This window comes from Phalangium opilio, unplaced genomic scaffold, assembly GCF_054372755.1.
Source record: "Phalangium opilio isolate 3A_F unplaced genomic scaffold, DU_Popi_V2 ptg000002l_1, whole genome shotgun sequence".
Classification (NCBI taxonomy): Eukaryota; Metazoa; Arthropoda; class Arachnida; order Opiliones; family Phalangiidae; genus Phalangium; species Phalangium opilio.
The window spans coordinates 6,879,518-7,022,594 of NW_028324144.1; the positions used below are offsets into that span (position 1 = coordinate 6,879,518).

Below are 143,077 nucleotides of genomic sequence, written 5' to 3' on the forward strand. Positions count from 1 at the left end.
GATAAGCGGCCACCAATGCTCCGTTACAATTGTTCATTAACGAAAAATTAATTAAAAGTGAAGCACCACTAAATACGGGTAAAATATAGCTAAAAATGAAAAACAGAGAACGCCAAAAGCTCGCTAATTTTTGTAAGAAATCAAATGAGTCGTAAAATATTGAAAAATTTCCCAAAAAATCCAACCCAAATTTAAAAACTAATATCAGAATTATAAATTGAAGGTCAGAATCAAATTTTCTTATCATTTTGAACAGGTCAGTGTGTTGCTTATGTAGTTCATGGTATTGTCTTACATTAGTTAGTTTCATAACTCTTAACCTAAGCGTTTCGGCTACGAACATGATCATCGATTGAATTAGTAACTGCAAAATAATTACCCAATGCCAGTATACCTTAAATATTATTACTAAAACTTGCTGTAAAATCGGTTTATGATACCAGTTCCGAGACTGCGAAATGTTTGGGGCATTAGCAAAGTTAACTCTTGCAAGTATCTTGTTAAGAAATTTTGAATCTTCAATTGCCCATACAAAGGTGTAAATTGCGATAAGCAAAGATAAAAGAACGTTAAAATTTAGAGCTCTTGAAATTTTAACATCAACACCCGTTTGTAATATTCTCATAATATTTGGGGAAAGAGTTTTGCTGAATAAAAATACATTGATTATAACTGCGAGTGAAACTACAGAAAATAACATTTGAAATAGAAGAAGTCTCATATGAGAATTTTCGAATGAATATTGTTTGCTGTAAAAATATACACATGAGTATTGCACAGCGAAGATATTTACAGATAAAAAAGTTATCCAAAATCCAATATGGCGCCGACTGTTTTTGGTTCTAAATAGTCCCAAACATTTTAGTATTTTAAACACCAAGTTAAACAGAACGTTATTACGAACGCAAATTGGTGTATCATTAACTTTCGTTGAAATGTTTGCTTCTATGCTTCTGCGCTTGAACATATTTTATCAGACCTTTGTAGAAAGAATTTGGAGCAGTGAGTCTTACACAACCGACTGCGAAACTTCTGGAAACGAAAATTCATTTCTTTCCAGTTGCTCAAAACGATCAATAACAGGAGTAACTTTTTTGATAATTTTACAAAAACAAATTTTTAAACATTTTGTCATAATTGCTTGGGCGTTTCTTGAATTTTAGAAATAGAAATGGGAAAATATTCAAATTGTATAGAGAATGATTTATTATGTTTTCTCGGAGGGCGTTTACATGAATTATTACCGTTGGGCGAGGTTTTAAGTGATTCATCAGGTGATGTTATGAAGGAATCAGGTGGAAATGGATCGTGTATTTTTAGTAAGTCAACACCTTCGGACACGTGATGGCCCATCTGTTTACCTCTTTTAATTGCAAATTCCCAAAATCTATAGAATTTTTTTTCTATAGGGACGTGAAAATAAACATAAGGCTGTAAATGAAAAATCAGGGTGTAGTTACCAATTATTCGAGAAGAAATTAAAGTTTGATCAGTTGGTGACCTTGAGGTAAGTCACCATTTGCAAACACGTCAATAGACGGGTTCTCTTCGAATGATCAAACTTTGTCGCCCAGACGCTTAGCATAGTGGAGGGCGCCACGCTAAACCTCACTTAGCGATTTAAAGTAATATCGTGTCCTCTTTTATTGAATTGTTTCTTTACCGTACACCGATAAATGACAAGCTTAAATTAGCTTAATTTCGCGTCGGGTGTCGCTTTAGTGAATTACGTCCCACTTTATTCCACCCATTCTGTTGCTTCATCTTTATTAGGATCCTTTGGTGAGAAGATGCGACTGAATTTTATAAAGAAACGCTTGGAAATATTCTAATGGTAGTTCAAGGAATAATAAGAACATAAATTATCAGTTTGTCAAATTCTTCTTGAAATCACCATTAAATGGTCCTCCTTCGAAAAAAAGCATGATTAATTTGTAATTTAATCCTAATAAGGTTTGGTACATGTCCTGAGGTGTAAGAATATAAAATATAAAACCTCGTATGAAACAAAGTTGTTTTTATCGGGTACGTTTAAGCCATAAGAGTCTTCAGTAGTCAGGGTGATCTTTCGTAGATGATATAACTATTCTTTTCGAAGATGATGTTATCTTAAAACTCCGCATTATTTAAGCATACATTGCTTTCTTTGCCTAAACGTATATTTCCCACTTTTTGACCTTCACTTTACCACTTCGTTTATTCTTTGCTTGAGCCTAACGTTTTTTCTAAAGAATGAAGAAGACGTAGTAATAAGTGCAACTTTCCAGAAAGGGCCTGTAACTGAGTTGAAAGTTAAACGTCGGTCAATTGTCCGTTTTAAATCGAGGTTGGTGCTTGTTCCTTTTCCGAAAACGAATTTCGCAAGTCGAATTTAAGGTGGAAAAAGAAGACTGCTTTCAAAGCAAACGTTTACAGCGTAAAACGTTTATGAGACGTCCCCTAAGAAGAGAAGAGATGAGAATGGTCTAAACTTGAAAAGCACTCTGATGTATATATCGTATATATGCTATTTACTCAATAGTAACGCCGAAATAGGAAGGGATTTAATAGTGAGTGGTGCCTTAGTAAAAAGAACAAAAGTGAATGGGATATAGGGGAAAAGTACATTCCAATCCAAAACGTTCAAACTCCCTAGACAAGTGCTAAAAGGCTCTGGTTTTAAGGAGGATGCTCTGTTTAGACACGTTGAGGATCGAAATCCAAGAGAATTCGATGCTATCAGATTTAGTTCTACTTGTAATAATCCCATTCGAGCTAATGCAACGTGCACCAGCATATAAAATCATGTCTTCGTCACATTCAGTTTACATTCTTCAATTTTCGATCGCTTGTCACGTGATTATTGATTACGGCAGTGGTAAGAAAATAGCAGGCTTTTATTCGAGAAAAACTAATCAACCTAATGTGTCGATAAAAAATCGTAATTGGATTAAGAGTATAACTAAACGGTTTATGGGACTTGCATCGTCACCAGATAATGGTCCTAATTTGAGGATCATTTCGCATATAGAAAATGATGTTAAGACTTTATATCTTGTTGCCCCATCTTGCAAAGTAGTTCAAATTTAAAAGGCTTTCGTCCTTTTTTAATGAGTTTATTTATACCAAAGTGACATTGGTTAACGCATAAAAATCTATACAATTTTTGAGGAATCGCTAGGCACTTAAAACCAGCGGTGAAAAATAAGAACAGTTAATATCGTTCTTGCATATACAAGACGGTAACAGTTTTTCTATGTTCAATATCCGGAATACGTTAATTACTATGATCGGTTTATTAACTTTTAGTTCACGAAACTGAACAAATCTTCAGAAAGTCAACTTCTGAAGCCGTACGTTTTTGGCTTTTTTCAAATCAAATATATATCTTCAATTAATATATTTGCTGGTATATCTTATTAATAATTCCTTTTATTATAATATTTTGGTCAATAACAATGTACAATGAAGATTTAATTAGGACTTAATTATTATACTTCTATTAAGTTTATATTATGGCACTGGTGCATTTCACCTTTGCTATAAGAGAAGTCGCCAAAAGTGCATTACAAACACACTGAACCGCCACTGCACGCAGTGAAAATAGGATGAGGCACATCTCAATAGTGAATGATTTCTGTTTAAGTTCGTGATGAGCGGCTACTCTTCCGTCCAACACGGATTTCCCATTACATTAATGATGTTCTTGTCTACCCCTAAGCTGGTCTTATCTCTTCTTTCTTCCGAAACCTTATCTATTTTTTGCTCCGTATTCTTTGCCCTTTTAGCTACTTTGAGAAGATTCTCCTTTCGTTTTACTGTAGATTTCTCTCTCCGTGGCATTAAAGTGAAGGTTTAGTAGAGATCGTTGACATGAACCAAATTTTTCATACAACTAAGCTATAAATATTTCGTTTTTTGTTTTTATTATTTTAAATTGTAACTTAATGTAATTCTTCTTGAACAGAATTATCTACTCAAATCATACACAAATGGAAATGAAATCCAATGAAGAGCTTTTTAGTCGCAACTTACCAAATTGCCGAATTATATCTTATCATAATATTTAATTTTTTGGGCAAAAAATTACGAAATTTCCTTTGGAATACCTTTATAGCAGCACTACATTTACGTTGCAACACCACCCTAATTCAATTACGGAAATTTTGCACCTAATGGAGTAGAAAGCTATTGTGAGAGCTAGCACGAGTGAACCTAAACCGTGAAAAGTTTAAAATCAACCCCTGCCATCAAGCCAACGAACTCAACGGTTTACAGAAAGAGCTGGGTACAACCATAACCACATATGATGAAAAGTATAGGACAAAAGGAAATTTACAACGAGTACGCATCCTTTATAAAAAAAAAGGTTCCTCCTGGTGGCGTCGGCGAATATCTCTGAAACAGAAACACTTGCCTATTGTAATCTCCTTCTCTACCAGTATTCAAAATTCACCAAGGAATGAATATCAAAGCAGTCTATGCCCCTGTTCTGCTCTGCTTTGGAGATGAAATGTTTAAACTAATGGCGCGTTTTCAGACGATACAACTTTTGACTCAACAAAAATTGGTCAGTGATTAATTTTTAATTTGGTGATTCAAATTGTTCAATTTCTGTTTACACGCCCCAATTAGTTTACAGAACTCAAGTTGACTCATTTAATTGATTCAAAACGTTGTATTGTCTGAAAAAGCCTAAAGAGGGAGCAGCAGTCTCTTTAATTTTACAAAGCCGGTGTTATGGGCCTCTACGGCAGATCCATACTTATGGAGAATATTATAGGGTTATGATTCGAGCTTTGAGGAATTTCCCCCAAACGAAACTCTTCGAGCTGAAACATTGTGAAATTCCTAGGAGTGGTATGCGTCGAGGTTTTCGCATCAATTCTGACCAAAAATAGTTTGGCCCGTTCTTTTACTCGAACTCCTACTTTTTCCCATGGACCATAAAAGTGGATTAAACTGAGAACTGCTAAGAGGGAAAACTCTTACCCTGTGAATGCTTCTACCTCTCGGAATCTCTCCCTCTTGATTTACCGATGAAGCCAAAATCTGCTGACGATGTAGAGTAACACTAGGCATTGTAAGTTCACCCCGTGCTCGTTTTCGAATCGACCGAAGCTTGAAGTAGCCTACAACCGTTTGATTTGATTCTTTTATTATAAGATAAAAAAATCAAATACCTTATCAGAATTATCAGGTTTTTTTCTGTTTAGTTATATGTCAACAACAAAAAGAGAACATAATTTGTATGAATCCTACATACACATCTGGAAATTAACCACTTCTTACTTTTAATTCTAGAAAATTTTAAAAAAAATGTGGGAAAATCTCTCTTGAATGCACTCAAATCCGGTAAAAAGATAAAGAGAACAAGTGCTAGATTTTTTAGCCTTAAGTCCCACCACACTTTTTTATTAAATTGAGAACTCAAACATGGATGAATAATTATCATAGAAACAGAACAACTTGTTAGATATTTCTTTAATTTATAATTTATCCATCTAACAATGGCATTCGGTCTCGATAGAAGTTTGAAATAATTAATGATGGCCTCAAATAAAAGTAAAATAAAACTTGTTTGGCTGAGGGAGTTTATCAAGTTCTTATGATTTTTTGCCAAACCACTATCATCTTGGAAAATGGGGTCCCGATATAGGTGCACACCGTAAATATTTTGAGTGTCTAATTTTTAGTTTTGTTTACACAATACACCAATTAAGTCGTTTTACTTTTGTGTATTTACAAATTCAGTCATCGTCTTAATCGCTTAATATTTTAGAGGTGTTTTGGATTGTTTATCATTTTCTAATTGAAATTACATACCACGGCTAAACGTTTCATTAGTTTCTCACTACTATGGTCAGTCCTTAGCTCGAAACGCGTAGGTGGCGTGATAATTTGAACTAAAAAGTAAAATTGCCTATAACAGTGATGATTTTGAATATGATCTGATTCTTTTACCACCCAGGACAGAAGTTCATTAACTTCAGCTATGAAGACTAGCATACAAACTCCAGAGTTTTTTTTATACCGAATCAAATAGCTTTATTTGGGATCTCGTTTGGGGATAAGGACTCTCATTTATTTATTATATTTCGTACTACTGTTAGAATAGAAGCAGAGGATTTTGCTAGTAGACACGTGTAGCAATTCTATTCTTTCGTTTAAGACAATGGATGACTGGTATTTGCAAAAGAATCTTGAACCTCTTCGTTGGAAGAGTTTCGAAACTATACTAGACATTTCAGAACCTCGTGTTCAATTCTCACAGGTCCAAATGAATGCGACCTCTTTTTGTTACATTTATTACCAAAACCTTTTTTTACAATACCCCTTATCAACATTGCCTAAATCGGTGGAAAACTTTGTTTCTCCTTTTTATTTCGCCAGAGGGACCATTACTTTAATCTGTCGCCTGCATTTGGCAGTTTGGCAATGACCAATAAATATTCCCGCACTCTTAATTGCTTCAGATTACGGGTAAGTGGTTCGACGCTGATCTTTTTTCTCCGTCCAACCATTTGGACAAAACTAGGGTTTGGATATTTGAACCAATTCCAAAAACTTCGAGTTATACGCAAGAAACGCTAATTGCATAGTAAAATCGCTTGTCAGTAGACATTTTTTATGGAATCTAAAATAATAAGGGCCTGGCCTTGCTTAATAGCTGCAGCTCCAAAGGTCAGCGTTTTCAAAACTTTACACGCTAAATTATAATTACTAAAGCAGAGTGTATTTGGTTAACCATAATGGAATGAAAGTCGATTCGGTGAACAAGAATTGGGCGAAAAACATTTAGGTCCAAGCGACAATGAGTTGAAGTATGAATTTTTGGTATTTCAAAGAGAGGTTTAGTTTTGAGGCATCAGTGATTTGTATCTACAAACCAAGAACTAGTGAATGCTTCTATGCTTTAATAATTCTTTAATTCTATCTTCTGCAATTGCTTATCAATAAACAGGAGTAATTGCATATCTAGGTAAATACGTTTGTAGGTAGCTCTCCTCTCGATTCGGAGAGGTAATACTTTGGTTTTAGCAACTTGTTTAATTTGCTAAAATTTGAAGGTTCCATCAATGAATGCTTCTATGCTTTAATAATTCTTCAATTTTATCTTCTGCAATTGCTTATCAATAAAGAGCAGTAATTGCAATACATTGTAGGTAGCTCCCCTCTCCCCTTGGAGGGGTATTATTTTGCTTTTCCCAACTTGTTTAATTTGCTAAAATTTTAATGGAGCCTCCTAATTAATTAGCAATTAATAGCTAATTCGTTTCATTCTCTCTTTAACGAAATTGCTTTGAGATTAGAAACTTTGACGTCCGTCTATTTTACATATTGCTCTAGATAATGTTGGTGTTTTACACGGTGTTTTAAAAGAAGTGGGAGAAGGTGACCATAGGGGAGAAATGAAAGTCGACAGGTTCGAAAAAAGGCCAGCGGGAAGAAAGTCTCTCGCACTCCCAAAAATCTTAGAAGCGCTGTCAAGGAAAGGGAACAAATCCCTAGCCTTAGGATCAAGAAGGCGATCAGGAAGAGTCGTATAGGGAGATGACTCGCGACTTTCTAAAATGGATGGAGGCGATCCATCACTCTGTAGAGATGTAACACGGCAATGTGATTTACGACGAGCCTCGTGACAATGCTCGAGAAGCGGATATTTCTCTCGCAACGGTTGCTTTCTATACTCTCATCTCAAGACTTGAGAGAAAGAGCTAGAGACGAAGAGTATTGTAGATCATAGACAAGTCTAAAGTTCATGAAGAGTCGAGAGAGAATAGCTTACAGATTCGACAAGAGAAACCAGGTCATTTGGTCTGTGACATTACGAGTTCAATATTGAAAGAAATGCTTTGTTTTCACACCAGTCTCTAGAACAATACACCGTCTGGTGCGACGCGATGTGACCGTGATGGAAGTGAAAGCTGTTTTCTCTAGCACCTTTATGAGCCTGCACTTTATTTAGCATGACGAATTATATGTGAAGAACGTGATAACTCAATAGTAAAGTTTATCTAATTGGCTATGAAATTTCTAGATAATAGTACTTAGGAATGCCGTTCTAGTCATAAATTCTACCTTCTCATTACTTTAGAAGGAATGGAACGGAACACTTAAAATGAACTTGGCTCCAACCGTTGTGAAGATCTTCATACGAAACGATTAAGCTATGATGGTCATTCTTACTTGGTACTACATACCAGGCTATTGTCTAGTGCAAGTTCACTTTGTAAAAACTATACTCTTTCTTATATTTAACGCAAATAATTAATATCGACGCTCAGATTTTTATCTATTTTCCAGGTTTATGTAAATTTTAACAAAATCGCAATAAAATGCATGATTCACTTGAGTTTGATGAAAACACGGTTACCATATGTATAAACTTAAAAAAATATTTTGTGTCTGTTGCTATACTAAGGGTCATTTTTTGTTTAGTGTATTCTTTATTTTCACATAATTTTGCCAGCATAAATCAATTCAAATTTCAGTGAATACAATACCCCTATGAATGAAGTAATCTAAAAAACCACAATTTTTACGTTTATAAATAATAAAAAATAAATTATTATATGTTTTATTTCCGCGACACTAAGGGTCCTTTGTGTTAATTAATAAGTATATTGTTTGTTTTGACATTATTTTGTCAGTATAAATCCAATGAAAATTTCACCCAATACAATACCCCTTTAAATGCAGTAATCTAAAATAATAAATTTTACGTGTCGGTTACATTAATGGATAAAGAAATAAAACTTAACGAAAGTTAAAACAACAAACACGTTTTATAATTGAAACAAACGTCTACTCGATAAGAAATAGCAAATCTACACGGTAGGTCATATTTAGTTAGTACATACATACGGACTACGAATATTTCTATCAACTGTTTTGCTAATAAACGCCGCAATTAACTTGCTAAGCTTACAACTAGACTGACACAGGTCTCAATATGAGGAAAGGTTCTCACAATTCGCAAAATGTTCAGTAGAAGCATGATCACTTGTTTTCTATTGGAATATAGCAAAGGAGAAAATACGAGATTATAAAAGGGTAATTTGAGAAAGAGTTGCAACACTGTAAGCCTAAGTACTGCGAAAAAAACTCGGGCGAAACTCAATATTCAATAATAACGCTACCAACTTTTAAGCAGGGCTAATGGGACCTACTAGTCTATTTGATAACACCTTGACAAAGATGTACACCATCCTTCCAGCAGGAAAGTTAATCAGATAATGTCTCTGAATTATTTGATATAGATTAAAATTATATAGTATTTCAGTCAATAGATTAAATTTGACTAGTATTTAACTAATATTCAAATCAAATAAAAATAATTCGACAAAAATATGACTTTCTTTTTCAGAAAATCATAACTTTTCAAATATTATAAGAACATAGTTCTAAATTAACTATTATCACATTTGCAAAATTTGAATATTACATAACCACACAACTATTAAAGATATTATTATTTTCGATACGTCCAAAAATTAACACTTGCACTCGAATATCACGTGACGATGAGATTTTTATATTCACATATGTTTGACCGATTCCTCCTGATTTAATTTCACCTACTCCACCAGTTCCGTCTATGGTACAGTCAATAACGGCCACACAAGTCACGACACCTCTTTGGTAAAATCCCATCGGAAAGGCGTTATGAGACCATTCAACCGCTTCCGAAGTACCAGTGAAATACTCTATTAGTCCGGTACTCATGGTTTTCTCATGATAATCGTTCACAAACAAGATATCGCCTTCTTTAACGTTTCCCGCGATCAAATTTTGAACTCGATTAAGCGAAGTATTTTGTTGAAAAATGACAGACCACAGCGCGAGGACTTCTTTTGTCATTACCGTACCTTTTTTCCATGTCCCAAAAACACTTTGAAGAAGAAGAGCCATTTTCAATTTGACATGTGGTCGAAACAGAGTCACTTATTTCTGTTAGGATTTGTGGAGCATTAGTGTTAGCGTATTATAAATTATCAATCTATTTTTCAAATAAAAGATTTCAAATATTGACGCATTTGGTCTCTAGAGCTCTCTAAAATATAAAATCTTTCACCGTCAAGTAGACAACGTTATCTGTTGACTGAACTAAGAATAGAAAGGAGATTTCACCAAATCTATTTCGATGGTAAGAATTTTGATAAAATATTTTGCTATTGTTGTTTTTAATATTTTATCATCAAACTAAGAAAGCGTTCATCTACTTTTATTCAATAGAATTCTGTACTACTGCTTTTATCTGTAATACTTTCAACATTGCGTAACTATCCGCCTAGGATTTCAGCTAATAATGCATAAGAATTACAGATAAAAATTACTTATAAACCGACGTATAAAAATTGATAATCAAGTTTTCTTTTAACAATCAAAGTCTGAAACGACAGTTAAACACTACCTACTTTGAAAAAAGTCTTTCGAGGCTGATTCAATTAAAAAGGCGAACATGGATGAAACTTTACATCTACGCCGCTTTTAAATTCGCGTAGGCGTTGAATTCAAAGTACAGTCATCCCTTCAGTTCGAAATTGTTGAGTCTGAAGATCGTATAAAGCTTACATTGAACTTTTCGTTTTGGTTTATTTTTTACTTAGCGATAACTAAAGGGGACTGTTGTTAAAATTTGTGTTATGAAGCGTTGACATTCCGCCTACTTAATGTAATATAAAAGGATTAATACAGAAGATGATTAACCTTAAAGTTCGGTCTGTTTATATTAATCTAAAGCCTAGTGTAGAAATGAGCGTTTAACCCTAAAAAAAGAAAGCTTCTCTAAGTAAGTTTGAGGAAAAACACAGGACCCTAAAGCTTTTACTTTTAAGCGCCTTTTTTAAACCATTACTTCAGAAACGCTGACACTATTTAAACCTCACCAAATTTAAATAAAGACACGTGACAGATCTAATGCAGTGATAATTGGCATCCCTTTCTAGCCTCCAACTGATTTTATTGATTTTCAGCTTATAATAATATTAAATCATTTATTACCTACAGAACAAGTTTAAAGTACCTTATAGTTTAAGAGAGTAACAGTAGTCAAACCCATATGAAATTTCTTCATGCATTGTTTTAAATTTTCTAGGCTGAATTAGGAACGTCAGATGTCGCTAAATTACGATATTACCAAAAACGAACGCAGCGTTACTGTTGATCAATAAAAGTTGCAGTTTCAATAGCTGCCTGATCCTAAATTATTAAGAATCGAGCACTGTTTATCATATGTCAACGTCATGAAATGAAAAAGATAATTTGTCATTCAGTCCTTTTCTTGGAATTTGAACCGTAAATCTTTAATGTTTAATAGACAACGATGGGACGTTGTACTTCAATTTTTGAGACAAACAAGACACTTTCCTACATACAAACATAAAGATAAAAGCTATGACAATAGGAAGCACAGAAAAAGGGATACTATGGGGTGCATGAATATCATATACGTGTCATATTAAGCCACAAAAACGGTGCCAATGCAGAAAAATTTATCTAAAGGCTCATAGTAAAAGACCGATTTGAAGAGTAAAAATTTTAATTCGTACTTAATTTTAAAGGAAAACAATGGCACTAAAATTGAAAGTTTATGAAAAACCAAATTTATAAGGTATTTGATGGTCACTAGTTTAACGTAGAATGTTTAGTTATGATCATCTCATTATGACGCTATATCAGGCATTGGATGAACTAAGAAAGAGCTATCACGGGGGACGGGCACAACGGTCAACCTTGTGATTCGTTTTTTAGCCCTCGAAGATATGAACCTTAACGCAATTTCGCCAAATAATGCGCACATGGAATACGTTAAGCCTTTCAGAAGAAAACGAAATATCGGTGACATAAATGAAAGTGTCAATGGTTTCACTTCGTATAAGGAATGTCTCCTTTCCAATATCCAATGTCGATACAACCAGATTTGTTTGCGGTCAACCGGTGCTCTCTGAGCTGTTTCGGAAAATCTTGCTAATCTAGAAAATGTGTAGAGATTTAAGTTACATTTCTTCTAAAAATTACTCTAATTCAATTGAGAAATTTTTGTCAAAAGGATACTAGCGTGTAAATAGATTATTAATTTTGATTTGCTTCCCGTCTTATGAATATATGTTTCATGAAGCTTTAGATCTTTCCCACCAGAAGGCGACATCAACATGACGTACTCACCCAATCAGACTGCGTACTGTTTATAATTTTCCCCTTTCGAAATATTTCCGATTTTCAAATAACAAAAGTAACTTAGTACTCTAAATTCTCACACTTTGAAGCACTAAAAGCCATCAAAACCTCATGGTTGCTGAAATTAAACGATGCTATCCCTTAATTAAACATACTCATCTTAAATGAGGTTTGCTCCTCGGATTCACCAACTTAGGAAAGATTTTAGTTCACACCATAAATATAATAATTCCCCACTGAAAACATATCTTAATATGTTCGAATTGACAATGAGGCTTAATTATGCTTGAAAATTCCTCACGTGTCCAGTCAGTTAACGATAAAATCAGGCCTAGCTTATTACCTACCTCTGACAATGGCAACTAGAAACCAAAGTTGACAGGGCGACCATTTCTTGGGAACATAAAGGAATATCAAGGTAACTTTACGCGACACATCCCCCAAAATATCATACAGCAAACGATGCCAGTTTTCTATTGTTCTCTCTTCAGTTCAGTTTTTATCAGTTCAGTTTAAGAAAAAAAACCGAACCGAACCGAAAACTGATCAGTTTGGAGATGTGCAAACTGAAACTGAACTGAAGCAATCAAATCAGTTTAGTCCCTAAACTGGAACCGAAACCTGAACTGTTTGAACTGAACTGTGGGAAACCTTAAAGGAGGATAAAGTCCAGAGAGTCTTCACGAAAAAGCTTCCTATCGAGACTCGTGTTACCTCAAACGAATTCGAAACTTTCTTCATTTGAAGGCAACCGTGATTTTTCAATTTCCCCTTCACTGAGAAAGAAAACTACACACGCGCTTTTTATGGGTCGAACTTGAAGTTATGTTAAGGCCTAGATTTTCTGCCCAATGAATTGAAATGGCTATTCACCCCATAATCTCTCACCAAGGCGTTCGCCCTCTATCCTCCTTTGCATTATTATATCATTTACTTACAGCAGGAGTTCATAATAACCCACCTTCGGGGGGGGAAGTATGAAACTGGCCATAGAGCTAGTGGTAAAAATCGCGAACAACAAGATTCTGTCGTTGCGCATAGAAAGGATTAGCCTGTTTATGGACATACAACCTTACAGTATCTCGTAGTGGTATCTATGCTCCTTGGTTTTCGTTCCAAAACTTCCGTTGGCTGGGATCTCCGTCGACAAGAAAAATGGCGATATGGTGGACGTAGAAACACGTTGCAATTCTTATATTTAAAATACTGCGAATAAATTTATCCAAACCATTTTAATTTAACTACGGAATTCTCACTCACACATATCACAACAAAACATTATTGACGATCGTTTACATGTTTTGTAGAAAACTAGAAACCCCGACTAAAAGCCAACTTCTTAGCGAAGGCTTAATTTACACCGTTCCGAGTTTCCGACAGAAGCAGACGTGAGCCATTTACGCTCCCAAAATCACTAGATAAAAATAGTGCTAAACCGGAAGTGTGTAAATTAATGCGCGTGGGCGCTAAAATGGGGTAACTATTTCTTTGGGAGTTAAGCGGTGTATGAATCCGCTGAGCTTTACGGCGAAACTTTGTTGTTACGGGCTTTTTAACCAGTTTCGTACTTCGGGTTATTATGAACTCCTGCTTACAGGTATTGTAAATTACGTAGCACATCTGCTGGCATTTTCTTGTTCACTAACCAATGAATGTTATTAACTTCAAATTCATCTTTCCCGACGTATATTTTCATCTTTGTATTCGAAGTGGCGTTTTTCAGTGGATAAAAATAGTTATTTAAATAAACCTTCTCGACGAAAATGGCTCCATTTCCATTGACCCATGTCTCAGTTACGTTACCATCGAGTACATCATCATTATACGACTTATGTTTTTGAAGCCTTTTTCCAATCTCAGTATACGATGAGCTGTACTTTTTCTACAACACAAATTTTTGAGGTATTTATAGTGGGAAGCCCTCAGATGAGCGGTTCCCGTATGAGCGGATTCCATATTAGCGGTCCTCATATCAGCAGTTCCCTAAATAGCGGTTTCCCGAAATGGCAGTCTACCCTTTACAACAGTTACCGATACAGAGGTTCTCGTAAACGCGGCGTACCATTACAGCGGTTCTCGTAAACGCGGCGTACCATTACAGCAGTTCTCTAAAGAGCAGAAAACAGGAATGCGAAAAACGACTGTTCTTTTTTATGGTGTACGCTGTGTTATATGAACTTAAATAGAACTAGGTCAGATATGGTTAGCTTCAAGATGATATGAACCCCCAATAGTGTTAGGTTAGGTTATGTTAGGTTAGGTTTGGTTAGGTTTGGTTAGATTAGGTTAGGTTAGGTTAGGTTAGGTTAGGTCAGGTTCGGTTAGGTTAGGTTGGGTTTTTTAGGTTTTGTTTTGATTGGTTAGACTTAGGTTAGTAATATTTTGGAAAAGGTGTAACAATGTTACGCCTTTTCCAAAATATTGTTGTTTGTCATTTTTCACTTCCCAAATCATAATATGCCTTTTCCAAAAAATTACTCTTTACAATTATCTACTTCCGAAATAAAAGAAGCTTTCTTGAAATATTTCCTATTCTGGTATTAGAATTGTAAACTGATAGTGTAATATTTAAGTGTACTTTAAAAACACGTTCCGTTAGTAGGTCATATTACTTACTAAATGATCACAGAAAAAGGTAGTTTGCGAAAACAACGAATATAACTGTATTGTTAAGAAATACTCGAAACTGAAGACAAACACTGCTATTTCCCAAAATAGCAGCCGCTATTTCTAAAACAGCAGTTTTGAAGAACGCCGCTTTTTTTTGGAATCGCGGCTGCTATTTCGAGAACTGCTCTACCGGGAACTGCTCATACGAGGTACACCCTTTATAGTGGACTATAAAAGCTCGCCTAGCCCCATGTAAAACACTTAGCGTGTGAAGCCTTATCGGATTTCGCTATAACTCAAATGAAAGAATTGGTGTACCTGAATGATATACGCAAGCTTACTACGTTTACGAACAAATGGAATAACATTAGGTTTCGTTACAATATCTTCGATATTATTAATAAAATTTGAAGTTGATATCAACATTTCAGTATTCAATGAACTTGAGAATTCTTTTAGAAGAAATAACGTTCCAAGTAACCAAAAACTCAGGAGAAGTATAATAGGTGATCGATTCCCCAATAACGTTAGCCTATCTGAAAATATTAACCATAACGTTAGGAAAATTCATATTAATGTGCAATCTTGACTAGAAATGAGTGAGCAACACCAAACAACTTGCTTTGCTAAGTTTAAAATTACGTCAGCGAACACGGACTTTATTAAAATTAAATAAAGACATGGAACCGTCCAGAATAAGAATAAGAAAACCGTTTGATATTTTGAATCCCTTTTAAGTCTTCATCTGGCTATAGTAAAGGAAATAGATTTTATTGATTTGAATATTAAGATAAACTTATTTTAATTATTATCTGGAAATTAATTTTAATTATCTTAATTTCAGAAGGTAATAGAAACCAAACCTATATCAAGCTGTTTCATATATTGTTTAGACGTTCCTAGTTTGAGTAACAAACGTCAGATGTCGCGTAATTGTGATATTAACAAGCATTAATGCAGCGTTACAGTGGATCAATAGAACATTCCCTACTATTAAAACTAGTAGTCTAAATAGATGCCTGTTCCACAAGCTAAAATATTACAAACCTTCAAAAACTAATGCTATCATACTAAATGTGTGAACTGATAAATATTTCTACTATGAAATCCCACGACACCTCATAGTGTGTGAGTCTTTTTGACTATTTTGCCGAATTTTAATTATTATTTATAAAGTGTGTTATAAAGATTTAGACGGTTTCAATCTTATAATACTTCCAAATTGGATCACTGATCCAATTTTTCCTAGCCAACTTTTTTGGTGACTCAACTCATCCAGCGTCTATTCACACGATCCAACTACTTCATTCAACTCGAGTTGACCCATAAACCTGAGTCAAAAAGTTGGATCGTCTGAAAGAGCCTTTAGAGCTTGCCATTAAGTGACGTAAGTGAAAAGTTATTGATTCTCGTAAAGCGATGCCTGGTGAGGCTTCAATTTGCCTTACATGCAATATAAAATGTAAGTTACTCAACGATTTTGAAGTAGATCTTGCAGGTAAATCCAAAAGTACCGAGCGCAAGCATGAAATACACGTCGAGGTTTAGAAGGATATCTAGCTAAGAATGTAATCAGTGATAGAAGTATTATAGAGACTAGGATGAGGCCTCTAATAGAGTTGTCCATTTTCATGAAAACTAGACCGGTTGATTCGTCCATTTCGTTCAGTTCAGAGACAGCTGTCACAATGCAATAACCAGTCACACTCAGTGGCGGTGACAGATCCACATCAGATAGGTTATAATTATCCGCAAAATACGGTAACAGTGCGGTATCAATTAACTACAGTTTGAACAATAATTATTATGGGGTCTATTATGTTTACGGCTGATTTAAAATATACATTGTGTTTAATTGCGGAACCGAAGTTATAAAATCCACCGACTTTGTTAATGTCTCGAAGTTTCTTCGAAATAGTTTTCGTACTGATGTATCTAAGCCTATTTAAAAAAACAATTAAAGACAAAAAGAAAAATGTCACATTGAAATCGTTAACTGGTTAATCAAGGGTGACTAGAATAGAACTCGTTTTTTCGTTGCAGCCGGAAAGAAACTATTAATATATATGAAAATTATCGGTGCTACATTATTCGATCCTCTTTTTGAATTTGATCTATATTTAGCCTATTAAAAACGTTTGATTATATCCTCCTTACAGAGCTACATAGGTTTGGTCAATAATCTCAAAAATTACCGTTCATGAAATTAATTAAAAATATCTGACCTAATACATGCTGCAAAGTTAATCTAATTATGAGATAATCTGCAAACTGGTTTATTTCATAGCCGATGGACTAGTTCTGTTAAGACAATGGTTGTAACTTACTACAAAAATAATTATTTATTTATATATATAATAAAGGTTCTAACTTAACCTGGCTTGCTCGGTCCAATATTTATATTGTAGACTCAAATAGATTGTAGATTCAAACATAGAATTGTGAAATAATTCTTGATATTGTAGTAAAATCGGGGGCATTCATACTCAATGTTCACTCTCGTAAGAAAGAATGTATTGTTTTACAAGTGAACTTTAACATAAATAACCCCTTATTTACTTACTCCTAAGTCTTTAATTACTTGTCCCTAAGTTTGTTATTAACTCAGACTTAGATCCATTTTGATGCGTTAAAGATTAAAAAACTTACGTGATATTTTTTAAATGTTTCAGAACAAATTTCGCTAGCTTGAAATCGGAGTTTTCGTAAGCATCAAACCTTCCATATACAATTTCTCTCAAGTGATAATACTCTTGACTCTATGTGTGACAAAAATAATTAATTTTGTAATAAAATCTAAATTAGCCGGTTAAATTACAAAATTAACTTAATCCTCACTGGAGTTAATGAAAATCTGAATTTGTAACTCATTTCATGTTACTTAAAAATATTTCCCTCCGAATTTTTTTATATACGTCTGAAATACCTTGAAGTTGCAATCCATCTAATGAAAAATGTGATTTCGTGCACTTAATACTAATAGGTACAAAAGAAATCATCTCATTTATACTTGATGAATTATGTCGATGGATATTTAAGTCATTTATTAAATCCGTGATAAACTGACAAAGACACCTGCATCAAATTCTCGCATAATTCAAGGTTTACCCAAAATGGTTTTCCACAGCAGAGACTAAAGAATGAATCGTATCGAATGCCGCTATAGAGAAAATTTTGTTGTTTACTCACTTTGTTTACGTAAAAGAAGAATATATAGTCAACGAATATTCACGGACTACCCAATGGAAAAGAACTGGCCCTAGATATTGGCCAAATCCTGGAGCAACAATCATTTCAAATTTAATCGTTAAAATAACGGTTTATCTCGGTTCCGTTCCGACTTATTTGTATGGCAGCTTTTAAACTGTTCTTACTCAATCTTTCGGCATGAAATCAGTTGAACATTCACGGATGAAGTCTTTGTACCATTTTTGCTACTGGTTACCTTCAATTGCAAGAAAAAAGACTAAATAAGTTAAAGCATTAAAAAAATTGTTTAAAGTTAATTAATGAACTGGTTTTATTTACTTTTTTTAATAAATTGCTATAAAAATGTATACACCGATTGTGTTTTGTTTTTTTCGTAAACGTTTACAAACTCTCATTGATGAACCTTGATTTTGCCTTAAGTTTGTTTCATTGGTTTCCGATTTATGGATTTTGTCATTGTCATTTCAAGATGTATTTTAGCAATCAAACCTAGGTTTTTTTGGTATTATACACTTTGTACTGTCAATTTTGTTTCTTCTCATCATACCAGGGTTTTTGGCAAGGAGCAGGGGATATACATACCCTAGGCTTAAAGTACACTTTTTGTCGATTTTCTAAAATAACTATATAGCAATTGTAAAGGATAATCTTTAATTACCACAACCTTTTCTGTGTACTTCACTAAAATTTTTTAACTATTCGAGATATTTTTTGCAGTTCCTTCGCAGCTATCTGAGAATATGAAAAATATTTAATATACATCCTTGACTTTGGTTACGTTTTCGTGAGTTGAAAATCAAAATACAACCTCGGCATGAATCACTGAATTTTTCATTTCTGTCCCTTACACCCCTATAAACAAATCAGAAACCATACTAAGATAACATCAGAACAGAAATTAAATACTTTAGACGCTAGTGGAGAAATATTCCTTCATCGTTCCCTAGTTTCTTGTTGTTTGTAGATTATTATTTGCTTCACAATTCGCAGTGTTTAATTCCACACGTTTTAGACATTATAGATTTTCAATTTTATTTATTTTATACGCAAACAAAATTGAAATTCCTTTTAAAATATTCCATTTTGTAAGCACACTACTGCTATAAAATAATTGTGGTATTAATCAGCGGTGAATATAGACCCTATATAGGCGTAGTTTAACACCCTAATTAGTCAAGGCATTACTCCCTTCCGCGTCTATGCGCACGCCCCTGGTGGGCAGTACTTTTGTTATCCCTTAAAGGGATGTACAATCCGTTATGTATGGGCGTGTCTATAAGACTCAAGAACTATATTTTTTAGTAGTAGTGTTACTATTTCCTGGAGTAGTGATTAGGCTGTCGTCTGCTTGAACGTCTGTTTCTACGGTAGATGCCCATTCCCAATGCACTGATAATGCTACGAACTTCACGCATGCTCAGTAGAGCTATATTTGATGGAAGATAAGTTTGATATAGGCTCCGCCCATACATAACGGATTGTACATCCCTTTAAAGTTATCTTTTATCGTCTACATTTTCTATGTATCAGGGATTGCAGTCGAAGTTTTATTATATTTATATAACATCAATGAATTATTATCTTACACTCTAAGAAATTTGGCATGCACTCTTTTTACCCCGTAAAAAACGTAATAACACCCAAAAGAGAGTTTTAGTACCTTGAGTTTTTTGTGGCCAATTATCATTTGGTGTATAATAACACTTTTAAAAGCCCGTTTGAAATTAAACATGGAAAATTATAGTACTGCGGGTTTCTTAAATAAGGTCTTTCATTTTCATTAATGTTTTAATATTAAAGTCAATCCGAACAGTAAAAAATATTGAAAATCTCAATAGTTAAACATTTTTTTAAAGATGATATTCATGAAAGGAAATATTTTTATCCAATACTCCACATAATTCGTATTAAAAATTAACGCTTGCAAAAATGGTAGGACAAAAGCGTTGAAAGCGAGAAGCCTGGAAATTTATTTGGGATGTAGAACATTCGCGTTTGCCAAGGTCTGCAGTACAGAGGCTTTTACTTCCTCTACATCAGTCACTGTTTATTCCAAAATGTTGAAAACACCATCATTTGTTTCGAAAACGGCGAATTGTAAAGGCATAAGGACAAAATCTCGATGGAATGGTTTTATAAAGTGAACCATTAATTTTGAGACCCCGTGGCCAGTCCTGAATTACCAATTATCTGCAGTTAGCACGTGACAAGGGACCCCGATGGATTTACGTACATGTGGGGTACTGAAAAGAAATAAGTCACGTAAATGCTTATGCCTAAAAGCCTAATTTCGTCTATCTTCAATTAAAGTCCACTGTCTTGGATTTGCTTTTAGAAGAGCTTTGTAATCTTCTTGTAATTTGATATTTTGGCTTATCGTATCTTTAGTCAAATTGAAACGAATTCTTCTATTCATCTTTACAAAGATACATTGTTAATTAAATTTTTCGCAGGAAGTTCAACAAATATAGTTTAAAATCAGCGATTCAAAGATTACCATATAATCTACCCTGCGAATAAGGACAAAATGTACAGTTGATCAAAATAAATGTTTCCCATCAGGTCTGGCATTCTGTTTTTCAGCTCTTATGTAGATGAATTCGATTTTTACACCACTTGTGTTATGCGAGTGAGACTCGCTCAGGGGTTGTATGTGTATAGTTTCAAAACATCGTAAAAACAGTTTGCTGAGAAACGTTGAGAGGATTAGATAGATGCTTTATAACTCCCCAGATAATAGTCTGCTCAAAGTTAACGTTATTCATCTTCAAATGGATTCATTCATATTGGATGACTTTTGTAAATCCCCATTTTGGGTATGTTACGTGTTTATTACTTCACAATTGATCTCTGATTATATTAAATGATCGCGTTTGCATTTAATTATGAAGTCTGCATTTGTTTTTAATAGGACCGCAATTTGACTTGGTACACGGATGATCCAGACTTCACTCCTTGTTTTCAAAGGACCATCCTGGTCTGGGTGCCATGCGCATCACTTTGGTTATTCCTCCCTTTGGAAGTTGCGCTGATCGCCAAGTCGGAACGGCGAAGCGTCCGTCGTTCTCACCTTTCAATCACGAAAAGTGTAAGTCATCGTTATACGGCACAAAATGCGCTGTACAGTAGGAGAACGTTCTCGGCACTGATTATTCATTATCCCGGGAAATTATTTTAAAGGAAAATGTTCGAAAAGTTCTTAAAACGTCGGTACTAGTTTTTATTTTTTTCAGCTCTCGGTTTTGCTACTGGCCGCAATTAGCATCTTAAATTTGGTAAACAAATATACCTGGGCTATTTTCAAGTCGTTGATAATCTGGCGGTCGTTCTCCAATTTGGAACTTACGTAAAATAATTTAATGAAATCCGTATCTTACGTTCTGATGAAATAATCTGAGCTCGCGTGTTTCAGATCTTGGCGTTACTCCTCATAATTTACGGAAGAGGGGGTGGCACGGTGTTGTCCGGAATCCTGACTATGTTTTGGTTTCTCTTAACACTATCGCAAACTATCACACTGAGGTCAACTATCATGAAATACTATTTACAAGTACGGAAAGGTTTCTTTTACATTTTATAATAATGTTATGGCAAAATAAAAACGCGAAATATTTCAGAACGACAAAGATGACTATTCCGGGCTGGTAATTGAGTCGGTAATTTACTTTTTAGTAGTAGTTACCCTCGTATTGCACACACTGAGCGACACCTCTCCGCACTACGAAAAACATGCGTGCGAAATCGACTGCAAAATGGTAATACTTCACACATATTGTTGTTTACGTAATATCAGGGATAGATTTAATTTTAGAAGTAGGAATGGAGAAGAGAGTAATCTGGGTACTTGTCAAAGTCCCGGACCCCCTTGCCTGGGACGGGGGGGGGGGTATGAAAGAAGAGGCGGGTCATAGCTCTCACTAAGTTTTTAGCGTCATACGTATGGGCAGAAATGATTTGTGCCCTCATATATCAAATGTTAATTTCTATGCGGTGTTTTTGTGGGCCGGGCTCGAGTATACTATCCGTCCCGTAAATTTGATGTTTTCCTAACTGTAATTTCATTGCTGGAGCAGCGTGAGACCAGGTGGGTGCTCATGTTTGAACATTTAGCGCCATAGATTTCTCGCTACGTAAAATTCGTTATACATAATGATAGTCTAGCTCTTCCCACAAAATCGCCAAAAGACGTTTAGAAAATTGCTAAACAGTGATTCTTATAAGATGTATGTAAGCCTGTTATTCCACATATACATTTAATTTTTCAATTTAAAACATTAAGAAATCAAGGGAAGAAGATGCATCGTTCTGTTCACGCGTGGTTCATTCTTGGCTTACCAGGTAAATCTGGTTCCGTTCTTGTGTTCTCATTTATCGCCCATACTCGAAGAAGTCATTACAGTGCAGCTAATTGTATTTTAATTCTAACTTTAAAGATTTTCTTTAATTGTAGCGCCCTGTGGAAAGGTTGGAAGAGAAACCTGGAGTCGTCGGATGTGTACGACTTGAATGACTCGGAGCGAGCGCTGACTGTCTCTCGCCTTTTCGAAAAACACTGGAAGCCCCAAGCTGAGGAAAATAGTGTTATCGATGAAATGGAAATGAAAAACTTTTCGGAAGAACGAAATAGAACCAACAATCACAGCAATTCAATCACTTGGCCCTTGTTTAGGACAATCGGACCTTGCTTGATAGCTGGAGTGGTCTTACAAGTTCTGTCAGACCTAGTGTCTATCGGTCCTGCCCTTTTGACAGGGTAAACAAGATCACTTTTTTGAGACACATAAGTCACATCATGATATCATAAATGATAAAAAGTGTCTTAATGGACAAATAGAAAAAAAGTAAAAGACAAGAGATCAAAATGGAATGACTGAATCTCTCTTAGAATTAGTTATAGGAAATCAAGAATATAAAATTAAATTCAAATAAGAAGCACAAGATTGTACACGAATTTCACATAAAGCGTGATATTAAATTCCTTTGTTGCTGCCATTTCAACTAGCAGCAACTAAGGAACTAAGTTGGTTCTTTGCACATACTGAAGCACAGAGAAAAGTCCATTTACCTCAGCAATGGCATTTACTGTTTCTGTTGGTCAGCTGTTTGAAGGTTTTCATTCCTCTGAATAATAGTTAAAACTGTTTCTAAAAGAGGTTGAGATTTCAAATAGTTGGCTAAGCTGCAATTGGTTAAGTAAACTTAGAAACCGAACTAACCAGTATATACTGACTTATGTTTTCAGTTCCATTATTGATTACGCTACGAGCGAAGATCCTTTATGGAAGGGGATTTTCTACGCTTGCCTTTACGGTTTGGCGGGTCTCGTGCAATCTTTGTTGCAAGAAGGAAGCGCCATTTTCCACACCAAACTAGGACTGAGACTCAAATCCGCCACCATGCACGTTCTGTACAAAAAAGTAAGATAGTGTTATCGTGATAGTGGGACGCCATTTCATTAATGAGATTCGTCGAAACAGACATTTCGCTTGTCGAGCAGCGATCGACATGACCTGACAATGGGCGAATTACTGAATACGATGTACGTTGATACGAACAGATTCGAAATTCTTTCACCGCAACTGGGCCTGTTGTGGTCGGTTCCGGTGCAGACAGTACTGTGCATCGCCTTCATTTATCAAGAACTCGGCTATTCAGCCTTTTCTGGAATTGTACCTATTGTAATTCTTCTTCCACTAAACTATCTCAGCACGAAGAAATACAAAGAGTTGCAGGTATATGTTATTCAACTAAAACCCCACTAGACCGTAATCGGAAACATACGCGTAATTTCTATCACTACGTACAGTAGAGATAGAAAACTCGCTTAAAACAGCCTGCTATGATTAAAAATGGACACAACGGTAGCGAGCTTTCATTGTAGTACCTTTAAACACCGACGATTTTGAAACTCGACTGCTAGAGAAACCATAAAGAATGCATCGGCGGGTGGGTAAAAATGATTTGAAATACGTCACTGGCGAGAGTTACAAAGACTCCACATGAAGTGGAATAAGACAACGTGTCCTTGTTTTCCGCGAAATTGCAGTAAAATAGATCGAATACTATGTTATCAAAATGTGCCCATGACGAATTTCAAACAATGTATCCACCCGCCGATGCTTTCTTATCAGACTCATTGTTGACTGATGAGCTTTATTGAGGCGAAAATAAACTGTTTAGTTTATGTGAATGGTTGCTTTAATTTTCTTGTTATTAGATTGAGCTGATGAAGCTGAAAGACAATAGAATGAAAATGATCGTTGAAATCTTGAACGGAATCCGCGTCTTGAAGTTGTACGCCTGGGAGAGATCATTTCAGAGAATCGTTCTTGAAATCAGGAAGAAAGAAATTGCACTCATGAAGAAACAAGGCCTCTTCCAAGGAATAACCCTATTTATATCTGCTATCATACCGGTTTTGGTACGAACGTAAAACATTTTCAAGAATTAAATTATTATTATCGATAATGGGGCACATAGAAGCTAGAGCAGTAGAGATTTCGGCTAAGAATTATATTCTACTCCAACTTTCTCACTCGTCTCATAAAACAGATGTCCCTGAAATCTCTAGGCTTTCGTTAGTCTTAAGAATTTCGATAACGCCACATTTCAGCGATGAAATAAAAACCCGGGTTGAAGTTGGTTTTACCAGGGAGGAGAGACTTGAGAGGGAGTGTTGAAGTGATTAGGCGCGTTCGTTCGCTTCGTGGCTAAACTCGTCTCTCACTCTGGCGCTGACTCGGGGTCTCATCGCGGTGTCCGCGCGCATGCGTCAAAATTAACAACCGGCTTTGAACTAGAAGGGGAAGTTCGTGTTTGAATTTCTGCCATGGTTAACTATAAGAAGTGTTGTTTTTTAATTGTTCAAGTAACCTATAAGTATTTAACAAGACCCGACATGGGAAATATCGTTTTCAAACCATTTCCCAAACCAAAAACAAAGCTTGAAATTTATTGAATGTGAATAGAAGCTAGTGGAAGCTAATATCCATCTTCTACAATTTGCTATCTGGGTTTTTGGCTTTGGAAACGCGTGGAAGGATATTCCTTTCATATATTTTTAAGCGAATACCTTGAATCATTACTACAAGCGTTACAAAAAAAACTTTTTTATTAAGCCTCGGTTTCCTCCCAACAGACGGTGATTGTTGGTTGAACAGAGTGAGTGGGGCAGCAGTCGATGGAAGCGGAAGCTGGCGGCAGAGAGAATTTAAAAAATTTTAAATTCTCTCTACTGGCGGTAGTAAACGACATCACTCGCGCCTGCGCGTTAGCTAAAATTGTGGAACGGAGATAAAAATTCCTACCCCGACTTTCTTTCCCATTTGCCACTGTATGACAGTTTTTTAGCATTAGATCAACACTCCCTCTAACGTTCCTTAATCCCTGGTTTTACTTTTAGTGGTCCCATCTCTTTTCATTAAACTTAATGCTTTATCCCTTAAGGCTTACACACTCTTTAACTACGTTTTTATTTAAATTCCAACAGATATTGATTTTAAATTTTCAGATTACATCACCGTGTTTCGCTATGTACGTATTACTAGACGACGATAACTTTCTCACCTCAAGGAAAGCTTTCGTGTCCTATCAGTTGGCACGATTATTAGCGATATCAATGCTTACTTTTCCGGATTTAGTAAATACCCTTGTTTTGGTACGAATGGTGTCAGGGAGGGTCAAAATATAAATCAGCTTTTTCCTTCTTCTACTAAATTTATTAACTATTTTCTGGTAATCAAGGACATGAATATTTCTTGATTTCTGAAAGTTTTAAACAATTTGGTGTTTTTTTGCACAATTTTCAATATTAACAAAAGTACATCTAACGTCGAACTCATCCAATCACAGGCAGTTTTAGTAACGTCATTTGAATTGTTTATTTGTTTTTTTTCGCCTTAGTTAACCTATATTTAACCACTGGCTGTAAGGTTATTGTTCATTTCATCGGGTAGAGTGAGTCAGTCTGCATACTCTAAGCAAAATGTATTTTTTATCGTGTATAGATATTTACAGACTTCTTCAGAAACTCGTATCTCTAATACGAATGAAACGCAAAGAATAACTTCTTAAAAAAACAACCAGCTCTAAAAAACTAACAGACATCTTAATTTTTAGACAATTTTGTTTTGACTCAGTTGGAAATTGGGAAAACGGGTATGACCTGGCACTTTTTGCCTGCTTGATTGATACTTTTGGTTTTAATATATGCACTTCTAATATTATATATCATTCGATTGTCATCGCCCTACTGTAAAAGAAAGTTTCGAAATTATATTTGGAATCATTAAGTACAAAACATTTTCCCAACAGTAAAGTATTGATTTTAGAAGAGAAAAATCGTGCAGGATTTTCATGTTGACCTTCCCTTTAGTTGAAACATCTCATAATAACTATAAATTCAACTAAGTTCTTAATTACAGACACACGTCTCGGTAAGAAGAATTTCAAACTTGTTGAGCCGTGGGGAAACTAAGCGTTACGTGGAGCAGATGGCTAGTGACGCCCATTTCGGTATGTCAATTAATTAGGTACTTTCCGGCAGCAATTTCTGCCTCAAAATTAATTGAGGTAGGAATACATAGATATCTTCTACTTGAAATCTTTAAGAAGCCATAGAACCCATGCTAATATCTGATTGTGGATAAGGGAAGGACTTGAAACTTTGTTAAGCCCTCCGCTCCTCCTTCCTCGATCCTATGGCGGTGTTCAGAACACGCTAAGAGAACATTTTTACATTCGGATTCGACGCTCATAGGCCGCGGAAATTTCAGCGCAGGCAGCTAGCTACGTCAATATCACGTAGTTTCTATGTTAAAATACATTAAGTATGACTTCAGTAGTGACAGTTTCTACAGGTCCTTCCTTTTAATTCAAGCAGAAAGTCCAGAAAATGACCTGTTAAAAAATCAAAGTAGAAAAATCTATGGATTCCTGATTGTGGTTAAAAGCGAACTTGAGCGTGGAGAAAGAGACAATTCTTCTCCAGAACCAAACCCACCTATCCAAGGAATTGTTATAAACAAAGATATTCAAATATAATGATCAGGTTTATTTCCATAGTTGATTTTATTCCGCAGCAAAAAAAGGAATCCTGATTTAGCACAATAATCAATTTTAGAAGCAGACGTCACCGCCAAAAATTAACGAACTCCTTTAAAACCTTTTTGTGTAAAATAGGCCAATCAGCATGTCTTTCTTAAAGAGGAAAACCTGAAGTCGCTTTAAGATTGTTTTCAGATATTTTTGAGCTCACAATTAGTAAATTTAGACCAATGTTAAAATTCCAGCAATTGAGATCGAGAAAGGAACGTTTAAGTGGAACTTGGAAGACGAAGCAGGAGCTTCTCTTCAGGACATTAATTTGAAAGTGTCCCCCGGCTCATTGGTGGCCGTGGTGGGTCCAGTGGGCTGTGGCAAGTCTTCACTTTTGTCCGCTCTTGTTTCCGAGATGCAGAAAATGGAGGGGGAGGTGAGAGTGGCCGGGAGAGTGGGATACGTCACTCAACAACCCTGGGTACAGAACACATCACTCAGACAGAATATACTCTTCGTCGACGACATGGACCAGAAAAGATACAGCAACGTGATACGCGCATGCGCCCTACAACCAGACCTCGACCAGCTACCTGCTGAGGACGAAACGGAGATCGGTGAAAGAGTATGTATTGTTGGAACCAGAAATGATTTGAGAAAACAACTGACTTATGAACAAAATTTGGATTTACGCCGAAGTGGCGTCGAAGCAAAAAAAATATAAAAAAATTGGGGCAATGAAGTTATTGATTGCGAAAAAGTATGGGAATCTGGTTTTGGGAATCCTCTGCGTCTATTTATGAATGGGGAGTAGAAAAGAAGATGTGTTCGCACTTTTTTAACTGACGACCTTGAATCTTAACTCTAACAACGGGAGAAAGGGAAAACTTGGCTATCGCTTATCACGTGGCAAGTGGCATTAGCTTCCCATAAACTAGCACTACAAACTGCCCTCTTGTGAGAACTTGATAAGGAAAAAGAGAAGCGTCCGTTGTCTGTAACTGCGAAATTAGTACGGAACGTTTTTAAAATAGTTCATTTTGTTTCGGAGAGAGGCCGCTTAATAGTAAATTAATATAGAAACATTTATCCACGTGAGGAACCAAAATAACCTCGTTCCACATTCTTTTGTCCCACTGGGGGAGTTTAGGCTCTCGGTGTAGAATACTGGTTCACCACACAATACATCTGCTTTTCTACTGCTCCCAGATTCATGGCACTGCCATTTAAAGACGGTTTGGGGTTAAAATAAAGAAAGGTTGTTATTTTTCCTGGCTTATTCAAGACGTATAGAAATAAAGACCAAACGCGCGTATATTCATATGAAGTAACGCTATAGTAGTGTGTCCAGAATTCAGTGTGACTTAACCTGATTACACTATCAAGACCTTCGATTCGCTAATAATCATGAGATGTGTCGTGCTTCCGTAATCTTAACAAAGGGCAGTAGATGTTATCGAACACACGCTCAATGAACACCTTTCATATAAGGTCTGTTTCACGGAAGCTGGGATAATAGATTTTAAAATACTACCAATGCGCTGCACTCGAAAAACCATGTTTCATTCATAGTTCCATAGGTGGCTGCTTTCATTAATAAGGTCGTCATTTACTAACTTTACATGATAGGGTATCAACTTGAGCGGTGGTCAAAAGCAAAGGATCAACGTGGCCAGAGCAATTTATCGCGATGACGATGTTTATCTCTTTGATGATTCTTTGGGAGCGGTTGACCCGCACGTAGCCAAACATCTCTTCAACGAAGTCATCGGACCAAAGGGATTACTTCGAAAAAAAGTAATTAATGCTACTCTTGAAAGAGTTAAGCGACCATTAATCAAAATGAGTTCTCGACGCGTTGTTTCTTTTAAACCTTGATAGTATAAAATTGTATGCGGTATAAGGCCTCAACATAAACTTTTTTTTGTGACAAAAATATATTCAATAGATAAGTGTCAGTATACTACGTATGCCAAAGCCACGCCCAGGGTTGTTTGATTTAAATCAGTTGGATCCCCTATTCCCCTCTAAGAAGAGCGCCTAGAGGGTAGGATACACAGTCTACGACACTAGCCTATATAAATGAAAAAAATAGGCCTTTACAGAAAGTTCTAAAGGAATTATGGGTACTTGGCCCCTCTTGTAGTTCAAATTGAGTCAGTTCAGTTCAGCCAGTTTTGTGTTATAAAAAACACGAACTGGAGGCAAGATTTGGAGAGATAAAGCAGACTGATAAAATGGTGGGCTTTTTTTAGCGCGTTTGTTCCTCTAATTAATTAATATTTAAAATAACTTACTCGTTCTCCTGTGTATCCATCGCTTAAAATGGGCTATGGAAGCCTAGGCTTAACGGTTAAGGTTAGTGACGTCACGTCAGAGAGAATTTTGGTGACGTATGGCTGTTATAATGCGCAGGCGCGGCGGGACAAATCAACAAGGTGCGCAAGCCGTAAAAACTTTCTAAAAGGCCTATTTAATCAATATTTGTCCAATAAAGTTTAAAGGTTTTCGTTTTCAAAATATTGGGCATTCAACATCATGATGGATTTTGATTTGCACAATTAGTCTTGGGAACAATCTATAAGCTGATGAATTTCATAGATGTTCCTCATTTAAACTGTGCAAAACATTGCGTTTGTAAAAGCCGCATTAGGGTTAGGGAACCGGTAGCTTTTTTTAAAAAAACTGTCGTTCTAGTTAAGATCATAGAATTTTATGAGGATATTATTTAACTACGCTAGTTAAGTCATCGGAAAATGAGCATCATATTAAAAAATCGAGAGCGAACATTAACCAAAAACTGATCCAAATCAAAATTTTATGACTTTACTTACGTGTAAAGAACAAATCACTTGAGGAACTCTTCCGCCTAGCCTTCTTCTACCCCCTTTTGTAACCTCTTTTGTGGTAGTAAGAAGAGGAAACGGTAAAAGTGAGAGCGTTAAACGTTTTGATTTTTGGTGCACGGAGATAAAAAAGTTTCTTTCCCAAAAAAACTAGTCGGAAAACGGGAATAAAATTTCTACACTGAAGACGTCCAACGAGACTTGGGATGAAACCTAATGAGTCTCTCGCTTTTGAAAGTTGCTTCTGTTTGGTATTTCCTTGCTCGCTCAACAAATAGCAATTCATTGTCTTACAGACGAGAGTTTTTGTGACGCACAACTTGAGCTTCATCCGAGAAGTGGACGAGATCTTCTTCATGAACAACGGACGAATCATCGAGAGGGGAACCTATGACGAAATCATGAGTCGCCAGGGAATGGCCAGAGATTATTTCGCGCAACACATGAGCGACGAGAATAAAGAAGACCCATCGTGAGTAGATTTCGAGCTAAATCTACACAGCTATACCGCCAGTACATAGTAGCATAGTAGAAAAGCGAAAAACCTTCCAGCCATAGAAATTTACTATGTACTGTACCAGGAATACATAGATTTACTACTGGGAATCTTTAAGAGGCCATAGACCCCACACAAATATCTGATTGACTGTGAGGGGAAGCGCCAAAAACTTTTAAACCACTTGCTCCTCCTTCCTCGCGTCTCACTGGTTATGCGAATGTGTGGGACAGATCGAGATCATGACCTTTTAATCTGTCGTCTGCATCAGTTTCGGCTCTGAAATGTTCGGGAAGTGCGAGAACTTGGAACAGTTTGACGTTAACGACGTTTGTGAGGCGGAAATTTCTCTAACTGTAACTAAAGTCGACGATTTAGAAGTTAGTGTAGCTCGAAATTCAGTATTGAAAACGAATGCTATAATAAATAATTTTGAGAAAAGATGACGTTTACTTCGCCTTAAACCCTAAGCCTTTGCATAGGGATTCTGATGTTTTGTTTTTGTATAACTTTGGTGAAGAGTGGAAGGAATTATATTGTTACTCCACCCAATATCGAGTTCTTAACTGAAAGCAAGTCTCCAAGTATTTTCGCCTTTTTTTCAGAAAAATAATCCTAGGTCTACTCGTTCAGACGACGTATCATGTTTACATTCGGGTTCACCGCGCATAGGTCGCGGGAGTCGCGGCGCAGGTCGCAAAATACGTCAAATAAATTATGCATGACGTCAACGGTGACGCTTTCTACACCTCCTCCCCTTTCCGTCAGACACCCAGGCCCATAAAATGGCCTCTTAAAGATTTCAAGTACTAAATCTATGTATTCCTGACTGTACAGAATAACCAGGAGAATTTCTTGGTGCATAACCATTATGTTACGTGAACTGTTTGTAGATATAGCCCTTATTTGAAATTTCTTCAATAGAGTAATATCTTTCACTTATATGGCAACGTCATAACCCTCTATCTCTTACCTTAGTGATATCCCCCCTTCCGAAGGCAAATAGTATTCTCTAATACAAAGTTGCCTTCAACGAGGGGGATACACAGTTCACTCCCCCTCTCTACCGATATTACTCTATTGATTCTTTCAAGTTGAACACGCTTTGCTTATTTATATGAAATTTGGTATTGCAATTTTTGCAGTATAATAAATAATGCAGTTCAGAGATCTCATCTTGCATCAAAAGGAAAAGTCTCGGGTGAAGATGAGGCAAAACTCATGACTAAAGAGACGCTCAAAGAAGGAAATGTATGTGCTATTTAAAATTCGAGGGGAGTTAGAACTTATTTGGGTTTCTTGAGAACTAAAATTATCTACACACATTAAACCTCGTGAAAATGTAATTGCGCATTTGCACTTTTTCAGATATCCGCATCCCGATACAAAAAATATTTTAAAGCCTTTGGTATAATATGGTGTGCGATGTTCCAAGTAACAACCACCTGTTGTGCCCTCTTTAATTTCGCTGCAGTGTACTGGCTGTCTCTGTGGTGCGCAGACTCCAAGGAAGATTTTAAAGCGAACAAGGACTTCCGTATAGCGGTCTTATTCGTTCTTGGTCTAGGCCAAGCCATTTTCTCATTTATGAATGTAATCATCAACGTCTTTCGCTGTCTACGAGCTTCAAACTGTCTACATGGGAAAATGCTCGACAGCGTATGTCGTTCTGCCATGTCTTTCTTCGACACGACACCCGTTGGAAGGATACTCAATCGTTTTTCCCAAGATATCGACGCCCTTGACCAGCAATTACCTGGAATGTTAATGCTAACCAATTGGGGATTGATATATTTAGTTGTTTATCCGTTAGGAATTGCAGTTTATTTACCATTATTCATAATTCCGTACATTATTGTTGTCGTTGGATACCTTTTACTTCAGGTAGGAACTCGTTTTCAGTCTCCAATTACTAGTATTTTTTCATTATCACACTCACTTTGTTAATTGTCGTCGATTAACACGAAATTCGTATCGATTGGTTTCCCAAAGGTTCACGCAATTGCGCTTTTTCTTATCGCCACAAGTAGAATAATCTTACACCAAGTTCCTATGTAAGATTTTTTGCCGTAGCCTCTGTGTCTGAAAGTTCTGACGTTAAGCTTTTTAAAGTTTCCAACGGAGCTCGCTTGAATGGAGAGATAAAATTTCTAAAATCTCGGCCACGACCGAGAACGAGCTTTTGAAACAGCGCTCCACAGCGGTGGAGAGTGAAGTAAAACAGACGGGGCTAATTTTTTTTATCTGAGTAAGTTCAAGCATGGAGGGTTCATCCACGGTGTTTACGTTTTTTATGGCAACGGCGTATCGTGCGGATTGCTAAGGGGGGTGGAATTTTTTTTAGTGAGACCCAGTTTTCCGCGGCTGATGTTAGTTGGCGCCAAGAAAAAATGTTAGGAGAGAAAAACTTTGGGTGTTCAACCACCATTTACTCTACAGTAGATACATTCGGCCTAGCCTTGGGATATCAAGTTTTAGGAACACTCGAGATGAGACGTTCGTTAGAGAGAACCTGACACACAATACCCTCATTCCTAAGCTGGAAAGCTAGGTCCTTGGTGTTAGATTATTCACCTTGTGTTATCGCTTATCGGAAGTTGCCCAACTTATACACCCTAAATTTTTAAATAGAGGCAAACGCTATATGTGCATTTCCCTTGTACATTTCCTCTGAGTCATTCCACGTTTACAGTCACGTTACATTGCCCAGTCACTACTCCACGAAATATTAAAACTAATACTTCAATATATAGTTCTTGACAAGCCCCTTTATAACGGATTATGCATCCCTTTGAGAAGAGGGAAAGAGACCTTGTCACCACGACTGTCCTATACATAAGACTTCGCCACAAAGAGCTTTCCCCGCGAAAATCAAGTAACTACAAGTCTTTGAAATGTCGAATCTTTTAAAGTGTGTTGGCACTATTATATTTTATTACAAATTGTTCTAGATGGCACGCGCGTCTTACCCCGCTTCCTCGGCTTGCTAGCACCCACTCCCGTTGGGTTTACTTCTAGAATTTAAGATTCTCCCGTATCTTTCGCAGCGTTTTTTGATGTCGAGCAATCGTCAATTCAAGCGGATATCAAGCCTGAGAAATTCCTTCTTGTTTTCGTACGTGGAAGGATCTGTTGCTGGCAGCAATGTAATCAGAGCGTGTGACGCTGGAGAGAATTTCGAAGGGCAGTTCCTGAAACTGATCGATGAATGCACTGCCGCTAACTACATGATGAACATGGCTCAAAGGTAATTGCGTCATTAAAGCCTTGTTTCATAAGCGTATTTTTCAATTTGGAGCGACAGCACCATATTTTTGCCTTTGGTTTGAAAAGTGCTGTTAATGCAAGCAAAGCGGGCATTTTAAATCGCTTCAAATTTTGCCAATTGAATAAAATCCAATTTCTTTCCAGATGGCTGACAGTACGCTACAATATCTTGGGCAATTGCTTGATGTTTTGCACCGCATTTTTTGTAGTTATGAGCAAAGGGACTCTGTCAGCTGATTTTGTGGGATTCATCTTGGCTAATGCCGATCGGGTAAGAGCTACCAATGAAAACGAAGCGAGTAAATTAGAATCTTTTGAACAAGCTAAAATATCTGCTGGTTTTTCATTTAACTCTTGATACAAGCGTAATAGTGAAACGTCGCTAAAGTGGGTGAATTCAAAAGAACCAATAGGTACTGAATTAACAAAAATTATCTCGGGATGGAATTTTATGCAGGCGTTAGTAGGAAAAAAAAACTAAGATAAGAATTTTTTCAAATAATTGATGTTTATAATCATGTTCAAAAGTGAAAATTTAATATCTGCAACTACAGGCAATTAATTATCTACACTTATTTCTTACTTTTTCCCGTCTTTTTCTACAAAGACAGTTTTTGTTAATTTAGTATAGAGTCAGCATCCCTTGGCAGTATTGGGGGTTGTCCGCAAAAGAAGGTGAAGGTCTGATCTTTTCCACACTGTACGTTTGGTTATATACCATTTAAGTCGTTATCAGGTCTTATTTATGAAAAATATTATATTTTTTAATCTAATTGGCTAACGATAATTTGAACCCTAAGTTTTGAAAAGGAATTATGCTGGTATTTCGTTCACGTTGAACAATAAAAATACAGTACTATTTTAAAATTTTGATGTAACAGCTTCTGCAATGTCTAAAATTCTTCATTGGTACCACAACGGGTTTGGAATCAAATATAGTCTCTATAGAAAGAATTGACGAATACTGTCATTTGGAGTCCGAGGCCGAGTGGGAGAAACCAGAAAGTCAACCACTTGCTGACTGGCCTCAACGAGGACAAATCATATTCCAGGACTATAGCACCAGATATCGCGAAGGGTTGGATTTGGTCTTGAAGGACATAGATGTCAAGGTCGATGCCGGAGAGAAGGTGGGCGTGGTGGGGCGGACAGGCGCGGGAAAGTCGTCTCTAACGCTGGCACTGTTCCGACTCATCGAGGGGGTGCGCGGTCAGATCGTCATAGACGGAGTGGAAGTGGAGAGATTGGGCTTGTCCGATTTGAGATCGCGTCTGACCATCATTCCCCAAGAGCCCGTCCTCTTCTCGGGCACACTCAGACTCAACCTGGATCCTTTTGAACAAAAAGATGACCAGCAACTGTGGGCCGCCCTCGAACACTCGCACCTGAAACCCTTCGTGGCGTCACTCGAGCAGGGACTGGATCACCCCGTGGCTGAAGGGGGGCACAATCTTAGTGTCGGGCAGCGTCAGTTGGTCTGTTTGGCTCGTGCTTTATTAAGGAACACCAAGATCTTGATCTTGGACGAAGCGACGGCCTCGGTCGACATGGACACTGACGATCTCATTCAAGAGACCATAAAAAAGGAATTCGCCAACTCTACCATCATCACCATTGCCCACAGAATGAACACCATCTTGGACTACGACAGGTTAGAATACCAAACTATTAAACAGCCTTACCAATGTGACTGCCTAATTTAATGTCTTTTAAATTTTTAAAGGGTGATGGTTCTCGATCAGGGCCGCATTGTGGAATTCGACTCTCCATATGCTCTCTTGAGGAATGAACAATCAATGTTCTACGCTTTGGCCAAAGATGCCAACATAATCTAGATTACCTTTAATTTAAGCACCCATGTCTTACTTTTAATGTGATACAAGAAAATTCTTCTGGTGTAACTTTGGAAGTTGAAACTTTGTAGGGACATGCAAAGTTTCCCCACCGCTTGACTAATTAACTAAACTACGCACAAGCCTTACCTCATATTCTTATAATTTTTTTCAATATTAGTGATATTATTTTTGAAACAGCAACGTTTATATACTGAAAAGGCACTTATCCTTTAAATATCGATATTAGTTACCGCTAAATCTACAGTCGATTCAATAAAACAAAACAAAAAAAACCTGTACTTAAATTTAATTTCTTCGAATCTAATTTACACTATACATAATTTAAGTTTACTTCAATATTGCCTATTGTAAATTTATTCTTTCAAAGAGAGCTTTTGGTTTAAAAAAACTACGATATAAATTAAAGTCCTTGATTGAACAGATAGAGTGACGACAGATCAAAAAGGAATTCGAGTAATTTCATTGGTCAGTTTCATAAACCAGAATGTAATTCAATGAACTTAATTGTATTGAGTGAATTGTAATTGCAAACTTTACTGGAGTCTCCATATCTAAGATGGACAAGGAAGTGGACGTAACTTTCTTCGGGCCCGCGAACACAATAATTGTCCTGGCTGTACTTGGCTGAAATATTCCAGTCGACCATTGAAAAATGTGCGTGACTTGGCTACAACGATAACATTTTCATTATACAACAATAATTAAATTTACTAAATTTTTTGAGGTATGTATTGTTCTAGTTTATCTTTTATTTACGTTGAATAAATCAGGCGCAGTGGATGGTTTATGAACGTTACAATAGCTTACTTTATGTTCTTCGTAAATTGATCTAAAACCATAGATCATCTTAAATTACAATATGTTTTAACACTTGTCTCTAACAATCCATTAACTTAGTTAACATAACATTACAAATTATACGAAGAGCGGAACTTTCGTGGAAACTTTATTATGAACTAAAGGCATTTTGGAAACCACACAGAGTATTGCCAAGAAGCGATATCTAGTTTACTAAGGAGAAGTTATAAGATGTCCAAGTATTCGCGCGCCATAATCCCATATATAAGATATATATATAAGATATGTATTAACTCTATCATGAAAAGGTGGGATAAAAGCGTTGAAAGCGAGAAGCCTGGAATTTTATTTGGGATATAGAACAGTCGCGTTTACCAAGGTCTGCAGTACAGAGGCTTTTACTTCCACTACTCCACTACATTATTCACTGTTTATTCCAAAAAGTTGAAAACCTCCAACAGCTTCGAAAACGGTGAATTTTAAAAGTAGAATGAAATAATCTTGATGGAATGATTTTTTAAAGTGAACCATTAATTATTGAGACCTCGTGGCTATTTTGTGGGATGAAAGGCTATCTGATCAGTCCTGAATTACCCATTATCTGCAATAGGCACGTGACGAGAGCCCCGGATGGATTTACGTAGATGTGGGGTCCCCAAATTCTCACACGATTAAAAAATATCTCATCTCCTCTAATAAATTGTTAAATAAATTTTACTCGTTAATTTTATTATATATGTTTTGCAATCAGGGATCCTAAGATAAGTATATAATCTTCCCTAAGAATAAGGACAAAATGTACAGTTCATAAAAGAACGATTTTATCGGCTAAAGTCTCTGGCATTTTTTATTCAGCTCCAATGTAGATGAATTCGTTCTATAACCCGCTTGTGTTTATGATCAACGTCTGCACGTACAGTTTTATGCAATCATCGTTACGGTTTTTGCGAAAACGTTGAGAGTATTAGTTAGTCGGTCTATAACACCATAGCGACTGGCCTGTTAAATAAATGGCTCAAATTATTTGATTTTAGCAAAGATTTCATTGCTAATCATCTTAAAATGAGTTCCTCTATTTTGGATGACTTTTGTGAATCTCGATTCTGGGTAAGTTTTTTTCCATATTTTTTGTTAACAGTTACAATAAATTGCTAAGTTTCAGGCCTAAGCGCAACTTGTATTAGGTAGGCAGATGTTTACTAATATTAATAATTTTAATACAGTAGTAGTAACATCGAGTACATCAATGATTTTGAGCCTACAGCAATAAATTTATAAAACATATTACTAAATTTTATTGAAAACCAAATAAATACATAAAATTAACAGTGTGATTGGTGTTAACTACTGCTATTTTATCATAGCAGAAGTCACAAAGATATAATTAGCTCCCATCTCCATAATTCTTACAAGTACTATTATTTTACCTGGGCAATAATTATATTAATTGATGGCATTTTCGTTTAATTACGAAGTCTGTATTTATTTATTTTTAATAGGACGGAAATTTGACTTGGTACACGGATGATCCGGACTTCACTCCCTGTTTTCAAAAGACCATTCTGGTCTGGGTGCCATGCTCGATACTCTGGGTGTTACTCCCATTAGAAATTGCGCTGATCTTCAAGACGGAATGGCGAAGAGTTCGTTGTTCTCATCTTTCAATTATGAAAAGTGTAAGTCCTTTTCGAGCCACGATTATCGTTGTACGGCACAAAATGCACTGTACAGTTTGAGCTCGATGTCGTCGCTGATTATTCCTCCTCTCGGGAAATTATTTTAAAGGAAAATGTCCGGAAAGTTCCAAAAACGTAGGTACTAGTTTTGCTTCGTGTTTTCAGCTCTTAGTTTTGTTACTGGCCGTAATCAGCGTCATAAAATTTGGCAAACAAATAAACTTCGGCAATTTTCAAGTCGTGGACAATTTGGCGGTCGTTCTTCAAATTTCAACTTACGTAAGACGATTTAGAAATATCCGTATCTAAAGTTTCCATGAATTTAATTTAACACTCGCGTCTTAAAGATCTTGGCGTTATTCCTCATAATTTACGGCAGAGGGGGTGGCACGGTGTTGTCCGGAATCCTGACTATGTTTTGGTTCCTCTTAGCATTAACGCAAACAATCACACTGAGATCAACCATCATGAAATACTATTTACAAGTAAGCCAAGGTTTTCTTTCCATTTTATAATAATATTACGGGAATTTACGGCAAAATAAAAACGTGAAATATTTCAGAACGACAAAGATGACTACTTCGAGCTGGTAATTGAGTTGGTAATTTATCCTTTAGTAGTAGTTACCCTCGTACTACACACACTGAGTGACACCTCTCCACACTACGAAAAGCCTGCGTACCCAATCCAAGTCAAAATGGTAATACTTCACATATTTTGTACTTTGTGTAAAAGAAGTTCGACACTGGTTAAAAGGACCCCTTGTTTTTTGCTTGTCGTTCTCGATTTAGCGCTCAATAAGGTTTAGTGTCATTGTTATGGCATATATAAGCTTAATTTTTTATTAAAATTATTTAACAAAAAGACGATTATTTTAAAACATTAAGAAATCAAGGAAGGATGACGCATCATTTTGTTCATTCATGGCTTACCAGGTAAATGTGGTCCCGTTCTTGAGTTCTTATAAATTTTCCTTAGAAGTTTACACAGCGCGCGCTCATTGTATTTTTAACGAAGTGTAGTGACCTGTGGAAAGGTTGGAAAAAAACCCTGAAGCCCTCGGATATGTGCGAATTGAATGACGCGGAGCAAGCGCTGACTGTTTCGTGCATTTTTGAAAAATACTGGAAACCCGAAGCTGAGATCGAAAGTGAAGGCAATGAAATGCAAACGAAAAGATTTTCGAAAGTACGAAGCAGAGCCGAATGTCAAATCAAATCCGTCGCTTGGCCCATGTTGAGGACAGTTGGACATTGCTTGATTGCTGGAGTGGTCTTTCAAGTTCTATCCGACGTAGTGTCTGTAGGCCCTGCCCTTTTGACAGGGTAACCATTTTCTCTTTTTAAGCCGTATATGAAACTTCATTGCATAAGTGATTAGGCCTATTTATGAGAAATCAAATGCAAATAAATGGAAAGAGATCGTGCATGGGTTTCACTTCTAGCGTGAATATAAGTTACAAATTTGCTCTCAGATGATTATTTGCTGATGCTGAAGCAAAGGTCCAATCACACGAGCAATAAAAGTTTCTGTTTCTGTGGGTCAGCTGTCTGACTATTTTAATTCTTCTGAATAATCTTTAAAACCGTTTCTAACAGAGGTTAAGATTTCAAATGGTTGGCCACTCTGCAATGAATAAAATAAAATTAGTAACCGAATTATAGAATGTACTCACTTATGTTTTCAGTTCAGCTGTTTGAATGTTTTCATTCCTCTGAATAATCGTTAAAACTGTTTCTAAAACAGGTTGAGATTTCAAGGGGTTGGCTAAGCTTCAATTAGTTAAGTAAACTTAGAAACCGAATTAACCAGTAACTTATGTTTTCAGTTCCATTATTGATTACTCTACGAGCGAAGATCCTTTATGGAAGGGGATTTTCTACGCTTGCCTTTACGGTTTGGCGGGTCTCGCGCAATCTTTGTTGCAAGAAGGCAGTGCCATTTTCCACACAAAACTAGGACTGAGACTCAAATCCGCCACCATGCACGTTCTGTACAAAAAAGTAAGATAGTGTTATCGTGATAGTGGGACTCTAGTTCATTATTCAGATTCGTCGAAACAGACATTTCGTTTGACGAGCAGCGATCGATGTGACCTGACAATGGGTGAAATTCTGAACACGATGTACGTCGACACGAACAGATTCCAAATTCTGTCGCCTCAACTAGGCCTCTTGTGGTCGGTCCCGGTACAAACAGTATTGTGCTTCGCCTTCATGTATCAAGAACTGGGCTATTCAGCCTTTGCTGGCATTGTACCCATTGTAGTTCTTCTTCCACTAAACTATCTCAGCACGAAGAAATTCAAAGAGTTGCAGGTATTTGTTACTCAATTAAAACCCCACTAGACTGTAATCGGAACCATATCCATAATTTAATAGCAATCTCACAGTAGATCGCATAAATGAAAAGTTAATAGGGATTTTTAATAAACCTTTTCAAAAACGTTCGCATTCGAAAAAATATTTCTGGGGGAAAAGCAAAGATGGATGGCATTCTCCCCTGGTGAAAAGTAATTTATGAAATCGCCTATTACATTTAGAGCCAGAACAAAACCAAGATGGGTGAAGATATAATAGAGCATAATACGAATAAACAAACTCCTCGAAGTTGTTCCGATCTAGATCGTGGACACATTGCCAACAGTAGAGAAATAAAACTTGGTTAAAACAACCAGAGAGGAGTAAAAATTAAGCCGGATTATGTGTTGAACTTGTATTGTACACCGCGACCCTAAACTGGGGGAAAGGGGTTCGAAACGGGTATATTTTACGAATTAAAACGAATTGAGCTTCTTTGAACGAAGGCCTTTCCTCAGTCACGTGCCTATGACGTATATCAAATAACTTTTACCCACCAGCCGATGCCTTCGTTACATACCCTTAAAGCTACAAAAGTGCCCTTGACGCCCTTAATTGAGGCAAATGTAAACTGCAGTTTTTGTGAATTGTTTCCTTTAGAATTTCGTTTATTAGGTTGACCTGATGAAGCTGAAGGACAGGAGAATGAAAATGATGAGCGAAATCTTGAATGGAATCCGCGTCTTGAAGTTGTACGCCTGGGAGAGATCATTCCAGAGAATAGTTCTTGAAATCAGGAAGAAAGAAATTGCACTCATGAAGAAACAAGCCCTCTTCCAAGGAATAAATGGATTTATAATTAATCTCATACCGGTTTTGGTACGAACGTATAATACTTACAAGAAGTCAAATATTACTATCATTCATGTGGGCACATAGAAGTGTAGAGATTTCAGCTTCGTGTTAGTTTCTTCTCCTAGCGTTCTCACTCGACTCAAAAGGGAAGATGTCCCTGAAATCTCTATGCTTTTGCCAGGCAACAAGGCTCAATGAAGGCGATAACGCCACATTTCAACAATGAAATTAGAACGCGAGTTGAAGCTGGTTTTATTGTTGGCGGTCGTCATCTCTGTCTATTAAACTACTCTTCTTGCTTCCTCTTTTACCTCCATATTGTTTTCAAGTTATTACTGATAGGTTTTTGATATTTTCAGATTACTGCGCCGTGTTTCGCCGTGTACGTATTAATTGACGACGATAACATTCTCACCTCCAGGAAAGCTTTTGTATCATTTCAATTGGTACGATTATTAGCTACGTCAATGCATTCGTTTTCGGATTTTATAAATACCCTAGTTTTGGTAAGAATGGTGTCAGGGAGGGTCAAAAGATAAATCTACTATTTTGCTTGTTTTACTTAATGTATTAACAAGAATTAATTTACTATAAGAATGCCTAAGTCACTAGATTTTACGCTTGTACTCTTACGCCGGTGTTAGTGGACAACTAAGCCCCTTTCATGTCCGTCATTGCTCTGCGCTTTCCTATTGGATCCCGTGGGGATAGGTCATACAAACGCGATTGACGTATTCCGAATAGAGAAAAAAAACCTCGAGCAAAGTAAACAGAAAATGGAGGCTGCCAGCGGTGCTGAAACGGTTCGCGAATGGTTTATAATTTCCATTAACAAGTTTGTAAAAGGTTTTGAACCTAACTTAATGGATTTTGAATACGTGTCTCTACGTGAAAATCGTTTCCATAATTGTTTCTAAATCGAATCAAGTGTACTATACTTATGATTTCGTGAGTTCCTAAAACTAAACCAAGGCTTAACGAAAAGGTAAAAGAGATAGATAGTGGAAAACATAGAGTAAGATAAAATATTAAGTCCCGCCTCCGTTTCCACCCTTCACCCACCCATGAGGGGGATTGTCGACTATCACGCGCGCACCGGACGCCTTTTTAGGCCTTCTTATAGTAAATTCCTTCTTGGTATTAACTGGTTTCCGATAATCAAAGATTTGAAATTTCTTTGTTTCATATTTTTGAATATCAAAAGTATATATGGTATAACAAAACTTTTCGGTTTCCCACCTTTGCGTGTTGTTGGCTCCTAATGTTGCAGACGATGCAAGTACATTCAAAATACAAGAAACTGTAGGTACAATATTTAGGCCAAGGTGTAGCTCTCGTGATGGTTTCCAATTTACGTGAGTCGAAGTAGGGCGGCTTAAAAGGGATTGGAACTTTAACCTGGCGGGTGTACTTTGTATCATCAGTTCCAAGAAGAGCAGTTCCCGATATAGCAACCGTGATTTAAAAAAAAAAAACAGCGCCGTTGTTCAAAATTGATGTTATAGAAATAGCGGCCGCTCTTTTGAGAAATAGCAGAGTTAAAAGTTTTGAGCATTTCTTAACCCTACAGCTAAAGTTTGTCCTACCTTAAAAGTACAAATAGATCATCATACCCTGACCAAACCTCACTAGCTGTTCTAAAAATATTGAGGTTCAAATAACCAAACCAGACCATTCTTAACCAAACCTAACCAATTATTATTGGGATAAAATGTGACTTAATTATCCATACCAGATCTAACACTATTGAAGTTCAAATAACTAAACCTACACCATCATAAGCGACTCTAGTTTTTCACTTCCCGGTAGTACAGGTCTTTAGGGAACTGCTGTAACTGTACGCCGCGTTTACGAGTACCACTCCATGTGGAACTACGGCTATGACTGCGTTATTGGGAACCCGCTATTTAGAGGACTATTATGGAATCCACTCATGCGGGAACCGCTTATATAAGGGCTTCCTTTCGTCTACATGATCGGGCCTTTTTGTTTTAATATATATACTTTTGATATTATGTTTCATTCGATTTCCATCGTGCTATGTAAAAGGAAATTTCGATATTATAGTTGGCGTCATTAAATAACGGAAAACGGAAACTAATTACATGTTTAATAGTACAAAAAAATTTCCCCACAAAGAGGTATTATTTTTAGAGAAAGATCGTACTGAATTGTCACATTGACCTTCCCTATAGTTAACTTAAAACATCTCAAAATTAACCAAATTCACTAAGTAATTCCTAACAGACACATGTCTCGGTAAGAAGAATTGCAAAATTGTTGAGTCGTGGAGAAACCAAGCATTACGTGGAGCAGTTGGCAAACGACGCCCAGTATGGTATGTCAATTAATTAGAGGTTTTAAAAAACTAGATGGGTTGCGTACTTTCTTAGCAAGCTATTCCAAAACACGCGGATGATTTTTAGCTCAAAATCAACTGTGGTTTAACGATTGAGCGAGGAGACAAAAGACAATTGATGGAACATCTTCAGAACTAAACGTCTACCAATCCGGGGCATTGGTATAAACAAAGAAATTGAAAGAATGTTCTCCTTCCCATAGTAGATTTAGACCGAGGGTAAAAAGTAGTTTTGGTTTAGCACAATAATCAATTTAGAAGGAAAGACCACAAAGACTCAAACATTCCCCTTAAACTTATATCATAAGCATATCAAACCACCCGTAAGCTTGAATTCATAATAAGACCACGGGTAATCACCATTGTACAAGGGCGCCAGAGAGAAATTTGAGGTTCTACGCCACCTAGAGGGAAAACGAAGCAATTCTCTCCTTCCCGATTCCCCCTACCACCTTATAACCCGGAAATCTAAGCAGTCTGCAATGAATGGCAGCGGTAATCTGTTTAGTACGGGCTTTTAAGACTTAAGTTGTTTGTTTAATATTAGGAACAGCAAATTATCTCGAATTTTTAAAGAAAATGGGAAAAACTCTTAGTGATAAGTGTACACAGTACAACTGGTTTCTTACGAATAGGATAAGTACAAAAGATAAAAGTGTAGGCTACGGCGTGCCTTTATTACGCGAACTACAAAATCCACGTTTTAGCCTCACTAGCAGACGACAATGTTTGTTATGATTACAAGTATTAATAGAGGTAGAGCTTATAATTGGTAAGTTTAAGATATATATTAATCCTTGTATTTTTTCCCAAGCTTCCGGTAGCATCCCTTGCGTGATTTGAATAAAGTTTCCCTTTTGTGCCACCAGGAAGACTTGTCTCCCGAGTTTTACCTAGACAATGCCTGTGGCTAATTTCCCGCCGATTCACGCTTACGGGTGGTTTGATATGCTTATGCTTATATGTAAAGAAGCCACTCAACATATAGATTTTAAAGAGGATTAAGATACCTTTAAGATGGTTTACAAATATTTCCGAACTCTCAATTGGTCTACAGTATATTGATCAATGTTAACATCAATTTATTTCTATGAAAATTTCAGCAATTGAGATTCAGAAGGGAACATTCCATTGGAACATGGAAGAACCGGCGTCTCTTCGGGACATCAATTTCAAAGTGTATCGTGGTTCGTTGGTGGCCGTGGTGGGTCCGGTGGGTTGTGGCAAGTCTTCCCTCTTGTCCGCTCTGGTGTCCGAGATGCAGAAGGTGGATGGGGAGGTGAGAGTGACCGGGAGAGTGGGATACATAACTCAACAACCCTGGATCCAGAACGCCTCACTCAGAGAGAATATACTCTTCGTCAACGACATGGACCAGGAAAGATACAACGACGTGATACGCGCATGCGCCCTACAACCGGACCTCGACCAACTACCCGCTGATGACGAAACGGAGATAGGTGAAAGAGTACGTATTATTGAAACCAAAAATGTTGTGAGAAAACAACTGACTTGTAAACAATATTTTTAAATTCGCCAAAGTGGTATCGCGGTAAAAAAAAGGAGATTAAGTCTTTGATAGTTAAAATGGAGTGGAATGTAGCTTAGGCAATAATCTGCAATGCTGGTAGGAGTAGAAAAGGAAAGGAATTATTCGTGATTTTTAGATTGACAACCGTTACGCTGAACTCCCACTACAGGAAAAAAGGGAAACTTTTTTATAACTAATCAAGAAGCATCAGATTTCCCGTAAAAAACTAGCAATGCTAACTGCTCTCTCTTGAGAAAAAACGTCCGTTGTCTGTAGATGAGCAATTTGTACGAGATTTATTTTTAAAATAGTACATTTTGTGTTAAAGAAGGGGCCCAAAATAGTAACCCACTTGAAAAGAAGCATCCGAATTAATCCCTTTCGACTCTCTTTCTCCCACTGCGGGAGTTTAGGCTCGCTTTGTAGAATACTGGTTCACCCCACAAAACGCTTAATTTTCTACTCCTCCCTGATTAATTTCACTGCCATTTAGTAAACAGACAAAATTTGTTATTCTTCCTAGCTTTTTTAATATTTTTAGAAATAAAAATCGAACACGCGTGATTCTTAGGAAGTGACGCGATAGAAGTGTTTCCATTAAGTGCGGCTTGACAAGGTTAAACTGTCAAGTCTTGGCCGGGAGTGTGGCGCACTCGTGTAAGCCAAGCTTCTGGGCGGCACAGTTTGAGGGAATACGACACATGTCGGCGATCCTACCCTATAGGTGCCGACTGTCCCGTGTCCGCCGGAGGTGACTTACCCCAATTTCACCTTCCGTCACCTCCCAAGTAAACTTCATTTCCTTCCCTGTTTACACACATACGTCCTAGCGGCCCCGTCAGTGTTGGGCCGCGTAGGGTCTCACACTCCATCACTTCTTCCTGGAGCGCAAAGCCTCACGGCTATACGCTCTAAGTGGGTAGTAGGAAAAAAAACTGTCAAGTCTTTGGATATCTTTAAAATCATGAAAGACAGTGGATGTTATGAATAATAAGGTCCAATGAACGCCTTCATTATCTCTGTTTCACGGGAAGCTACGGAAATAGACTAAAAAATATGTAATGCACTGTATTCGGAAACCCTGGCGACGTTTAATACATAGTTCCAGAGATCGCTGATTTCTTTAGTATTGTGTTCGTTTAAAATTTCTAAATGATAGGGTATCAACTTGAGTGGTGGTCAGAAGCAAAGGGTCAACGTGGCCAGAGCAATTTATCGCGATGACGATGTTTATCTTTTTGATGACCCTTTGGGGGCGGTTGACTCACACGTGGCCAAACATCTCTTCAACGAAGTCATCGGACCAAAGGGATTTCTTCGAACGAAAGTAAATAACGCTACTCTTACGTTTTCTATGAAAGCGCTAAGCGACCATTCATCAGTGGTCGACATGTCCTATCGTTAAAATCACGAAAATAATAGTATATGACGGTCCGGAAAGTAATCAATGTCGTGAGTTTAAAATAAGTTTCAGCTGACATCTATATCTATATCAAAGTCCTGTCTGACTGACTGACTGATAATCAACGCCCAGCCCAAACCGCTTGCCCTAGTAGGCTGAAAATTTGCAGGAACGTTATTCATAAGTAGTAGGCGCGTAAAAAGAAAGATTTTTCCATTCTGCCGCCATCTTAAAAAAATGGCGTCCAGAAATGTAAAAAATCTTCTCTATGCTACAAAGTCCGCGCGTTTCAACCATTTTCGCAAATATTTAGTACACTGCTTTCCTTTAACCTATAGACCGGCTGAATGGTCTTTTGGGTACGATTTGTTTGCCATCTTTTTAAATGGCGGCCAAAAACTTAAAACCCTTCTTTATGGAATAATATCCGCGTGAAAACTATTAATAAATGTCCCGACGGGCTGACGGGCAACGCCGAGTGCCTTCGCTCCTAGGGTACTACAAAAATAATAGTCATCAGTAAAATCTACCCATTCTTTATATCATTTTGATGGAAGTTCTTATCACACGCGAGCGACGCCGCGGGTAACAGCTAGTCTCATATATACATGATTAAAATGAATAGATTTTGACCCGCGCAACTTCAAAAAGTGAACAAAATATATTGATGCTGAAAGTAACTTGCGATCGCAAATAAACCCTTTTCAGTCTTTCGCTTTTGAAAGCTGCTTCTGTTTGGTATTTCCTTGCTCGCTCGATAAATAGCAATTCAATCTCTTACAGACGAGAGTTTTGGTGACGCACAACTTGAACTTCATCAGCGAAGTGGACGAGATCTTCTTCATGAACAACGGACGAATCATCGAGAGGGGAAGCTATGACGAAATCATGAGTCGTCAGGGAATGGCCAGAGATTATTTTGCGCAACACATGAGCGACGAGAATATAGAAGAATCGCCGTAAGTAAATTTAAAGCTTTACCTAAATTTTCTACCGCGATTACGTAGAAAAAAAGCGACATAGCTTTAAGTTTTAAAAATTGACCATTTACTGAATAAAATAACGATGGGAATTTTTCTGTGGCGTGTACTGTTTGAAAAAATAGCCCGTGTTATTAATTTTTTGATTTGGGGTTCTTTAAAGTTGAACCATGGAGGCCATATTATAAGAGAAGCGGTAAGCGCTAGCCTTCCACACAATTATTCAACCCCCACGTCTCGATCAGTTCGAGAGACTGGCTGGGAGTAGCCCAAGGTCTTTGTCATAAAATTTAAAATTAGAGATCCTATACGGAACTTACGAGATTACAACTTCTTTTCGAAGAGTTTTTCTGTCGATGTTTCGAAGCACGACCACCGACAGGGAAAGTTTGCCACTAACAAAAGGTACACCAGGCTTACTGACAGGTTATAGAAGCGCCCACCAAAATACCTCTCGTAAAATGCTGTATAGGGTGGCTTTTTTTTCTAAATTGACCTTGAATTACACCTCAGACTGTGTTCCGTTCGCGTGGGCTAACACGTGGCTCGCTAACTGTTCCTCCAACTCCATGGTTGAATTCGCTTTACTTATTAACGAATTTTGATAATGCAATTTTTGTAGTACGTTAAATATCGAAGTTCAGAAACCTCATCTTGCATCCCAAGAAAAGGTCTTGGATGAAGACGAAGCAAAACTTATGACTAAAGAGACGCTCAAAGAAGGAAACGTATGTGCTTTTAAAATACGAGGAGATTTTGAACATTTATTTGCTTTTTGAGAACACACATTTTTCATCGTGATAATGTTATTTTTCCATTTGCAGATATCCGTGTCACAATACAAACAATATTTTAAAGCCTATGGTTTAACATGGTCTGCGATCTTCTTAACAATAATCACCAGTCTTGTCGTCATAAATTTCGCGTCAGTTTACTGGCTGTCTCTGTGGTGCACGGATTCCAAGGAAGATTTTAAAGCGAACCCAGACTTAAAGGCAACACGTATAGGGGTCTTAGTCGTTCTTGGTCTAAGCCAAGCCATTTTGGCATTCATTGCTATAATCATGAACGTATTTCGCTGTGTACGAGCGTCAAACTGTCTGCATGGGAAAATGCTTGACAGCGTATGTCGTTCTCCCATGTCCTTCTTCGACACAACCCCCGTTGGAAGAATACTCAATCGTTTCTCCCAAGATATCGACGCACTCGACCAGCAATTACCTCCAGTGTTATTTCTAACTAGTGGCGGGATGATACTTTTAGTTGTTTATCCGTTAGGAATTGCAATATATTTACCATTGTTCATTATTCCCTGCATTGTTGTTGTCGTTGGATACCTTTTACTTCAGGTAGGAACTCGATTTCAGTTTTCTGTCATAAATAATTATTCAGTATCTAGCTCGTTAATTGTCGTGGTTAAACACGGAATTCGTATCTTTGATTCTTAATAATTCGGGAGTTGATTCCATTTCAGAAGCTCGAGCTTTTAAATGAAACTCTTGAAATATATAGAGAACATTATTGTTATCGACCTTTATCAAAGTTGACAGACATTTTTTATAAACTTCTATTCTGAATTAGACTTCTACCCCCAGCACTTCCCGCGCGATTAAAATAATTGAAATATTTGGAGTATTCAATCCATTAAAAGTGTTTGGGCACTAATATATTACTGCAAAATGTTGTAGAAGGCATGATGAAGATATTCGAATATCTTTTGCAGCGTTTCTTAATGTCGAGCAATCGTCAATTCAAGAGGATAACTAGCTTGAGAAATTCCTTCTTGTTTTCGCACGTGGGAGGATCAGTGGCTGGCAGCACTGTCATCAGGGCATGTCGCGCAAGAGAGAACTTCGAAGGACACTTCCTCAAACTGATAGACGAATGCACTGCCGCTAACTACATGATGAACATGGCACAAAGGTAGGGCCTATCTGATTCACTAAATTTTGTAATTTCATCATTAAGGCCTGCTTTCAATCGAGTCTTTTTCGTTTTGGTGCGACAGTATCTACACTACATTTTTTACATTTGGGTTAAAATCGCTCTGCGGATGCAAAGCGGGAATTCCAAGTCAATAAAATGCAATTTCTTTCCAGATGGCTGACAGTACGCTATAATATCTTGGGCAATTGCTTGATGTTTTGCACCGCAATATTCACAATTTTGAGCAAAGGAACTCTGACGGCTGGTTTTGTAGGATTGATCTTTTCTAATGCTGATCGGGTAAGCACTACATGTTATATTTTATAATCTCATAAGCTAACGATAATTCCCGCTGAATTTTGATAAGAAATTGTGCAGGCTTTTCTGTCACGTGGAACAATACAACTACAGTATACTAATTTTATATTTTGAACTAGTAGCTTCTGCAATTTCTGAAAGTCTTTATCGCTTCCGCTACGGCTTTGGAGTCAAATATAGTCTCTATAGAAAGAGTTGACGAATACTGTCGTTTGGAGTCCGAAGCTGAGTTTGAGAAACCAGAATCCCAACCTCCAGATGACTGGCCTCAACGCGGACAAATCACATTCCACGACTACAGCACCAGATACCGAGAAGGATTGGATTTGGTTTTGAAGGACATAGATATCAGGATCGAAGCCGGAGAGAAGGTGGGCGTTGTGGGGCGTACAGGTGCGGGAAAGTCATCCCTGACGTTGGCACTCTTTCGTCTCATCGATGGGGTGCGCGGTCAGATCGTCATAGACGGAGTGGAAGTGGAGGGATTGGGCTTGTCCGATTTGCGTTCGCGGCTGACCATCATCCCCCAAGAGCCCGTCCTCTTTTCCGGTTCGCTCAGACTCAACCTGGATCCCTTCGGTCAACAAGACGATCAGCGACTGTGGGCCGCCCTTGAACACTCGCACCTGAAGTGCTTCGTGGCGTCACTCGAGCAGGGACTGGATCACCCCGTGACCGAAGGAGGACAGAATCTGAGCGTAGGGCAGCGTCAGTTAGTCTGTTTGGCTCGTGCTTTATTAAGGAACACCAAGATCTTGATCTTGGACGAAGCCACGGCCTCGGTCGACATGGACACTGACGATCTCATTCAAGAGACCATAAAGAAGGAATTCGCGAACTCTACCATCATTACCATCGCGCATAGAATAAACACCATCTTAGACTACGACAAGTTCGTATAACAAACTTTTCAACAGGCTTGCCAATGTAGTTGACTAATTTGCCGTCGTTGAACTCTTCATAGGGTGATGGTTCTCGATCAGGGCCGAATTATGGAATTCGACTCTCCACATGCTCTCTTGAGGAATGAAAAATCAATGTTCTACGTTTTGGCCAAAGATGCAAAAATATTCTAGATTAACTTTAAATTAAGCATCTATGCCTTACGTTTAATGTTATGTACTGTTCGTTACGAGTCTAACAAACAAGTTTTATCATTTATTTTTTACTAACAGAGCAACGTCAAATACTGTTGTTTACTTAGTTGGTGGTTTTCGTCTAAGATTGAAATAGAAGATTTCTATACAAAACCCTGTTTGTTTAAACTAGTATTTTTAAAAAAAATATTTTCCGCAAGACAGAATACGTGGGATTTTCTGACACATGGCTGTAACGCTTAACTATGTGGTGCTAGTTTGTGAAATAGCACATTACCTCTGGTCAAAAGCCCGTTTTTAAATTCAGGAAGTGGGGGTTATTGTTCCTCGGAACCAGTTTATTAATTGCAAATCTATAGGAAAACTAAGGGGGAGTGAGGAACAAGTCCAAGGACCAGTTCGTTGTTTTGGACACGAAGGGTCACTGGCCCCGAAAAATTTTATAAATATTCTTTCCCAAACTGCTAGGCGGCGCGCTATATTGATTTGGCAAAATGTTCGGTGGTTTTATTTAATTCGTTTAATTCTTTAGTACATTATGACCTTTGCACATAAATCGATTAATTTAATAACCAAAAGAACCCATCTTTACTCGCCTTGGGAAGGTTGGAATCAGGTATATTTCCAAGTCGAGCTTGGGAAATGAGTCACTATCACTTAGTTAACCGCTCTGACTGTTTGCCACTCTCTCCCGAACATTAAACTGCCTCTGCAGTATAAAACAAAATGTCCGAGACTACGAGTATTTGGAAATCTTGAAGTTTCATACAATGTAGAAGTAAATTAGTGATATATGACAGTCTGGTCAATATTGTTTCTGGTGTTGTGGGTCATAACTGTAGTCAATCGCACCTTTAGTAGTAATAGAATTTAACATTGAAAAAAAATGGGTTTTAAACGAGAAAAGTTATCCCTTCTAATGGTGGATTGAAGCATTACTTCCCATTTTAGATATAATCTAACGATTTGTCGCTTTTCCGCAATTATGTTCGACGTAGAAAACGTGGGAATATCTTACGCATTGGAGTAACACGTAACTACTTTTAGGCGCTACATTGGTTTGGCAAAAAAGTGCATCAGGTTTTATTTCATACGTTTAACCTTTTTGTACAATCCACTTCTGGTACAATTTAACTTTTGGACTTATATTTTTTAATTTAACTTGAACTCTGATTTTGCCATACGAGGTAAAATATTCTATCAACGTGTTTTCTCGTGAAACGAAATGCGTGCATGTTTGCCAGTTTTTATTATTGCAAGGCAATTAGTTTAGTCTAAATTCGAATAATGATAGACCCGTTTAATAAGGGGGACCGCAGTTTAGTCTTAAGAAACCAAGACGGTCATACACCAGACTCTATTTCCCCACCAAGCTTTGAAAAGAGTCTATTAAGTGAAAAATCTCAATCACTATAGTATAATAAATGAGTGAAGCAGAAAATGTGAATTGTATTTTCTAGGTAACGTGTGTTGCATTTCGAAGAAGGGAAATCTATTAATATTATCAAAAAAATCGATTTCGTGTGTTGAAATTAAATTTTCAACGTTTAAGCAAATCCATCGAAGATTACTTCAGTTATTACGGCCGCTACTGTTCCTGACAAGAGCGCGACGAGCAAGTAGAAAGGAACTCTGACACTACTCAGGTCCAAAGCCACCGTACGTTTCGACGGTCTTTTCCATTTGACTTGTTCAATTAAGTGATGCAAATGAAAATCTAGATATTTGAAAACTTGCGATTCAAAAATCGGATGAAGGCTGAAACCAAACTTTTTTAAGTCCCAATTTTATCATTTTCGACCAAATTGGTACCAACCAAAAGAACCCATCTTTACTCGCCTTGGGAAGGTTGGAATCAGGTATATTTCCAAGTCGAGCTTGGGAAATGAGTCACTATCACTTAGTTAACCGCTCTGACTGTTTGCCACTCTCTCCCGAACATTAAACTGCCTCTGCAGTATAAAACAAAATGTCCGAGACTACGAGTATTTGGAAATCTTGAAGTTTCATACAATGTAGAAGTAAATTAGTGATATATGACAGTCTGGTCAATATTGTTTCTGGTGTTGTGGGTCATAACTGTAGTCAATCGCACCTTTAGTAGTAATAGAATTTAACATTGAAAAAAAATGGGTTTTAAACGAGAAAAGTTATCCCTTCTAATGGTGGATTGAAGCATTACTTCCCATTTTAGATATAATCTAACGATTTGTCGCTTTTCCGCAATTATGTTCGACGTAGAAAACGTGGGAATATCTTACGCATTGGAGTAACACGTAACTACTTTTAGGCGCTACATTGGTTTGGCAAAAAAGTGCATCAGGTTTTATTTCATACGTTTAACCTTTTTGTACAATCCACTTCTGGTACAATTTAACTTTTGGACTTATATTTTTTAATTTAACTTGAACTCTGATTTTGCCATACGAGGTAAAATATTCTATCAACGTGTTTTCTCGTGAAACGAAATGCGTGCATGTTTGCCAGTTTTTATTATTGCAAGGCAATTAGTTTAGTCTAAATTCGAATAATGATAGACCCGTTTAATAAGGGGGACCGCAGTTTAGTCTTAAGAAACCAAGACGGTCATACACCAGACTCTATTTCCCCACCAAGCTTTGAAAAGAGTCTATTAAGTGAAAAATCTCAATCACTATAGTATAATAAATGAGTGAAGCAGAAAATGTGAATTGTATTTTCTAGGTAACGTGTGTTGCATTTCGAAGAAGGGAAATCTATTAATATTATCAAAAAAATCGATTTCGTGTGTTGAAATTAAATTTTCAACGTTTAAGCAAATCCATCGAAGATTACTTCAGTTATTACGGCCGCTACTGTTCCTGACAAGAGCGCGACGAGCAAGTAGAAAGGAACTCTGACACTACTCAGGTCCAAAGCCACCGTACGTTTCGACGGTCTTTTCCATTTGACTTGTTCAATTAAGTGATGCAAATGAAAATCTAGATATTTGAAAACTTGCGATTCAAAAATCGGATGAAGGCTGAAACCAAACTTTTTTAAGTCCCAATTTTATCATTTTCGACCAAATTGGTACCAACCTCAGTTGTATGTTCTCGTGAACTTGCGGGCTGCTTCTCGCCCAAGAGGTGTTGTAAATGATGTGTAAGTACTCGAAGCCAAGATCGTGTTGAGAAAAGTATAGTCCTCCGTTTTCCGCCAAGAACTCTTTTCTATCGGGTTCAGCTTTCAAGAAACCTCCCATTATCCAAGTCAGATAGAGGTCCTCTGCGATTAGAGATTTTTTCCCCCGGAAAGAACCGGAATGTATCCATCAAGCTTCATATAATCTTTTAGACTACAGAAAATATTCTTCTGGTCGAGTGCGTCTAGCCATTCCTTAACAACTGGATCTTGGTCTGCCTGTAGATACCCACCAATAACGTTAACATATACTGACAACTAAGGGAAAGCCTATTTACCAAATTTTTAAAAAAATCCAGAGTTCCGGTGTCTTTGTTCATTATAGGAGGAATTTTCGATTTGATCAAGTCCGATAGAGTGTTGATGCAATTGTAGCTTTCACTCGAGAACTCCGTCCGCAAGTAACAACCCAAGAAGAACAGAATGAAAGTCACTCCGATCAGCCACGAAGAAGCGAGGAGACGACAAGTAATATGGGGCAAAATGGAGGGAATCGCTGAAAGGAACATAATTATATCTCACTAATCTGTCGTTATGGGAACACAATCTTTGCTAATTGGATGCCCTATACGATACGCACTCCATCTGGCATTACGGGGAATTCTTTTCAAATACCGGATTGTGCTTAATTGCTTACGTTCGGCGCACAGGAGCGAAGCGTTCTCCCAGAAATTTTCCAGGGTTTCTTTGGCCAGTTTTTTAACAACTTTCTTGGTGGGTACCGATTTGTATTTGTTGGATACGACGGAGTGAATGACAAGAAAAAGCGACAGGAGGACCACGGTTGACACCGTTAAAATTACCACCTAATTGAACCAAGAATTAATTCAATGATTTGGGTAGCTAGTGGAATCTAATTAATAGAAATTTACCGGAGTGTCCATATTTAAGAAGGAAAAGGAAGTGGACACAACCCTCTTGGGGGCGGCGGACACGATAATAGTTCTGGCCGTTTCGAAGACCGAAGCTGGGCTGAAATATTCCAGTCTTCCATCAAAAATTGATAGTGGCATGGGAATCATAATTACATTAGCATTCTAAAACATACAGGAGCCATTATTATTAGAAATCAGTTCTAAAACAGACTGAAATTCGCTTACGTTGAAAAAACCAGGCGCAGTATGTAATTTAGAAAGCTCATGAAAGTCCACTTTATGGAATTCGTAAAATAGTATAGTATTCATCGACAAAATAAAATTAATATTAATTTTATAACATTCCGTATGTTGGCTAGGGAATGTTGGTTAATGTTACAAATGTGATCATGCCACATGCAGGGTAAACGTTTTTATAAAGCGTTGGTGCCAATCAAGGCATTTGTGAATTGTGGGGAGGGCTTCGATACTCAATTTCGTTTATCGAATATTTAAAATAAAGAGAGACTCATGGATTAATGATTAAAAATTTCGAATAGTCGCCAGTTTTAAATGTTTAAAATTAATTGATTGGAATATTTGCTCACTCGTATGACTTGACGAGCAAAAACCAGTGCGTTAAAACAATTTTTCTTGTTTGGTCTAATTACTCGAATTGGATACAATACTTTTAATTAATTTTAAACGTACTCAATTGGCGACTATTCGAAATTTTTAATGAATAATCCAGGGGTCTCTTGCTTTTGTGAAAAATACTTCATGTTTAGGGATCGTTTCAAATAATCCTCCATTATTTTGTACCATGAAGCGTGATTCTCCATCATCCACGTTTCCTGACAAGTTATGTTAGAATTTTAATTTCTGACCATCATCAAAAATAATTCGCCCAAATGTTGATAAACTCACCGTAATTGTCGTCACGTTTATTGGAGTCTCTTGGGCGTATCTACAATAATTGAGAATTTTCTTTTTAAATCTTCGATGATATTTCAGAGCTGAAAATGCTAATTCTTACTTGTATTTAAAATATCGATCCTTTCCAAGATATTCCATTTCGTGATTCACTTAAATCCTAGCGTGAATCCGAAAGGTGAAGGCAATAATAATAAGCCGCGTTTAACTGCTGTTTTTGTTAACCACTCACTGCCGCTTAAGAAACTGTTGCTATGGTAATTGAAAACACAACAGAATAGTTGGGAGAAATCTTGAAGCTTGACGCGATATAGAAGTTAATTTATGTTTTATGATTACTTATTTGCGCTCCAGAGCATCTGATCAATATTTTCGCAATTAAAGAATAACCAGACTAGAAGAGTTGGATATGGAAAAATTTAACATGGACGAGAGCATGTTTTCTACGAGATTATTTACCCATTCTAAGATTGGGTATTACATACCTTGGAAAACACATTACGGTTGGTCGGTTTTATGGACGTTTTATACCCTTTTTCTAAATCTAACCCTTCATGCCAAAAACAAGTAGAGTTAATAAAGTGCAATGTTTTCACAAACTATTTAAATAAAAACCTATGGTTTTGGGCGAAAAGTTGCGTAAGTGAAGGCATGTCTTGTGACGCTTTCTCCCATAAGATAGCTGTTTTGCCCTCACCGATATTCCTCTTCCTTTATTTCGTTCCTTTATTTCGTTCCATTGTTTCGTAACAATGAGAATTATTTAAACAATAATCTTAATCGTATCAACCTTGCAGTCAGTTTTGTGGTTTAATCCATTGAAAGGATAAGAAACCGTAAATATATTAAACCCTATAGGGGATAAGAAAACTGTACGCTTTGTCAATAAAATAGAGTTAGGGACATAAGAAAGGCAATTTAGTTTGGATTCGAATGCTAATTAATTTCACACTCGAGTGCAAATTTTAAAACACAATAATATTACAAGCACATAATAACCCCTCACGAGTTATTGTAGATTTAAAATGAAGTGACGCGCGTGTTACATTTTGAAGCAGAAAATATTTTTGAATTTGCGAAAATTTCGATTTTGTGTCGTCACAGATTATATTTTCAGTGTTTAAGCAAACCGGTGGAAGAACTTTTCAGCTATGGCCAAGGCTACTGTTCCAGACAACAACATGAGAAAGAATAAGAAAGGAACGCTGACGCTAGTCATGTTCAAATCAGTCGTGCTCTTCAACGGTCTCTTCCATTTGACTTGTTCAATTGAGTAAAGGTTTTCAAACTGCAGATACTTGAAAGCTTGCGTTTCAAAAATTGGTTCCAGGCTGTAATAAACACATTGGTCAGGCATTTTTATCGGTTTCATGTAAGAAATTAGTATACCAACCTTAGTTGGAGGTTCTCGTGCATTAGCGGCGAGCTTCTCAACCAAGAGGTGTTTAAAATGAAGTGTGAGTAGTCGAAACAAACATCGTTCTGCGAAACGTAAAGGCCTCCATTTTCTGCGAAGAACATTTTACTATCAGAATCAGATGACAGTATTTCTCCCATTATCCAATTCAAATATTGGTCCCCTGCGATTAGAACTCTTTCCCCGGAAATAATCGGAATGAATCCGCCAATATTCATATGATCAATTTGAAGATCGAAAAGTTTTTCCTCATCCAGCGCGTCTAGCCAATCTTTAACAACTTTATCCTGTGTTGACTAAAGATTCGACGACATAAAAAAATTGAGGTCTTATCAGGACAACACTAATTTACCAAATATTTCAGATAGTCTAAAGCTTGGCTTCCTTTGATCACTATAGGTGACATCCCCGATTTGATCAAGTCCGAAAGGGTGTCGATGTAATTGTAACTTTCTGTCGTGAACTCCGTCCGCAAGAAACAGCCCAAGAGAGACAGAAAAAAAGTCACTCCGATCAGCCACGACGAAGCGAGCACACGACAAGTAGTATGGGGCGAAACGGATGGAATCGCTACGAATCAAAATTTTGTCTCACTAAGGCTCTTTTACATGAAAGCAATCTCTGCTAATAATTGCTAACGTTCAGAGCACAAGAGCGACGCGTTCTCCCAGACATTTTCCAGGGTTTCTTGGGCCAGTTTCTTTACACCTTTTCTGGTGGGCACCGATTTGTATTTGTTGACTACGATGGAGTGAATTACGAGCAAAAGTGACAGAAGGACCAGAGTTAATATCGTTAAAATCACTACCTAATTGAATCAAAAGTGTAGTTTAATGAGCTTCATATTGAGAGAATTGTAATTGAAATGTTTACTAGAGTGTCCATATTTAAGAAGGACATGGAAGTGGACGTAACTTTCTTCGGCGCCCTGGACACGATTATCGTCCTTGCCGTTTCGAAAACCGGAGCTGGACTGAAATATTCCAGTCGGTCATCGAAAAATGAGCGTAACTTGGCTATCATTATAACACTTGCATTCTGAAACCAAAATTAAAGTTCTTGAAATTTTCAACATCCGTACAGTCAAATTTTGGTCTTTTTTACTCCGTGTGGTTATTGCAATGACCAACGGAGTTATTCGCTGTTACACCATTATTTAGTTATTTAGTGGAGCCACCGGATGCTCACGAACAGGCAGTGCACGCGATTCCTTGGATAATTCAATCGTAATGGGGATTGACAAAAGTGACAGCTTTGATAGTGTTACGTTTTGTGATTAACGACGACTTATTGCGCAGTATAGTAACTTTATTTATTCATGACTAGATTCAAGAGTGACGACATCGTAGCTCGTTAGCCCTTATATAAGCTTCCTCCCAGAACGGCGTATCATATCGTTTTTTAGCAAAGAGTACAAAGTTTAGTTCACTTAGTTTAGTTCAGTTCACTTTATAACATCTTTCCTTTTCCGTATTCTTGATAGTCTTAAACAAGTTATAACTATACATTGTTAAAAGATTCCGTTACATTTTTTTTTTCTTGTAAATAATAATTTTGTAATGAGCTTATCAGGATTTTATGGTCGCAGTGTATTTAAAAATTATACCTTAATGATTATTTTACTTTTAGATGATTAATGTTTAAAATTTTATAAAAATTATAAATTACGCGATCCTTTACTATTATCTAAGCGCTGCTTATTGTCTATTGTCGTCGAATGGTTGACCCCTCAGATCATGAGAAACGTTTTGGTGGAATGATTGGCCGTCCGCTTCTTGTTGTTCGTCTTGCGTGAGTGTCAAGTTTTCTTGGAGAATTTCTCGGGTCTGGTGTTGTGCGTCTGATTAGGACTTGTCTGGGTGTCAAGTTTGTGGTGATGTTCTCAGTGTCCTGGAGCTCCGGTGAGTGTCTGTCCTCCCTACTTCGGAAGTCGTCGTGTAGTCTGTCGTCATGAAGTTCCTCTGGTTGTTGATTTTTAGCTTGCTGGGGGTTGGAGTTCAGCGTTTCTTGTGTGGTTGGCGCTGGCAGTAGTGGGGAGTTGCGATATTTGCCCATTGGATTTCCGTTGGTTGTCGTCGGAACTAGACGAATGCCCTCTTCCATATTCATGTGAGCTGGCTGATTACCTTGGACTCTCTGTGGTTGTGTCGCTACTGGTTTGCTAAAATCTATTCGTAAATGGGTTCTTGTGCGGCGTAGAGTTTGACCTTCGGGCGTTCGAATTACATAGGAACGTGGCTCTGGACCTTGTGCTATTATAGTGGCCTGAAGCCATTTTCGCTGTCCTACCCAATAGTAGACGGCCTGGTTTGTGTGTAGGGCTGGTAGTGGTGACGTACGTCTTGTGTTGAAATTTGTTGCCATCTTCTGTTGTTGCTTGATAATCTTGCGTCTCGCTTCCTGAAGAGGGTAGTGTGGCTTCAAGGCATTGTTGGTCGTAGTCAAGGGTGTTCTAAGTCTTCGACCCATGCTGAGTTCTGCTGGTGATGGGCGATTATGTTTCGGGGTGGTTCGGTATTCCAATAATACTGCCGAGAGATCCTTTCCACTTAGTTTGGCCTTTATGATGGAGTTCTTGATCGTCTGGATTGTTCTCTCCGTTAATCCGTTCGATTGTGGATAGTATGGTGAGGAAGTAACATGACTGACTCCCCATTCTGCCATAAATAGTTTAAACTGGTGCGAGTTGAATGGTGGGCCATTGTCGGAAAGTAGTTTCTGCGGAGGTCCATATCTGCTGAAGTTTGGTCGCAGGAAATTTATTACGGCTTGCGAGTTGGTTGACGATAGTTGTTGTACCTCGACGAAATGTGATAAGTAATCTACCAAGATGATGTAATGTTGATTTCCCACTTGAAAAAGGTCAGTGCCCACCATTTCCCATGGTAGAGATGGGGTCGGGTGAGGCGTCATCATCATTGGGGGGTTTGCTTTATGACGGCTGGCGCATATGGTGCAGGCATGTACGAATGTAGTTAAATCCTGTATTAAGTTCGGCCAAAAGATGTTAAGTTTCGCCTTAGCAATGCAGGAATTGATACCCTGGTGTGTGGCATGGACTTTACAGAGGAGTTCCTGCTGCATGGTTTTAGGGATGACGAGTCTAGACCCACGAAACATTAGTCCTTGTGTTGTGTGAAGTTCGTCTTGATAGGGCCAATATGGTTTACATTCTTGTGGTAAAGCCTTTTGTTGCTTTGGCCAGCCTTCCTTTATATACGTCATAATTTGCTGTATGATGGGGTCGTTCTGTGTCGCTAGTTGGTACCGCCTTTGGACATCATCTGGTAGTGTTACAATTTCGTGCACGGCCGCGTAGGGTCCTTCCAGATTGGCAGTGTCAATCAAGGTATTGTCTTGCGGAGCTCTAGATAACATATCTGCGATTAGTAGTTGTTTGCCGGGTACATACCTTAGATCGAATTGGTATCGGAAGAGGCGCATTGTCAGTCTCTGTAGCCGGGGAGTGATTTGATGTAGTGGTTTTTGTAGGAGACCAATCAGGGGATTATGGTCTGTTTGTACCGTCGTTTTTGTCCCTGCCATGTAATAATTGAAGTGTTCGCACGAGAATACAATGGCTAATAATTCCTTTTCGATTTGGGCGTAACGTTTTTGTGTGGGAGTGAATGTCGTTGACGCATATTCAATTGGATGGTCGTCCTGTAGTAACACGGCTCCCACCCCGTGTTGGCTAGCGTCGACGGATAGAGTGATTGGCTTAGCTGGGTTGAAGAACGCCAATACAGGGGCTGACGTAGCAGATTTCTTCAGGTTGTCGTAGTGTCGCTGGTATGAAGGTTCCCATTTAAAAATGGTGTCCTTTTTGAGTAGCGTCCTTAGGGGAGCGGTGTCTTCCGTGGCATGAGGGATGAACTTCATAATGTAGTTGATCATGCCCAAGAAACTTTGCAGGGCGGCCTTGTTTTCGGGCGGTGGTAAGGAAGCGATAGCTTTTGTCTTTTCTGGATCGATTTCCACCCCTTCTGGTGTTATAACATGGCCAATATAGGATATCCTGGATACTGCCAACTGGATCTTCTTGCGACTAAAGCAGAGTCCTGTTTGCAATGCTCGTTCCAGAATTCTGATTAAGCTTTCATTGTGGGAGGTCATGTCTTTAGTCGCTATTAGGAAGTCATCTGTGGATATGTATACTTCCGGAAATTGTGATACCGGGTATATTCGTCTCAGTGCTGCCTGGCACACCTCCGACCCCGTAGAGATGCCCATTGGTAATCGGCGAAAACGGTATTGTCCTTCCGGAGTGGCAAATGTACAAAGCTTTGAGCTCTGTTCATCTAGTGCAATTTGCCAAAAAGCGCTCTGGACGTCCAGTACTGTGAAAACCGTGGAGCCGCTTAGTGATGCAAAGATCTCTTGTGAGGTTGGTACTGGAAATGGTGTCCGTTTGATGGATTTGTTGAGTTTACGTGGGTCTAAACAGATCCTCACTTCGTTCCTGGCTTTAGGGACTACTACCATGGGGTGTACCCAATCCGTGACTTCTAAAACTGGAACTATGACCCCACTTTGTAGAAGCCTTTCAAGTTCAGCGCGTACTGGCTTTTGAAGTGCGATGGGAATTTTATGCGCTGCTGAGATATATGGGATTGCATTGGGTTTCAGGTCGATAGTATATGTCCCTGGTATCTTGCCTATGTCGCCAAATATGGTGTGATATTGTTGAATAATTTGTTCCGCCGTAAGAGAAATGATTTTAGACGGAGTTGGTAAAGTAGGCTTGGTGTTTATACTATTGATTGAGCGTGGCGGTGGTCCCAGAGGATGTCTGTGGTGCTCAATAAGGCCCAATTGAAAGGATGCAGCAGCTCCCAAGATTGGGGTACGGTCTTCAGCTGACACGTAGAAAGAGCAATTCGTGGATGTCGCGTGTGAGGTGCATTGTAGGTCGGCTGTGCCGATTATGGGTACTATATGTCCTGAGTATGCAGTAACAGTGCACTCTAAGAAATGGAAGTGTTAAAAAGGTGTTAAAACGGTGTAAACACCGTAAAAACACCAAAAAGAGAGTTTTATTACCTTGAGATTTTAGGGGCCAATTTAAAGTGTAAATTCGGTGTAAAATAACGCTATTGAAACACCGTTCGAAATTAAACATGAAAAATTATAATACTGCGGGTTTCTTAAATAAGGTCTTTCATTTATTTTTCATTAATGTTTTAATAATAAAGTCAATACAAACAGTAAAAAATTATTGAAAAACGTAATTGTTAAACCTTTTTTAAAGATGATATTCATGAAAGAAAGCAGTTTTATCCTTTAAATAAAATTAACAAAGAAATTGGTAATCTGGCGGTGTTGTACCTTCATATAACTATGCTAAACGTGTTAGGCGACACTCTTACAGGTGTTAAGCGATACTCTTAAAAAACGAGACTAGGTTAGGTACTGGCCTCACAGTAGGGCCAGCTTGAGAAGCCAAAGTGGGGCACTTGCTTTTGTGACATGTTTTATCATTATTTTGAGAAAAATTAGAGTACTAAATGGATTTTTTTTTTGTAAAATCTGTAGTGCAAATCAGATTAAACGCGTTTCTGGTGCTCGAAAAACTCTTAGTGAAAAGAGATTATTAAATTTAACAAGAATGTCTATATCTACTGCTTGAATATTATAGCCTCCAAAACTAATTTAATACCCTATGCATTTGTACGAATTGAAAACTTTCTGCCTTTTTCAGAAGTTTATAAACCCGTAAAAATGACTTTATACGCAACAACCCTCGCTTCAAGAGGTATAGTTCTGCATGGAAGATCTTTCCTCCCTATAGGTGATGAAGTTCTCTCAAGATGGGTATAGAGATAAATGCTAATAATACTGCGGAATGGAGGATAATCAAAATTTAATTAAACAGGAAAACCATACTCGATATTTGAGTTATGCCTCATGAGTGGTCAAAATGTAGCTACTATAGTGATTTTTACGTCATCGGTTTTGCTCTTAAGTCTATAGGAAAAGTACTAGAATTTCTACTACTATCCTACCAAACAATCTCCCACTCTTAAAGGTGTGAAGCGACACTCTTAAAGGTGTGAAGCGACACTCTTAAAGGTGTGAAGCGACACTCTTAAAGGTGTGAAGCGACACTCTTAAAGGTGTGAAGCGACACTCTTAAAGGTGTGAAGCGACACTCTTAAAGGTGTGAAGCGACACTCTTAAAGGTGTGAAGCGACACTCTTAAAGGTGTGAAGCGACACTCTTAAAGGTGTGAAGCGACACTCTTAAAGGTGTGAAGCGACACTCTTAAAGGTGTGAAGCGACACTCTTAAAGGTGTGAAGCGACACTCTTAAAGGTGTGAAGCGACACTCTTAAAGGTGTGAAGCGACACTCTTAAAGGTGTGAAGCGACACTCTTAAAGGTGTGAAGCGACACTCTTAAAGGTGTGAAGCGACACTCTTAAAGGTGTGAAGCGACACTCTTAAAGGTGTGAAGCGACACTCTTAAAGGTGTGAAGCGACACTCTTAAAGGTGTGAAGCGACACTCTTAAAGGTGTGAAGCGACACTCTTAAAGGTGTGAAGCGACACTCTTAAAGGTGTGAAGCGACTCTTAAAGGTGTGAAGCGACACTCTTAAAGGTGTGAAGCGACACTCTTAAAGGTGTGAAGCGACACTCTTAAAGGTGTGAAGCGACACTCTTAAAGGTGTGAAGCGACACTCTTAAAGGTGTGAAGCGACACTCTTAAAGGTGTGAAGCGACACTCTTAAAGGTGTGAAGCGACACTCTTAAAGGTGTGAAGCGACACTCTTAAAGGTGTGAAGCGACACTCTTAAAGGTGTGAAGCGACACTCTTAAAGGTGTGAAGCGACACTCTTAAAGGTGTGAAGCGACACTCTGAAAGGTGTGAAGCGACACTCTGAAAGGTGTGAAGCGACACTCTGAAAGGTGTGAAGCGACACTCTGAAAGGTGTGAAGCGACACTCTGAAAGGTGTGAAGCGACACTCTGAAAGGTGTGAAGCGACACTCTGAAAGGTGCTATGCCGCACCCTTTAAGGAGTTGCACAACATTACTATGAGAGTAAAAATTCACTTTCGGTGCGATATAAGAGTTAAAAAGGAGTTAAACTGCACCTCTGTTGCACAATTTTATACTTATCTTTGCCACCAATTGCTCAAATAAGTGTTATTAAACCCTTTCAGGGGTGTAAATGAACACCTGTAACGGTGTCAAATTTGGACCCATATAAACTACTTTTAAAGGTGTTAAAGCACACCCCATTTTCTTAGAGTGTGTGCTTCGGTGGACGTAACGGAGCTTGAAACTGTAGAGTGTCATACATTTGCTTGGATATGATGCTAACTTGTGAGCCCGTATCTAACTTGAATGTTACGGGGTGGTCCTCTAGATATATCTGATCATATACTTCATCCTCTTTACGTTTTTAGTCTTCAGGTATGGTTGCAGTGAGGAGCTGAGGTAGGACCAGTTGATTAGTGCTGAGTGTGAGACAATAGCTGAGATATTCTTGCTGGTCGTTATGATCGCTGCCGTTGTCGGTGGCTTGCTGTTCCCATTGGTCTGGAAAATGCCTTTTTTCCCGAGGGGTAGACTGAGGGTATTCGTATTCTTCATAATAGCCTGTGTTGTGGTGTATCGTTCTCCGGATTTGTTTCTTGTAAAGCGTGTATTTGTCGGCACTTGATGCGCCAATGACCTCGGGAATGACAGCCCAGACATTCCGAATAGCGTGCAGGACATGGTCGTCCTGTGTGGTGGGTGCCACAGTTGGGACAACTAGAGAGAGTTGCTTGTTGTCTCTGTCTTGGTGGATAATTTGGTCGTTGTGCCGTTCGGCGTGCATTGTGCTTGTATGGGATGGATTGTGAATGGCTGTCTTGTCGTCCTGGATGTTTTTGAAATTTCCTACGTTTTAGGGCATCAACCTGTACAGGCATTGCGTTGTTTGAAGGAACTTTGGAGGAGGCTCCCATAATATCTGCTTGGGCGCTTGCTGTTTCTTCCGCTTGACAGAGCGTGATGGCCTCATTTAACGTTAGATTTGGCCGGGCGAGGAGGTCCTTCCGTAGTTTTTCGTTCCGAATTCCCACTACCAGGAGGGTTGTTATGAGAGTATCCGTTAAAGGAGCTAAATCGCATTCGTGGGCCTTGGCCTTTAAATCCGTGAAGAATTCGTCAAATGTCTGATGTTCTTGTTGTACGGACGTCATAAATAAATAGCGCGAGTAAAGCAGGTTCTTGTATGGTTTGTAATAGGCGTCAAAAGCGTTTAGAATTACTTGCACCGTCCTAGCGTCGTCGATTTCCACTATGGGTAGAGTCTTGAGAATTCGGCGGCCCGCCGGGCCTAAGATGTGCAGGAACGTGGCCCTTTGTATCGCGACTGTTTCTAGGCCTAATTTGGCAGCTGTAGCATAGATCACATACCCCTCCTTGTATTCACACCATGCCGTAGCGGGATCATTACCGGGCACGAAAGGTGGGGGACTCTTGAATGATGACATGATAACTGGAGATGCGAAGAAATATCCGACTTGCCGCGATAAACGTTATAAATAACCGGAGACGCGACAGCCCTATTTTCCGTAGAGCGTTGTTAGGTTTAACCCTTGGCGAACGCGATCGCGAAATATAAACTGATAAACGCGAGGCGGGTGGTGTTTCGTTAATGAGATCCCACCTCTATCACCATGTTACGTTTTGTGATTAACGACGACTTATTGCGCAGTATAGTAACTTTATTTATTCATGACTAGATTCAAGAGTGACGACATCGTAGCTCGTTAGCCCTTATATAAGCTTCCTCCCAGAACGGCGTATCATATCGTTTTTTAGCAAAGAGTACAAAGTTTAGTTCACTTAGTTTAGTTCAGTTCAGTTCACTTTATAACAGATAGGTCAACTATGGTGTCACTATAATGGTTTTGAAGTACAGTATAAAACTCGGGTTCTAAGAGGAATTGTGAAACGTATATTATAAGTGTTTTTAGAAGTATAGAATAATTTATAATCTTGTCCTCTTTACTTAATAGTCCCGTATGAGTATATATTCATTCCTGACATATACCAGTTTTTCTACTTCAGAACATGTTTTTGTGTACATGTAAAGACAATATTTTTCAAACACGGTTTTCTATACAGTTTTTCAATTCTTTTACATATAACCGTGACTAATCATATAGCTGTTAAACTGCCAGCCTGCCTAGAGAAATGGTGTAGCGCTTTGGGAAAGAATTGGTATTCTAAACTAGAACTGGCACATAGTGCCGTGGTGAGACACCGTAAGCCTTAGATCATAGTTGGGTACTGTACAATTTTAACAAATTGGAAACCACACGGAGTATTGCCAACTGATTTTTCCCTTGCACTCTTTCACTTACGTTGAAAAAATCAGGAGCAGTGGATATTTTATAAACCTCAAAATGGCTCACTTTATGTCCTTCGTAAACTGACCTAAAATCATAGATCACCTTAAATCAAACTATGTTATTATCACTAGTTTACAACTGTCCATAAATTTAGTTAACACTACAAAACTTTATTATGAACTAAAGGTATTAAAGAATGCATTTTTGGTTGTTTTAATTACGATTGAAAAAGAAGATTTCAATACGAAACCCAGCTTAATTTATCTAATATTTAAAGATTAATGAAGAAAAATTATTCTTTTAATAATTTAAAAATTGTAATAATCGCCAGTTTCATATATTTAAAATAATTTGAACCGTAACTGACGAATAATAGACTAATTCAGGAATATTGACAGTGCCCATTTGGCCGAACGAGCAAGAACAAGTGTGTTAACAGGATTCTTTCTAGATTTGCCCAATTACTTGAATATAATTCAAAGTAGTATGAAAAATACTTTATGTTTAGGGATCTCTTTAAATAATCCGCCATGATTTCGTAAAATGACGCACTGCTCCCCATCTCCCACATTTCCTGACAAGAAATATTTAAGCTTAATTAACATCAGGAAAAAGAAATCCATCCGAGACTCGCGAGTGAATGCTGATAAACTCACCGCCACTGTCGTCACATTTACGGGAGTCTCCTTTGCGTACCTATTATACTTACTTTATATTTACATCGACGATAACAGTTAATATCTGAAAACACAAAAAAATCTACCTGTATTTAAAATATCGATTATTTCCCAGGAACTCCATTTCGTTCAGCGCCATTTTGGGGTCCACTTAAACAACTAGCTTGTACAACCGTAAGGCAAAGACAAATAGTACAACAGTCCTTTGAAACATCAAGTCTCTCACATTTTTAAGCGATAATAATTTAATAGAATTTTAAGAAAATTTAGTACACTCCTTTGAGAACCGCTTTAGCCTCGGACTGCCTTAGAGTATTTTAACTCTCTTGCAGTAAAGAGTTCGGGTAATGAGTCAATAATAACTTTTTAACTGCTGTTGTCGTTAACCACACTCTCCGGCAAATGTTTCAGTTGCCAGGGTAACTGAAATGAGAATGATGAATAATTAATATTCGTTTCATTAAAACGTTCTAGCAAACGCACCGTACAATCTAATCAATATTTTTGTAATTAATAAAACCCAGATTAGAAGAGTTTGAAAAGGAAAATTTTATAATGAAAGAGAAAATGTTTTATGTGGAAATATTTACCCTTTCTACCTGTAAGCAGCTACATTCAAGGTAAGAAAAGAATATTAGTATTTATCGGCTTTACATCAAAGTTACTTCTACCTAGTTATGACTTCTAATTTTTTATTTAATTTTTTTTAACCTCATTTTAATAACATGGAAAGTAGTGTAAAATAAACGGAGTTCTCTAAATAGATATCTAGAACAACAAATGTTGCACTATCAATTTAGAAAACTATGCTTTTGGAGGAAGATTGTTGTAACGCTTAATTTTCTAAAACCTTTTTTAAAACGAAAAAAAATCCTTAAACTTTTCAAACTTACAACGATATCAGGATTACAATTAAATTACCCTTGAGAAATACCGCGGGTTCCTCGTTAAACTTTCAGGGTTTGCGAGTTGTCTGCATGTAATGAAGAATGGTATAGGCTTAAATTAAACAATTAAGCAAACATTGCGAGGTGATACTTCGAACGAGTTGCCCTTTAATAAAAGTAAAAACTAACTACGTCTCAATCGCTACATTGAAAAATTGGGAAACCAAAATTAACATTACCGAGTCGAGAGGTTTTTCTTAAATAATTAAATAAATATAATTGATGTTAATTATTTTAATCGCCATTAATTATGTTAAAGGGAGGGTGAAGCAGAAAATAAAGTAATTTTTTTCGATTCATCTACTAATTGTAAGACCAGTTTGCATAGTCAAACATCCAGGAAATACTTCCGAATGATTTTAAAATTCAAATTAGGTTCAGATTTTAAGGATAATTTTAAAGAAGGACCTCCGACCAATCGCCTTTTTATTAACTAAATTCCCGACCAACGTTATTGCAGCGGTATATTCTTGTTTCTTTTGTCAGAAAGCAAATAATAGCAAACAATAATCCGCTGAAGTAAAAAATGAACACTCCAAGCAATTTACACAATTTGATTTGGATAATTTTTTCTTCGTTCCATTTTTGGAGACAACGGTCGAAGTTTGCCGAGCTCCTATCAACATCATGTGCTATAAGACCATTTTCCGCAAGATTGATTGATCTGCATTTAAACGAGATGTGTAGTTAGTTTCAAATATTAACACTCATGAATATTATCTTTAAAGAAATAACTCATAAACTCACAAATATGTTAAATTTTCTTTAAGATCTAAAGGCAAATACTTATTGATAACGAAAGCGTAAAACGCCGAAGAATAGCTTAGAGGTGTAATGTGAAATCCACAAGGCAGTTGGTTATTATACCGATCATGTAAAATCTTAGTTCCACTAGAATATTCGATAATCATAAACAAATCGCTTCTTTTTAAGACCTTCGATACAGTGTCATTCGATACGAAAACATCATACGGCAATTCTAATTCCACTGGATTGCTTTGGACTTTGCTCAAAATTTCATTAATCCCTCGTATTTTGCTCAACTGCATAGACAGGAATTTTGTGTAAATATGATTCAAACAAAGATTAAAATTAGCCAAAGTATCCTCGTTTTGCAGTTTCTTGGCATGTCTGCTTGGACTAATTTGAATAAATTCAAATTCTCTACCTTCATAGTGTCAGCTATTCCCGTGCCTTTTTCAAGTAGGGGAATATATTTGGGAAATCTTTCGAAATCTGGAAATGTTTTAATGTAATCCCCTGGTTTAGTGACGATTAGAACGGAAAGCAAGACAGCTGAGAGCGCCAAACATATGAATCGTGAACCCAGTTTCCAAAATGTTACTAAAACTCCTTGACTCCGTCTTTTTCCGTCCCTCTCAAACTCCAGACAGCCTAAATATTTTTGTCATAAAATATTTTTAAACAATAATATAAAAAGACATAAATGCAACACTCACTTGTATTAAACAGAGGCGCCATGAATACCAAAAATGTCTTACTCAATAAACTATCTAGCTTTGATCTCGGATTTTCATTATGCAAAATAAACGAGTAGAATAAGATGCAAGTTAACAATAGGAACAATAGAACGACCCAGACCTGAAAATAGTAATAAATCTCACGCATTAAAAGGATATACAACGCGTTATGTAAGAGCGTGTGTCGAGAACCACATTTTGAAGTATAGGTGTTACTATTAACTGGAGTTTACACTAGACCATGTTACGTGACTGTATACGAATTTCAGTCATGCCCAATAGACTTCAATTTGATGGAACATAACTCACAGTACATGCCTTTAATATCGGTGACGTTTCTAACTAAGTGGTTTGTATCTCTGCTTGTTTCATTGGTTGAACCAGGAGCAGATGGTCGAACCAAATATGAATAAGACTTCTCCATGTAGACTTATTGACTTTTTGGTATTAATGCTAAGAACCCGACTAAAGATAACACTTCGAAGAAAACAAATATGGACCGGATATTTTTGACTGGTGTGAAAAAATTGCTCGATATCATTGTCAATTCCATAGCTAAAATTCATTGGAACTTAAACAAGTAAATAAAACAAAAGCGAAGATAAGTTTGCTTCGATTCGGTTACAACGAACGTGGCAAACAACGGAGACAAACATTTCTCAAACCATCAGTTGGCCTATTTAAAAAAATGCTGCTTACCATTCCATGAAATACTTCTAAAAATGGAAAAAGTGGGTTCTGTGGATTTTGTTTCCCTACGAGAATTGATAACGAATCCATATAAAAAGAACTAGAGAAATCTACGACCCTCCCATTCGAAAAATGCACAGCGAATGGCCCGACAGCAGCATGAACTTCCTGCATACATAATTTACCTCAGCTTTATGACGCTTATATTATTTTTGGATTAAACCTAAAGGGTTCCACAAGTCGTTTGCGCGTGGTCCGCTACGACAAATCAGGCTTTTAGCTCTAGAAATATCCACCAGCTATTCAGCGGATCAAAATTTTTTATCCTCAGCACAAGACTTGTGGAACCCTCTAAATTGCACTTGCCAGACATTATCATAATATCAACCAATTAAAATTTTTGGTTTATTTACAATGTAAAAAACCAAATGATTTCTTCATTTGTCACGCATCGCTTAAAAAACATTCCGAAAATTCAAATTATAATATTGTTAAACAAGAAATTGTCTTGGTAAAGAATTGACATTTTTTCCTATAAATGTTTATACGATATATGTATGTATATTTAAAATAGTTCTGTAATTTCTGAAGGCTTGTTTTCAAAGGTAAGTTTTCGCGTTTAAAAATCAAGCGGATGTTAGAAATTCGTTTTTCAATCTTTAATTTTTTTCTCGCACTTGCTCGAGTTTTTAGATCAATACGCACCTTTGAAAACCGACCTTTACTTACTACATTCATAATTGGTTTTGGTTTTAATGAATACAGTCTGGTTCGAACTCATGAACACTGAACTCTTACATTTCTATGCACCATTCCAATCATACCATTATAGGAACCATTTGGAAGCCGTTCACCCCATAGCCCGTCAAGAGGCTCAACGTACAGACCTGTAATGTTTAAAAAATATTTCTTCTCGGGTAAAACTAATGACTGTGAATTGTCATTCTATGTACATTTCGAAGAGAGAATTTATGTTGGTAAAGAAAGGACATAATCCAAGGACAAAACCATCAATCACACACGCAACACTCCTTATAGACAAAGGACAGTCATTCCGATCAAAACAATTAACACATCAAACAAGATCCGAGGTTATGTTTGTACAATTTTTTACGACAAACATAGTATACCCTTGATATTTTATGGCATCCTACTCGATTGGTTCATCTAAAATTATTCTGAGGGGTCTCGTGCATACAAAACATAACCGTGCGTGAGGTTTTTACTTGATTTTTAGTTTTTCCGTAAAATGTTCCAAAAGATTGACCATTGGGCCTTGCAGCTCATAAATTTGCCCCTTTTCATTCTTCTTGTATGAAATCCATAGAGGCCACTGTTCATGTAAAAAGTACTCCTTATTATATTTCTCCAATATAATTGTCTGTGAAAGATTCAAGTAACAGCTTACCTTGACTATTGCGGCAAGAAGAGTTCGATTGAAGACTGATAAGTTGGATGAATGCATTTAGACTGATCGTATTTTCAAAACGAGTATTACGACTTCTTTCGTGTATTTTTATTTAAGTCAAATATTTAAAAAACCAAAATGAATATATTTCTGTAGCATGGATCGATATGTTTTCTACTATAAATATATGTCACAAAACATTAAGGGATAGTTCTTTCGCAACATCTACAGGACTTTGGTTTAACGTTGGTAGAGCGGAGCATTTGCGGTTTTAATGAGGACAAGTTATTTCATAACACAAGAAGAGAGTCGAAAAGTCTACTGCAGTAAAAATGTACTAATATTTGAACCTATGAAGTTCAATTTCATGCACGTAGCTATGCGGGTCCCAAAGCAAGCAGTCGCGTACTAAGACACAGGGAATTTGGTTGTCGGGTTCTTTCCTAGCATAATTCCAGGTGAAAAATACATTTATTTCTGAGTTATGGCGTTAGAGTTTTATTTTTTCGCGTAACCAAATAAACATTGTTGAAACAACACAGGTTGTGCCTAGATCGATTCATACTCTAATAAGGTTGCGCAAATGGCAAGTGTTTCTACCATTATTCCACCTTAACACAAACTTTGAAAGCAACATTAATGATTTTCTTCTAAAGCACTTATCCAAATGCATTATCCTTCAATATTTACATAAAATAACCTAAGATATTTTTGTTTAAGAAAATAAAATTACATCTACAACCCAATGTGCACTTGTGGCATAAAGAAATAGTATGTAAGCGTGTTTTCGGAAAACATTTTTCTTTTTATTCTATTATGTATATGTTCTTATCATTTTAACGGAAAATGAGCGAAATCCTGAAGTTACTTGAAGTAAATATGAGAAAAACTGAGAGTCGTTTGAATATGAAGTGTTAAATATCAACTAAAAGAAAACTGTATTAACCAAGACAAGCGTAAGTGAACTCCAGTACACTTCGAAAAAGCAAAAACAATATGTTAGAAAAAAATATTTCCAAACACTATGTCCTGGTTTTGAGTTTCAATGATACGTTATTAGTTAATTTTTTCCGAATTCCTATGTAAAATCAACTTTGAGAGATAGGTTCAGGTTCACGAAGCATTTAACCTCAGTCAACTGATGCAACTAAACTAATGTATATTTGAACCTATAAGAATTTTTGATTTTGAAATAACTTGCCTGACAATCTTTTCACACAAAGCGTTCCATCATTAGGAGCTAGGGTTAATAGTAATTCAAACATCTCTAAGTGCTATTATCGATAATTCTTGCCTATAAAGTCAGCTTCAACGTTCACGGTACACGTGTAAGTTTACGCGTATGGTAATTGCCAATCTTGAAAAAGATATCAATAATTATTTCACTTTTATTATAATGATTTTTTATGAAAAGCTAAATATTCCAGCAGTAACTCTGTTATTTCCCAAGTTAAACTCGACTCTTTTGGGGTTATTTAAACGATTTTTCTATTAATATTCTATTTTCTAATTATTTTAAATCTGTTCTTGCTGTTACCACTTTTTAGCATGTTGGAGCATAAAGAAGTACTGATCTCAAAAAAGGGTATTTACAACATATGAAATACACACAAATCATTAGTGCAATAGCTAGGTTGGGATGTTCCATCATACAATTGAATATTTCGATGAAACTAAGAGGGAAAGACATAGGGGTAAAACTCTACCTTCCATATCGCTTTTTGACGCCTGCGCCGTAGTCTTTTTACGTCGAAAATGTCTATAAAAACAAAAAAAGTATTTCATTGAAGTCTGAAAAACCAATTGAAGCTATAATTTTGTATATCCGAAAAAAAATTTATTTGCTTTTATTATCTTTAATTACATTATTTTATTACGACTCTAAGTATACATTTGTCGAAGTTTGCAATGTATACTTTAAAGTAAAAGACATTTAATTTAAGAATTTGTAGACCAAACATTTGAAGCCATTGTAACCTTCCGTAGTAATTTAGGAACAGAGGATTAACACCCTGTGTTACCTTTGACCTTTCCCTAACTATAAAAGGGTCGACTGCTTATGATATTAAGTCAGTCACTCTCCACTACTAAGATGTAATAGTTTAATCTTTGTATTAGTCAAGGCTTTTATGGCCATGTGGGGCGAGTTTAGAAATCTCGCAAGAGTGGTTACACCATACTTTACTAAAAATGCGTATGAGGGGAATTAATCTCAAAGCGAGTGAAAAACAAGGTTTAAAAGGGTACGTCTTTATAAGTATTTGAAGGTCAATAGTTTAATGTAGATGAATTTGTTACATACGGCTCATTACAACGCTGCCCGTGGCATTGGATGAACTAAATAAATGTTATCACGATGAACTGGTACAACGGTCGACCCTGAGGTTCGTTTTCTAACCCTCGATGATATGAACCTTAGAACAATTTCGCCAAATAATGCGCACATGGAATAGGTTAAGCCTCTTAGAAGAAAACGAAATATCGGTGACATAAATGAAATTGTCAAAGGTTTCACTTCGTATAACGAATGTCTTCTCTCCAATATCCAATTCCGATACACCCAGAAGTGTCTGCGGTCAAACGGTGCTCTCTGAGCTGTTTCTGAAAATCTTGCTATTCTAAAAAAGAAAGGATTTCAGTTACATTTCCTTCAAAGAAATACTGTAATTCAATTGGGAAATATTTGTTTTAATTAATGTAAAATGTGTTATGTAGGGGCGAGGCATATATAGAGCTCTACTGAGCATACACGAGCGTTATCAGTGCATTGGGAATGGGTTTCGCCGTTTTCGTTGAATCAGAAGTTTATGACTTCTTATCCTGGGAAGTATTGGATTCTAACCATATCCGCAACCATCTCTTCTAGCCAACTTCTTATTAGGTCCGATCACCGCGCCACCTACGGCATTTCCCTCATTTTGAGTTGGCAGGCTGACTTGCTCGCCAGCAGCGGGCAAGAAACGAAACTTTAAGGTGTGTCCTGTGGTTTGAGGTAACGAATCAGAAACGGCGACAAGAACAGCTGTTTTAATAGACTGCTAAAAATTCCGGTCAAACTAGTGTGGGGTCCTAGGCCCACGGATTGTAATGGATTTTCATAGAGTTCTAGCCAGACGGCTTTTCAACGATTGGCGCTGAAGAAGTTTTGAACACGCCCCACAGTTTGAGTGCCACAGCCTCTCGGCGTGGGATTTTTTTCAGTAGATTAGATAGTTTTCCTAGTGGGGAGGAAACTTGCGACCCTCTTTTACGATTGACATAGGCAATTTTGACTTGCAGGGATGGATACTATATAATGCCTTAGTGTCCAATACTTCCCAGGACAAGAAGTCATCAACTTCTGGTTGAATCTATCCGCGAAGTGATGCAAACGACAAACAGGCACGTGACATTAATATAGAAACACTACTTGTTATTATTGATTTTTCTTTACAGGTATTGACAATTACGTAGTACATCAGCAGGCATTTTCTTGTTTAGTAACCAGTGAATGTTATTAACTTCAAATTCGTCTTTCCCAACGTATATTTTCATGTTTGTTTTCCAAACTACATTTGCCAGTGAATATAATAAGCCATTTAAATAAGCCTTTTCGACAAAAATGGCTCTATTTCCTTCAGCCCATCTCTTCGTGGTGTTACCGTCGAGTCGATCGTTAAAATATGACTTATGCTTACGAAGCTTTTCTCCAATTTCAGAATACAATGGGCTATATTTGTTCTGGAACACAAAATGTTGAGTGATGTATATACTGTTTGCAGGATAAATAATTGATCCGTCATGCAGATTGAGGGACTGTATTATGGGCGAAATATTTTAAGAACGACGTAGAAAATCATTATATACTGTTTAGAATATGTAATTTAGCAAATAAGCCATAACTTCATGAAGTTAAACTAAATTAGAGGTCGAAAACTTTGAATACTTTTTGATCATTTAGTGTGTTTTATGCGTAACGGGAGTTGAGTCAATTCAAAATTTAATGACAAAATGCACTGCTTGTTTGTTAATGAAACTAGTGCCATTTTCTCTTAAAGATTTTTAAAATTTTGTCAAATTATGGTAGTCGTATGATTCACCCTAAATTTTGGTCTTTATTATCCCTTTAAGTGAACTTTCTTTTGATATTTATGCAAGTGACGGTTAGAACAAGCGAGTATAAGTAAGCTTCTTTAACCAGATGTAACCGAAAATTGCTTCACTAATTTATTATGTTTTATGAAACCGTGCCCCCAACAAAAATAATGCACACTTGATTTAAGAATATGCGTACCTGAATGACATACGCAAGTTTACTATGTTGACGAACGTACGGAATAATATTAGGTTTCGATATTAAATCTTCGATGTTATTTACCAAATTTGAAGTTGATACCAACATCTCTGTATTCAATGAACTTGAGAATGATTTTAAAAGAAATGAGGATCCAAATATCCAAAAGCTCAGAAGGAATATAATTGGTAATCGATTGCCTAATAGAGTTAACCTATCTGTAAATATAAATAGTACTCTTATTGCATATTAACTTCCTATGACCTTATTTAGCCCTCTTAAGTCAAATACTGACTTTGAGCAGACAAAATTTCAAAAGGTAAATTTACAGAACATGAAAAAAAAAATCGAATAGAAACCAGAAAATTAGACATTTGGGTGGCAAAAAGATTTCCAAAATGCCCATTTTCCCCTTTCCAAGCATCTTTAGTCGATCAACCAGTGTACAACTTTATTGCGTTATATTTTTCCTCTCTCATAATGTAACTAAGAGGGAAGGCAAGGGGGTAAAATATTGCCTTCCATATCGCTTTTGGGCGCCTGAGCTCTAGGCGCTTTAGGTCCAGAGAGTGCGCAGAGACGGATTTGGTTCGGCCCCATTTTATGTCTCGATACTGAGTGTTGCCTTGCCTACCTTTTTTACAAATTCGGTCTGCATGTTTACATGTCCTCGTATTCATATGCGAGCTCTCCCCTTGGCTTATCACGGGTTGCCGTATATGTATATATTTTATTGACTTAGAGGCAACGTGACACACTTGTCACGTATGCTCATCTTACTGCCTCACAAAAGTTATTTCTATTCGACTTTCGTATAAAGTAGACTGAGCGTTACTTAACGGTTTTGAAGAAGATCTTGCAGGTAAATCCAAAAGAATCGAGCGCATGTATTAAATACACGTCGTGGTTTAGTAGAATATCGGCCAACTAAGAATGTAATCATTGATAGAAGTATTAAAGAGATTAGGATGAGGCCTCTAACACAGTTGTCCATTTTCATGTAGACTAGACCGGTGGATTCGTCTATATCGTTCTGTTCGGGGACTGCAGTCACAATGCAATAACCAGTCACACTAAGAGTCGGTGAGAGATCCACTTCATAGGGGTCATAATAATCCGCAAAAAACGGTACCAATGCGGTATCAATTATCTAAAGTTTGAAGAATAATTAAAATGGGGAATTTTATGATTAGGGCCAGGGATAGATTTATTTTTTTAAGTCGGAATGAACAACGTTTGGCCTTTACTTCAGTCCGACTCATAGCCGAGTATATAGCCCCTTCCTTCAACTTGGCTCACTAAATCTACGTATTGGTGACGTTGCTGAGAAGGAGGGTCAAAAATACGTAATTCATGTTTACCTCTGTCGCTATGACTACGACCCCTCCTGCGTTGTACCAGGAATACATAGATTTACTACTGGGAATCTTTAAGAGGCCATAGACCCCACACAAATATCTGATTGACTGTGAGGGGAAGCGCTAAAAACTTTAAATCGCCTGCTCCCCCTTCCTCGCGTCTCATTGGTTATGCGAATGTGTGGGACAGAATAAGGTCATGACCTTTTAAGCTGTCGTCTGCATCAGTTTCGGCTCGGAAATGGTCGGGAAGTGCGAGAATTTGTAACAGTTTGACGTTAACGACGTTTTTGAAGCGGAAATTTCTCTAACTGTAACTAAAGTCGACGATTTAGAAGTTAATGTAGCTCGAAATTCGGTATTGAAAACGAATGCTATAATAATTTCGAGAAAAGATGACGTTTACCTCCCCTTAAACCCTAAGCCTTTGCATAGGGATACTGATGTTTTGGTTTTGTATAACTTTGGTGAAAGGTGGAAGGAGAATTGTAATATCGAGTTCTTAACTGAAAGCGAGTCTCCAAGTATTTTCGCCTTTTTTTGTGAAACGTAATCCTAGTTCTACTCGTTCAGACGACGCATCATGTTTACATTCGGGTTCACCGCGCATAGGTTGCGGGAGTCGCGGCGCAGGTCGCAAAATACGTCAATGTCACGTGGTTTCTAAGATCAAATAAATTATGCATGACGTCAACGGTGACGATTTCTACACCTCCTCCCCTTACAGTCAAGCACCCAGGCCCATAAAATGGCCTCTTAATGATTCCAAGTAGTAAATCTATGTATTCCTGGTTGTACAGATAAGCGTCTTCACAGGGGTTCAAAATGGAGTCGTCTAAAAGAGAGGGTCCGGAAATTATTCGGAAATTGTTTTTAATAGCAATTAAGAAGGTAAGTTAGTGAATTTGGTGCCGGTGTTTTGGATTTGGAGTACATCTGTAAGGGTGAAAAGTGTTCGCTAATTCTTTCTTAAGCCAATCATGTCTACTATCCTCATGATTTTGTAAACGAATTTGATGAAGTTAACCAAGGCTTAGTGAATGGCCAGGAGTTTTGTGAGCTTAGTGTTTGGTTAAAACCTGTTCGTGTTGTAATATCTACGAAGACTTTTCGATTACATTACTCAATTCTAACTCACTGTTAATTTTCTTGGGTCTTCCCCGTTTTTTTTCAGTTGCAACTTGCAAGCCCTATGTCTTGTGTAACTTCCATATTTAAACAATGTTCTTTCAAAAATTACAATCCGAGCCCATTCCAACTTGGCAGACGAAGGCAGTGGCGTCGCTAGGCCTTTTTGGGGGGGCTATAGCCCCCCAAATTCCAAACTTAGCCCCCCCCCAAAATAATCCGTAAACCCTACCAAAAATTGCTGTTAGCAACCTAAAATTCTGTAGCAATATATAATAAAATTTCAATATCAAACACACATACAACGTCATAACGAAAATAAGACCCGCCTCTTCTTTCATATCCCTCTGTTACGGGTAAGGGGGTCGTGGACTTGGACGCGCACCCGAATAACCCTGTTACCTATTCCGTCTTAAAAAAATAAATCTATCCCTGTTAGGGCTAATTTCAACAATACATTATTTTTAATTCCGTAATTTAAGTTTTCAATCTCCCCTCCATATTCTTTCTTAAGTTTTTTAAGTGTCTTGGTGATAGCTTGCGTATTGATGAATTGAAGTCTTCAATTATTAAAAAGAATTAAAAATGTTACAATAAATGAGTCGACCAAATAGAACTTGTTTGAAATAGTTTTTTCCTTGTCTCAATGGCTACGTTCAGTAACTCACAACGTGTAAAACCATTTTTTTTGGTTGCGTTTATTTTGAAAACGCTACGTCATAATTTGTTTAACGCATTTTTAATGCGTCGTTCAACTTGTTCCGTCTCGATCAAAATGGCCTATGCTTCAGCATATTCAAACAGCTCGCGAAGCTCCAAGGCTTTAGCAATTTCGCTCTATTTTACTTAATTTTGGATAATGATGTTCTAAAACTATTTTTAAAGTAAAATTAGATGATTTTTAGTAACAGTAATTCTCTCTTGAATTTCTGCAATTTTGATAGTATTTCCTGAATTATCAGCCAAAGGCTACTGTACAATTCATCAGTCACCATTAAAAAATTACGTCACGAAACTGATGAGCATGAAAAAATGCTCTTCCAGCCGATGCGATCGGCGTCTCATCGATCCCTAGCGTGACGTAGAAACCAGTAGTTCCAGAAGTGAGATGAGACTAGAAGTGAAGGGCTCTAGCATTGGTAATAGATCCTGGCATTAGTGAACAAATTTGAGGATTTTATGCCGCTTCCCACGCGCCTACACTACTGAGAAAAAAATTGGTCGAGTTCCAAAAACATTTCCTACCCCCTTCCCCTCAACCTAAAGCGGCCGAACACGGACGCGGCTCCTTGAATCTAGTTCGGCCGTCTACCACCGCGAGCGTCTCACGTTTTGGAGGGGAAATTCTGAAACCGCCACTAGAGGGCCAACCGTTGGTGTGTTATCAAGAATATTCACTTTCGCCGAGTGAAGAATTTGGTTAGCTCAGTACTTCTAGTCTCATCTCACTTCTGGTAGTTCTTAAAACCGTACAGTAAAAAATTGGACTACGATGCGCACAGCGCTGCGTACGATAGCAGTTTCAAAATGTAGCCATTGTTTCTTTCCAATACAACTAGTATCGTAACAGTCCAACATCGAGAGAAAACTCATAGCCCATGACGACCTATTTATAATCTAATTTTCAACGTCGCGAAAGCTCACTTAAGAACGACTAAAAATTCCTTCGACAAATTTAATATTAAATGGAGACTCGATTTAAAGGAAACTGATTTAACGATACGATATAGATCCATGCAAATTCGAAATAAAATCTTGGGCTAATTGTAACCTTCACTTAATTGCTAGTTTGGATGTATTTTAAATTTCTTATCTCTAATTTGTATCTCTGATACTGTGATCTTTGCATCCTCGTACATTTTTAGTTTGACATGCTAAGAAAAAACGTTCATTTAATTTTTTTTTTTACTTTGGATCTATCTATTCTTCGAATAAAAACTAGAGAAAGTTCGACAATTCCCTTAAAAAAATGTTTTAAAATAAATGTATAGATAAATGCCACACCCTATTATAAATTAGCTATCAGTATTATTAACTTTCTTAAAAAATACATTATCAATTTATTTTTAATATAAATTCTATTTTTTAATTTCAATTGCAAGAAAAAAGGAAAAAAAAGAGAATTTTCAACTTAGCAAAATACTACAGGCTTCCACTCGCTATAAATCCTTTAAACCGGATATCTATTCAAAAATATGAGTAATATTGCTACAACCTCATTCAACTCCCTTTGATATTGGTCTGTATTTAACCGATCATGGCACGATTGGACTGCCATTTTCCAATTTGGTTTATTATATCTGATATTCGAGTTATGTTTGATGCTTTATTATAAAAAACAATTTAATTAATATCGTGATCTAACATAACGAGGCTCTTTCATTTCTTCGTTGTGTTTTAGATTCACGAGTAAATTTGTGCAAATATCTCACAAGAAAAACATTTCTCTAATCATTAAGCTTGTACTTAGTTTAAGGGTTAAAGGCTTACGTGACGTTTTTCAAATGTCTCAAAACAAATTTTGCCAGCTTTAAATCGGAATTTTCGAAAGCGTCAAATCCACCATATTCAATCGCCCTCAAGTGATAATACTCCTGATACTAAAAGTAACGAAAACATTTAAATTTGTAATAATATCTAAATAGCAGGTTGAAATAAATAACTAACTTAATACTCACACGAATTAATGAAAATCTAAAAACGTAACTCATTTCTATTTGAATTTTCTATAAACGTTTGAGATATATCGAAGTTGTAAGGCATCTGATGATAAATCGGATCCGCGCATTGAAGAGTTTTTTAGACAAAAGAATATGTAAAAGGGCCTCATTTTTCTATTATGAAATAGGTGACAGATATTTATGTCATTTACAATAACCGTGCCAAAATGACAAAGACATCTGCTAGAATTTCTCACATAAATCAGGGTTTACTCGAAATGGTTCAATAAAGTGTAAAATTAAATGGGCCCCGCCTAGAAAAAAAGCCATAGGCTTATTGAGTAGATAAAACTTAAGGCCTTTTCAGACAATACTCATTTAGATGAGTCAACTTGAGTTAAAGGCCGACTTCCACCGAAAAGGGTTCTTACGAACTGAAGACCGTGCATCGATTCTTAACAATAGAGCGACCGTGCCAATTTTCGAGTCCCCACTGGGGCAAAATTTGGAAGGGTTCTTACGAACTGAAAACCTTGCTATGCGGGTTCTTACGAACTGAAGATAAACAATAGAAAGTCTCTTAAATATTTTATTCCCGATTTTTACGATCCTCTGAAGGAAAATATCTATTGTTTATCTTCAGTTCGTAAGAACCCCCGTATCAAGGTTTTCAGTTCGTAAGAACCCCTCAAAATTTTGTCCAGCGGGGATTCGAAAATCGGCACGGTCGCTCCATTGTTACTCTCGATGCACGGTTTTCAGTTCGTAAGAACCCTTTTCGATGGAAGTCGGCCTTTAAGTAAACTAGTTTGGTCGTGTGAACAAAAGTTGGACAAGTTGAATCACCAATTATTTTTTTAATGACCAATTTTTGCTTGACTATGTATCTCGTGTGACTCTCAATTTCGGTCGAGAAGGTTGATTTTGTCAAAATATAGGAAATCAATAAGGAAATGTACCAACGTTTTTGCATTAATAATTTATGAATGTAAATGTTCTTATAAATTATGTCACGCACACAATATAAATAGCGTGATCAGAAACGAAAGAAATTCATGGAATACAAGGCCTATTTAATTAAAAATACTCCGTGTACAAAACAATATAGAATATGAAATATACGACGCAATATTTACCGTTTTCTCTCGCATTTAGAGTCCCTGAAATCAATAACCTCTTTATAAAGCCCGAAAACGATAAGGTTTTTTCCAAATAAAAAAATTGGGTGCCGTTCATTTCGAGGCTGCGGTTATCTGCGTGAACCTACATTCTCTTAGTTATTCAATCTAAAATGCTAAAGTATTTCTCGAAGAAGCAATATTTTTAAAATCGATTGCCAAAGTATATGTTAGAAAGACCAGAAATTATAAGTTTTCGTTAAGTTTGGTGGTTGTCATAAAGTGATATTTTCAACACACAAAAATTTCAAAGAGTTCTTTTAAAATACAACTGCGGTCATCTTTGGAAATCGAAACCGGAAGAAATCAAAATCTGTCAATATAAATTTCAAAAATTGGATAAGTAAGATTTTGAACGCTTCTTCATAATTACCTTCAGCAGATCTGAAAAGTTTCTCATTAAGTTATCTACAAGCTTTGTTCACCTAGATAATCGTGTGCGCTTAGTTATTTCTGTAACCTATCCTAAATTAGCGTTGAAAGTGTATTTTGGAACATTTAAGAACTTTGTGATTGTATTATAAGATGATAAGAATGATACAAAAATTCAAAGTGTGGTTTACGCCAAATACGGACGACCCCATTGCTTTAAATTTATTCACATATCATCTACGTTTAATTGGTGTTATTATGAACCACAAAACGTTACGTATTCGTTGGTTTTCGCCATTTCATTGGTTACCCTTCATCACCTGGGTAATAAGTGTAATTGTAACATTATGCGAATTGGTTCGGAACATTTCTTTACAATTTGCGAATAACACTCAACTCGCACACAACCACATTCTAAAGATGTTCACTTTAGTTATGAGTTCATTTTTCTCCATGCGAGTCATATTCGAAATCGCCTTGTGGATAACGTTTTTGCTGAATAAAACCGCCGTGACAGAGATATCCAAGGAAATTATTGATATTTGGTCCACTTTAAAAATAACGTCAACTAATAAGAGAAAAGTTTTGAAACACGGAATTGTTATGCATTTAATTCTGGTGACTTGGATTTCTATCGACTTTGGCACGTACTTCTACGGAAATTCTGAGTTACTGTCGGAACGATTTTGGAACGTTATATGTACGGTATAACCTTCAATTTTTTCATATAATAGTGTTCTATAGTAACATCAGGAGCAGATGACAAAGGAGTCTCGGACGCTAGCTTCCATAATGTAGAGGGCAAAGGGATCCGCGAACGTCACGGTTATTAACCAAAATCATTACGCCAGTGCCACCTCTCGTAGGAAATTTGAGCTTTATTTTCCAACCAATAGCGTGGCTGCAAAGTCTCGATAGGAGATCTGGGAAATCGCGTCTGGAGCCTCTCTTTAAAAATACGTATCGTCCGCTTATAATTAGCCTAGGCTTAACGAGTATTAGAGTTAAAAAATGGATTTCAACGACTTTTTAATCTTTTTTTTTTTTAGACTAAAATTGATAATGAAAAGCCCAGCGAGTAACGTATGTACACTATTAAAAAACTAAAATGTGTTTCAGTGCCAAATTTTTCTAAATTTCTTCTTGAATTAAATGATAGCTACAAGAGGTTGGGAAAAGAAATCGCTCACGATCTTTTAAAACCCAAAAAGTAAGAGACAGTGATTTCGTTTCCAACCTCTTGTAGCAGTCAATTAATTCCTACCTTTAAGGTCACAAAATGTAGTCTTATCTTTTATCTTAATACCAACGATTACAGCTGTTTGAATAAAGTAATTATATTGTGTATATTTACGTAGCCACCGTCAGTCCGTTATTACAAAAAAATTTCCCAGCAGACTTTGGTGCCAGATATAATCCACCAAAAGCATCGTCTGCTATAATGTCTGATAGCGCCTCTATGGCAAACGATACCGCTACAGCTGTGACGTACGCGGGTCCCATTGCCCTCTATATTGTGGAAGCTAGCGTCCGAGACTCCTATGTCATCTGCTCCTGGTAACATGTAGATGCCTATGAAAAACCTAAAATTTATAATCTAAACTTATTTAAATGACCATTTTATTACAAAATTTAAATAATAATGATTAAGAAGGAATGAAGATTATATAGAGAACAAGGGGCCTCGGCACACCACGTTGCTGTTTCTCTCTCTCTCTCTCTTTCTCCTCTCTCCAAATATTTTCATTTACTAATCGTTAAAACAAAATGTTGAAATATCATTTAACTTCATTTTACAGTCGACAGATGTTTGGCATTTCATTATATCATTTCCTCATCGGCCTTGGAATTTCAATACATGTACTATAACTTATGCATGGGATGCTGCCTAAAGGCCTATAATTCGTCTCTAGAAACTCTTTTAAACGACACGCAAGTTTCTGCGGTTGTAAGCTACGACTTACGAGTGCGGTTAAGCCACAAACGATTATTGTTCATACGAATCAGTAAATTGTTCCTTTCGATCAACGACCTACTCTCAACGATATTAACGCTTAATGTTGTTTTCAACGTCATGTCTGTGATGATTGTTCTTATCTTCTTACCGAGAGTATTGACACACCAAGTTATTTTTTTACTACTATTGATAACTTTGATCATCAGTGTGTGTCGAATTAGTTGCTTGTGTTTGTACTCGGAAATCTGTCAAAATTTGGTATGATCTTTATTTCAATACTAGTTTTTGAGTTAGGTATTCGGGCACCAGCAGGGTAGATTTAGTTAGAAAAGAAAAACTTTTATCCTGGGAAGAACAAGACTCTAAAATCTTAAGTCTAGTACTGCCCAGGACGCTATACCCTTTCCTGTTAGTCAAAGCACATTGCAGTTCCTACTATCCAAGTGTTACGAAGCTTCTGAAAAAACCTGCAACCGAGGGAAATAGCTCTCGAGTCCAGAATCGTTCTCAAAAGTATCCCGGGTCAATACCATCTCTAGGATTTGTTTTCCATTCAAGACAAAAAGGTTTTCTTCGCTCACTACTCTACCATGTTATTCGATTTTCAATTTTGGAAACTGCAAGAGCACCAAACAATTGATGAAACAATAAATAAATAAATTCCAAAATTTTATAAGGTGGAGTCGATTCAGAATACTGAACATGCTTTTGCTAAGAATCACAAAAGTATTTTTACCAAATTTAAAGCATTTGCACTTCATTTGTAATCAATTGACACTTATTTAATTCATAATGTTATCGATTTAACCAGAGAGAATTTATAATAGAGAGTGTAATCTCTTGCCTTTGACAGTGCTAAATGCAATGTAGGTTACGACGCTAAAACTGGCCAGGTAAATTTCCAGTCACATGACACTTCTTTAATTTTAAAGTTTGCTTTCAATCACGGTTGGTTGACCCAATAAGGGTTCGCGATTTCGAGTGCGACTGGCGCCATTTGGAGTTATTTTAAGTCGGACGTTTCCCTTTCCCTAAAAAGGTAGTGTTCATCTCCCCTAGACACCCTCCGGCAACATTCTAGAACCACCCTTGAGGGAGGGGCCACAAAAAATTATACCGGAAATAGAACTGGCCAGTCTTGTTGATCACGTGAGTTTTGAGCTACATAATATTCCTCAGTTTCGACTCCCTATTATAAATTCTCTATGATTTAACTCTGTCGATAGTGTTCAAGAGAACACGAAAGATTTAGCTTTATCTTCCACGATGTGTGAAAATTTGATCTAAGTCTTATTTTGACTTTTGCAGGCATCTGATACTTTTAAATTGCTCTCTGAATTTCGACGGTATACATTTGACAACAACGGCTATTTCGAAGAAGTACACATTCAGTTTTATTCCATAATTATTTCAGTTAATTTTTATCAATTGTACAATTAGGTTATGATGTTTCTTACACTAAATGGTGTGTTGTCCTTTCGATTTACGGCAAATGGTTTCTTCGATTTGAGGAAGTCACTATTAATATCTGTGAGTTAATCCATTACATTGCACAATTAAATGAACTTTATTTCAATACGTTACTATTACTATTTTCAAGATTTGTGGAGTAATTATTACGTATACTGTTATAATAAACTCCTAATTATAATGCTTAAACCACGGCAACCGTCAATCGCCTTCAACATTGCTGGAAGCTTAACACAAAGATGGATGGTTCATTTTCACTGCTCTCTCAACATGTTTTACTCTTAAAAAGATGACCCTAATATAGTTCCATAGCAGTTTTTCTTTTCGATAAATTGTACATACTCTGAATCATAAAACTATGATTTCAGTTGCCTAAAGTTTTATGATATATCCCAACGTTTAACGACAAATGCGATATATAACAGCTTTGCACTAAATTTTGCGTTAGTGTAACGTGAATGTAACCAAAACCATTGAAAATAATATCTTCATAGCACAAAAAGGCTTAAGCAAACTGGAATATAGTACGATGTACAGTGAAATCATGGATTAACTAACGCTAGGGATTATTCGTTCCCCCTAAAAGATAAAGCATGCATGTTCCAAACGCCCCCTAGCAGCAGCTACTATTCCTAACAGGAAGTTATAAGAAAATTGGACCAAATATTAGGTGTCCTATGACGTCAAAATTGAAATCCTGCCGAAATTGGGCGCCGCCATCTTTAAAATCCACAAAAACTATCTATTTTGCCTAGAGATGGCGCTATATCTATTTCCGTTTTGGTCCAATAAATTGGGGGAATGAAGAGGTGAATCAAGGAATAATTCGGAACATGAAGTTGGCGATAGCAATACATGGGAAACCCGGTTACTGAACAATCCATAGCGTTAGTTAATCCACGGTGAAAGCATACCCGACAAGTTGTATCAAGAATTTATTTATTAACATGAATATACATGTGTATCATTAGCCTTTCTATCATGTTATTCAGGAATGGGAGGGACCTTTCTATTACATACGCGTTTAACGTCATCGCAGTAGCCAATCAAAATCGAGATACCTGGAAGCTGGAGCAGCAGACGACTAGTTTAACACAATTGTGTGAAGGGTATAATTTACGGTAAGGTTTACCAAACTGCGTCAACTGAACATTAAAAATGATAGCCATTACGTGAATAAATATCTCAGCACGATGTCCGAAGGTGATATTGATCTTCTTGCAATGTTTTTCCTAATCTGAAACTGAAAACTGTTGGTAAAGTGCTAAGTCTTGGCCATTAAGAAAACGAATGAAACGGTTGAAAATAAACTACTAACATCTGAAATCGCGAGAATTGATGATGCTGGTTTTTTTCCTGCTGTTGGAGGTAAAATTCATGCGGTAGTTGATCAATTTACAAGCATAATTAGCCTTTTGCATAACAAGAGCTTTAGCTTTAAAAACAAACCGCCGGAAATTCTCTGACGTCACACACACTAAGCCCCTCCCATCCTTGTATATGTAGTTTAACTAGTCAATGCACATATATATTCATGTTAAATGAATAAATTCATGGTTGTATGAAATTATTTTTCTTGGTTCACAAATTCCGGTGGTTAAACCGAAGATTGAAAACGCTCAGTGCAAGTGTGTGGTGTGGTGCAATGGCCTATGACTGATGTTATTAACTGCGTTTAACTACTTGATGAAAAAAAAATAAACCTGATGAGTGGTTGTTTACCAATAAGTTCAGTTTGTATTGCTTTACATAAATTACAAATTAATACCGAAATATGGTTTATATGCTTCAATAGTTATATCTTTCGTTTGCTTAAACATAGTCTTAAGCTAGGTTCTCACTTGACCGAAAAACTCGACGGAAAGGAACCGCCAGCGGTTTGGAAATTTTACTTTACGCTGGCCGTCAGCGGTAGAGCGTTCTCACTTGTAGCGTAAGTTAAACAAAGCGGAACCTTTATTATGTCACGTGACCATTATCGATCGTTCGAGAGATCTAAACATAGAGGGCTCTATACTGAAGTAGTTTAAAAGGTAAACAAACAAAATGGAAGACCTCAGTGATGCCGAGTTCTCGAATGAAATTATAATACGTTATGTATTTATAATCACATAAATTTAGTGTACTTTGTTTACAGATGCTATCGAGAGAGTGCTACTTGGTGGTTTTCGGTAAGGGATATATTTAAGAAGCGGCAACATCAAGGATACCAAGAAAATTTGGTGAATGAAATATCCACCATCCGCGTATTGCGAAATATGTTGAAATTTCCCGGGACATATGATAGTGACGTCACTACAACGCACATTTTCATTGGCTGACTTACACGATTTACGCCGGGAACGACCGAAAAAATAGAACACGTTTTAAGTCCGACCGAAACGGGCGGAACGGCAATTCCGTCGTACTCGGCGTTAAAGTTTTCGGTCGACTCAAGTTACGCCGGGTTTCCGTCGTATTTTCGGTCAAGTGAGAACCTAGCTTAAGAGCTAATCGCTCATAGTGATGTTCTACGCATGAAGCGCCGTTAATCTACGTACTTAAGAAATTTTATCAAAGTGCTAATTTATATTAATCGAAAAAATTATTTGTAAATATATCGAAAACGCATAATTATTTGAGTTTTTCGGTTAAAACGATCAGAAAACCCAGACCCCAGCTAACAAAATATAATGTCACACTGTCCTGCAAAATGTAGTTCGAAATTTTTTAATCGAACTAGCGTGCGTTTTAAAGTTTGAATTTCAACACGCGAAAAATACTTGTACAACAGTTTAAAAACTTTGATAACTTGTTTTAATTAATACGGACAGTTTTGGTTAGTTTGCTTAGTGATGTAATGATATTCAAGAGCCATAGTCGATTAAAAACTACTCGTTCTTTAAAATCTTTAAATGAATTTCACTCTTTGTTTCATACAGTTAGTTTTGAAAAATCTGAGTGGTTGCGTTTACCAGAAGAAGTTTATATAACCTCATTGGATTACTATCTTAATTCGAAATAATAAATCGTAAAAATGAAGGTTTTTGAAAAAAATGTGAAAAACTTATAGTAAAAAGTCTTGTATTTTTGTATAAGTTTGTTATATAATATTTTAAGGGTAAATAAATCTTCGAAAAAGCGATTTTATTTATAAAAGATTCAGAACGACTTATCTCCCGAAGACTGTTATTTTTTAGCAGATATATAATGTACAGGGATTAACTTTCAACTCCACTTGTGTTTTAGAAAAAGCCTCTCTCAAGGTCTTAATGTAGGGGATTTATACATCGTCGTAGCATTTTATTGAAAAGCAGAACGAACTAGTAATACCCGCGAAATCCTCACAGCGAATAGACTGTTAACCCTTAGCTTAAATTCACTTATTTTTGCAATGGGTTCAATTATTTTGGATGACCTTTGTGAATCTCCATTTTGGGTATGTACGTATGTTTTATGCTTTCAGAGCTCTGATTATAGCATTTGATGGCTATGAAAGAGGGTTCGAATAGGCTTTGTGTTGAATTAATGAGAGTGTAATTATTTACAACAGGACTCCAATTTGACATGGTACACAGATAACCCAGATTTAACTCCGTGTTTTCAAAAGACCATCTTGGTCTGGTTGCCATGTGCAGTACTATGGCTCTTACTTCCATTGGAATTCGCTCTCATCACCAAGTCGGAACGGCGAAGCGTCCGTTGCTCTCATATTTACATTGCGAAATGTGTAAGTCCTTATTGAGCAAGGACCATCATTGTTCGGGACAATATGCACTGTACAGGCATAAAGTCTCCTTGGCACTACTCATTCGTTCCATCCGAAAAGCACCAAACTAAGGTACTACTTTTGCTTTGTTGTTACAGCTCTTGGTTTTGTTACTAGCCGCAATTAGCGTCTTAAAATTTGGAAAACAAATTCACCACGGTGATTATCAAGTTGTTGACAATTTGGCGGTGCTCCTTCAATTTGGAACTTATGTAAGACAATTTAAGAAAGTCCATATCTAACGTTGCCATGAAATAAATTGAACTTGCTTGTTGCAGATCTTGGCGTTATTATTCATAATTTACGGCAGAGGGGATGGAATTTTGTTTTCCGGAATACTGACTATGTTTTGGTTTCTCTTAACACTATCGCAAACTATCACACTGAGATCCACCATCATGAAATACTATTTACAAGTAAGCAAAGGTTTTCATTCCAATTTATAATAATATTTTGGCAAAATCAAAACGTGGAATATTTCAGAACGACAAGGATGAATATTTCGGGCTGGTCATTCAGTCGGTAATTTACCCTTTAGTAGTTGTTGCCCTTGTGCTACACACACTGACTGACAGCGTGGTTGAGAACGGAAGACAAATATGTTCAAGGGAAGACAAATTGGTAATATTCTAGATATTTGTTTCCCATTATTCCACACTATTTACTAAGGGCTAGTGCGTTTCTATTACATTAGTAAGCTCTCATTAAGGTTTTAACGTACCTAGATGTTGAACATATAAACAAGTGTATTCTTTTGAAACGTTTTACAAAAAGTGTTCAAGGGCTATTTATTATTTTAAAACTATTAGAAATCAAGAGAAGATTATGCGTCGTTTTGTTCACGCATGGTACACACATGGATTACCAGGTAAATCTGTTATTCTTATGTATTTGAATTATTTGAAGCAGTTATTACAAAGAAGCTGATTGTATTTGACACTCGATTTCTTATGTTGATTTTTCCGATTACGTTTATGAATTGTAGCGTCCTCTGGAAAGGCTGGAAGAAAGGTTTGGAGCCATCAGATGTGTTTGAACTGAATGACTCGGAGCAAGCGCTGACTGTCTCACGTCTTTTCGAAAAACATTGGAAACCCCGAGCTAAGACGAATAATGTAGGCGATGATATGGAAATGAAACGCTTTTCGGAAGAACGAAACAGAACAAACAATCAAAGCAAATCCATCAGTTGGCCCTTGTTGAGGACAGTTGGGCCTTACTTGATTGCTGGAGTGGTCTTTCAAGTTCTGTCCGACATAGTGTCTATCGGTCCCACCCTTTTAACAGGGTAAAGAATTTTAATTATTCAGTAATATAAGTTATTATTTATGGAAAACCAAGGATATTACATCAAATTCAAATAAAAAGAACGAGGTTGTACCTGGTTTCACTTAAGCGCGAAATTATGGTCCTTTGTTGCTGTCAGTTGGTTCATACTGAAGTGTAGAGAAAGAACCAATCACTTGAGCAATGACATATTTGTTTTCAGTGGGTCAGCCTAGCTAAGCCACTGGTTAAGCGGAATGTTTTTTTTATTTCTCTGAATATTCTTTAAAACTGATTTATGCAGCGGTTTAAATTATAAGTGGTTTGCAATGCATTAAGTTAACTTTGAAAATATTAGAACCAACACAGAAAAAACGATGTTTAGATTCTAAACGTTTTCCTAAACGGGAAAATGCAACGCCTTTTTAAACACGAGCCCAGCCTATACGCGTTTAGTTCTGAAATTTTTATTTTTCAAACGCGTATAGTTTGAAAATGTTTACGTTTCAAACGCGTATAGTTTGAAAATGTTTACGTTTCAAACGCGCATAGATTGAAAAAGTATCTGCTCCAAACGCGTTTAGATTGAAAACGATTATGTTCGAAACGCGTTTAGATTGAAAACGTTTATGTTTCAAACGCGTTTGTTTTGCAAACGTTTAGGTCTCAAACGCGTTTAGGTTGAGAACGTTTATGTTTCAAACGCGTTTAGATTGAAAACGATTATGTTTCAAACGCGTTTAGATTGAAAACGTTTATGTTTGAAACTCGTTTAGATTGAAAACGTTTATGTTTGAAACGCGTTTAGATCGAAAACGTTTATGTTTCTAACGCGTTAAGATTGAAAACGTTTATGTTTCAAACGCGTTAAGATTGAAAACGTTTATGTTTCAAACGCGTTAAGATTGAAAACGTTTATGTTTCAAACACGTTGAGATTGAAAACGTTTATATTTCAAACGCGTTCAGATTGAAAACGTTTATGTCTAACCCGCATGTAGTTTTCCAACGTTAATGTACAGATGTGGTATAGCTTAAGTAATATATAAACAACTATTTCAAATTATAATATAAAAATTATTCTTGGAATATCAAAATAAAACGGATCTTTATAGCTACAAAACTACCAAAGGCATCGAAATTGCGAAAAATATATCTATATATTACTTTTAAATTATAAAAAAAGAAAATATTAAGGTTTTGTAGGATTTCTTTACACGAGGCGAACTGCTAACGCGTTGCACTAGTGTAACAAGTTCTAAAAACCAAAATACAAGTTGGGAAAACCAAAATATTACCTCTCCGAGTCAAGACGACTACTTACAAACTTATTTACCCAGATATGGAAATGTTTCTTAAGTTAAAATCTATGAAATATTAAAGCAGTATACAAAGCACAGCAAATATACTGTAAATCAGACGACATTTTACATCCAATAATGATATACTTGTACACATTAAAATCATCCGATGGGGGAAAAACGGGAAATGAAGAGATAAAACTTTGGAGGGATATTACCTTTACGTGTTTGTAAAGGCCCAATTTTCTACTCCTCAACTGTATGCCCTCTATGTTCAAAGCCATATTCACAACAGGGTTGCATTGTAAACACTATCCTTTCGTTTCATCTCAACGATTTTCGTAGTTTGTCAACATGACTGTTAACGTTACATAACACCAAAGCTTATTTGTGGCTACACACACTGAAAGTAAATGCGTACCATAAAAAGCATGAAAACACGAAGCTATTATCCGATTACGATCAGACCTTTCACTGGTCTGGGCTGCGTTCAGCAGAGCTCACCAAAAAAGACAGCGGATTTTGGAAATGTTTACCGGTGAGGTCTGTCGTCATAGCTTTTCTCCGGTCATCGGCGTTTTATAAATGACGCTAGCGCAATAAAGCGTGCAAGGTACCAAGGCTTAACAAAAATTGTATGATAACATATTTATAGAGATAGATAACAACTTTTATAATTAAAATTAGAAACTAACATATCTTTTAAAATTCTCGCGTGATCAACTGGTTTCACGCCAATTAAATAGCTATAGTCCCATAGTGCTATTTGTATTAATTCCTCCATGGTTTTTTCGCCAAGCTGAGAACTATGCGTTTTACGTCACGTTATCCAAAGAGCCGACTATTTTCTTTGAAGACCGCGCTAGCTCAGCGCTTAGCACCGTGACGTCAAAATTCAAAAACAAACAAATTCCGTTATGTAGGACACTGCTAACAGCGCTGGGCTCTGCTGAACTCGGCCCAGATTTCCACCATGATTATATAATCTAAGCCTAATTATTTAAAAGTGTATTTAACTTTCGGCTCACTCTGAACCGTTAATGTCTCTGCATTACAGAAACGAAAACCAGGCGTTTACTATTTGGTTCACTAGGCCTATTGACAAATAAAATTTCATTTGACCAACATAGTAGCGTTGTGCTTGTATTCACTTTAGAAAGGATTATGCTATAAACAGATGTAGTATAGCTTAAGTATTATATAAACATCCATTTTAAATAATAATATTAAAAAAAATCTTTGGAATATCAAAATGAAATAGAGCTTTAAAGCTACAAAAGTACTAAATACATCATAATTACGAAAAATATTTCCACATATTCACTTTATATTAAGGATAAAGGGAATATTATGGTTCTGTAGGATTCATTTACACATCAAAACAAAACGAACTTCTAACGCAGCGCACTACTGTAACAACGGACGGACACACACAGACAAAAACATAGACTGCTTTTTAACTCTTTCCGTATTAATTTTGAATTGAGAAACAAGATTATCTTAAATATTAAAATAAATATAATTAATATTTAATATTTTCTTCGTTAGTTATTCGCCTTATTGAACGTTACATCGTTTTAAAAAAGAACAATTAAACATTCTTGAGAGACTTGACTAATATTGGCGTTTGAAGTGAAGCATACGCCGGTTGCTTCGCCTTAATCAAATAGGTAGTATATAAGGGTGTCGAACTACAGTTAAAAGCAAGAACAACCGCAATTGCGAAAACCTATCGTGGACAACCCACCCTAGGGAGGCTAGACGTTTCTCGTAACCCTAGCTGATCGCCGCGAATGTCTTAAACCCAACGATGACGATGGAGTAGAAGCCAGGTGTGCAGACTGGTGTCCATGTGTGATGGACAAAAACAAAGACCAGAAGATGGTGGTGTAGAAGCCAGGTGTGCAGACTGGTGTCCATGTGGGATGGACAAAAACAAAGACCAGAAGATGGTGGTGTAGAAGCCAGGTGTGCAGACTGGTGTCCATGTGGGATGGACAAAAATAAAGACCAGAAGATGGTGGTGTTAGAAGCCAGTGTGTAAAGACTGGTGTCCATGTGGGATGGACAATGACCAGAAGATGGTGGTGGTTAGAAGCCAGTATGTACAAACTGTTGTCCATGTGGGATGGACGAAGGCCTTAAGATGGTGGTGATTAGAAGCCAGTAAGTACAGACTGGTGTCCGTGTGGGATGGACAAAGACCAGAAGATGGTGGTGTGAGAACTCAAGTAGAGTAGCCATTTCCGTGACTGTGAAAGCAGTTCGGAAATGGCGAACACGTTTGCTCCGATTTGGAAACTGCGAACGCGGTCACGTGGGTGTAACAACAGACACACACACAGACACACAGACACACAGACAGACACACAGACACACACGATCGTTACAGAACCTCTCCGTGACATACGTCACTCGGAGAGGTAATTACCTCTCCGAGTCAAGAGGAGGACTACTACTACAAACTTATTAACCTAGATATAGAATTATTTCTCTTTTTTTGAAGTAAAAATTTACGAATTTTTAAACCAGTATTCCGAGCATAGCGAATATACAGTAAAGCAGACGACATTTACATCCAATAATGATACGTCTTGGACACATTTAATAAGTAAATGGGAAAAAAACAGGAAATGAAGTGTATAGATTTTGGAGAGATATAACCTTTATGTCTTTGAAAAGGCCCAACTGTCTACGCCTCAACTGTTAACCCTATTTTCTTATAGCTACATTCACAACTGGTTAGCAGTATAAACACTACAGTCTCGTTTCACCTCAACGATTTTCTAAGTTTGCCAACATGAGTGTTAACGTTAAATACCACCAAAGCTGACTTGTGGTTGGACGCACTGAAAGTCAATACGCACCATAATAAGAATGAAAACTTCTAAGCTATAACCCAATAACGATTAGCCCTTCCACTGATCTAATTGCCACCATGATGCATTCCGTAGCTAATACCCGTTTACCATTAGGCTTTTCACTGGTCTAAATGCCAATATGATCTTTTCTTCTATTATTAAATCTAAACCTGATTATTTAAACGTGTAAATAACTTTCGACTCCTCTGAACCGTTAATGTCCCTTCATTACAGACACGAAAATAAAACCCACAGTTTAGTTCACCTTAAGTCTCAATTATTTACTCTTTGGTTCACTAAGCCTATTGCGGATAATATTTGATTTACCCGATTGAGTCCAGGCCTAAGCTTCCTTCTTGAAATCTTTAGATCAAGGATTATTCTATATACAGATATAGTATAGCTTAAGGAATATATAAACAGCAATTTCAAATAATAATATTAAAAATATCCTTGGAATATCAAAATGAAACAGAGCTTTAAAGCTAGAAAAGTACTAAATGCGTCGTAGTTACGAGAAATATTTCCACATATTCACTTTATATTATGGAAAAAGTGAATATTAAGGTTCGGTAGGATTTCTTTACACATTAAAGCAAAGCGAACTGCTAAAGCAGCGCGCTAGTGTAACAACGGACCGACACACACAGACAAAATCATAGACTGCTTTTTAACTCTTTCCGTATTAATTTTGAATTGAGAAACAAAATTATCTTAAATATTAAAATAAATATATAATTAATATTTGATATTTTATTCGTTAGTTGTTCGCCTTATTGAGCTTTACATCGTTTTAAAAAAGAGCAATTAAACATTCTTGAAAGTTTTGACTAATATTGACGTTTGAAATGAAACATACGCCTGTTGCTTCGCCTTACTCAAATAGGTAGTATATAAAGGATTTGAATCGCAGCTGTAGATAAGAACATCGCAATTGCGTGAACCTTTGGAGGAAGACCCCGCCATTGGAAGGCTAGACGTTTCTCGTAACCCTTGCCGATCGCCGCGTACAAATATAAGTACCCTGGTAATGGTAAAACAGTCAACGTGGTCGTCCCCTAGCAAAAACGTTGAACTGACCGGTCCCAGGTGCCTAGAAAGGCTTAAAAAAGTGTTAACATATTCTATACACTTATTTGCAAGTTTAGAATCGTCTTGATTTTTAATAGAAAACCCCATTTTGATGTTTTTACGTTGGTACGCCAAGATAACAAATAATATATTTTGATCGGTTATATGTACTAAACCTCTGATCTAAACTTAGAGTTCACTTCAGAAATGGTCACTGAAACATTTTTGAAGGCAATTTTAGCGTGAGTCAAACCGTTTAATGAGCAACACTTTTCTAAAATTAGAATTAATAACTCAAAATTAAACCCAGTTATAAACCAAACTAATATAAAAATAAAATTTTATTTATTTACTAAATATGGGCGAAGTTCTAATATGGCTTTTTTGTGAGTAAATTCTGACTTTTGACGTCTCAAGCACCAGCGAATGAATGTACCCCATTCCCAAATTTCTGAACCTTGGCCTCTCGGCATGAGAAGGGGTTAAAACCGATTCACCAAATAAAATATTAACTATTCTTCCTCAGATGCTAGAGTTAACTACATGACGTCAATATGTTTATATCCTTTACACCTAGAGTAGGTTTTGAACACGTTTAAACCCTGGCGTTTCGGTTTATGTCCACTTTACGATAAGTTTAGATTTTAAACGTGTTTTTAAAGGCTTTCAATGCGCTGTTGTGTTTAGTTTTTATATGTTTAGCTATTACACCCATTGGTACTAGTTGGTGTTTAGTTTTCGTACGTCAAATCTAGGGGTTTAGATTTTCAACATGTTTAAATCAAATGGATGTGCTCAAAACCTAAACGTTGTTTTTTCTGTGAAGTTAACCTGTTTATAAACTTGTGTTTTCAGTTCCATTATTGATTATTCTACGAGTGAAGATTATTTATGGAAGGGAATTTTCTATGTTTGCCTTTACGGTCTGGCCGGTATTGCACAATCTCTGTTGCAAGAAGGCAGCGCCATTTTTCACACCAAACTAGGACTTAGACTAAAATCCGCCACCATGCACGTCTTGTACAAAAAGGTAAGGTGGAGTTATCTATGGGATGATAATTCTTTAACGAGATTGGTTGGAACAGACATTTCGCTTGTCGAGTAGCGATCGACGTGACCTGGCAATGGGTGAAATACTGAACACGATGTACGTCGACACTAACAGATTCCAAATTCTGTCGCCGCAATTGGGTCTCTTGTGGTCGGTCCCAGTACAAATGGTACTGTGCTTCGCCTTTATGTACCAAGAACTGGGCTATTCAGCCTTTGCTGGCATTGTACCTATTGTCGTTCTTCTTCCACTAAACTATCTCAGCACGAAGAAATACAAAGAATTACAGGTAAATGTTATCCAACTAAAACTCCACTAGACCTTAATTGTTAAGGTCAAACTAAAAGTATCAGATTAAAAAGCACGAACAATTATCATTTACTGCAATTTCAACACAGGCAGTTTCAGTGAAGGGTTTCTTTAATTGTCTCGTTTTTTAGATTGAACTGATGAAACTGAAGGACAACAGAATTAAAATGATGAGTGAAATTTTGAACGGAATCCGCGTCTTGAAATTATACGCCTGGGAGAGATCTTTCCAGAGAGTCGTTCTTGAAATCAGGAAGAAAGAAATTGCACTCATGAAGAAACAAGGCCTCTTCCAAGGAATAAATATTTTTATATCTTCTCTCATACCGGTTTTGGTACGAACGTAAAATGTTTACAAGTGGATTATTGTTATCGCTAACGGGGCCATGGGGACACATAGAGGTGTAGACATTTCAACTTCGTGTCAGTTGGTTTTCCACTCGTTCTCACTTGACACAAAAAGGCAGATAGTCCTGAAATCTGACCCATTTTGCCGGTATCGTCCCTTTCAACCGAATTCCCAATGGACCTAAATCCCATTCGACCGAATATCCCGCAATGATTTTAGATTTCCAGCCCAATGGCTATATTCCCGATGGACCGAAATCCCAATCGTCCGAATATGCCCCTAAAAAATACATGAATATAACTTGAAACACTGTAGCCGTCAGCGATTCGGTGGTGTAGTGGATACGATGTTGGACTGCGAAGCGATAGGTTGTTGGTTCGAATCTCCGAAAGGTATGTTAATAATATCAGAAGCCTATAATTAAACCTCCTTCGGAGGGAAGCCTCTATCAAGCCATAGACGCCACGTTAAAAATCTGAAACGTCTTGGTTACGCGCTTCACTAAAGAGAACACTAAAGTGGTTGCGGACTGACAACTAATGAATAGTCTTTGTAGAAAGAAAATAGTTCGACCTTGCCCAAAAAAAAAGATAAAATAAAATGGCGGTGCACATACGATCAAAATACGACGAGAGACAATGATAGTCTTTGGAAATCGCCGAATACCAATCTAATATAAGTATAGTATTCTTTTCAACATTGTTTTTAAGTTTTTTGGCACTTTTTCTCGGAATTATTTTTGGAAATATTCTCTTTCAAATTTAAAAATATTGAACATAACCTTCTTATTAGACCATAAAGTCCTAAGTTTAATTGGGAGTGTTTGTCTAAAGTAAGCGAGATTTTTACAAATAAATTATGTAAAATTTCTTGCCTTTCATTCCCAATATGCTTTACGAAACTTTCACTTGTAATATCTTTTAAAATTAAATCATAAACAGCTTCAATACCCATTATTGAAATTACCCTGGGCCTACCATCGCTTTATCACAGACTCCACTGTAGCAGACGACAGTTACAATTTCAAAATAGCCGCTGGCGTAGGACTTTTATATCTTATGTAAAGGCGCTATTTTTTCGCCGTCAATAAAATTGTACCGCTGCGTCGATGTCTCTAAGCGCGAAAACAAGACGTTTCACGTTTTTTGCCTAGATAGAGGCTTCTCCTCTTATCCGCTTCTGATAATATTAATAGTAAATGTTTCGTGTTACTAATTAAAACGCTCACTTTTATTCCTTTCAAGGCAAGAGATATATAGAATTAATAAACAAATTGTGCTTAAAATGAAGTACTGGTTCCATCAATGTCTTTAAGTTTTGAATTAAAATTTTAATATTTTGGTTTCGGGTGGGTTCGGTTAGGTTAGGTTAGGTTTGGTTTGGTTTGGTTCCAATAATTCGTTGACACCTTTTCCAAAATATGCTCCTTTTAATTAGCTACCACCTTTTTCAAAATATTCTCCTTTTAATTAGCTACCACCTTTTCCAAAACATTCTCCTATTTATTAGCTGCCACCTTTTCCAAAATATTCTCCTATTTATTAGCTGCCACCTTTTCCAAAATATTCTCCTATTAATTAGCTGCCACCTTTTCCAAAACATTCTCCTACTAATTAGCTGCCACATTTTCCAAAATATTCTCCTTTTAATTAGCTACCAACTTTTCTAAAATATTTTCCTTTTAATTAACTACCACCTTTTCTAAAATATTCTCCTATTAATTAGCTGCCACCTTTTCCAAAAGATTTTCCTATTAATTTAAAACATATTTAATGCAAAACCATACAGTATGTCTTCTTCCAGTTCAATAGAATTTCGGTCCAATGGGACTATTATAAAATCGCACCTTTTGGCTACGTTCGGTCGAATGGGACTCCACAAAAAAGCCGTTCTGTCGAATGGGAATTCGGTTCAATGGGACCAAAGCATTTTGCCAGGCTCTAGAAAGGCGATAACACCACATTTCAGCCATGGAAGAAGGACACGGTTTGAAACTGGGTTTCCTGTTGGTCATCATCTCTTTCGGACTATTCAACCATTAAGTCATACCTCTCCTTGGAAGACACAAATGGGTCAGTTACTCTAGTGATATCTGCGATAAAAAATGGATGGGCCAAACATCGTATTAAAAACGTCACTTATAGCGTCACTAGAAGTTTATATGTTGCACAGTTTACTTTCCCTCTTACAGTAGAATTTGCAGTGCAATTTTGCTCGGTCAGAAGAGAAGTGTATCGTTGACTGTCTCGTTGGAGCCAGTCATTATTTTTATGGAAACATGTTGTTATTATCATATGAAAATCCCTGTTGCCATGACAACAACAGGAAGCGCAGTATGTTTGGAAGCTTCTGTATGAGTTTCTATAACCCAATCGAATGACTGGAAAATAAGTAACCTCCTGAGATCTATAGATGTCCCCGTGGAGCGAGATTATACCCTTGCCCTATTTTACCCCACACGTAGTATAGCTTATATGGCTTTTGCTCATTCCAAGGAGGGGTATGAATTACTGATTCAATTTGAGGGCTTACATACTTTTACATTCTAATGACTTTTATGTTCCTACAGATATTGTTTCTAAATTTTCAGATTACTTCACCCTGTTTCGCCATGTACGTGTTAATTGACGACGATAACATTCTCACCGCGAGGAAAGCTTTTGTATCATTTCAGTTGGTGCGCTTATTAGCCACGTCAATGCTTACTTTTCCGGATTTCGTAAATAACCTAGTTTTGGTAAGAAATGGGTAAGGGAGCGTCAACTGATTGGGATTTTGACCTTCCCTTATGTAAAAACATCTCAAATTGACGAAAATCGACTAAGTAATTTTTTACAGACACACGTCTCAGTAAGGAGAATTTCAGACTTGTTGAGTCGTGAGGAAACCAAACATTACGTGCAACAGATGGCTAGTGACAGCCAATATGGTATGTCATTTAATTAGGAACTTGAAAAGTCAAGACAAGTCGCTTATTATTTACTGCAGCTATTTCTACACAAGCAGATGAAGTTAATCTCAAAATTAATTGAGGTTGAAATGTAAAGGAGTGAACTTGAGCGCAAAGAGAGACACTATTGACGGAACTTCTTAAGAACTTAACTCACCAATCTGGGGAATTAAAATAAACAAAATATATCCTCCTGTAATCATTAGGGTTATTCTCATAGTAACTTTATACCGCAGGTCAAAAATAATTCTGGTGGAAATATACTTAGGAAACCTCGCAAAGACAAAACTTTCTCCTTTAAAATCTTACTTGTAAAATAATATCGTTTTCAAAGAGGGTTTAAATTCCTAAGTTAGCTTTAAGATTGTTTTCCGATCTTTTTGAACCTATGTTATATCATTCTTTTTCTATGAAAATTTCAGCAATTGAGATTAAGAATGGAACGTTTCATTGGAATTTGGAAGCGCCATCAGCGATGGTTCTTCAGAACATCAATTTCGAAGTGTTCCGAGGTTCTTTGGTGGCCGTGGTCGGTCCGGTGGGTTGTGGCAAGTCTTCTCTCTTGTCCGCTATGGTTTCCGAGATGCAGATGGTAAAGGGAGAGGTGAGAGTAGCCGGGAGAGTGGGATACGTCACTCAACAACCCTGGATACAGAACACCACACTCAGGCAGAATATACTCTTCGTGAACGACATGAACCAGGAAAAGTACAACAATGTCATAAACTCATGCGACCTACAACCAGACTTCGAACAACTACCCGCTGATGACGAAACGGAGATCGGAGAAAGAGTATGTAATTTTGAAAACAAAAACATTTTAAGAAAACGGCTGAACTGTGAACAAAATGTTCAAAATCGCCGAAGTGGTATCTAGTTGAAGAGGGAAATGAAGTTATTGATAATAAAACCTTGGTGGGGAGTAAGGTAAATATTCTTCTTGGCTTCTCAAAGATGTTTAAAATCAAACGCGAGTGATAAAATGGGGAAAGGCAGAGGCGAATGAATGTGCAACATCAAATTTCATACGAAGTAACGCTGTAGCAATGTCCAGTGTTGCTGAACATGGTTACAATATAAAGCTCATGCACTCGTTAATAATCATTAGAGATCGCACTTCCGCTCACTTATCAAAAGAGAGTGGATGTTATTGAACACGTTCCCGATGAACGACTTCTAAATGTATGCCGTTTCTCGGGAAGTTGTGGAAATCGACTGAAAAATACAATGTGCTGTGCTCGAAAAACCTAGCGTAGCAACGTTTTATTCATAGTTCCATAGATGGCTGCTTTAGTAATGTGTTAGTTAACTAATTTTAAATGATAGGGTATCAACCTGAGTGGTGGTCAGAAGCAAAGGGTAAATGTGGCCAGAGCAATTTATCGCGATGACGATGTTTATCTCTTTGATGACCCTTTGGGGGCGGTTGACTCACACGTGGCCAAACATCTCTTCAACGAAGTCATTGGACCACATGGATTGCTTCAAAAAAAGGTAACGCTATCCATTTTTCTATTCTAGCATCCATAAATCTAAATAAGGTGTTGCCATGTCGTTTCGATTAAATACCGATAGTAGTTGGATATGGCAAAATATATTCAGGCTGAAAGTCTCGAGCTTACGCAAATAAACCCTTTTGAGTAGCTATCTTTTCGATTTCCTTGCTCGCTCGACATTTAGCTTTTCAATCATTTACAGACGAGAGTTTTGGTGACACACAACTTGAGCTTCATCCGAGAAGTGGACGAGATCTTCTTCATGAACAACGGACGAATCATCGAGAGAGGAACCTATGACGAAATCATGAGTCGTCAGGGAATGGCCAGAGATTATTTCGCGCAACACATGAACGATGAGAATAAAAAAGAACCGTCGTGAGTAAATCTACACTTTCTACCTCCCATAAGTATTAGGAAAACGAAAATGCTTAAGTCATAAAAGAAACCCATACCCATTTTTGTAATGGGTATATACTGCTGTGTGTGGGGTAACTCTCGCTTTAAGTACGTTACTTATTTTCCAGTCATATATAATTGGGTATATAAACTCCCACAAAAGCTTTCAAAAAGTCTGCTCCTCCTGTTGTTGCTATACTGCCTTTAATTTTTAAAACTGTAATTATTTTAACAATCACACAATTTCACGATCTAATTGCGAGCCTCACTTTTTATTTACGAATTAATTTTAAAAAAATTATGCCACAACTTTCATAGTTGCTAAGCCGTTTCTTCATAAAAACAAACGCCTCAAAATGACAGTTTCTATCACTCGTCTATTAACCTTTTCCGTAATTAGCTTAATAATTTTATTTAGTTTATTATAACTACCATTCATTTACAAACGGCTACAAAAGACAGTCAACGCACCCTACCCTCCCGAAGGTGCAAAACTGCCTGTAGTGGCACATTTCTTACAGTGACGCAATAACTGACATTTTTAATAGGTTGTTTGGCCCATCTCCTTTTTACCCCATACCTCTCTTCAGACACAGGCCCAATTATCCTTCTAACGAGGGATATAACTTCCATTTCATGAAATTTAACCACGTACTGTTGAAATTAGCCAAGCGAATTTCATTTTGGACAACCGCCTTATAGTGTACTGTTTCAGAGATAACCCCTTTTTGTTTGAATTAAGCGATTCTAATTTATGAATTTTGGTAATGCAATTTTATAGTACGTTAAATATCGAAGTTGAAAGACTTCATCTTGCATCCCAAGGAAAAGTTTTAGATGAAGATGAGGCAAAACTTATGACTAAAGAGGTTCTCAAAGAAGGAAATGTATGTACTCATTAATATTGTAGGAGAGTTATAATTTTTCTTGGCTTCTTGAGAACTAAAATTGAAAGCCTTATTTTCCCTAGTGATAATGTTACTCCGCATTTGCAGATATCCTTATCATACTACAAACAATATTTTAAAGTTTATGGTATAACATGGATTGCGATCGTCCAAGTATTAATCACCAGTGCTGCGGTCCTTAATTTCGCCTCCGTTTACTGGCTTTCTCTCTGGTGCGCGGACTCCAAGGAAGATTTTGAAGCTAATCCGGACTTAATGGCAACGCGTATAGTGGTCCTATCCGTTCTTGGTCTAAGCCAAGCCATTGCGGCATTTCTGAACGTAATCAGAGCGTCAAACTGTCTACATGGGAAAATGCTCGACAGTGTATCTCGTTCTCCATTGTTAATGTTCGACACGACCCCCGTTGGAAGGATACTTCATCGTTTCTCCCAAGATATAGACACCCTCGATCAGCAATTACCTTCAGTGTTATCGCTAACCAATTGCGGACTGATATTTATACTTGTTTTCACGTTAGGAATTGCAATATATTTACCATTATTCATAATTCCCTGCATTTTTGTTGTCGTTGGATACCTTTTACTTCAGGTAGGAACTGGAATTCAGTTTCCTCTTTCCTGTCATATGTAATTATTCAGCAACACATTCAATTCTTTTGTCCTTATAAACACTGGAAAAATTCAGAATGAACTGAAGATTTTCCCATATTCTTTGCAGCGTTTTTTGATGTCGAGCAACCGTCAATTCAAGCGCATAACAAGCTTGAGAAATTCCTTCCTGTTTTCGCACGTGGGAGGATCAGTAGCTGGCAGCACTGTCATAAGGGCATGTGACGCCGAAGAGAACTTCGAAGGACACTTTCTGAAACTGATCGACGAATGCACTGCCGCTAACTACATGATGAACATGGCACAAAGGTATCTATCTTATTTAAATGTGTCAGTAAAGCCCGGTTTAATTTGCGGCTTTTTCGTTCTGAAGCGAGTTTTTTCTTTGCATCTACACTATGTTTTTACCATATGGTTGAAAATTGCTGTAGATGCAAAGCATCACAGGCATTTCTGAAAGTCAATAAAATACAATTTCTTTCCAGATGGCTGACAGTACGCTACAATATCTTGGGCAATTGCTTGATGTTTTGCACAGCACTTTTCATCATTCTGAACAAACAGACCTTGTTAGTTGATTTCGTTGGATTGATCTTGGCCAATGCTGATCGGGTAAGTAAAAAAAAAAAATTAAAAGTATTATTTTCTTTAATATAATTGGCCCATGAGAATTTCTCCAAAATTTTGAAAAACATTTGGGCATGCATTCCTTTCACATGGAACAAGTATTTATTTTCTACAAATAAAGTACAAGTCGGGAAAACCAAAATATTACCTCTCCGTGTCGAGAAGATTATATAAACTTAAGTAACCAATGAAAACGTCGACCTTTTTGCCCTCATCTTTTCCCGCGCTTTGCGCTTCCGCATTTCATCCTTACTCTCAACATTATCTTCCTCCATTTTACATACAAAAATCGAATACTCACAAAAAGAAGCGGCAAAAACCTGCTGGCTCTTTACAACCACTTAATTTGACTTAATATCCAACTTCCAAACACAAATATTTACTGGTAGATAAATTGACAACCTACAAGCAAAGAAAAATTCTCACGAATGGCTCCCGCAAATTTAAAAGGTCTATTTTCAACTAGGTTTTTTTTAAATTTTTGGTCTAACTGTTATCTACACCTAGATGGTTTTCAGTGAAACAAACAAGGAGCATAAACACAATAATGGAAGCTTCAGTTTTATTTAAAACATGTAAAACAATTATCATCTCTGCAAATAGCTTACACATGTCTTTTTTACCAATGCCTAACCGTTTGGATTTTTCTAAAGCAATCTCAGCACCAAAAAATATTTTTTGATACAAAATAAATGTTTTATATTCTTATTAAGAATAAAACAAGAGGATAAAAAAGATCTGTCCTCTCGTAATTTTTTAAGCTTTTATCAAGATTACTCTATACAACAGTAACAAGGAGTATAAACCCATTAGTGGAAGCAGTATTTTTTTTCCGAAACAATCTCGCTTATGTTTATCCTCTCTAGGCTTCGCTAAATACGTATTTCTCTTACGTAAAATATTAATAGACAGGCAAGGATTCATACCATTAAAGAAGGAGAGCAATATTATCCATATTTTCATTTCATATACAGAGAAAAGAAATTATTATGTTTCTGAGAGGAGCTTCCCATTTTTGTTGTTGTTTTGAAAAATATATCGCAATGCACGGGCCTTAATAGATATAGGAGGCAATGAAGGAAATATATCGCATGCACGGGCCTTGGTAGATGTAGGAGGCAATGATAATCTCTCTCTTTGCACGAGAGGTTTATCTTTAATATTTAAATAAATATAATTATTTTTAATTATTTTAATCTTCAATAATTAACATTAATAATAGTTAAATCGTTTAAAATAAAGTTATACCTATTATCATCTCAAACTTTGCTAATATTGACGTTTAAAGTGAAGGGTACCCCTCTTGCCCGCTTTTTTCAAATTTGGGGTATATATACGATTCGTTTCCATTATAATAGTAAGGAAAAAGCGCAATTGCGAAAACCTTTGGTGGAGATCCCACCTTAGGGAGGCTAGACGTTTCTCGTAACCCTAGCTGATCGCCGCGTATATCCTAAAACCAAACGATGATAATGGAGTAGAAGCCAATGATATAGATTGGTGTCTATGTGGAATAGACTTTGTGGATGGTGGTGTTAGAAGCCAGTGTAAGTGCAGACTGGTGTCAATGTGGGATTGACAAAGAATAGAAGATGGTGGTGGTGGAAGCCAGAAAAGTACCAGACCGGTGTTCATATGGGATGGACGAAGACCAAACATGGTGGTGTGAGAACTCAAGTATAGAATAGCCAAAGGAGAGAAATACAATTTTCCAAATTTCTGTGAACTGTCAATGCGGTCCGGAAATTGGGAACACGTTTGCTCCGATACGCAAACTGCGAACGCGGTCACGTGGGTGTAACAACGGACAGACAGACACACAGACAGACACACACACACACAGACAGACACGGCCGTTACAGAACCTCTCCTGGACTACGTCACACGGAGAGGTAAAAAATTTAATATTTTGATAATGACAGCTTCTGCAATTTCTTAAAGTCATTATCGCTGCCGCAACGAGTTTGGAATCAAGTATAGTCTCAATAGAAAGAGTTGGAGAATACGGTCGTTTGGAGTCCGAGGCTGAGTGGGAGAAACCAGAATGTCAACCGCCTGCTGACTGGCCTCAACGAGGACAAATCATATTCCACGACTATAGCACCAGATATCGCGAAGGGTTGGATTTGGTCTTGAAGGACATAGATGTCAAGGTCGATGCCGGAGAGAAGGTGGGCGTGGTGGGACGGACGGGCGCTGGAAAATCGTCTCTGACGTTGGCACTCTTTCGTCTCATCGAGGGGGTGCGCGGTCAGATTGTCATAGACGGAATAAAAGTGGAGAGATTGGGCTTGTCCGATTTGAGATCGCGGCTAACCATTATCCCCCAAGAGCCCGTCCTCTTCTCGGGCACACTCAGATTTAACCTTGATCCTTTAGGACTGAAAGACGACCAGCGTCTTTGGGCCGCCCTGGAACAGTCACACCTCAAATCCTTCGTGATATCACTCGAGCAGGGACTGGATTACCCCTTGACAGAAGGAGGGCAGAATCTGAGCGTCGGCCAGCGTCAGTTGGTTTGCTTGGCTCGTGCCTTGTTGAGGAACACTAAGATCCTGATCTTGGACGAAGCGACGGCCTCGGTCGACATGGACACCGACGATCTCATTCAAAAGACCATCAAGAAAGAATTCGCCAACTCTACCATCATCACCATCGCGCACAGAATAAACACCATCTTGGACTACGACAAGTTAGTTCGCCAACCAATTAATTCAGCTTAAAATTGTTCGCTAATTTAACTCTTCATAGGGTGATGGTTCTCGATCAGGGCCGAATTGTGGAATTCGACTCTCCACATGCTATCTTGAGGAATAAACAATCAATGTTTTACGTTTTGGCCAAAGATGCCAAAATAATCTAGATCATGTTTAAATTATGCACCCAGGCCTTACGTTTAATCTTAAGTAACAACAACAAACAACCTTTATCTTTTATTTTATTACTAATAGAGCGAGTTAAGATATGTATAATCCTTGGATTATAAATTGCTCAAAGCGTCATTAAATGATACGTTTATTTAAGTCCTTCAGAGACTAAAAAGACCCCTCTTAAAAGTTTTCTTCCATTTAAACCATGTAGTTAAGATATATAATTTATTTAACTATAGGCCTAGGCCAATTTGACCAAGAAATTTCAGTAATTCGGCCTGAATATTACTTTTGAACAAAATTTTTAACTAAGCATAAATTTCCGAAATACATCAAATATTTTATTTCGTTGAAGCATATACCATTACTGCAAAGAGCAACTGTGAAATTATTTCTTATTATGTTGTTGATATTTCTGTTAAATGGGATTTGGTCCAATATTATAATAACATAGCACCCAATAGCAATTTAAAAAATACCCGTGAAACCAGAAAATCAAATGCAATTTGGACCGAAGCTTTTTTATCTTTACAATGCATAGAGGGGTGGTGGCTAGCCTTTATGCCACTGCTAACCGACAGCTCCGTACACTACCTATTACCGTTAACCTCAGAAAGTTACTCGCAAGCTCTACGCTGAAGGGTAGATATATTAAGGATGTACCGTCTTACACTTCAACATATCAAAGTATATTTCGAGAATGAGAGTTATTAAGGATGTTGAGAATCCAAAGAGACAGACTCGGAAAATGACCATAAAAGCGGAGACGTTAATGACGACAAATGCATCTGGTGTTTCCGTACTCTGACAGGGATGCAATTCATTCTTCAAAGACGGATTCAAATCCTCGAAGCAGTCGCCCTCAGTCAATTGGCGCAACCTAATAAATATTGTATACTATTAAATAAAACATGAAACAAAGTCTTAGTCTTGGAAAACTTACCTTTTGTTGACGGTCTTGATGAGTGTTTTCGAAATGTTTTTCTTGAAATACATCACCCAGTAGTTTATCATCAAAGGTTTGCTAAGTTTCAATTTGCAACTTCCGGTCTTGGCGTATCTTGTTCTGATCATATTCCAATGGAGAATATCCACCGAGATATAAAATGTTTCTCGTTTTTCGATGTCCGAATGAATGTCACCCTTGGTCATTATACTTTCCAATTTCTTGTAACATGAATCTGGGTTGTCATTTGCTCTTTTTAATATTTCCGCAAATGCTTTGTCAGTCAAGGCATTTTTCTAAATCGAAAATGTCAAGAATTATTCAATATATTTCTTGAATCCAGGTAAGAGAACTGTCGATAATTTTCTTTTTAAATATTATTAAGTATTGCCATGAGTATCGTGTCTCTATAAGGGTCATCTGCAAGGTTTCAGTAATTAATTAACCAGTGAAGTAGTTAAGGTTTTTATGGGTGGTGACGGAAAAAGGATATATCATAAGTTAGCCAAGCTGAACTAGGGCATAAGTGAATCATATTACAGCTCCCTATAAGTACTGGACGTAGGTTATGCTTTTGTAAACAGCGTTTTCTTCCAAGACATCCAAGCCCGCCATCTATAGCTCAGTTTTACAAGTATAGTTTTCCCATTAACCCGGATCTTGAGTTAGGTTAACCTACGGAAGTTCCGGTTGATGATAATGGCTGTCAGACCGCCGTCAGTGTCGTGATTAGTAGGAAGCTTGCTATCGCGTTATAATTTTGATTTAGAATGGCTTATGTTAGGATCAATGTAACTAATTGCAATGGTTGCATGCCCACATTAAAGAGACATCTGAACACGATCTATGCACGGACGGACCGTCCGTGATCTATGTGATATTAAACACTTAACCGTAAGCAACTAAATAAACGTTTTGTAAAACTGAAAAATATTGACCAGCATCTTTCGCAAACGGAAAACGTTAAAGCATTGAAAAAATTTGTCACACTTAAAAAAGGAAAACAAATTTCTATGTCGACGCACATAACCTTTAATTAGTAATAAATCGGTCCAACTATCCCCGCTTAAAACCTTAAATCGGGGGAAGCTTAGCTCAGTGCTATACATTAAAAATATTCTAGCATGATGAAGGCTATTTTGATAATTTGAATTCATATTAATTTCCTTTTCAACACAAGCGTTTAAAAAATACCTATAGACCGCCAATTATTTTTTAAAATTGGAAAAATAAAGTGGACTTCTACTAATATATTCACAACCCAACACTTTGTATGGAACAACTTGTTTCCTTCCGCGCTCTTCTCTCTCAAACCCTTCCTCATTGGCTACCAGCCTACAACTTACTTCCGTTTGCTTGGCCCGCTTATTAAAAATTTCTTTCGCGCCAAAATCATTCCTTTGGTTTAGTTCACAAATTTGCCGCTGCGTTTCGCATATACCGTTTTCTCTTCAGTGCTAGGAGACAATGCTGATGCACGACGATGTTATATCGTCCAGTACTTCTAGGGAGCTGTAATATGATCCACTTCTGACTAGGGTAATCAGCAGATAAATGGTAAAATCACGGCAATTGCCGACATGTCAATAATTCCTTCAAAATGTGTCGCCCAGAAGCTTGGGTCACGAGTGTGCGCCACACAGTTGAGTACATTTATCAATCATGGGAAAATAACACGGGAATCTAATACTGACCTCAATCAAACTGATATCTGCACTGTTTTTAACCAACAAAGGCTTAGCATTGGGAAAGTGAAATATATCGTTGACGGTGTCAAAGGGAAGCGCTTCAGATTTGCTTGAGAACTGTGACGTCATTTCAGACGATATGAAAGTCAATAAAATGAAAGACGTCAGACTCCATGAGATTGAAAGAAATCGAGAGACTCCGTTGCATTTCAAACTTTGGGGACCTTAGAGTGGTATGGTTTAAATTTTAAAGCGAAAAGAGCTTTACTTTCAATGTTCTTACTCGTTCCCAGAAGGCATTGCAGCAAAAACATGAAGGGCAGTTTCGATTTGACTTTCCCATGTTTGGAATTTAGTATCCCCGTCAAGTAAATCAGCAGAGCAGCACCAAAGTACACCACAATTATCTAGATATATAGTTAATATTAATAAGTTTATGGATACTTCACTGAGTTGATGTATTAAAGGGAATTTTTTTCTGGCGATTTTTTAATTCTACTTTAAAAGTTACTAGGCCTGCCAGTGAGCATACGAAAGATTCTTCCATTTCTTTAAAATTGGCAAACTAGCACTAGTGAAGTCAAACAATACCGAAGGACCTGAAGCGGAGCCTCCGAAATGAACTAGGCCCATGCATGTCAAAATTTATGTGGGGAAATATCCATTTTGTTAAGGAAAATATTTTCACCACATATGGGTACGAGATGGCGCTTATATTACCGTTGTGACAGGGGTCTTACTTAAATTATCGTTGATATTTTAGGGGTCAGTCATAAAATTTTTATGATAGAGAAAAGTTTCATCCTAAAATTAACGTTTTTGGGGCTATTCACTTTTTATTGAATCTTTCGATTAGATTGTATTGATGACAACAAAATAAGTTATTTCAATTAAAATAATTCAGTAAGAGTAATATAAACGTATACTTACAATCCGCGACCTTGGCCCAAATACGTAAGCCAACAGGGTCACGGGGTTGAACTTTGTTTATTTTACGGTAATATAAGCGCCCCCAAGCGAAAAACCACGGCGAACTAAATTGGTTAAAAAAATATTCTCCCTTCGCGACACGCATGGGCCTAGTTCATTTCGGAGGCTCCGCCTGAAGCCATTAATAGCGTGCATCATCAAGACTGAATAAAAAAATCTCTGATAATGGTGCTTCTCTCAACCACACTAAAGCTGGTTTTCACGTGGCTTAAATGGAGGTAAAATGGAGCGAAGAAATGAAATCGAAAAAAGTGCCTTTTAGAGTGACTTTAGGGATTAGGATTGTTTTTATACTATGAACCGGTACCGATACCATATCGGTATCGGCACCAATACTCGGGCTTTACGATAGTAACGGATCCGTTTGTTTAATATGATACTAAACCGATACTCGTTTAAAATGCTTTTTATGGCGCTACATGACATTTTTAGGTCTTTCAGTAATGTATTTATGGTGATAATACATTTCAATGAATGTCAATAAGCCGTGATATTATTTTCGAAGTACCTCTAAACATTGTATTTAGTGGTATAATTCATGATGTTACTCTATAACTATTTCCTAGTATTTTTAATGTAAATGGAACTGTACTACTATAAATATCTGTATCGGTTCAAGTATCGGGTTTTGGATCATAATTAGTAAATATCGTATCGATCGGTATCGGTTCATGTTTGCACCAGTATCGATCGGTATCGGGTTAAGCCTGATATGGGCCATCTCTATTTTATACCAATAAAGGGCCTCGAATGTAAGACGTGATATGTAAGTAGATAATACCAGAAGTCCATTAAATTAGCCTAGGAAGTAACCAAAAGCGGGGTTTGGGACTCCCCTCTCTTGTGTAGCAATACTGAAGAAGGGCGACACACTCGCCACCTCGCGATAAGTTTTCTCAGATCTCCGGTTTACGTGCGACTCTTACGCCAAAATTTTCCCTATTGAGAGAGCAAAAACTATTGGCTGAAAACAGTGAGCACGAAAATAGAGGAGAGTCGGAGAGACCGAATTCTCCGTCAGCCCCCCCTTTCAAAAACGTTACCAGTGCCAGTGGCTCTCCAGGAGCGTGGCGCACATGCGCAATCGGCGCAACTGAGAGAGAAAAAAGTCAGAGAAGTTTGTTTACATTATTACGGCCGAGGCTTGAGTTTTACGGTGTCGGTGTCTCGGCGATACTCCGATACTCGAGCCGCTTCGCGAATCGTGCGTGCCGCGTGCGTGCCTATAGTGCTTCGGCGACGTTACTTATCAAATTTGTTTCTTGTTTTTAATCTACTGACCCTTTCCAGTGTTTTATTTTTTAACCTCTCAATATTCAAAGAAAAATAATAAATATGGTTATAATAAAGTATTGTTATTACCGTAGCTGTCGCAATAATTCGAGGCATTGGGACACTGCTCTGTTGTTCAAGGGGCGCACATGTGTTCTTTTTATCTTTTCCGTGGTTAAATCAGTTCTACCGTACGAAATAATCCATCTTTTACATAGGTCAAATATGGTTTTATGTTTGAGGAATGCCGGAATGAAATGAATATAATATCGGGGCTACAGTTTTTCGTATTATTGTAACAGTTTTTGTAACAACATTTCTTATAGGAAACCATTATTAGGCTTACAAATTATAAAAAATTGTAAATTAACCGTAGACAAAGCTGCAGTAACCACGCTGAATGCTGATCTCTAGTCGAGTCTAGTGTGTAACAGAGCTGTGCTAATTAGCTGACAACTAATTGAATTAGAATTAGCAATTAGGGAAATATTTATGAACTAATTAATTAGCCAATTAGCAATTTGGGAAATATTTATGAACTAATTAATTGGCCAATTAGTAATTAGACATAGAAACTAATTCAATTCAATTAGAAATTAGACATTTATTTATCAAACTAATTAATTAGAATTACTATTTTCTAATTAGGGTAAAAAAGAAACCATAAGTAAACATAAAAGTTTAAAAGTGCCCATGGATTTAGCACTTTGGTAATGCAAAGTTTAATGTTTTAATGCCATTGAAAAACGGGTAGGGAAGCCATGAATTATTCTCGAAAAATGAGACAAGCCTCGAGCTTTCCGTCATGTTAAAATTTGTCTCATTTCTTCATTTTCTTGCCACAGTTCCTATAATGGACTCCTGAGTAGTAAATACATGTGCACTGCTATTAATTCGAGTAGGTAAACCAGTAGAAATTTTGAAATGGGACAGTTGCGAACTACGAAATTTTCTACTAGTACTAGTATTCTCTCATATTTGAGGAGCTGAAAAATTTAGAGTAGCACTAAGGTTTCCTCATTGATATAATAAGGCTTTTTCATATTCAAATAGATGAATCAAGAGTTAATTCCTCGATTTTTTTACAACAAATTGGCGTAAAAGATTAATTGAAAATCCAATTGGCTAATTAGTTAATCCTACATCTAATTAAATTTTAATTAGATAATTGCCTTTCCGATTCATACTAATTAATTAGAATTACTTCTCAATTAGCACTAAGGTAATTAAAATTCAATTACCATTATCAATTAGTAAATTTTGCTAATTAATTAGAAATTAAATTAGCTAACTAATTAATTAGCACAGCTCTGGTGTGTAATGTTAGCCTCTCTCTAACCGTATTTTCGGGTTTACCCTTTTTGAATTTCCCTCTCAAAGGATCACGTGACGTCTTACTCCTCGGCTGTGCGCCGAGGCAGATGCGCGTAAGAGCCAGGGTGCCCGGCCGTTATAAAGTACCTTCCCTCTTCTATCTCTGACTCTCCTTTGGATAATGTGCTCCCTGCTCTTACCCTAGCAGCGGCGTACGCTATACCAGCTATTGTAATTGTTTACTTCCTTGGCTAATTTAGTGGACTTCTGATAATTCTGTTATTATTCTTAATATGGTCTGAAGCACACGACGTTTAGAACATTAGAATATGGAAAATCAAATTACTTGAAACATTTTATTTAGATATAAGGAAGGAGAAGTTACCCATTTGTCGACAACAGAGTAAATGTCATTTTCATTTGACTGATTTGTTCCGTATAAAATTTGGAATCTTGAAATTAAAAACGGGTGTGAAGATGGAAAATCATTAAAGCGATCATTGAGTAACCACAATGGATTCAATGAAAAATCTCCCTCCTGTGAATACACAATAGAAAATATTTACTCAATTATTATTGGACATTGTTGACCTTTTTAATAAAACAATTCCCGTATTTTACCAAGATCCTAAACTAATTCTCGCGTACTACTTAACACATAAGCTGGTTATTTTTGATGATTTACGTTCACTAAATACGAGGTGAGACCCTTTGCACGTGACAAGTCTTGATACTTTCCTTAACTAGTTATGGTGTTGCGCTGGGAAAATTTGTACGGACAGGAATGTATGGAGGGGTTGGAATGGCTAAGGTCAAATCCTAATCGGCGTGAAATGATCTTGGAAACAACTGGCGTGGCTTAATTTACACTAATGACGTCATAGCCTGACGTAAAAATCGTATTTACCACTTAAATTATTTTCATTCATTCATTGGCTGCCAAAAAAACTTGTTTGCTATAATTCTCCACCTTCTACCCTAGGTCCTCTGCCGCTCTGCCTAGGCTGAGAGAATCGAATATGAACGCGAACGGCGACCAATCAGCGCATTTAACTTTAAAAAATCTAAAAGGTCACTTCTGCCATGCCTTTTTAACCAGTCATGACATTTTTCGCCTTCGGTAGACAGCTGAACAGACGTGGGGGGAGGAGCTACACTTCTCAAAAAAAGGACTCGCCTTATGTTTCCACCATCAAGGGTACAACGAGAGCCCCCTTAGCCATTCCAGCCCCTCCATACATTCCTGGTACGTGATATACAAGTGCTAGAAAAGAATTTAAACAAGTGGTCGTGATAGTTCTAATTGACGAAACCAAATAAACCAAAGTCAATGGTTATCACTGTTTGCATCAATGTGTACCGAAAACATATCGGTTATTTATTCTAGAAAAATTTAAAATAATGGGGTTCTGAACACATGCTTTGTAAGTCCGGTGACCAATCAATGACTTTGGCTCTTTTAGTTTCATTTTATTTCTATATGAGCGACTGCGAATTACAACCGAATAACACCAAAAGCGGATTATGCTTCACACAAAGTACGTAAGTCCCACTTTTCCATAGCTTTGGCCATGGATTTCATGATATTCCCGAATCAAAAACTAAGCAGACGAACAAAAAAGCTTTTAATTAATCATGAGCCCCTAACCATAGATAACCTCTTTAATGCCAGACCAATCGGCGACGGCTATTACTATTTTCTTGTATGGGACCTCGACTCGACCTCGTCGTCGACATAACCGGGAAGCCCGGAAGGCGAATTTGCGGTATCGTTATAAAATATTTAATGTTTTAAAGCTCAAGTTTCGAAATTTTTTGATGCAAGTTTTCAAACAAAATATTATAAGATTTACTTTAAATTTCAACAGGAAAATAGCTCTGCGAATAAAATTAGACACGAAAACTACACTAAGCCTTGGCTAGATATCGCATCTCGAGCCGCCGTCGGCCGGGCTTGCCGTAACCGCGAGTACAGAAAAATACCTCGTTAAAAAAACAGATGCACGGCGTCTTAAATAGTCCAAGCAAAAGCTACCCAGATTTATAACATTTTAACGCCTTACTCCCAAATAATCTTTGGTATTGTGAATAGTTTTATCTAAAGAATATTTTAGACACCCTACTCAGTCTTTATAGTAGTTCTCGAATTTAGGTACGTGGTAAATCGGTTCTTTAGGCGGAAGGATCGGATGGATCCGTATGAGCCGCGTTACTGAACTATGTCACTCCGCGTAAGGGGAGGTTCTATTTTAGGAGCTTAGAGAATATCGTGTAGCTCCCCCAGGCACATGTTACGTACTTCATGTGTAAAGCCTAATCGACTTCTGATAACACCAAGGTCTGTGGAGAAGTATCTAGATTCTTCAACGGCGAAGGTTTCAGTTACTTGAAAAAATTACATTTCTCAGAAGGATTCCTAGAAGTCCATTCCAAGAGTTGTTAACTTTCCTTCCAGGAAACTTTTCTATACTCCGGATAACAGTCACGCTGAAAAATAATTTCAAAATTGTGGTTGTTGCGCGTAACGTAAAAACAGATCGCCACGTTTCATTACTTGATTTTGTCGACAATTTGGAGAATATTGAGTAGATTTATCATGTAGCCAGTTTTTTCTCCTTGGTCGTTCACAGAAACAAATGGTGAAAACTGATAGAAATGTCAATAAGTTTCGAGTACATTTCGGTCATAGAAAGGTCTTTTCAGACTATACAACTTTTGCCTCAGCTATAGATGGGTCAAGAAGTTGAGTCAGCTAAATTTCGTCAGTGATCAATTATCAATTTGGTGATTCAACTTGTCTAATTTTTATTCACATGACCCACATAGACTACTCAACTCAAGATGACAAATTTAAATGAGTAAAAGACTTGAGTCTGAAAGCTTTTGTTGTCGATGGAAGTGCATGAATTACAAAAGTAAAACCAAAAGTAATATAAGAAACTGGTAAAACGTAAAAAGATCTTCAATTTCTGAGGTAAAAAATAAAAAAGGGATTCTACCAAGTTATACTTACTTCGCGGAAATGGGCTATGTATTCCATTATATCTTTCTTTGTTGTTGAAGCAATTGAAGTCAAAGATCGGCTTTCAATTTCTCATTGGTCGGTGAATTCAGTGCAGGAGTAACGGATGAAATTATTCATCTTCCACGTAACTGTTTGCGTTCCTACTCAAGTTGACGCGTACTACGATATGGCAACTGTCCAATCTCATTTTGAGTTTAGATTATCTTGTGAAAATCGATAATCGCGTATTGCATGCAGCAGTCAGGCGAATAATATGAGGAAAATAATTACTTCGCTTTGCATTTACCTCAGAGTCATTCGAGAGCTTATTATTTATTTTGCGGGTTCTAAGATACGGTAAACAACGACCTATATTATTCTGCCTGTTAGTTGAAATTGTTCACGTAAGCCAAACGCTTTAGCGAGGGGCGCGACAGCTGCACGAAATCACGAATTTTTCTCGCAAAATCACGATACCAAGACATCTCTCAACAACAGGAAATATTCGAAGATATTGTGACATAGTTGACAATATCATTAAATCTATGAAAAAATCGCGGTGTAAATCAGGAAAAATTTACGAACATTTCAAAATATTTAAAGCTATAACAAAATATATGAAGAATTAGAAAAATTATTTGTTTGTTTGTGTCGAGCCCCTCGTTTCGGACCACGTTTAATTGCTTTTCTCGATTCCACCTTTACGTGACAGTTAAGGTGTACAATACAGCCATTTCACGTTTGGTAAAAATGTGGAAGCGAGTTATTGAACCCATTTTTAACTGCGTTGTATTGAAACTGAAAAGAAATCGATTTCGAAAATTTTTAGCGGTTGTAATTTATTTTAATCACAAAATTGTTAGCACATATCAAGATCAAAATCAACCAAAATTTACTAAATTGAAGCAAGTTTTTGACTTTTTGTAAAGAACGTCTTTAAGGAAGAAAAAACTCGTATGGGCGTAATTCGCTTTTAATCTCGGAATCGAGATTATAGATTGATATAAGCATAAGTTTATAAGATATGTTCCATAAGTATGTCACTACCTCTACTTCGTAATGCTAGAGGTTTAATGAGAGCTAGTCCAAGAACGACGCGAGAATTGACTACACTCGGTTTTGCAGTCCATCCTCCTATTTAGTCTATACTAAGCCTTTGATAGCGCCTCACCAGGCGTCTCTTTACGAGAATCTATGACGTTTCGCCTTCATGACAAGCTCTCATTAACGAGTGACACACTTATGGAACATAGCTTATAAACTTATATGATATAAGCGAAAGTTATCATTATTTCATTAAGCACTTTTTCAAAATATACACAGAAAACAAAGTGATTAGAAACTAAACACTTGCCTGAACACGACAATGCAACAGATATTTTATCATGTTTAAAAACACTCATGTTTAAGTAAGAATGGTGTTTAGGTTGGCAACATCTGATGTTTAGGTTCAAAATGTGTTGATCGCTTGTCATATCTGGTATTTAAACATGTTTAAGGTGGTATATGTCATGTTATTATATTATAATGCTTAGTAACAAGACGTGTTTACACGATTATATGCCTAGTTGTTTAACATGTTTTCAGGATTACATGTTTAGGTTTTAAACATGACTAAAGGTTTATAAGCTTAGCTTCCTATCATGTTTAAGGGTTTATAAGCTTAGTTTTAAAGATATTTGCAGGTTTATCTTGAAATATTTTGAATGGTGTTACGACGTGCGTCGGTTTAAATACACAGGTTGAAATAATTCCTGCGAAATAAGATACATTGTTTTCAGAAAAAACCGTTCCGCTTCTAGTGGGTAAACAGAAAATTTCCATAGAACTTCAAATTAGCTTTATTTAAACACTTCAGTAGCATTGCGCCGAATCCCATTCGACCGTAAAACCCTCGCTTTGGCGGGTTTACGATGCTGTCAAATGGGACAATCCCATTGCACCGAAAAACCCGCACTTTGTGTTTTTCCCGATGGAATGTAAATTAAATTAACTTAAAACAATTTCCGGCCTACGTAAAAATGAACACTAGATCCAAACATTTTCTAAATTATTATTTTAGAACTAAGGATTATAAGAACGAAATAGTTAAAAATCAGCAAAATATGACATAATAAAACCAATTGCTAATATTGATTTACTTTTTATGTTATATTCTTTAAGAAAATACTTTAAGCCAGCCGTTTTACTTTACTTGAAGTGTATACCAACGTATTAAAAACATGTTACATTAAATAACACCTGGCAAACGTTGATGTTTATCTTAGTGTTAAGATTATTCTGTGTTTACCTCTTAAACGTGATAAAATAAGAAGTGTTTCTATTTGCAACACATTTTAAGGATCCTTATAGAGAAACAGAGATGTAATTAGACATCAACATTGAAGCAATAAACATTACCTCACACCAATGTTTAACTTTATAACATGTTCAGATGTTGCAAACCTAAACACTTTTTTTTCTGTGTAGACCAAGAACCTTTTTAAAAATATATTTAAATTTATGAGGCATATTCCCGGATGTATATCATGTAATTCCTGACATTATTGATTTTGCAAAAGTTCACTTTAAATGTTTTTAAGCGAAAACATCTACCATCGAAACAAATCTTTCATTTATGGAAAATTGTCATTAAGTTGGAAGGAATAAAATAAACTATAAAATGTTATTAAGTAAATGGGTTTTGAAGGGACATGAACTGGGCATGATAAATTGTAAATTTATCTGCTGAAAAGGCGATTTCCATACAAGTCATGGGGGCAAATCCTGGACGCTCTGCTAGTCTAAGCGATTTTGTGTGAAACAATATTCAAAGGAATCAAAATTTTGATAAGAAATATTGAATCTGAAGAAATATGGTTCGAAATCATAGAAAATCATATCGTTTTAATAAGTTTTCAGTTTGGAATATATTATGTTACTCTATACCGGGTCATCGACAATTGGGTGAAACACATTTGGGTGACGACGATTGGGTGTCCAACAATTGGGAACGCGACAATTTGTAGCGTTGAAAATTAGGTGCCCAACAATTGGGAGGGTTGAAAATTGGGTGTCCGAAAGTTGGAAGAATTTAGAATTGGGTGAGCGACAATTTGGTGTCAATGAAACTGACAGAACGTCAATTGGGTGAATTGTAACTTTATTTTTCAAAAACTACATATTTCTGGTAAAACCACAAAAGTTTCGCGAAAGACAAAACCTAACCTAACCTGACCTTGCTTCCATTTAAACTATATAGATAAGATAGAAAATTTACTTAACTATAGGTTCCGTACTTTTTGATAGTCTGTAAGTATATAGGAACATTAGAAACGCACTTTCTAGATTAGCATCGTAAGGAAAACCGTCCATATTTTAAATTATGAATTTGACCCATAATTTGTTCGCTTTTAAATACTTTACCTAAGTTAATGTATAAAATGTGTCAATCGATTCGTACTCCACCTTAATATTCCGTTCGTTCGCCTGTTTTAATACGCTTAATGTATATATTCCCTAATGGAAAACTAAGAAACCTTTTACTTAAATATTTTAATGTAGTTCCTAATGTTTCATTTTCATATACATAGATTTCTTCTACTTGTAATCGTTTAACTCCCATAGACCACATACTAACATCTTATTAAAGGTAAGGGGAAGGGCTTAAAACTTCGTTAAACCACAAGCTCCACCTTCCTCGCATCTCATTGGTTATTCGAATGCATATTTTTTTTTATAACTCTGTTGCGGTGCACATAGGTCAGAAGTTGGGTTGACATCACGAGATTTCTATAAGCTCAAAAAAATTATGCCTGACGTCAAGGTGAACATTTCTACATCTCCTCTTCTTTAATTCAAGCAGACCCAGAAAATAGCCTCTTAAAGATTCCAAGTTGGAGGAATCTATGTATTCCTGGCTTGAACATTAACCATTTCTGAGAACTTACGAAACTCATTTTCTTGATTTGCATTCATAGCATGAAACACAGTTTATATTTAAAAATATGACTTGAACCTAGACCAAGAGCGCGTGTGTTTGGTACTGTATTAAAATATTTAAAACAAAGCGTCACTTTACCTCACATTTCATTAAGTTTTCGTAAGTTTGAATGTTTTAATAAAATTACGTTACCTAATGGAACACGAAGAACCTTTAGCTAGATGACATTCACAAACTTAATATATATAATGTATTTTCTAATGTTGCATTATCATTTAAAATTTAACATTTTCTTCAATAACTTTGGACCATATTTTAAGTTAGAAATTTGACCCAGAGTAAGAGTGTGTTTTCTTTGAATTCTCATTGGTTCTCTTAAACCACGTAAGCTAGACGAAAGTAACACAAGCTAGACAGGAGACAATGAAGTTAACATTCCCCGTCTGTCTCTCTCTCACGAGTAGGAGATGTTGACCGTCTGGTAACCAATCGTTACATGATTTCTGTTTAGACTCTCCTTAAACACTTCGAAGATTCATCATTATTTTCGAGATGAATGTTCCAAACATTTCTCTAACACCCTGCACTGCGTACTATAAAAACAAGTTAGTTCATAAATGCCAACTTATAAAAAAGTATTCGACTTAACTTTTCTTTCCATTTTTAATAGATTTGCAAATACTACGGACTTCAACGTGACTATACTCGAAGTAATTCAGTTTAAAAAATTATATTTATACATTATATATTTTTAATCTAAAACTTGTAATATTTGTATTACAAATTATACGTGGATAGGAAAATATGCTAGTTGAGGAATTGGTTAATTTATTCACTCTAACAGGACTTTATTTGCTTCGAACATTGAATATGAGGTACGGATTCTAAAGCTATGTTTAATTTTGACTTGAAATAACGCAATATTTGATCTTAGATTAAACATAAATGCTTATGATTTGGAGACCATTACGGGAAGTAACTTCACAAATCTCCTTGTTGACATACCAGTAAGTATATCGTTTAAAATTTGGTTCATAAATAAATCATTAAGGCGTTAAGTATGGATCTACCATTGCGGCTTATAGTATTGCCCAGCTCTATTCTGACGAATTTCAACTTTTTATGAAAAATAAACGTTGTTTATTATTTACAGGAATCTCAAATTTTCTTCCTGATGTTTAACATTAAGGATTTTTACGAGAATCGATTTTGGATTCCCAGCACCATTTATAATATTGCAGAACTACTACTCATTTCTCCCGCGCCTAAAAAAGTCGATAAATACTCTACCGACTTTTTAAATTTAGACACTATGGTATTATAACTTAGTTCTTTACCAATTCGTTTAATATATTTTTTTTTTTAAATTTCATTTCAATTGATATATTTTCAGTTTATGGAATTATTTTGGTTCACTTTGGTCATAATTTCTTTCCTGATAAGTATAAGTCTTTCAGTTAGATTGATAACTCGTAGTTTGAAATCAAAACTCTTCATATCATTAAAAACATGGATACGTACCATCTGGGATCTTTTTTTTCTGTTCTTTTTTGAACGTAAGAATAAACGTTTATTTGTTTCTTTTGATTATACGTTCAACTCTCTGGTAATTACAGTTCTATTAGGTGTAGAATCGGTTACTATTCAACCAAACCCTAAGGTTCACCATCGTGTAATTGAAAATCTAAATGATATTGTGTCTTTTGTTTACAGAATATCATTACATAAGATTATTTGGAATCCATATTGCCCTCTTATAACCAATCTCTCTTTTTTAACGTATTTTTTAGCTCTTAATCTAGATCCAAATATAATTTCATGGCGGTTGTTATTCGGTTCCTGGCTCATCTTGGCGAGTGTGATATCTATTTACATTTCTTGTTTGTTCAAAACGGACACCTACATGGTGGATTACTTGAGGGTTGATGGTGTCGAGGATTGGCGTCGGTATTTAACTTGCCCCTTGGTTTTACATAAACAGACTGATGCTCGAAAATTTCTCGACTCATGGGTATGTGTTATGGTAGCCATATTGTTAAGTGGTATGGAAGAGATGAGAGAAATATCTCACTCGCAGAGAAGCCAATTGCCCTTGTTTTTAATCTGCGTGTGAGAAACGTTTCTCTTTTGGCCCCTAAATTACGAACGTATGGCAGCGGATTAAATTGTGTTTAAACCACTGTTCAGAGAACAAATAAACATTGCATTTATCAAAGTGTACTTATAAGAAGTAAAAAAATCAAACGTTATTGGATACCAATTATATTGTCTAAGCGAATTAGAAAGCATGGGGACTGTACAACGTTAGCATAATGAAATAACCGTGCCCACACGTAGCTACTACGAAATAATTTTTCGTGACTTGTTATTTACCATTTAGACTGATAAAAATAAGTGGGATTCGAAAACGATGGATCGTCTGCGATTCGTAGATACTGAATACATCATCTCTCCGATTATATATACCGAAATTGAAAAAGGCGATTTTGTATTAATGGAAAACGATATTTCATTGAATTTAATGATGAACACCGGCATTCAATTCCTGGAGACAAAACCGTCATTTTACGTTAGCGAGAAGGAAATCAATACGTTTCAGCTAGTTGTAGCCCTTCGTCAAGAGTTACGGAGATACCCTGACTTAATGGAATCCATCGACATTACGTAAGAATTTTATTTTGCTGATGAATACACGAACAGATGCTACAGTTGGGCTAAAAATCAGTTATTATATTTAGTCAGTATTAAGAGGTAGAAAATTTAGTCCGGTTTATGAACCATAGTTCGGTTGTCAAATGCACTAATGTTTCACTTGTAAACATTAGTACTTCAATGAAGTGTAATTCAATTAGATCAAATTGGAAAAACACTCAAGGTTTAAGAGTTGTTTTTATTTTGACATTAGTCTCTGAGACACACCAGAATCAAGACGGGATAAACTTTTTAGGGATTTTTGAAAGTTTATAAGTGTGCATTGTCCTTCATACAGTTGAGAGTCAAATATAGGGATATATTTTCGGGGTATTGGGAAATCCAGATTTTATATAGCAATAATATTTAGTAAAGCATTTGTTAATTTAAGACCTTATATTAATGATGTATGAAACAAAATTTTAAAATAGGGTTTAATGTCAATATGAAGAAAAGAAATAGCCAAATTTGATAAAACTTGACTATGCAATTATTGGTGATTTTTTTTTTGGCCATTTTTGCTGTTCTATTCTTCTTTTGAATGTATAGTAATATAAACAACTATATAGCTTTTTCCCGCGGCGTCACTCGCGTGTAATAAGAACTTCCATCAAAATAATATAAAGAATAAGTAGATTTTACTGATGACTAATATTTTAGTAGCACCCTAGGAGCGAAGGCACTCGGCGTTGCCCGTCAGCTCGTCGTAGAGATGTGAGTCGGTAATTTACCGTCAGTAAATTACCGGTAATTTACCAAATACCACGTAAATTACCGATTTATATCTTACCGTAATTTTAGAATGGTAATTTACCGGTATATTACAAAATTACCGCGGTAATAATTCTGTTAAAACATAAAATACCATAAATTACGGTAATTTTTGTAATTTCAAAATTTTAATCGGTAATTTACCGGTAATTTTTCGGTAATTTACCCGGTAAATTACCGTTTTTAAAAATTACGGTAATTTCATATCTCTAGCTCGTCGGGACATTTTTTATTACTTTTCATGCTGATATTATTCCATAAAGAAGGGTTTTTAAATTTCTGGCCGGCATTTAAAAAGAAGGCCACAAATCGAACCCAAAAGACCATTCAGCTCGTGTATAGGTTAAAGAAAACCAGTGTACTAAATAATTGTGAAATCGCTTCAAACGCGCGGACTTTGTTGCATAGAGAAGATTTTTTACATTTCTGGGCGCCATTTATAAAGATGGTGGCGGATTGGAAAAATCTTCCTTAGTATGCGTCTACTACTTACGAGTAAGGTTCATGCAAATTTTCAGCCTTTTAGGGCAAGCGGTTTGGGCTGGGCGTTGATTATCAGTCTGTCAGGACTTTGATATATAGATATCAGTTTTTTTCGAATTGATTCGATTAAAGTTATGTTTTTACAGGTTCATGCACATGTTCGAAACAAAGTGCTTCTTCTTTATTTTCCGAGCAATATCATACGTAAAAGAGTCACTAGCATGGAGAAAACCCGAAAAATCACTCACACCTCTTCAAATGAAAGAAGTTAATTCGGCTTTCAAAATATTCTCATACGGAATTATATTATCCGCCATTGTCTGCCTGGCTGAAATCATTCTAATGAAAATTATTTCTCTATATTCTACCAAGAATTAATTTACTCTACTAATCACTGAAATTAACAGTACTCTATAAGAGTAGTGTCGGTAGAGAGGGGAGTAGACTGTGTATCCCTCCCTCTAGGCGCGCTTTTGTAAGAGGAGATACGATACGCGCCTGGTAGGGGGATGACACTGAGCTAAGAGATAGAAGGGTATGACGTTTGCATACGTAGAACTGACATGACTCTATTGGGAAGTTAAAATAAGATTTATGCTAAATTTCAAAACGTCACATTCGCATCTTGATAAAGCTTGTTTTGTGGATGATTTAATATCTTTATTGATCGTATTACATAATGAGTTAAACCACGTACTCAATAAATGCAAAAGGATCAACCGTAAGGAAGGTTAAATGTTGCTAAGATTACGAGAAACTTTCTCTCGCTTAAAATCTTTTTAAAATTCTCGAATTGTAAAATTATCATTAATTTGCAACAGATACTTCAAGGTGTTGTATATATACAGGGTGTTTCTGAAAAGTCCATCAATAATGAAGGAGCGTGTTTATTGGGACATTTTGAGTCGAAAATGTTCTATAACATTTTGCCGTCCGAGCCACTGTTTTCGAGTTATGATTTGAATGTTTTAGGGATGATCCCTTAATTAAATTACAGTTATATTTCAATTTTCTAATTAAATTTAAGGGGTCATACGTAAATTACTCCAATTCCAACTTGAAAACAGTGGCTCGGACGGAAAATAGTCATAGAACATTTTCGACTCAAAATGTTCCAATAAACACGTCCCTTCATTATTGATGGACTTTTCAAAAACACCCTGTATATGATAATTACCATTTTTAAGTTAAAGAAAGGTTTAAGAAAACGTTACACGATCTTAATTTAAATGCAAATATTCAGCTCTGTAATATCGAAATATCAAACATATAAAATGAAATAAAAAATATGGAAGAGATTAAAATCTGTTGAAAAGTTTTAAATTTGTAAACCAAAGTTCAGCGTAATAGTAAATCCTGTAGGTCGATAATAATTAAAGTTTTGACAATTATTTACTACAATGTATTTCAACTGATGAAGTTCGAGATTTGTTATCGAAATATTCATAGGCGGAAAACAAGAACTATGTCAAAATAGTTTTAGCGTCTCTTAGTGGTTTCTCAATATAAATGTGTGGTAAAACCAAGCTTATGAACCCTATAAATTATTTTACAATTTTGAACACAGATAATGTAGATACATGCAATTTGTTATTCTGTAATAGTCACTTTGAAAGATCAGTAACTGCTAATTATTAATAAATGAATTATCTCATGTACCATAGTTCCACCAAACGTATGTTTAACGATTCGAGTTAAGGTAACTTTGATAAACATTAGCAGCTTTTAAACAATTTTGAACTCAGATATTGTAGATACATGGAATTTGTTTTTCTGTAATAGTCACTTTAGAACTTTGAAAGATCAGTAACTACTAATTTTTTAAAATTAAATTATCTCATGTGCACGATAAACATTAGCAGCTTTTAAGCAATTTTGAACACAGATAATGTAGATACATGGAATTTGTTTTTCTGTATAACAGTCACTTCATAACTTTGAAAGAGCAGTAATTGTTAATTAGTTAGGTTTAACGACTCAAGTTAAGGTAACTTTGATAAACATTTGCAACTAAAAATGTTCACGTAGCCGCGAGTGCTCATAATGTTACTGAACAAATATTACCAATCAAACAAAAATGTACGTTTCACAAAGTTCAAAATAAAGATATAACCTAAATATTTAATTGCCTTCGTGAAAATTCAAGTGTTACAGAATCTAGATTCGATTAGGGATTAGTACATCCGTGTAAATACTAACAGTGGGAGAAAAGGTATCAAAGAGGAAGGAAGAAATTCAAGCGTGTTTAGTGAAAGGCTGCATGGTCTTGAAGCTTCGACGTACCAGACGTTAATGACATTTATCTTGTGAAATATAAAACACTGAGCATATTCGAAACCACATTGTCTATCAGTTCTGACATCTGGCACTTTTCGCGTTTTGAGTTAGAGACCGCTACTACTGCATGGGAAACTCATGGATCTTTTTTTTTGTGGTCTCGTAATTGACTTAGAGAATGAGAAACAATATGATAAAATTTTGTTTAAATAATTCATGCTGAGCTGTCTGATTGAAGTCTTGTTTAAAAGTCTCAATTAGCTGATGATTGGGTGATGGAAGAGTGTGCATGGTGGCTGTCAAATTTACTTTTTATCTTGAAGGAAAAAATTTATCCAGAGCCGGTACTGACCAGGGAAATGATCAAGAGATATCACCTACAGATGTTGGGATCTTCCCGTACCTAAAGAATATTTCACTATAGTGGGGGGAGATATTTAACCCCATGCCATAGCCAATTCGGTCTAACAGGGATGTATACTATAGAGTTTTACACTTCCCAGAACGATGGTCATTAACTTTTGGTGGAAAAAATTTCCTTCAGCACAACCTATACAAAACGTCTTTTCTGCCTAATTACAAATCCTACCTTCCGACCACTAGTTTTAATTTCATGCTTGAAATCACTTCAAGTTCCCTTCGGGCACATTTTCTTTCGCAATTGCCACACGACACGCAAATTGTCACATCTCAGTGCCTAGGTTCAGGGTTTCTTTTCTAATCACTGCATCTCGCTTACACAAGTAGCCATGCTGCGATCGAAAGAGCATTTACGTCGACGACCACAAAAACTTTGGTTGAAATCTGCTCGTTATAAAGAACGCCACTTTTCTGCAAATAATTTAAAGTTTTTTTTTAAATGTGTAAGGATTATTTTTTCTTTCGGATGTTTCTTGGGCTTCACGTTTCACGTTTCAAAGTTTTTGAGGGTTTACTTTCAATATCCGACAAGAATGGAATTTTCAGTCACTTTCAATGAAGAACTAAGCGCACCTGCTATAAGTATTGCTAACTTAAACAGGTATGATGCAATGGTAGTTTGTTATTCAGTTCAAATTACAACCGATATGAACACCCTGAAAAATAAAATGTATCATTTTAAGCCTTGTAAAGAAATATTCTATAGGCTAAGTTTAGTTTTGAAATCTCTAGAAATGTTTCAAGAAAATTATATTTAATCGTTTGCTTTAGGTTAAGAAAATCAGTACTGTGCCAACGGTACGATTGTAAATCCCTTTCTAATGGAAAGACACCAAAAGGTTTCCTTAAACGGAAGCAAGTAAGAACATTGCCACTTATTTAATGTACATGCAGGGTTACAGTATTACTATTAATCGTATTCAATTCATCATAAGATTATGACACTTGTCGACGAGATGATGCTTAATTTAGACGGAAACTTCCTCCTGGACAGTGGACACCAACTGGAAGACATAACAGAACGTCGTAATTGGCACGGTATTAACCATCAAGGTGGAGATCACGGCAGTAACGATCAAGGTGGAGGTGATCAACAGAACGGCGGCAGCAATGACAAAGATAATAGTGAAAGCAGTACTCTCATTCCGTTAAACTGGAAAACATCTAATAAAGGCAAATGGAATGGACAGTGGCAACGTATGCATATAAGGATGGACGAATGTTTTAAGTGGGTATTGTTTTAGATTTTCGGGATTCATAACAACACCATTTCATAGTATGTCTCCCTTAACAGTATTTTTTTTTCCAATCTCTTTCCACTCCCTTTAAACCAAAAATTTTAGATAGAAAAACCTCGCACAAAATTTATTAAATGTACATTCACCGAGCCGACACTATTTAGAAAAGCTATTTTGGCTGTATGAGGAAGTCATACCTCTCCTTGGAAGGCATAATTGGGCTAGTTAGTCTAGTGATGTCTGTGGAAACAGGATGATGGGTCAAACATCGTATTAGAAACGTCACATATCGCGTCACTAGAAGTTTATATGTTGCACAGTTTACTTTCCCTCCCACAGTAGGAATTGTTCTGCAGTTTTGCTCTTTCGGGAGAGTAGTGTTTGTTGACCGTCTTTTTCTAGACGGTTGACTGCTCGCTGATAGGGGTAATTAGATAATGTCAGAAGTTTATGACTTGTTATCATGGGAAGTATTGGACTCTACACATATCCGGAACCATCTCTGTTAGTCAACTTCTTATTAGGTCCGATCACCGCGCCACCTACGGCATTTCCCTCATTTTGAGTTGGCAGGCTGATTTACGCGCCAGCAGCGGGCAAGAAACGAAACTTTAAGGTGTGTCCTGTGGTTTGAGGTAACGAATCAGAAACGGTGACAAGAACAGCTGTTTTAATAGACTGCTAGAAATTCCGGTCAAACTAGTGTGGGGTCTAGGCCCACGGATTGTAATGGATTTTCATAGAGTTCTAGCCAGACGGCTTTTCAACGATTGGCGCTGAAGAAGTTTTGAACACGCCCCACGGTTTGAGTGCCACAGCCTCTCGGCGTGGGATTTTTTTCAGTAGATTAGATAGATAAGTCTGCAATTTTGACTTGTAGGGATGGATACTATATAATGCCTTAGTGTGCAATACTTCCCAGGATAAGAAGTCATCAACTTCTGATAATGTCGCTTAAGATCAAAATAAAATATTTCAGCTAATTACAATAGAACCGGGGATAGATGTAATTTTAGAAGCAGTAATGGAGAAGGGTTAGTATTTACTTCAGTCCGACTCATAGGCCAGTATAGAGCCCCTCCCTCCAACACGTAACGAAAAGTTTAAATTATCATATTGGCTCACTTAAACTGTATTTTTGGAAGCTACTGTAGGAGTCTTTTTAACTGATCACTGGAAAATAAGTAACCTCCTGACATCTATAGATCTCCGAGTGGAGCCCACACATCGTAGCATGGCCTTTTGCCCATTCCAAGGAGGATATAAATTTCTGGCTGTATACATAAGCGCCCTTAACTGCAGTTAGCGTCTGGAAACGTAGTTGAAAATGTGGGGTTGAATTGTGCGAGTATGGCCCCTCTTTCTCTATTAGAGCTGTCAGTGGTGAAGCAATCACACGAATTCGAAGTGAACGCTTTAAGCATACCAATTATTTATTTCCCAATGCATGGTCAAAGTTGGTAGCAGATCTTTCAGTTCCTCGCCTCCACAGGACTCCAGGTCACCCTTAACTCTAAGAACCCAAAGACAAAGGCCCCTCGTATGACGTTTTATTTAACTCATCTAATTATAATAATGGCACTAGATTATTGGATTTTACAGAAATGCAAGAAGATTTTTTAGTGAAGAGCATGGAAATATTTATACGTTCAGTACAAAGGATATATTTGAAAAAACAGGTAAATACGTTACTAATTGAATATCCCACTTTAAGGATCTTCGAATCGATATTTAATGATACTGTGTTTCCAGAAAACAATGTTTATTTTTTTATTGTCAACGTGGAAAGCCAGGAATATTTTGAACACTTTGAACAAGATGGTATCCAACTGGAACTACATGATCCAAACACTCTACCCGTATTCGGTGCTGATGCCATTGAAATTGAAGCAGGGAATGAATATAACATTAAATTTAAAATGGTATTTCATAACTGCAAATACTTAAATATAGGTCTTAGCTACTCGTTTCTAACATAAATCGCACTACTTCTTCAGATACAGAATAATTTACTTCCTAAACCTTTTTCATCACGGTGTAGACAGTATGAAACCACAGACATGACTCAAAATGAAACTTTATCTTCAAGTAGTGTATGTATATAATACTGGAATCTTTATCTCAATCGCTTGGGTAAAACTGTTGGGTGACTCCCATAATCCCCCCAAAAATTTCCCCCCGTCCAAATGGGCATAAGACAAAATCCCCCCATTTGCAGACAAAATCCCCCCAAACTGGAGACAAAATCCCTCCCAAATTGGAGACAAAATCCCCCGCTTACGGAACGAAATCCCCACCTTGGAGACGAACCCTTCAGGGGTCATTCCTGTTTTAGAGGTCGTTTTCCACAGTGGAAATTTTTTTAGTAGGATAGTAGTAAAAATAGTAGTATTCCCCCTACGAGGAAAAGCGGAACCAATGATAGAGAAAATAGTATGAATTGCCGACTAACCATAAATTTTCGCCTTTTCCAAAATATTGCTGACTAACCATAAATTTCCGCCTTTTCCAAAATATTGCTGACTAACCATAAATTTCCGCCTTTTCCAAAATATCGCTGACTAACTATAAATTTCCGCCTTTTCCAAAATATCGCTGACTAACCAAAAATTTCCGTCTTTTCCAAAATATCGCTGACTAATTATAAATTTCCGCCTTTTCCAAAATATCGCTGACTAATTATAAATTTCCGCCTTTTCCAAAATATCGCTGACTAACCATAAATTTCCGCCTTTTCCAAAATATCGCTGACTAACCATAAATTTCCCCCTTTTCCAAAATATTGCCGACTAACCATAAATTTTCGCATTTTCCAAAATATTGCTGACTAACCATAAATTTCCTCCTTTTCCAAAATATCGCTGACTAACCATAAATTTCCACCTTTTCCAAAATACTGCTGATAACCATAAATTTCCACCTTTTCCAAAATATTGCTGACTAACCATAAATTTCTGCCTTTTCCAAAATATCGCTGACTAACCATAAATTTCTGCCTTTTCCAAAATACTGCTGATAACCATAAATTTCCGCCTTTTCCAAAATATTGCCGACTAACCATAAATTGCCGCCTTTTCCAAAATATTTTTGACTAACCACAAATTTCCGCCTTTTCCAAAATATCGCTGACTAACCATAAATTGCCGCCTTTTCCAGAATATCGCTGACTAACCATAAATTGCCTCCTTTTCCAAAATATTTTTGACTAACCACAAATTTCCGCCTTTTCCAAAATATCGCTGACTAACCATAAATTTCCCCCTTTTCCAAAATATTGCTGACTAACCATAAATTTCCGCCTTTTCCAAAATATCGCTGACTAACCATAAATTTCCGCCTTTTCCAAAATATTGCTGACTAACCATAAAATGCCGCCTTTTCCAAAATATTGGAATTTTGGAAATAAGTTAAAACAAAATCAGTAGTTTACTTCTTTTGGTTTAGGAACATTGTTTGCAATACCTTATACTCTTGTGAATTATACTTTTGCATTATTATTAAAGATAATCTTTGGATTTGGGCTTCCGTTTACCTTTACTTCTAAATGCCTATTATCTGGGGGATTTTCAATAAAATTATCCTTTCGGTAGGATTTTGTTGAACAGTTTTCCTTTTGGGGGATTTTGTCCTGGACGTTTTCTCTGGGGGGATTTTGTACAAACACGTCTAAAATCGGGGGGAAAAAGTCTTGGCAAATCCAAAATAGGGGGATTTTGTCCGGGGGGATTATGTCCAGGGGGATTATGTCCAGGGGGATTATGTACGAGACCCAAAACTGTTACATGATAAACTTATGAAGTTATGACCATAGTAAAATGCACTTGGCAATCACCGTCTCTCTTTAGCTTAGCGGTTCTAGCAAGTGCGAATCAAGAACATTGCTGTTTTAGAAATATCGGAACTTCCTTCTTTTGGGGAAATGACATGGTTTTGAACAATTCTTAACCTTTAAGTTTTACTTACAAGAATCGATCATAACCTAACCTATAACTTACAACCAAACCTATCCTTATCTATAATATTCAACGAAACCAAACCTAACCTTACCTATTAAGAACAAACTAACCTTAAATAGAATTAAGTACAAATATACCAGTAACCTTAAAATCATCAAATGCAAAAAGACCATCTCACGTGAAAAATATATGTGTGACGTCAGCCTACGGGAAATGTTTTATCCTTTCATAAAAAAGTGGATTTCAAATAATTTCATATGAAGCATTTTTAAATGCATATTGCCAAATAACCAGAAATCGGAGAATTAAAAGCTTGATATTTTTGAGTTCACAGAAATTAATTCTATCTTTGGTTATACATATAAATCAGAGGTTTTTCAAACGAAGCTTCTCATTCCCTTTAAATTAAACGACGTTTCAGTTATAAACGCACTGTTGCATTCCATGATCAATTAATAAAAAACTGTCTTAGTTTACAACAAAAGAGAAATCAATTTTCTTTTATAATTTCTGAATGGTGTTTACATAAAAATATATAAATTCTCGTATATGACATATCTCAAATTTTTGATTCAACCATATTTTATGAGCAATTGTACTTATAAACAATTCACACTCCCGTTTAGGTGTGCAAAAGAGAAATCTTGAGCAAACTTTCTATGAAGCTTTGCAAATGCTATTTGCTAACCAAGACCAGATTTTTAAGTGAAGATGAAGCCCGTAAAAAATGTAAAATAGAAGAAAATATCTTGGGTAAGCTACATTTGTTTATTATTTATTGTTTTTTGAAATACATGTTCTCTTCTGAAAACTTTTTGAAAGGCAAAAAAAAAAACTATTTTGCCAGCAATTTAGAAAAATAATGTACAAAAACAGTTGTACTCCGAAAAATACCAAAACCAATAACAATAATGATTTAAAATAACTGGTAAATTATCTTAAAAATAATTTACCGGAAATATTCAGTTTTTTAAGCCTTGAACACCAATGCGATAATAAAACTATTGCTTCTAATACAGTACAACTTTTTTACGCAGATTTGTGTGAAAATAAAACAACTGAGGCGCGAAAACATCTAAAACTCAACGAATTATGTCCTGAAGAATGCAGGTAATAGAACTATTAATTTTACTCATATACATCACCATAAGTTCATATGATATGTTCCATAAATTTGTCACTGGTAACTGAGAGCTTGTCATGAAATGACGTAGGTGAAACGTCATAGATTCCCTTAAAGCGACGCCTGGAGAGGCGCTGTCAAAGGCTTGGTAATGCAGCTGCAAAACCGAGTGTAGCCAATTGGTCAATGCTCGCGTCGTTCTCGAACTAGCTCTCAGTAAGCATTACGAAGTATACGTTGTGTCATCCTTATGTAACATTCTTACAAACTTTTGATATATATATATATATATATATATATATATATATATATATATGAATAATACATAGTTACCGTTGAAAATATCTATATAATAAATCTTTTACCAGCTCCTATTCTTACGACACGTCTGTTGTTAAAAAAACTATGCAAATTAGTGAAGGCTCTCGTCGAGTAAGTATTTTACTTTCTCTTTAAATACCTTCCTCTCGCCCTAATGGGTCAGATTACCCCGAAAGTTAATTACACAATAAAATAATAAAATTATTACTATTAAACTAAAATAAACATAGAAACGTTTCTGTTCATGCTACACAGTGTACACCGGGTTCGCAAGGGTTATGTAGAGTTACTGCTTGAATATATTAAGTCATAAAACTGGTTCTTAAAGGGTTAGGGACAGGGTAGGGGAAAATTGGAAAGTTTTGGTTTTTTAAACATCTATTGGGTTATTCCAAATAGAACGAATCTAAGAAATTCTTTCTTTATGGAAAAGAAAATGTACATTGATTAAGCCTAACTCCCATGATGGTGTCATTAGTGGAGACTAAAATCTAAGCACGTGCTTCATCAGGGTTCAAAACTGAAGCAGGGCCAGGCATTTCTCGTGCAAATCTGAACGTAGCTTTATTAGGGGTAGTTATTCACAACTGGTTAAAACCATTAATCTTTTTCATTTTTACAGTTTTTTACATTGAGAAATACCACGAATGAAGAGTGAGAATTATGGCATGCTTCTTTCTTTTAAAAAATCCCAGCTAAATAGTTATTTGGAAATTCTTTGTAGGAATTTAGCTCAATTACGGATAACATTTATTGACCATAATCTCCAAGTACTTAGCTTAACACCTCAGTATCAGGTAAGCACTACTATGGAATTTGAACAGCTATCTATTTTCAATTTTAGTTTTTTATAACCACTGAATTTATATTCCATGTTTTCAGACCATGGAGGTGTTTTCATTCATTGGTGGTTACATGGGAATATGGTTGGGTCTTTCATTTCTTCAACTTCCGGCTTACAGTTTAAGTTTATACTCGTGGTATAAACGGAAGCGCAAGCTCCGTCCTGTACGATCAAAATTGAGACATCGAGTACCAGCTTTCGGTTTTCGTATTTATTAAAATATTTAAAAATTTTAATTTACAAATTTCAACTTCCTCCCCATTTCTAAAATTTAAATAAGCAGCGGTGAATTCCTCGTGTTTCAGAGGAAAGACAGAAAGTGTGTACGTTAACGTGTGGGGAAGTCAATTTCAATTAGCTTAGTTTCATCTAAGCTAATTGAAATTGACTTCGCCACACAAATAATTCTCGGCAGTTACCACAATTAATGTTTGCTTATGGATTCTTCAAAATGACCCAATTCTTTAGAATGTAACTGACCACATGGGCAAATTCCATTAACTAATTTTCTTTAGTAACTACAACAAAAGTTTTATTGTAATATAGCTAAATAAGTAATATCTTTTTCATACCAGCATAAAAATTGTTTCACAAATGACTCTTTCCCATTTCAGTTCTTATATTAAATATATATGTAACATTACAACAGAAAGTATGACATTCGATGAATTATACGTTGACAAAGTATGACATTTGATGAATTATACGTTGACAAAGTATGACATTTGATGAATTATACGTTGACAAAGTATGACATTTGATGAAGAAAGTTAACAAAGGCATTTTTCTGAGTAAAACTTAATTTCCATCAACAAGCTTGTTATCTGTTAGCAGGTCTTAAAAGCGACCCCAGTGAGGCAGACCTAGTAGTTATGAACAAAAAAGAGTAATATGAGTTAAATTCTGACAGGAAATTGCTATTACCATATTAATGCCTAACGCATATCTATAATATAGAAAAATATTCCTTCCTTTAATAAATTTGCATTACGTTAATGCGAAATGTAATAATTGTTTTTATGATATCGTCGAACTAACGTTGCTTCGTTTCTGAAAATGATGCTAAATATCAATGGTTATATATGAAGGTTAAAACCATTTGTCTCGAAGTAAATAATTCTACATTAAGTTTTCACGCAAAATTATAACAATGGAGATGCCGTTATTTATTCATAATATTTAAAAATCTCTAACGTATTAAAAAATAAATATATCTCATATATATATAAAATTAATAAAAAAAAATATATTCCAGAATTTCGTACGCATTCTTAAGCCATGGGACATGGATACTATCTCGCGAGCTATGTTTGTTACCTAGCGCCCTCTTGGGTGCTAGAGTGCGAAATTTTGTTTTAATATGGTTTTTGATGTATAAAAATGTTATGTATTGAAATTTATATTTTTCCATAGTCAATTGCGTAGTTTTATGTAATTAATACTGTTTAAACAAAGGCAATAAATACTATAATCAAAATAATTTAATAAGTTATTTGGTTGCCATTTTCCAATATTGCCTGAGATGAAAAATCTCTTTTAGAGAACGTCTTCTCCCATTGAACGGAATTTCCATTGGACAGAAATCCCCATTGAACCGAAATGAACCGAAGCATTTTCGAAAAAAAAAACGGATTTCGAATAATTTGATTTCTTTTTAAAATTCCAATTGATGCGAATGTTGTGCGTTTGATTTCGAATCAATAAAGGTACTAGAGTTCTGCATTTAAGTTGGTCGTGTTAGGTTTCCAGGATAGAATATTCAAGGTTAGGCTTAGGTTATGTTTAATTTTGTTTAGGCTTGAGTTATGTTTGGTTTTGGTTAGGGTTATGATATGTTTAGTTTTGGATAAGCTTAGAATACGTTTAGTTTTGGTTAGGTTCAATCAGGGTTGTTTGATTTAAATCAGTTGGATTTAAATCAAGCGATTTTTTTAAAAAAATCATTTGATTAAAATCAAGTATTTATTTTTATTTTTAAAAAAGATGTTTTCTAAGATTCCAGGAAATGGTTTAAGAAACCTAACTAGAACAGACCTATAATTAAAAAGAATCATAGTTTTGGCATATTTCTGTGTAAGTTTTTCCCAGAACCCCAGTTTGTCTCGCCACTCGTGGTCATTTTTAACTGGAGTAAGATTCGAAATAGGCTGGGAAATGAAATAATGGTCAAGCTAGTCTTTTTGTACAAGCATTTGAATAGTAACAATAAGAATAACTTTGTAGAAAATATCCAATAGCTGCTTAAATGTCATGACTATTTTTCTTTTTGTTAATTTTGACTCAAAAGTTTTCATATTGGTAATTTACTAACTAGTAGTTCAATAAAAATCAAAAAAATCCGTTTAAATCAAATAAATCAATAAAAATAAAAGAAAATCCGTTTAAATAAAAAAAATCAACAACCCTGCAGCAGCTGGGCTCAATGTCAGATTGCTCATTGCTGTCTTCTGGTCCAAATTTAAAATAATAAAAAATTAAGTAAGTGGTTTCCCCAATAATACAACGCCTATTCCAAAATATTGTTGCTTAAAATTAGTTACTACCGTAATAATTTGACGCCTATAATTAAGTTCAAAACTGAGAAAAAAATTTCTTTGTTTTGTCTTTATTTTTTATGAACTGTTTTGAAATAACGCTTAGTTTGCGTTACCCGTAAAGCAATACAATCCTGTATTTCATGACAGAATGATTCTACTATTCGTTGGTGCAGTCCCTGATGAAACAGATAGCATACTGCAAATACCATTTTACTTCGTTGTTTCTTGACAAGTATATGATTGATAATACCAGGTGTAAAAATACGCTGTCTAATAGAAATAAAGCATGTATTGATTACAAAGCTTTCTGTATTATTTATAGCTTTCCTTATTGCGCTGTGTTTTGTAAAACTTCCTTTCTACAGTATAGAAAGTTTTTGAAAGCTCTTATTTCCCACTTTAGCCTAGCCTTTTAATGAATGTGCCCACAATTAAGCGCACTCAAATGTGAAAATCCATTTGCATGCATTTAACAGTACAATAATATCATAAGCGAAAGATCCTCTTTAAGTCTCCATTATATGGTTTAACGCGATCATGCTCTTTATTAAAATATTTTAGGGGAGAAAATTACTGAAAGAAACCCAGGCCGGCAATCGAGGAGATATTTCTATCACCTCTTACTTGTCATCCTAAGAGTACACTAAAGGAAAGGCTTTCACTGCGGTAGTGTCTCATGTAATTTAATACCTGGTTAGAGTCAGACGGATTATAGGCTACAGGGTAACTGACTAGTGCTCTTTAGATCAAACTTAGATATAGAAACGTAATGATAGATTATCCGTTTGCAGTGATTTCAATTTCCTATTCATACGCACTTGAAAAGGATGGTCGTATTTATTCTCACGACGTTTAACATTATGTGTTCAGTTTCATCAAATGCGTTTAACGGTATACCAACAAGGTGACTCAAGAGCTGGGCTATAAAATCAGAAATAGCAGAACGCGAGACAATGACTTTGGTTGCGCTACGTGTCATCTACCTTGTCTGTGAGACAACGAAAAAGTATTTACAGCCCACTGGAAATGAAGTTTGAAATACTGAAACGTTTGAGCGCGCACCTAGGCTCGAGAGCTTTATATTCCCACATGAGAAACTCTTTCAGATGCGTAGAAACATTTTGGTAGTGGGGAGAGAAATTTGACTAACAGGTAATGCACCATAGAAAGTCGAAGAGTCTTATACTTCACAGAATAAAAATATTTACTTATGGTAGTATTAATTTCATGGGTGAAATCCATTAAATTGCCTTACGGACACGCAAATTGTCATACCTCGGTTACTAGTTTCAGGGTTCCTTCCACAACCATTACATATCGCCTTCATAAGTAGTCATGCTGCGCTCCAAAGAGCATTTACGCCGACGACCACAAAAAGTTTGGATGAAATCTGAAAAAATAAGAATCTCATCCCCTCGTTATAAAAAACGTCAATTATCCGAAAACAACTTCAAGTTTTTATTTAAATGTGTACGGATTATTTTTTGTTTCGTATGCTTCCTGGGCTTCACGTTCCACGTTTCAAGGTTTTTGCGTGTTTACTTTCAATACCCAACCAGAATGGAATTTTCAGTAACTTTCAACGAGGAACTAAGCCCACCAGCACTGAGTATCGCTAACCATAACAGGTATGTGGGAAAGCGTGTCAAAATCAAGTCACTGATTTAAAATACCTCTTTCTTTCATGATGCAAAGTCACAATTTGTTACCGACTTTGACCAGTCTATCAATAACACTACAAGAATGTTTTTTAAAAGCGGTTTTGTTTAGATCATTTATATTCTAGTCCGCAAGATATACTCACCATTAAGCCTATTAGCTTCGGTCACGGACAGATGTAATTTTAGAAGCAGGAATGGAGAACGGTTAGTATTTACTTCAGTCCGACTCATAGCCATGCAGTAAAGAGTTCCTCCCTCCAATACGTAACAAAAATTATAAATTATCTTATTGGCTCACTTAAACTACGTTTTTATGACGTTGCTGGCGGGGACGGCGAAAAATACGTAATTCCTTTTTACCTTCTGTCGCTATGGCCCGCCTCATCTTTCATACCCCCATCCTGGGGAAGGGGGTCTGGGACTTTGATGTGCGCCCAGATTACTCTGTTCTCCATTCCTACTACTAAAATTACATCTATCCCTGCTTCGGTATAGTTACTGAAAAACATGTTTAATCCTTTGCATTTAGGTTCAAAAAATCTGCATTGTGCAAACATTATGATTGTAGCTCTCTTTCTGATAAAAACCCACACAAAGGGTTTCATAAACGCAAGCACGTAAGAATATTGCTATAACATTATTGCGAATATAAGAATATATTGCTTATGGTGTCCGATTCTTTAAGGTTATGGCACTTGTAGACCATATGGCGCATTATTTAGACGGAAACTTCCTCATGAGCACTGGACACCAATTGGAAGACTTGATAGAACACGTCAAATGGAGCGGACACAAGAAAGGTCGACAACATGATAAAATGAATAAACAAGGTCACGAAGGAAAAGGCAAGAAAAGAGGAAACGAAGCTCCTGATAATCATGTAAACAATAGCGTTCAAGGTAGAGCTAAACCTGGGAATAATACTGAAGATAATACTGCAACTCTCAAACCGCTGAACTGGGATTTCTGGAAAGATATGAAGAACAGCAGTAAATCAAAATGGGAAGGATTATGGAAACGTATCTTCAAAAGAAGGAATGAAAGTTTTCAGTGGGTATTTCGTCTGACAGATAATGCATGTTTGGAGCCCTTCAGACTGCAACCATTTCTTTTAGGGTCTGAGAAATTAGGAACAAAGAGAGATTAAAAATTAACACTTTTTGGGGGTTGGGTTACAAATTTCGCTAAGTACACCCAAACTTAGGAAGATCGCTGACTTATCCTAACTCCATGGACGTACCCTTATATGTAGTAAAGCTTTCTCTAGTTCTGTGATAAAACTTGGGTGAGATTTGTATAATTGGTGACGAAAGGTGCAGTTGGTTAATTAGTCATGGGATAGTCAACACGGCAAGGCGAACCAACTAAGTCACCCAGGGCCTAGGCTTACAGGAGTACACGAAATTCCAGAAATGTCTTTAGATATCTGCAAAAACAGATTGTAACAATGCAATATGCTTCCCGAAGTAGCCAATTTTTTGAGTAACTTAATAATCTGTATGTTATTCTGTCTTACAGTGTAATAGTCGTAGTAAATGATTTTTGTAATGTTGTTTTACAGCACTGCAAGACACTTTTATAGCGTTGAGCATGGAAATATTTATACGCTGAAAACCAATGATATATTTCGAAAAAAAGGTATTTTAGTCATGATATCATGTTCCAATTAATTGTCTAATGGATTGAGTGAAATATGTGTATTTTAGATGTAGATGGTTATTTTTATCCAATCAACGTGGAAAGCCACGAATATTTTGAACCATTGGAACACTCAAGTGTCAAACTTGAACTCCATGATCCAACCACTCCGCCCAGCTTTGGTCCTGACGCCATTGAAATTGAAGCAGGGAATGCTTATTTCATAAAATTTAAAAAGGTATTAATATAAGTTAATAATCTTCTTTAAGTATCCATCTGTCGGTCTTTTGTTGATAGTCTTTCACTATTAGCGCCCCTCGTGGGGGTGACCTAATTTTTGGTTGATTAGATACCATCAATTAGACTAATAAAAAACCATAATAATCACTAAGAAAACTTACCAAAAAAGATCCGTTAAATGTATATATAAATATTCCAAGTTTTAAAAAGGTTATGTTTTACGCATAACGGTCAGTTTATCTTAATGTTAGGGACGAGTCTCTTATAGAAGTAAAAATGCACTGTCTTCTGAATGTCTACGTGATGTCACGGTGGCTATTTAGCTGAAGGTTCCTAAAGGCAGTTTCCTTCTCAAAAATTTGGGTTAACACTTTAACTTTTGAAATATTTTAAAATATAAAATAAGCCAAATATTTTTGGAAACTTTTCTGAAGGATTTTTATGTTATTGTTTAGTCTAAATCGATTAGAAATAGCTGTTCGACTATTTTCCTTTTACGATCAGTCTGAGCCACTCATATTTATAAAAAATCATTTCGGTTGTTAAGAGACAGAAGAAGATGCTCCCAAAGCCTTTCTCTTCACGATGCAAACATTACGAAACTGGAGACATCACTAAAAACCAAAGTTCATCATTATCTTCAAGTCTTGTACGTATAACTTTTTATCTCAATTTATTCATTAACATTAATAATTATGCTTAGCATTCCCATACTATGAAAAGCAATAGTAGGAGCCCTCTTTTAGCGCCAGTCGCGTGACAAATTTATAACCAGTAAGAAGATAAACCGTCACATTTTGGGCGTGCCTTTAGTTTCTCATAGCAGACTGTCACGGTTTGGTTTGGGGAACGTAATGTTTGTTCATTAAAACTGAAGTCAAAGATTAAAGTACACATTATAAAGTAGAATATATCGAGCGCCTGTGATGTATTTGCCAAATCGGATTCTTAAGCCTCGGTCTAAATTTTAAGGAAAATCCTATCGCCGAAAAAACGGCGACATAGGTTAAGCATGTTAGCAATTCATGATAAAGAATAAATTCATAGCAATGACGTACCTTGAAGGAGAGAGGGATAAGGTGGAAACTCCCATACCTGAAACGTTGCCTCTGTACCCCCACCCACCTTTGGCATCGAAGTCCTCCCAGCATCCTCAACGTTTAGGTATGAGGTTGTACAGTACGGAATCGTAAAGAACGCCCCCTCTGTCTTAAAAATAGAAGCTTGTTCTCAAGCAAATACAATGGCGCTACGCAACAGCACTTAACAATCACCCACTGAAGGGTACGGGTGTGAGCGAGGTACTTTGGATGGGTTACGGTGCCGCAGGTCGCCCGTTATCATTTCCACTGCGTCTTACTCTTACCTCATTTCTCCCTGGACGTACAAGCCCCTGTAATCATTAACAAACCTTGAAATATAACCACTCTTTTAACGAACCATAATCCTTAAACGCGATAAACGTTTTTCGGACACCCATTCTGATGAGCCTCTTGAACGCTTGAGTTTTGTTAGGTTTTTTATAGTTTTAGAAAAAAAAAGAACAATAAAATCACTCGTATTTCCTTTAAGGTGTGCAAAAGGGAAATCTTGAACAACTTGTCTCTAAAGCTTTGCAAATGCTACTTGTTATTAAGCAAGGCCACATATCTAAGTGAAGTTCAAATGCATAAAAAATGTAAATTCCCTGAAAACAACTTGGGTAAGCTTTGCTTTCGTTATAACTAATTCCTTATAAATAGTATCTTCCGGTTAGAGATGTGAAATTACCAATCAACCTCAAATAACCATTTGCACGGCAATTTGTAACTAGTTCTTTGAGTAAAATATTACCTCTCCGAGTCAAGACGTGGACAATCTACCCACACATTAATCTAAATGTGCAA

General features: G+C 36.6%; 8 protein-coding genes and 6 long non-coding RNA genes across 22 annotated transcripts; 6 read left to right on the forward strand and 8 right to left on the reverse strand.

The window, feature by feature from the left end:
- Positions 1–8,406: 8,406 nt before the first annotated feature.
- LOC149718480 (uncharacterized) lies at positions 8,407–10,832 on the reverse strand. The gene is made up of 2 exons (XR_016367416.1): positions 10,401–10,832; positions 8,407–9,933 (listed from the first exon to the last, which is right to left on the reverse strand). It is a non-coding gene; the product is annotated as an uncharacterized LOC149718480 (long non-coding RNA).
- A 2,921-nt stretch (positions 10,833–13,753) lies between these two features.
- On the reverse strand, positions 13,754–16,628 carry LOC149718481 (uncharacterized). The gene is made up of 3 exons (XM_089860941.1): positions 16,249–16,628; positions 15,091–15,308; positions 13,754–14,044 (listed from the first exon to the last, which is right to left on the reverse strand). The coding sequence occupies exons 1-3, from the start codon at positions 16,430–16,432 to the stop codon at positions 13,754–13,756; spliced, it is 693 nt and encodes a 230-aa protein (XP_089717067.1). The 5' UTR covers positions 16,433–16,628.
- A 793-nt stretch (positions 16,629–17,421) lies between these two features.
- LOC149718482 (uncharacterized) lies at positions 17,422–17,905 on the reverse strand. The gene is made up of 3 exons (XR_016367819.1): positions 17,783–17,905; positions 17,611–17,716; positions 17,422–17,531 (listed from the first exon to the last, which is right to left on the reverse strand). It is a non-coding gene; the product is annotated as an uncharacterized LOC149718482 (long non-coding RNA).
- Positions 17,906–25,861: 7,956 nt separating this feature from the next.
- Positions 25,862–35,741, forward strand: LOC149718483 (ATP-binding cassette sub-family C member 2-like). Of its 6 annotated transcripts, none has more exons than XM_089848214.1 (11): positions 25,862–26,496; positions 26,568–26,784; positions 26,864–27,643; positions 28,648–28,815; positions 30,161–30,336; positions 31,506–31,611; positions 31,729–32,244; positions 33,408–33,607; positions 33,772–33,898; positions 34,509–35,278; positions 35,351–35,741. In XM_089848214.1, the coding sequence occupies exons 3-11, from the start codon at positions 27,434–27,436 to the stop codon at positions 35,460–35,462; spliced, it is 2,385 nt and encodes a 794-aa protein (XP_089704340.1). In that variant the 5' UTR covers positions 25,862–26,496; positions 26,568–26,784; positions 26,864–27,433; the 3' UTR covers positions 35,463–35,741. The 6 variants fall into 6 exon arrangements, with proteins under 6 accessions (XP_089704340.1, XP_089704063.1, XP_089704192.1 ...); XM_089847937.1 differs by lacking the exon at positions 26,568–26,784 and having other exon boundaries at positions 25,862–26,294; positions 26,406–26,496; positions 27,273–27,643; XM_089848066.1 differs by having other exon boundaries at positions 25,862–26,139; positions 26,406–26,496; positions 26,568–27,643.
- A 5,079-nt stretch (positions 35,742–40,820) lies between these two features.
- On the forward strand, positions 40,821–50,704 carry LOC149718484 (multidrug resistance-associated protein 1-like). The gene is made up of 13 exons (XM_089860942.1): positions 40,821–40,883; positions 40,933–41,136; positions 41,472–41,618; positions 43,360–43,450; positions 44,575–44,939; positions 46,162–46,329; positions 47,188–47,363; positions 48,007–48,112; positions 48,209–48,733; positions 49,108–49,307; positions 49,484–49,610; positions 49,751–50,520; positions 50,593–50,704. Exons 1-13 carry the CDS (start codon positions 40,821–40,823, stop codon positions 50,702–50,704), a joined length of 3,054 nt encoding a protein of 1,017 aa, XP_089717068.1.
- A 1,961-nt stretch (positions 50,705–52,665) lies between these two features.
- LOC149718485 (uncharacterized) lies at positions 52,666–55,054 on the reverse strand. Its single transcript, XM_089840751.1, has 6 exons — positions 54,988–55,054; positions 54,760–54,924; positions 54,525–54,693; positions 54,166–54,383; positions 53,785–54,106; positions 52,666–53,726 (listed from the first exon to the last, which is right to left on the reverse strand). Exons 2-5 carry the CDS (start codon positions 54,907–54,909, stop codon positions 53,978–53,980), a joined length of 666 nt encoding a protein of 221 aa, XP_089696877.1. The 5' UTR covers positions 54,910–54,924; positions 54,988–55,054; the 3' UTR covers positions 52,666–53,726; positions 53,785–53,977.
- Positions 55,055–55,445: 391 nt separating this feature from the next.
- Positions 55,446–56,402, reverse strand: LOC149718486 (uncharacterized). Of its 2 annotated transcripts, XR_016368135.1 has the most exons (6): positions 56,290–56,402; positions 56,160–56,224; positions 56,014–56,068; positions 55,778–55,926; positions 55,669–55,708; positions 55,446–55,595 (listed from the first exon to the last, which is right to left on the reverse strand). It is a non-coding gene; the product is annotated as an uncharacterized LOC149718486 (long non-coding RNA). The 2 variants fall into 2 exon arrangements; XR_016368216.1 differs by having other exon boundaries at positions 55,778–56,068.
- A 136-nt stretch (positions 56,403–56,538) lies between these two features.
- Positions 56,539–68,022, reverse strand: LOC149718487 (uncharacterized). The gene is made up of 9 exons (XM_089848323.1): positions 67,204–68,022; positions 67,097–67,136; positions 66,938–67,014; positions 66,453–66,525; positions 57,965–58,129; positions 57,731–57,899; positions 57,444–57,661; positions 57,068–57,387; positions 56,539–57,005 (listed from the first exon to the last, which is right to left on the reverse strand). Exons 1-9 carry the CDS (start codon positions 67,254–67,256, stop codon positions 56,795–56,797), a joined length of 1,326 nt encoding a protein of 441 aa, XP_089704449.1. The 5' UTR covers positions 67,257–68,022; the 3' UTR covers positions 56,539–56,794.
- Positions 68,023–68,152: 130 nt separating this feature from the next.
- Positions 68,153–71,349, reverse strand: LOC149718488 (uncharacterized). 3 transcript variants are annotated; one of them, XM_089848576.1, is made up of 7 exons: positions 71,034–71,349; positions 70,245–70,403; positions 69,525–69,666; positions 69,233–69,459; positions 69,037–69,107; positions 68,812–68,955; positions 68,153–68,728 (listed from the first exon to the last, which is right to left on the reverse strand). In XM_089848576.1, the coding sequence occupies exons 1-7, from the start codon at positions 71,055–71,057 to the stop codon at positions 68,494–68,496; spliced, it is 1,002 nt and encodes a 333-aa protein (XP_089704702.1). In that variant the 5' UTR covers positions 71,058–71,349; the 3' UTR covers positions 68,153–68,493. The 3 variants fall into 3 exon arrangements, with proteins under 3 accessions (XP_089704702.1, XP_089704559.1, XP_089704626.1); XM_089848433.1 differs by having other exon boundaries at positions 68,812–69,107; XM_089848500.1 differs by having other exon boundaries at positions 68,812–69,107; positions 70,245–70,767; positions 70,965–71,349.
- Positions 71,350–75,703: 4,354 nt separating this feature from the next.
- LOC149718489 (uncharacterized) lies at positions 75,704–78,983 on the reverse strand. Its single transcript, XR_016368492.1, has 3 exons — positions 78,860–78,983; positions 76,757–77,066; positions 75,704–76,134 (listed from the first exon to the last, which is right to left on the reverse strand). It is a non-coding gene; the product is annotated as an uncharacterized LOC149718489 (long non-coding RNA).
- LOC149718490 (uncharacterized) lies at positions 77,787–86,756 on the forward strand. The gene is made up of 4 exons (XR_016368316.1): positions 77,787–78,165; positions 85,878–85,949; positions 86,010–86,099; positions 86,170–86,756. It is a non-coding gene; the product is annotated as an uncharacterized LOC149718490 (long non-coding RNA).
- Positions 86,757–89,280: 2,524 nt separating this feature from the next.
- Positions 89,281–101,169, forward strand: LOC149718491 (multidrug resistance-associated protein 1-like). The gene is made up of 13 exons (XM_089860943.1): positions 89,281–89,457; positions 89,572–89,748; positions 89,886–89,999; positions 90,066–90,203; positions 90,271–90,408; positions 90,597–90,655; positions 90,773–91,075; positions 97,141–97,315; positions 97,371–97,625; positions 97,777–97,980; positions 100,585–100,731; positions 100,833–100,923; positions 100,983–101,169. Exons 1-13 carry the CDS (start codon positions 89,413–89,415, stop codon positions 101,024–101,026), a joined length of 1,890 nt encoding a protein of 629 aa, XP_089717069.1. The 5' UTR covers positions 89,281–89,412; the 3' UTR covers positions 101,027–101,169.
- Positions 101,170–101,419: 250 nt separating this feature from the next.
- LOC149718492 (ATP-binding cassette sub-family C member 1-like) lies at positions 101,420–108,693 on the forward strand. The gene is made up of 9 exons (XM_089860944.1): positions 101,420–101,737; positions 102,271–102,438; positions 102,643–102,818; positions 103,621–103,726; positions 103,835–104,338; positions 104,468–104,667; positions 104,844–104,970; positions 106,908–107,677; positions 107,737–108,693. The coding sequence occupies exons 1-9, from the start codon at positions 101,420–101,422 to the stop codon at positions 107,846–107,848; spliced, it is 2,481 nt and encodes an 826-aa protein (XP_089717070.1). The 3' UTR covers positions 107,849–108,693.
- LOC149718493 (uncharacterized) lies at positions 105,106–105,748 on the forward strand. Its single transcript, XR_016371301.1, has 2 exons — positions 105,106–105,435; positions 105,493–105,748. It is a non-coding gene; the product is annotated as an uncharacterized LOC149718493 (long non-coding RNA).
- Positions 108,694–143,077: the final 34,384 nt, after the last annotated feature.

Excerpts from the sequence above, each read along its gene's own strand:
- LOC149718491 (XM_089860943.1), top strand. The coding sequence starts at position 89,413 with ATGGGTTCAATTATTTTGGATGACCTTTGTGAATCTCCATTTTGG. Across the intron at positions 90,000-90,065 it reads TCCTTCAATTTGGAACTTAT|ATCTTGGCGTTATTATTCAT; the intron begins GTAAGACAATTT and ends TGCTTGTTGCAG. Across the intron at positions 97,981-100,584 it reads CTTCTCTCATACCGGTTTTG|ATTACTTCACCCTGTTTCGC; the intron begins GTACGAACGTAA and ends CTAAATTTTCAG.
- LOC149718492 (XM_089860944.1), top strand. The coding sequence starts at position 101,420 with ATGGTTCTTCAGAACATCAATTTCGAAGTGTTCCGAGGTTCTTTGGTG. Across the intron at positions 102,819-103,620 it reads GAGAATAAAAAAGAACCGTC|TACGTTAAATATCGAAGTTG; the intron begins GTGAGTAAATCT and ends GCAATTTTATAG. Across the intron at positions 104,668-104,843 it reads ATGATGAACATGGCACAAAG|ATGGCTGACAGTACGCTACA; the intron begins GTATCTATCTTA and ends ATTTCTTTCCAG.
- LOC149718484 (XM_089860942.1), top strand. The coding sequence starts at position 40,821 with ATGCCTTCGTTACATACCCTTAAAGCTACAAAAGTGCCCTTGACGCCC. Across the intron at positions 43,451-44,574 it reads GGCAAACGACGCCCAGTATG|CAATTGAGATTCAGAAGGGA; the intron begins GTATGTCAATTA and ends TGAAAATTTCAG. Across the intron at positions 49,611-49,750 it reads TCTTTTCTAATGCTGATCGG|CTTCTGCAATTTCTGAAAGT; the intron begins GTAAGCACTACA and ends TTGAACTAGTAG.
- LOC149718485 (XM_089840751.1), bottom strand. The coding sequence starts at position 54,909 with ATGATTCCCATGCCACTATCAATTTTTGATGGAAGACTGGAATATTTC. Across the intron at positions 54,694-54,759 it reads TCTTAAATATGGACACTCCG|GTGGTAATTTTAACGGTGTC; the intron begins GTAAATTTCTAT and ends TGGTTCAATTAG. Across the intron at positions 54,107-54,165 it reads TGGATTTTTTTAAAAATTTG|GCAGACCAAGATCCAGTTGT; the intron begins GTAAATAGGCTT and ends GGGTATCTACAG.
- LOC149718483 (XM_089847937.1), top strand. The coding sequence starts at position 26,475 with ATGGCTAGTGACGCCCATTTCG. Across the intron at positions 33,608-33,771 it reads ATGATGAACATGGCTCAAAG|ATGGCTGACAGTACGCTACA; the intron begins GTAATTGCGTCA and ends ATTTCTTTCCAG. Across the intron at positions 33,899-34,508 it reads TCTTGGCTAATGCCGATCGG|CTTCTGCAATGTCTAAAATT; the intron begins GTAAGAGCTACC and ends TTGATGTAACAG.
- LOC149718481 (XM_089860941.1), bottom strand. The coding sequence starts at position 16,432 with ATGGACGAATCAACCGGTCTAGTTTTCATGAAAATGGACAACTCTATT. Across the intron at positions 15,309-16,248 it reads GCAAGATCTACTTCAAAATC|ATAGGCTAACGTTATTGGGG; the intron begins GTTGAGTAACTT and ends TAATATTTTCAG. Across the intron at positions 14,045-15,090 it reads AGCTTGCGTATATCATTCAG|AAAAAGTACAGCTCATCGTA; the intron begins GTACACCAATTC and ends TTTGTGTTGTAG.
- LOC149718488 (XM_089848433.1), bottom strand. The coding sequence starts at position 71,057 with ATGATTGGAATGGTGCATAGAAAT. Across the intron at positions 69,667-70,244 it reads TAGAAGTATTTCATGGAATG|GTCTGGGTCGTTCTATTGTT; the intron begins GTAAGCAGCATT and ends TACTATTTTCAG. Across the intron at positions 69,460-69,524 it reads GGCGCCTCTGTTTAATACAA|GCTGTCTGGAGTTTGAGAGG; the intron begins GTGAGTGTTGCA and ends AAAAATATTTAG.
- LOC149718487 (XM_089848323.1), bottom strand. The coding sequence starts at position 67,256 with ATGGCGCTGAACGAAATGGAGTTCCTGGGAAATAATCGATATTTTAAA. Across the intron at positions 57,662-57,730 it reads GTCGCTCTTGTGCTCTGAAC|CGATTCCATCCGTTTCGCCC; the intron begins GTTAGCAATTAT and ends TTTGATTCGTAG. Across the intron at positions 57,388-57,443 it reads TAGACTATCTGAAATATTTG|TCAACACAGGATAAAGTTGT; the intron begins GTAAATTAGTGT and ends TCGAATCTTTAG.